Source organism: Pecten maximus, chromosome 5 (assembly GCF_902652985.1).
Source record: "Pecten maximus chromosome 5, xPecMax1.1, whole genome shotgun sequence".
Taxonomy (NCBI): Eukaryota; Metazoa; Mollusca; class Bivalvia; order Pectinida; family Pectinidae; genus Pecten; species Pecten maximus.
In genome coordinates this window covers 27,797,904-27,931,396 of record NC_047019.1, presented here as the reverse complement: position 1 = coordinate 27,931,396, position 133,493 = coordinate 27,797,904, and the positions used below count along the sequence as shown (strand labels likewise).

The window sequence follows — 133,493 nt, the reverse complement described above, 5'->3', positions numbered from 1 at the left end:
CATCCAAAACACAAAAATTCGTGAAAACATTGCTAAATTTCTCCTTCCAGGCACCATTTTGCAACCTGCACACTCAGCCTGTCCATATTCCTCATTTACATTCATTCTCGGAATATAGGCACCTGTTCCCTGAGTTGATGAGACAATAATGTTTGTTTTCATTGACAAGATAGTTAACACCCTATCAACACTTAAATAATATTTAAAGTTTACCTTTGTGTTTCAAAGAATGTCCGAATGGTAAATGTCAAAAAAAGAATTTGATACAAGGGGGTGGTTGTTCTTCTATTTTAATTTGATTTGATACTAAGGGTTAGTTATTTGTCTATTGTAGTTTGATTTGATGCTATGAAGTGGTTGTTCTATTGTAGCTTGATTTGATGCTATGAATTGGTTGTTCTATTGTAGTTTGATTTGATACTAGGGGGTGGTTGTTCTATTGTAGTTTGATTTGATACTATGAAGTGGTTGTTCTATTGTAGTTTGATTTGATACTAGAGGGTGGTTGTTCTATTGTACTTTGATTTGATACTAGGGGGTGGTTGTTCTATTGTTGATTGATTTGATACTATGAAGTGGTTGTTCTATTGTAGATTGATTTGATACTATGAAGTGGTTGTTCTTTTGTAGTTTGATTTGATACTATGAAGTGGTTGTTCTATTGTAGCTTGATTTCATACTAAGGGGTGGTTGCTATTCTATTGTAGTTTGATTTGATACTAGGAGGTGGTTGTTCTATTGCAGCTTGATGTGATACTAGGGGGTGGTTGTTCTATTGTAGCTTGATTTGATACTATGAAGTGGTTGTTCTATTGTAGTTTGATTTGATACATGGGGGTGGTTGTTCTATTGTAGTTTGATGTGATACTAGGGGGTGGTTGTTCTATTGTAGTTTGATGTGATACTATGAAGTGGTTGTTCTATTGTAGTTTGATGTGATACTAGAGGGGTGGTTGTTCTATTGTAGTTTGATGTGATACTATGAAGTGGTTGTTCTATTGTAGCTTGATTTGATACTATGAAGTGGTTGTTCTATTGTAGTTTGATGTGATACTATGAAGTTGTTGTTCTATTGTAGCTTGATTTGATACTATGAAGTGGTTGTTCTATTGTAGTTTGATGTGATGCTATGAAGTGGTTGTTCTATTGTAGCTTGATTTGATACTATGAAGTGGTTGTTCTATTGTAGTTTGATGTTATACTAGGGGGTGGTTGTTCTATTGTAGTTTGATGTGATACTAGGGGGTGGTTGTTCTATTGTAGTTTGATTTGATACTAGGGGGTGGTTGTTCTATTGTAGTTTGATGTGATACTAGGGGGTGGTTGTTCTATTGTAGTTTGATTTGATACTATGAAGTGGTTGTTCTATTGTAGTTTGATTTGATACTAGGGGGTGGTTGTTCTATTGTAGTTTGATGTGATACTAGGGGGTGGTTGTTCTATTGTAGTTTGATTTGATACTATGAAGTGGTTGTTCTATTGTAGTTTGATGTGATACTAGGGGGTGGTTGTTCTATTGTAGCTTGATTTGATACTATGAAGTGGTTGTTCTATTGTAGTTTGATGTGATACTATGAAGTGGTTGTTCTATTGTAGTTTGATGTGATACTAGGGGGTGGTTGTTCTATTGTAGTTTGATTTGATACTATGAAGTGGTTGTTCTATTGTAGTTTGATTTGATACTAGGGGGTGGTTGTTCTATTGTAGTTTGATTTGATACTATGAAGTGGTTGTTCTATTGTAGTTTGATGTGATACTATGAAGTGGATGTTCTTCTATTTTAGCTGGATTTGATACTAGGGGGGGGGGGGGGGGGGGTGTTCTTCTATTTTAGTTTGATTTGATACCAGGTGTGGTTGTTCTTCTATTTTAGTTTGACTTGATACTGGGGTGGTTGTTTTCCTATTTTAGTTTGATTTTATACTAGGGGTGGTTGTTCTTTATTTTAGTTTGATTTGATACTGGGGTGGTTGTTCTTCTATTTTAGTTTGATTTGATACTGGGGTGGTTGTTCTTCTATTTTAGTTTGATTTGATACTAGGGGGTGGTTGTTCTTCCATTTTAGTTTGATTTGATACCAGGTGTGGTTGTTCTTCTATTTTAGTTTGACTTGATACTGGGGTGGTTGTTTTCCTATTTTAGTTTGATTTTATACTAGGGGTGGTTGTTCTTTATTTTAGTTTGATTTGATACTGGGGTGGTTGTTCTTCTATTTTAGTTTGATTTGATACTGGGGTGGTTGTTCTTCTATTTTAGTTTGATTTGATACTAGGGGGTGGTTGTTCTTCCATTTTAGTTTGATTTGATACTGGGGGGGTTCTTCTATTTTAGTTTGATTTTATAATAGGAATCCTAGTGGTTGTTTTTCTATATGACTGATACATTTTAAGGACAGTTATAAACGGTATGATATCTGAGCACAGTTTCTACCATTTGTAAAAATGAGGTCCAAGTTGGGGGAGGAGTTATAGAACGTTTCTATACAAAATGTTGGTAGACAAAGGCATCGTGGTCAAGATGAATGTAGTTGCTATTTTGTTTTTGTCTACTTAACTGCGGTGAGTGATCCAGGTAATTTCTTTCCAACGTTTAAGTCTCCTGTAAGCAGCAGCATTTCAGGGGCAAGTCTTCCAGATACATGTTTTTATCCGTTTAGGTTGGTTATGTCGATTCCGATAACACCATGTTTGTTGCAATGGACTTTCATGATTTACCATACAAATTCCTGGTAGCCTATATCATTATCTTGTCTACAGTTAATGCTATATATGACATAACTAATGTTGTTCTTTAACTATTTATATTTGAACTGTTGTTACATTGGTAAGAAACATCTAAGTTGTAATTGTTATCATGGTTCAAATATTAACCTTTTGAATGATATTGCATTAAGCTGCATATTTCTTGGTTTGTTCGTTCTAACGATGTCTCAAAAATCATACAATGTCATCCTGTTTAGTGTGTCAACACGTTGCCTACTACGATGATCTAGATCTGGAAAGGTTGGTAAAGAAAACAAACCCTTACCCTCGCTGATTGCAGGAGACTTGGGTCTAATGGACTCTTGAACTGACAAAGATCTTACTAGTTTCGGGGAAGATTGCCTGCAGTTTCATTAAATTCTCTTGGATTGGTCTTTGCGTGTCATTTCTTCCCTTGGATATTTTTGAATTTTCTCTCTTGTTTAACCGTGTTACTGTTCTTACTGTTCTCTGCTCATTGATCAAGTCTCTAGATAGGATTCTCTTGTTAGGTCATGGTCTGCCATACTATATATTAATCTTGTCTTTTGGAAGAGTTGATTTCTTTATTTCCTTCTGCCACCACTATCATTTTCCCTAATCTATAGTTAATGACTATTTACGCATCCCACTTTTCGGTGTACTAGTTTATGTGCTGCCAGGTATTTTGAATAACATTAAAATTGCTATCCTTATGCTTTTCGGTAGGTTCAGTTTTTTTAACCGTTCATCTCCCATTTCGTTATCTGTGATATTTTGTAAAGGTTTTTTTGTTAAGCATTGATGTCATTTTTTTTAGTTTCATCGGGGTATGAAACAAATTTTGTTTGCAAACTGTATGAATCAAAATTTGTTTCATACCCCGATGAAACTAAAAAATTATTGACATCAACGCTTATAATTAATTTTGGAAAATGATTTTCTAATTTAAAACATGTTTTATGTACAATTTTACTGGTTTTAAATGGGATTCTTTTTCTCAAATCAATACGCAACGTCAATTGTCGTATTGTGATGTCACATTTTTCGCGCCGTTCTCGGAATTTCTTTCATAGAAGAATGAAAAGAATTTTTCGACCAATCCCATTTGAGTATTTACCATGAAAACAAAGAAAAATTAATTATAGAACTATGATTTCAGTCGTTATTCTCTCGTGAATGAAAATCCTGAAATGGCTACAGTGTTTCCATATTCTGCTTGCTACTCTGTTTTCGTTCGTTGGCCGAATTTTCTGAAATGTGACAACTTACATTGTCTATGGTCGGCTGGAATACTGTAGAAGACTGCACTGACTGTACGTTACATCATCTTTGGAATCCATACGACCTCTCTTGTTCAAGTATCCAATGGTTAATTCGTGTCTACCTTCTATCGTCGTTAAGATATGAGATATAATTGTCTCTTCATCACTTTTCAATCAGTAATTTGGGAATAACTATCCATTTTAATTGTTATGTAAATCATTTATAAACTACGTACATAAAAACATGCTTTCTGATCACTTTGGTTACTTTATAATTATAAGGTCCACCGTGTGATGACGCGTGTGCTTTTGGCTCTAATTTGAAATTTTCTACATTATTGATAGGCGTGTATCTCTACGTCTGTCTCGGTGACTGTGCCAGCTAAGTCTGCGTTGTTGATAGTTATAATTTAATCTACTCAAACGAGCGGGGACATATTAAGTTATATCAGTTTATTGTGTTGATGAATCCATGTAAAATTATACCAGGATGAGATAAATAAATTATGGATTTTTTTTTTTTTTTTGTGAAACATGCTGTTGTCTTTTTTGGGGGGGGAAGGCGGGGGGGGGGGTAATCTTTTTTTTTTTTTTTTTTTTTTTTAAACTTTTCTTTGTTTAAGATATTAATAATAAATCGTCGTGTCCCATATTATCTATGTTATGTATTTTACTCTTGTGTAGATTTTACATTTGTATCTTCCCCACATTTTACTCGAGTTACTTCCCTTTAACCACCGCCTTTACATGTCGATATTGTTGTTTACATTTATGCAGATAAGCTGTGTTTAAGTTCCCAGAAGGATGGATTACCAAGACAATATTCATTTACATTTACAGAAAACGTATGACCAATATATATGTTATTTTAACAATTGCACATTCGTGCATGAATCACTTAATTGAAGTAAAAGAGATTATAATGATATATTATGACTAAAATGTTTACAAATGTATGTTGACCCAAACATTTTTTGTATAAAAGTGGGTTATTGAAGATAACAGCTGAGAGACCTTGTGTCGATCAAGACAAATGTCAATACGATTTATTTTCAACCTAATTATGCTCCTCATTTTGTAATGCTGCGATGATGCATCTGTTAACTGTTTACAGATAAATTAGGAACAACAAATAATACCGAAAAAATAGAGAAGAAAAAACCCGAAAAAGAGACATTATGCTGAATGCATCTTCTTATAATTTTGAGTAAAGGGCTAGCCATGACAGCGAAGAAAAAATGTTGGCTATATGTGTGACTCATGAAACGCTCATGAAACTTTCTGTCTGATGGTTCACCTCTTTTCACTGTCCCTTTAGATCCTGCTGTAGCCCTTCTTGACAAAGGTGTCCCGACTTTGATATCTAGTTCAGTCCCTGACTGTTAAACGTGTATATGTTTCTGGTATACCAGACATTATAAAGCATGGATTCATGATACTTACCACAGGGGAATACAATACATACGTACACTGAAAGTATCATTAACAGGTGCTTCCTGGCAAAACACGAAATAATATTACAAACTGTTTATTATATGCTTGTTTTATCAACAAACATCATTCTATGCACGCTTGATGATTTCGAGAGTGAAGAGTCTTTGTGGTTTTTTTTTTAAGTATCTATAATTGCATTAACTTCTTTTGGATTGTAATTGGGTAGGATGCATTATTAGAAACATGCATCTGAAATAAATTATATGATGTCTCAAATAAAACTTGTGAAATATTAATAAAAACTTGTGATACATTATTTAAAATTTGTGATATAATAATATAGTTATATTATTTATGGTTTAATAGGAATTAAATAACTAAAATTAAAATAGCTTTCCGGGTTACTCTTTTTGATTTTCTGTGTAACTACGGTTCGAATATCTTTAATCTTAAGGCGGATGTACGTATTTGGTCCTTGTAGAGAGATTTTTTCTCGGATTCGGTTGGTTATTTTTCACAGTTGTAGACTCACATCAATGCTTACAATTGAATATCTTTTAAATAGCGCCATAACTCCATTTCTAACATTGACTTAATTATAAATAAGATAAATCATGGGAAATATTATTCGCAAAAAGGACACTCTCCTCAATAAAAGTATTGCATTTTTTTTTGCATGCTCTTCATTGAATGATAAATTATAAATAATAAAATATTATTAAATGTGGGTTCATACGACCGTGGCACTGCGGCACACCCCCACACCACCACCTCATCCCTCAGGAAGCGATGTGATACAATGTATATTTAGACACGTTTTTGATATTGATTTATTTTTATTAAATTGTTCATGTTTGGAGAACGCTCGTCACACGACGAGGAGCCTGTCGATCAACAGATTCCATCATGCCTAACGTTCACTGTCTCATCTGTGTAAACAGAGCGAGAAAACCCGGATATGATTAACAGCGACAGCAACAGAAAATATTATCTACAATGCATATAATTATATCAGCATGACATGAAGATACAAATTGATATGTGCTTTTCTTCAAAATACAGCGTCAGAGGCGACCAATGCGGACCATTGTAGAATGCTTTGTTTTTCTTACATTATATAGGAGACATAGGGATCAACATTGTCTTGGTGTCCTCAATGATAAACTAGAGACCTCTTATTGTTTCTACTGCCTTCCATGTAATCTCCGTTTTCAGTGTTGAATCCCTTATTGACATATCATCTTGTGACTTTGACTTGAATGGACATGACCCTCTCCACTTCCTTCTATATTTTCATTTTTATTAATGATGAAAATGATATTGAAAATATGCATGATACCGGTTCATTCACACGGACGTCGCTGATGAGGATCTCAGTATGAACACCAAGAGAAGAAAACAAACAAAATGTACCTAATTGTTTAATAGCATTCTGTATTACAACAAATTTCATATTATGAAAAAAAAATATGATAGAATACGCCATGTTTTTGTTATTATTGTTATTTTATTAGTATTGTTTGATCCTGTAGAAATGTTACATAATGATAACAATACAATGAGTTTTACTAATGGACAGCAACCCCTGCTCTACATGCTGTTTACCGTGTTAAAATAGACATTGGAATGTCAGATAGCAATCAATATCGCTATATCTATACTATTAGATATATTATTATCAGACAATAATCTACGATATCTAATATTGATATTGTATATCAGTTTAAAATGTAACAGCACATGTTTGTTTACTTAATTAATTAGTTGTTTAATGCATGCAATACTATATTGTTACTCTTACTCAATTGCTTATGTGACACAGACTGAAAAATACATGACACCAGTAATTTGTTGTGGTGTATGACTAACAGTAACGTAAGAGAAATAAAGAATCTGATATGTTTACTCCAGATTTATTATTAAGGATGCATAGGACATGGATGTACAATATGTATATAATATACAATAAAAAGACATATTGTGTTAAAAAGAAATAGTAAACAAATATTAAGAACCATATTAAAGATAAATATGATTTAAAATAAAACAAGTTCATCAAATCAAAAGAAAAACACAATCAGCCCAAAAATAAAGAAAATAATAATACATGTATGCAAATCGACAAAATGTAACTTCAGGAAAGCATTGTTTTTGTTGGTATTTAATTATTCAGGAAGTTTACTGATTAGCTTGCACTCGTTGTTTCTATCATTGGCCCACAAACAGTGAATATCCACTCACCTCACGACTGGGCCTAACGTCCACTCATTCAACTGGCTTAATATAAATTTTTTAAACAATGCTAGATTAGCTCGGGGGAGATAAAACAGTATATCATCTAAAACTCTTTTCTTTCTAATTTCAGACGCACGAGAAATAGCCATAAACAGCTTTTTCACGTCAGGTGTGTGTTGGAGAAAGTAAGGACGATGGTGTTTAGAGATGAAACTTTAAAATGTGCGAATATCTTTGCTAATCACTGTATCACATGCAATGTCTGCATAGGATACTTGGGCCGGCTTCACACGGTATTAGGGATGTGTGCTATTTACGGTAAAGCATACAGTTTTTCCTCAAAGGTTTTGATATTGTCCGATGGGAACATTACACCGTATAATGGGATTTAAAATAATCAAGAAATGAAAAATGATAGTTATACGCTAAATAACGTTACCAGTGACAACTGAGGTGTTTTAAAATGCATCTCTATTTCACAAACAACTTTACATGACTGAATTGTCACATCATAATAAACATTGATGAGTATTTATTTTTCGCTATGTCATCTTAGAAAATATTTATTAAGATTATTTCAATCATAGTGTTGAAACTTTCCCCGGTCTGAATCGATTTGATATACTCACACTATTTCTTGTGTCCTCATTCTAAAACTTAAATTGTGTTTTTAATGTAAACACTGATATTATATTTTGTCATTATTTGGTCAATTACTGCAATGTGACATGTTTTAACGATTATATCATTTTAGCGACTTTGCACAAATAATAAAAGTGACGCCTAATTATGATCGATGAATTGCAATTACATACGCTGTTATATACATATATATTGTGAGGATGTGAAGTTGCTTATTTGTGAAAATTTCAGGTTCGCCAAAAAATGCACATCTTCCAATGCACATCTTCCAATGCATATGCCGATATTTTCCCAAATGGGCACAATGTATTTGTGCACGGTGCTTATTGATAATTCGTAGATAAACAGCATATTTTTAAAATTACATTGTTTAAAGGGTACATGTTTCATTGGTTTTTAAATATAGTTTTTCATGCCTCTCGTTAAATATATGCCATTGCTTGATTGTTAAGAGATATTAAATCATTGTTATGAGATATTAATTTATTGAACTTATCGTAAATAAACATAGTTTCAATTGTAAAATACACGTATAGAAGTACTTCATCATAAACATATCAGTATTTCACTGCTATTTGCGTTTCATGATTAGACATACTGTGTAATATAAAATATCTGTGGGTATTTTATTTTGCTGTATAAAGTAATCTAAAGCCGCTGAGTGATACAAATTGCCTCGTATGCAATACATAAATCAAATAGTGGTGAAGTAAAAACAAGATATTCATGGTTCGTAAGCACCCATCAAAACCACAAATATATAACAAATATTTCAAGTATGTTTCGTAATGAATTTTAAATCAGACGATATATGATGAAATATATCAGAATGATAATGTGGTATAAATATGCCTAATTATTTTCATGTCTTCATAATGATGTGTGAATCTTCTCAATTATACACGGTCAGAAATCTGTGAAAACAATAGTAAACAGGAAGATTCCAAAAAACAAAAGAAAAAACAAAAACAAAAATCATCTAGATATTCAAGTACGGTTAGCGTTTCTAGCACCACAAGTGATTCTCTGTGTATGACATTTATTATTAATAAAAAGGGGAAAATGTTCTGTTATCCGAGAATTTCGTTTATGCCATCATGTAAAATTACAAGCAGTAACTATAACAATACAACAACGTCTTAATGTGCCAAATATGTATATTGCTGGCATTTATCTAAGACAATTAAATATTATCGATAATTCTGAAATAAATAATCCCATTGTTCACTGTGCATCAATGTCGATGTACTTATGTTAACATATTAACAATATCACAAATGTAGTAGAAAAATAATCAAAACATCAAAATTATCTAACAATGATTTAGAAAAACGGCTGGTTAGAGGAAAATATTTCTCTACACAAGATTACAGAAGTTTATGTTAATGTTTCTGTTACCGAGGCAGACGACACATGCATTTATATGAGAATTTTACATTCGTCATAACAATAAACAATACAAGATACTATATTTATAACTAAGTATGCATTCTTACAAAGAAATTATACATTACAAGTAGTTGAATAACAGTATTTACATAGAAGCTGCTTTACAGTCCCGCTACAGAAAGAGGTCTCTCATCCTCTGGACAGACACTGGTATAATACAGCTACCAATCGATGGCCGTGCTAGTTTTCTAAGTGTGTAGTCTGAAACAGGAATTATTTCTGAATACCTAACATATTATTTGATCCATTTGACCATTTCTGTAGAGTTTCTCCGTCAGAATTATCCGTAAGTACATTTGTAACAGTGTAATTATATTAATGTAAACATTGAGATATCAATCAATTTTTTTTTCTGTTTACAGACAAGATAAATATCGACATGTATAGGGAAAGAAAATTCTTAAGGAACGACAACGAATTACAGAACAGAGAATAAAAACATACAGAAATGACGAAGGACGAAGGAAGTATGGACTATTAATAAATATATAAACACGTCTATGCTGCTATGATTTTAATTAAATATCAGTCTTAAGTGTTACGCCTTATAAATAATATATGTTCATATTCACATGAATGCAATTCCATATATAAATTAACATTAACATCACCGTGGTGTTGTATACTGAACGCGTGCGCTGTTTTTTTTTTGTTTTTTGTTTGTTGTTTTTTAGGATTGCAAAATGTCAATATTTGTTACTCACATTTCACCAGTAGTGTGACTTAACTTATGATATGAGTCATAAACACATGGACGCCTCTCAACATGTTATTGGTGTAAATGTTATTGTCTTAATCTTTATTTCGTTGTCGTAATAACATAAACAACATATTAACGAGACTCTCAACACCACAGTGAAGAAAACGTTCTATTTCATATGTATATATATAACGGATATAGAATCGTTCAGTAATTCCTTATAAACGTTACATAATCCCTATTCTTATTTATTATACAAACACAAAAAAGAAAATAGGGTCAGGCCTGTTGTTATATTTAGAATGTAAGAACACTATGCTATATCACTATGTATTGTTAGAAGATTATTCGACTTATTTGACGAGACATATAGTGCTTCTGTGGGCCCAAAATATATCCACAAAATTGTAAATATTTAGTAGAACTAGCTAATTAATATTTTAATGGTTTATTTTGCACAGAAAAACTAGTTATTTATACAGTGAGGAGAAAAATGGCTGATTTATAACCATTATTACAAAGGACCATTATGCATTGTTCTTTTTCCATTGTACTTCACCATATCAATAGGATAATACTGACAATATCACACCACGTACTTGTTAGATAATTAAAACGGAGATTCAATTGTAAAATTGACCCTGAAATACATAGTCAGATTAATAAAATATCCGATACCAAAATCGTTTTTCAAAGAAAGCATAAATCAAAATAAAAACCTAACGTTTCTGAAAATATGCCATCGCTCGAATAGGTTTATCACAATAATAAAATTATCATCAGATACAGGAAAAGCATATTTATGATCTTGTGAGAATCGCTAGGATTTGTAAAAAAAAATGTGCGTTTGACAGCTAGCCTTTATCCAGGTAGTATGGGTAGGAGTGAATGTGTTAGGACGACAGAAGACGTATTGTTTGTTAGAGAAATCGCCTCCAATTCTACGAGCTGTTTAGTCATTATCAGTTGCTGTCGATGAAGCGATAAAGACAACAATGGGTTTAGAGGAACTGCATGTTAAGTGTGTGTTTATAGGGTAATAAGTGACACAACTAGATGCGTTTCGTGATGCACATATTTTATTGTTTATGTAATTCCATTATGAAAATTGAAATATTGATATGAAATTATCCAGTAGAAAATTCATATACAACCGTTGAGATATGATTTCTGAAATATGCTACATTTGTAAATATACGTGAATATCTGTACAAATCACTAAATCAAAATAAACGACTTAATGATTGTGTGAAATAATAATGTTAACATCATAACATATCACATATGAAGTTTCATTACTGCAGCTGTTTCAATGAAGTTTGACATTAGTAAACAGACCCATTACAGCTATGATTAAACCAGGAAAACAGGTAAAAACGAATTGAGAAATAGAGCAAAGAGTCATAATAAATGTTGATAATAATATTGTAAAATTTCTTTAAAACATACTGTCATTTTTTATTAAAAAATGTGAAGTTTTGATACATTCAAACCAAACCAAAGATTGTTATGTGAAAGATACTCTTGATATGTGACTAGGTAAATTTTAATAATAACGATGGGAAATCTGATACCAAGCAAAATATTTTTAAAATAAAATAAAAACAAACATCAACGGTATTTACCTAGATTTGCTTTCTATGCATTCATCAAAATATAATTTATAGCAGAGAAAACAAAATATCATTTCCGATTATTACGAGTATGAATAATTGAATAAGTGTGTTCTGACCAAACCAAATTATAACCTTGCAATCAGTTTAGATTTTGGAAAAGTAATATAAACTTATTTTCTTAAAAAAAAAAAAATGACGAAAAATTGACCTTTCACATTCGTGTTTACTGTTACATTGCTAAAAAATATTTGTCAGGCATAAAAATGATATACGTCATATCCGACTTATAAATAGAATGTTGTTGGCAGGTAACTAGAAACATACCTTTGGTACGTACTGTACATGGCTGCTGAAATGTGAATTCCCATGTCCATATATAACATTAACAAACAGATTGTTGTATTCTCGTCCGGAATACATTCTTATGATTTATATCAATCCGATATTTCAATGACAATTTATACACTTTCAGATGTTGACAGTTTACCTTCCTCGTACGCGAAGATATAATCCTCGTGATCATTTCACCCCTTCTTCGTTTAACACATAGTCTCTCCATACCGTTATTGTAAAAAGAATATGTCCCAAAAATTCAAGAACATGTTGGCCGATATAATTCAATAATTTCATTCATGTATCACACAAAAAAATGTGTTTAAATGTCAAAACACATATTTGGTCAGGTGATAAAAATACAAACATAAGTAGTTTCGAATACCTTCACAAGCATGTAAAGTTCTTTGCTAGTTAAACTTCATTTACCAAACGTAGGTTGTTGGTCTGCTTTTGTAGAGGAAGCTCAACCGACGGTTGCGTTATTTCTCCAACCAGCAACTCGGCACATCGTGTCGAATGCCTCGACTTTTATTCTTTCTTTTTGCATGTCACATGCAAATTTTCTACATTTCGTGTATTTATACATTTGATGAAATATAGATTAATTGGCCATATCAGTAAGAAAAGAGGTACAAGCATTCAATATTTGCGTGCTGCGTTCTGAATTGTCGGTGCATAATTTTAATCATGATACGTCTCTGCATACACGGCATGGGTTCCCGGACACTGGAAGTGACAAGACTCGGGCGCGGCGACATAAGTGCGTGTCAGTGGTATGCGTGTTATTGCGTGCATGATAACAGCCCATTTTACCCACCAACTGTTTCTATTTAGTGAAAGAAGCACTAATACGAGTAAAGAATCAACTACTACGACTGTTTTCTTTATGTTAAAAAGGGTTAAAATCAGGTTATATTTCTTGCTGTTTAATTAGAACTAAATTTATCTTAGCATCTGCCAAGTGACACGTAATTTAAATTCAAAAAATAAAAATACTAGATCGTGCCGAGCCTACTTTTGGTTCATGCTTGACATGTTATTAACAAGCTCAACAGCGGGTTGTTAAGGTTCCCTTGTCTAAGAATGACTTCTCTCCGCAAATGCCGAGAGTTTTGGTAAAGACAATGGGTCTCCAACGAAATGAAAATTACAGCATCACCAGCAGAGACAAGGAATCTCTGGTTAGTATAATGGATAAATTCTGTCATTCGCTTGAACAACGCACTTGTGTGAACTGTAGAATGATTACGGATCGCCAACCATATGTAACAACAGTTTTCATGACACAATCCATTTCCTGAATGTCGCGCGACACAGAATCGTGTTACATTGTTTGGTGAGCAAAAAGTCAATACTTTACAATGAACGCCAGTGTTTCAGACACAATGATCGGTCAACTATTCTGTTAGTTTTTGATATATTAGATATCTATCGGATAATTGTCGCAGGATTCATTTCTAAATAATTGGTAAATCTGTGTCGATACAAAGACTGTAAGGATCAATTTAGACGATTGTAACACATAGAGGCATCATAAATGTAGAATAAATAAAAGAGTGTGGAAACGCTGTGAATAAACTCCGGATTTATACATACCAATAATTTAACCTTTTATACACCTCACCGATTACAAATGGCCGTTGGCGTTCCCGATAAGAAGTAAGAAAAGATGAATGACTTTTACGATTGGAATTATTATTCACATGTTTCCAATTGTAACTTTATTTGATGTATAGGTGTTGCATGTCACTAATAAATAATTAATCATTTCACTGTTATAGATAGGTGACGCCATTTCTAGGGAATCTTACAAAGAATGTTTGTGTATCTTTTGATCTAACTTATAATTATTTGTGTCACGTTGTGTTAAAACTCGCATGTTTTAAAATTGGGTTATCATTATATTTCTGTCAATTAAATTCAAAATATCACGTGCTGCATGTAATTTAAATTTTATTTGAAAACTGATAATGATCAAAATAAATGTCCCGCTTATTTATTTTTGCTGCCATTAATGTTTATCAACAGCCCTTTGCGATTAAAATTGCATTTCCTGTATGATGCATTTATTGTACACAATAGCATCATTTAAGATAAAACAGTAAACATTTTGGCATGATTGATTTACAGTTGGTTTGCTGCTAATTTGTCGGTGCAGTTAGGTGCGATTAAAATAATCTTTCACGTGGCATTCTATAAAATGTCAGGAAAATGAAACAAGAGTTTGATATCTTTGTTAAATCCCAATAATGTAGATACATACACCGGAAGAAATGATTTAAAGAAAAAAAAAAAAATGCATTGTACTACACAGTATGGTTTTCACATTACCGCCGTGTTATTAAAACCTTATTTTTCTTGCTATGTCAATTGCGTCAACATGCCGTAATGTCGATTTATACATAAATGTTTATTTCTGTACTTCAATATTGTTTCATCTGTTCGACAAAAATAAAATTATTCTGACAGTAAAATTCTAAAATGACTGTATATTGATAGTTTTAATAATATGTCTGATAATTTTACAGAGTTTAGGTTTTAAAACGCCCTCCTTTGATATCTCGGTGTATCAACTTCCTTGATACCTTGGTCTCAAAGCTGATCTCATTCGCACTTAACTGTATCATCATTTCCTTTTTGTTACTGTTATTGTTTGACAAATATTGTCCCTGTTAATTACATTGATTTTACTAGATACTAAAGAGGGATATTGGAGTCTCTGTTTTAAAAATTTAAGGAATCACCAGGTTGAAATAAAACAACAATAAAAACTCATGAAATATTTCTCAAAATCAAATTACTGTTAACTATTTTAGAATGGAATTGGATATAATTATTGCATGATGAATAATGATGGTCATGTTACATCGAAATCATGATGATTATATCATAATGACGCAATGCTTTCGAGCGTCTGGTTTTGCCTATGATGTTAGAGTCCAAGAAGTGTCCCGTTTTGGTTGTTATATTTCCCTCATTCTATTGCCGTTTTATTTAGGTTCTAAGTTTGAAAACTGTCCTTACGTAATGTGGCAGTGATGCTCATTGTCAAATGAAGATTTTATTTATTCAATATTCGATTCATGTATGATAACATTTTCAAACATCTTTAAAATGTGGTTTGAAATGAAACAAGTTTTTAAACATTTATACAAAATTCATAACATATCGATATTTTTTTCTATACATTTTGTATTCAACATTATAATCATAAGTGTCATAAAAGCTGTCGGATTATAAAGTGGATCGATGGAATGTCATAGCTGCGATATAATATGGTAGTTTCCTAGTTAGATCTTTTATATAATAAGTACAAATTAAATTGATAAAAAGACCTACTACAGTGATGAAATTTATCCGAATTGCTCATTAGTGTGGAATAAAGAATTTCTGTCTACAATCGCTTATGATTAAAAAAGTGTCTGGTTACGTGAACGATTTTGTCGGTTTATTTCCGAACTAAAGAAAGCATAATACCATCAAAGAAACAAAATCTTGAAAGAAAATAAGATAATAAAAACTAAAATAAAAATATCTTCTTTGGAAATCAAATGAACTCAATAATATCTTATTTCAAACACTGATTAAACAATATTTCATTTCCAATACTGCTCTCACTATCAAACAATTTCACATAATTTTTTTGAACTTACATTTTGTATCTCACAATAAAAATTGACTTTGTGTTGTTGTAACTTAGACTATCAATATCTTAAACTAATCCAATACCACAGGACAAGCTCCATTCATTTTTATACCAATTCTATATACGAAAACGAACCGTAGGTCAATGAAACTGAAACGCGTGTACCAGACCGTGGGTTCACTGGGGCTGCATAAAAAACACCATATATTCTACATCCTCGGTGTCTATTACCCCATCCAATCTGATATGTGACAAATATTTTGAATTCTGAGAAGATTCAACTGGATATTATATCCTAGCAAAGCGTAGCTACCTGACCTTGTCGCTGTATGGGGCATACTCTATTGGAAATAAAATTGATATTTGACTCACTTGTACTCTTACATAAAAATTCAATATCTTAAAAAGTGTTTTGCTTCGGTCTGTAGGTTAGATGACTACATGATGGTATAAGAAATACCTTCTTTCGTCTGACAAGCTTACGAGATCTCACCATAATGCGGAGGCACGCTAGGTATTCAGTTTACAAATTCGTGATTTTACGCGAACATGATATACGAGTATTTTGACAGGTATCAACTTTTTATTTCTCTCTCCACGCACATCCAACGCGCTTTCTTTTAACAAGAAAGAATATCGAAGAGAAGGTGACACGGGGCTGTACCATACTAGCCCTGCTAACTTTGACACTGTTGTTACATATTGTCAACGTAAGTCTGATCTACAACAAAGCATGGGTCAACAATCAAAATATCCAATAGAAGCGAGACAATATCTTAAATTTGATTTCAACGAAACCGTGAATAAACTACTACAGCGCAGATTCATCTGTGTGGTTTTAAGAATATCAACGTATGACAGACTATATTATTTTAAACACCTGACTTGCCTCTAAATGATTCCGGTGCCATTGGCCATTGGAAAAAATAATATGAGATTTATTTGAATTAATTTGCGGACATGGAACTTCTGTCGAATTTAATTATTTAAAAATCATCAAATTATCAATACAAAACCGTAGAAGTTGATAAGAAAATGATCAATTCTTGTGTAAGAAAGAAATATCTTTTTGTTTGAATGATGTCATAAAACAAAAATATTTTTCTATTTGATATTTTTGTTATTCTATTCAACTTGATTAATTATAGTCTAAGGAATGGTTATATAATTAATTAAATGAATACAATGTTATAAATAAAATATGTCCAAACATTTTATATGTTTACACGACATGCACGTAGTCCCAACACTTATATTATACGAGAGAATATCTAAATGTTTAGGGTTGATAAAGTCTTAAATCTTCTTTGGTTTTTTTGCTGAAAATCTCATTGAAGTTCTCAATTCTCAGAATGTGTTACATTTTGTAAGAGAATCCTACCCATTTTATCCAAAACCGCCAAACCCTACCACAACATTAATTACCCAGACCTATCTTTGTATAAGATAATAACACACAATGTCCCAGAAATGGTGGTATATCCAGTTATTCTTTAGCTTAACACCCAAAGTTCCAGTCATTTCACATGGGCGAAGAAGATTGCTTTATACATAATATCTCAGACAAACTTGCTGGGAGATTGTGGATTAAGACTGTGTCCCTTGTGAGGTTCTGCCGAGACACTAGCCTCGGTCAAACTCATTAGTAATAATATGGGAATGGAAATGGCGGGAAAGGCTGTCTGACAAACCGATTTTGACATAACGTCATTTCAAACATCCATCATCAACGGGGGGACCTTGTGACGAACCCAAACTGTTCCATGAAAATCAGATAACAACATTAACGTTCTAATTTTTGTATTCCGCAATTTCTTGAATGCACAAAGCATTCGCAAAGTGCACCCTGGATAGCAAGGGTTATTGTTAATTTTCGAAAATAAATGTTATAGGTATTGTTGTGAGAGAATCTCTCCTTCGTCCGCGTTCTTCAGTAATGTTCTTCTTTAATAAGTCTATTCAGTTCTCATTTACTACGATTTTCACCTTCATTTCTCGCTCATTCCCTCGGCGAGGCTTGTCATGATACTCTGTTACAAGTTATTATACGCATATTAGGGTTTGCGTGCAAAGTGAACAAAATGTATTCATGCGCAGCATCTCTTGGGCTACCCTTGCGTGCCAGAGAGCAGACGATCACTGACTATAACGACAGCTGTCGAGAATACGATTCCAGTCGGTAGTGCCGTTTGTTTACCAATTTACAATGTCAATGCCTGACTTTCCTATACACCCTTGTCATCTCATGAAATGCAAATTCAGTGTTCTGTAACATTCTACACGTCTTGGACGAAGCCCCCCGTCGTTATGTGCAAGTTTTCGGCCAGGCTCCATGGAACTAGAGTCGAACATCCGTCGCGTCTCTGAACTCCTCTCTGTATGTTTCCAGGTCGGTTGTCCTAGGAGACGGCGGTGTAAACTTGGTTTCCATGTATAATAAGTACACACATACCATAACAATTACCGTAAAAATCTCGAAATGTACTTTCTATGTTAAGTTAAGGCTATAGAAACCTCGAATATGTAGTGTCTTGAGCAACGTTAACGGTCCATAAGCGGCTGTACGTATTCCTCAGAACAATCTTCGGAATAAATTCTATACATAAAATAACACAACTACTGATGGACTTGTCTGATATTATTCCTTTCCCACAAAATCCGCGAAAATCAATCTTTCTCTTGCATTATAGGGCTTTAGGATATTCTCATATATACCACCACCGTACACTCCACAGTTATAACAATATATATATGTAACTCCAAATATTGAAATCACTTACGCTATTATCTTTGTACTGCTGTAACTTCATAGCGAACATATACGGTTTTCTTATTTAACGGTTTTCTTATTTAACTATACTCGTATATGATGATTACAAGTACATATTCCTAGCAAAAACATATGCGTTAGTAAAGTGATATCTGGAATTGTACCTTATAATTTACACACTCACCACCCGTTACGACTCGATATGTACGTGTATTTCGGTATAGAACAGGTTGGGAAAGACATCAACGAAGCTACCTGCTTTCTGACGTTCGTGATGAACCAAGCGCCCGCTAGCTTCAATGAGATGACGACAAAAACAGGAACAAGCACGCAACATGATTGATTTGTTTCCAAAAACATCCATGAAAATCAGTTGGGAATGTACGAGCGAACTGTAACAGTATTGCTTTGAACCATCCAGTAGACGGAATCCATTATCACAAAGGACAAAAATAGTACCATTGAACTTCATCCAGTACTCATATAAAAAAACAAGTATGATATTATGATGTCTACAGTTATATATGTAAATAATATCATTTAAGAAAATACGATACTGGACACGGCTACATAATTGGATTATTTTACTGAATTTGAATTCAATAACAGGCGTTATTTAATTTTATATGCCTACCATGTACGTTTCCTTTAAGTATGGAACCTGTTTAATATTATTTCTGATTTATTCTGATAAATGACGATGTATGCCTATACTTAAATGAATTATCTATCTTAAATGTAATAATTATCATAATGGGTTTTCATTTTAATTGTTAAATAGTTATCTTTCTTTGATGTACTATCCTTAATTAGTAATGAATTTTCGAAGTCATTCTTAATTTTTCCAAACAAAAGAGTTCTATAGGCTACCGTTTCATTGTAAGATAGATTTAACATATTCTTAATTATTTCCTTTTTATTAAGACTCTGTCGAGACAAAAAGAAAAATTTCTTAAATCTTGAATAAAATAAGATATTTTTCATACATAAAAGACAATAACGAGAGCTAAAGTCATATCTACCACTGGGCTGGAGTTCAAACGATCCCAAATGCTCTAGTCATATCAGTCTATTTAATATCAGTTTCTATCTGAAACATTTTTTCCTGTAGGCCTAATCAATGTTTCAAAGAAAATGTTTTTGTTAATTGTTTTATCCGTGAATCACCAGAAAATTTAACCAATCAAATAATGCATAAGAAAGTCTAAACTAATCAAATTATTTGTACAAACTAAAGGTAAGAGGTGACAACGGTATCTCGTTTTTCGCACTGTAGATAATATACATAGTGTATACCTATATAATATTGTAACAATAGTCAACGGCTTTATAATAATTTGACCAATAGTACTAAATCATTAGATATAATCAATAAATTGTGGAAATAAATACATATTATCATTTGAAATCGGAATCTTAACATTGTTACGATTTCCCACGAGGAAATCTGTGGAGATTAGTCCTGCGTGTGTGTTCGGTTGAAAATCATTAGAAACTACATCCCAAAAACAGATAACAGGAAAATGATCAAAATTGGATTGATTTACGAGATATTCGAAAATACAAATTGGTTAACGTTTTATTTCAAAGAACATATTGATTTACAATATATTTCAAAGTACTTATACCAGATATTTCGACATAAAAGAAGTTCTGTATTAAATCACACACGACCATAAAAGGATAACAAATAGCATCATACAAATTATGTCCCTTGTCGTACTCTCTATAAAAAACGGGTAGTTTAAGTTGTGGAAGATATTGTGAACTTACGGCAGGATTAGTAAATCATTAAAAAAAACACCTCTCAGAAATAAATAGATAAAATATAAAATCTTCATGATGTCCATTTTAAATTCGAAAGAAAATGGAGGGTTTTTGTTTGCTACAAAATATAAAAGGCTACAATAGAAAATGTTTATTATCTCTTATTGCCAAGGGACACAGAAAAATGTCCCGGATATTCCATAAAGATAACCGTGTTACTTCGAAAGATATGAACAAGAAGATGAAAAGAATGATATTAAGATATAAATTGCTGAACTATTTGATCTTCAATAAATAAATGTTTTTCCTAGACAGTATAATATAATTGTATGAATATTTGGATGTCCCTAATCTCAGCTAATCAGGATTTTCAAAGGTCCGATATTATTTTGGTAAATATTAACAGGATAGAAAATGAAAATGACTGGTAAATAACCTTATCTAGTGGTTCTTCTGGGAGGAGGAATAATAGCTTCCGGCAGTTTAAACATAGCCTGGTTTTATTTTGTTAGCATTTGTCAATTAAAGAAATAGATACGGATTCATGATATATTCTATATACTAGAGTTTACCTTTACTTCTTGAAAATAAGCCACTAAATAAGTGTTTTAGCAGCAGGAAAATTACAGTGCATTTTCAAAATATCTTAGCTCACGTTGTTGACTGAGGTTACACGATTTTTCAAGCTGAAGAAAACAACACTTACACCAATTTTTTTTATTTTTTTTATTTAGAACTTTTGAAAATATATGCAAAAGTATCATAAAATGCAAAATACCAGTTCATAATCCCCAATTACAGACATTCGACATAACGGCTTATTTCCAAGGTAGTTTCCTTATCAAAGAGATCGTGGCTTATTCTTTTTAATCGACTTATTTTAAAGACCAGCTTATTTCCAAGAACTTAATATTCTTTCTGATCATTCAACACTTGGTACATATGTAGGGTCATTGTATCTTTTGTGTCTGACGAAGAACCGCCATATCTATTTGTGTCCTGTCAATGTCTTAAAATTAATAGACATATATGAGACATAATTGGTACAGATAACGCCACGACAGACTCCGATAAACGGAGTATTAATGACGCTATGGTTATCTTATTTAATACAATGGATTTTGATATAAATCCCGGAGACAAAATCACGAAGACAATCATGCGTTCTGGATCATCTTAACATATAAATAAATATAGGGCATTGCTTGTTTTCTACGAATATGAATTTGTTTAGAGATTTTAAAAGCAAAACATACCTATGTTTTTCATTTGGTTACGACTGGATCGATGATATAGTTATGAACTAATAAAAGTATAGCATATAGGGAGATACAAATATATCTATTCAACATCCATTGTTAAATCTTAACGACCAATCAAAACAATAAAGGTCATGCGGGGTCACATGATAAAATATTTGGATATACAAAAGGAAGCGCTGAGGCACGAACGATACCGACGGGCCGTATATAGTGTCTCGGGCGTTGTATTGTTTCGAAGTAAATCAAAACTTATCTTAAATGTGGCGTTAAATAACAAAATAAAAACAAGAATTATAAGGTTTTATTCAACACTACCTGAACGGAAAATACTCAAGTTAACATGCCTGTATCATATGTTTACACAAACAAAACAAAACTTATAATGACATTCACGAAATATTCTGACAAGATATCGCATTTTCGAAATAAGATACAGATTCCGTTAAAAAAAGGCGACGTTCCGCCAGATGTTAGCCAGGGGAAAGATTGGAACGGGCGTAAATCATTTACGGGGGTGGTAATTTCAACAGCTCTGTGTGACGTGTTAGCTGTAATGCGTCGCGTGCTGCACATTTTCACTGTTGTTTGAGTAACTCTATACGCGCTATTGCCCCATGAAGTAAGCGATAAGGAAAACTCAAGAAGTATTAAACAAAAGTTTAAGAAAAATTATTTTCCGTAACTGAAATAATACTGGCAGAAAATCAGCAATAGGATTAGTAAACCACTAATCGACTACAAGCACTAACTAAAATATTTGAAACTTCATTACTCTGGGATTCGATATCCCAGGAATTTTAATCTGCAGATATTAAGAAAAAAATGTGTTACCATCGTGTACAAAGTCCGTAATACACAATCATCAAAAGGATTGACATGTCTGATAAAGTTCAATCTGGCATATCTTTTCCCGTATATGTGGTGTATTGGGTGGCAATGGAGGCACGTGATTCTCTGGTGGACGCGAGCCCTAGGCGACATCAAAAGTTATCTTGGCTGTCTATTTCCTAGTATACTTCTGTTATTATGAGGGGCAGACGGTGCAATCCATAAGAGCATTACGAATTCTAAATTATTAATAAGAAAGTGTCTTTGTGCTACAACAATAGTTGCATATCACAGGTGAAAAGGGCCTTTGTGTTTTTGTACAATTTCATTTCATGATACAAAAATAATTTCTCATCATAACAGTTACAAAGAAAAAAGGATATATCCACTAGCTCTATATGTCATATTTGGGTTCATGGGTTTACCTGAACCAAGGTTCAAAAGGATTCTAATAATAACAATGTGCACTGTGAGCAAACCTAATATGTTTCACTATGAATCCTTCGTGTTTTCTTACACATACTATTGGAGCCTAAAGTTACAACAAATTCTCATTATATTTCAAAATATTTACTATAACATGAATATTTTGATTAAAATATAGAATATAATTGAGATGTATACATATATATATTTACAGTTGAGTCCTCGTGCAGGCTTACCTCAACAGCTCATCAGTCGGTTAAGGGTCATATTCATGTGGCCTCCATCAGACAGGCAAACACTAGCAATACCAAATCATATAAGTTGGGTTGGACAGTGGTTAAATGGTAGTTTATGTCTTTTAATAAAGAGGAAAACTGACGCCTCTTCTTTAAATATTCATACTGTATTTCTTACTGTATAAAGTATCTTCGGTTCTTCTTGAGGCATTTCATTTTCGTTTTGATAATTTGATTTGGATCAGTTAAGGAGTGCTCACGAATGCGTGGGATACATACAGTTCAGTGTTATCACTCTGAAAGGTCACAACTAGACATGTTAGCGTCCCACCAGATCACATTATATTGACAACTGGTCTAACCAGTTATATCACTCAACTTTAAAACTGAATGTCGAACAGAGGCGGGCGAATCTTGGCTAAGGCGACATCACACATTATCTTTGTCATAGGAGCGAACTCTCAATTGTTGTAGCCTTCTCTGTACCTATTGTTTTTCTGGATTTGATTTTGCGATTTCTCTGTTCTTAATGTTTTTCTGGATTTGATTTTGCGATCTCCCTCTTCATGTTGTCTTTCTGGATTTGATTTTATGATTTCTCTTTCCTATTGTTTTTCTGGATTTGATTTTCAGATTTCACTGTTGTTGTTATTTACTGGATTTGATTGTTTCCTCTTTATCTAAATTGTCTTTTTGGATCAGTTTCTCATACGTTGCTGTTGTTGTCACTAATGCATACCCCACCAATCCCTGTTGTCTTTCACCAGGTTCTGTTGTCTTTCACAAGGTTCTGTTGTCTTTGAGTTCCTATTGTCTTTCACCAGGTTCCTGTTGTCTTTCACCAGTTTCTGTTGTCTTTCACAAGGTTCTGTTGTCTTTGAGTTCCTATTGTCTTTCACCAGGTTCCTGTTGTCTTTCACCAGCTTCTGTTGTCTTTCACAAGGTTCTGTTGTCTTTGAGTTCCTATTGTCTTTCACCAGGTTCCTGTTGTCTTTCACCAGCTTCTGTTGTCTTTCACAAGGTTCATGTTGTCTTTCACAGGGTTCTGTTGTCTCTGAGTTCCTATTGTCTTTCACGAGGTTCATGTTGTCTTTCACCAGGTTCGGTTGTCTTTCACAATGTTCTGTTGTCTTTCACAAGGTTCCTGTTGTCTTTCACCAGGTTCTGTTGTCTTTGAGTTCCTGTTGTCTTTCATCAGGTTCTGTTGTCTTTGAGTTCATGTTGTCTTTCACCAGGTTCTGTTGTCTTTTACGAGGTTCTGTTGTCTTTGAGTTCATGTTGTCTTTCACCAGGTTCTGTTGTCTTTGAGTTCCTGTTGTCTTTCACCAGGTTCTGTTGTCTTTGAGTTCCTGTTGTCTTTTACGAGGTTATGTTGTCTTTGAGTGTCTGTTGTCTTTCACGAGGTTATGTTGTCTTTGAGTTCCTGTTGTCTGCCTTTTTGTTTCATTGTCTTTCACTTCATTTTTTTTAACTTTCATTACTCATTTATTTATAATCAACATTTCGGATCGATGTACAAGTTCTGATTTCGTTTTTATATCAAAACATCAATTATATGATTTTATTTCGCATGTCATCAAGCGAATATTGTGAGGCAGACAATATTTATTTCAATAGATATTAAACAACAAATGTTATCTACAGAAATACTTGTATTATTGCTTTCAGATATTTTAACTACCACGTTAATCCTCAATTAATCAATTTGGATGGAAAAATCGTCAATGATTTTTTCTTTGTTAATAGCTTTTTTTTTTACACAACTATTACATATAAACTCTTTCAGACCAAACAATCATTACATATCTGCCTAAAGTATACTTTCGAAGGCATATCTACATGAATATTCATAATATACTCTCGAAGACAATTACAAAGCTATTCATAATATACTTTCCAAGACAATTACAAAGCTATTCATAATATACTTTCCAAGACAATTACAAACCTATTCATAATAAACTTTCCAAGACAATTACAAAGCTATTCATAATATACTTTCCAAGACAACTACAAAACTATTCATAATATACTTTCCAAGACAACTACAAAACTATTCATAATATACTTTCTAAGACAACTACAAAGCTATTCATAATATACTTTCTAAGACAATTACAAAACTATTCATAATATACTCTCTCTGACAATTACAAAGCTATTCATAATATACTCTCTCTGACAATTACAAAGCTATTAATAATATACTCTCTCTGACAATTACAAAGCTATTCATAATATACTCTCTCTGACAATTACAAAGCTATTCATAATATACTCTCTCTGACAATTACAAAGCTATTCATAATATACTCTCTCTGACAATTACAAAGCTATTAATAATATACTCTCTCTGACAATTACAAAGCTATTCATAATATACTCTCTCTGACAATTATAAAGCTATTCATAATATACTCTCTCTGACAATTACAAAGCTATTCATAATATACTCTCTCTGACAATTACAAAGCTATTCATAATATACTCTCTCTGACAATTACAAAGCTATATATAATATACTCTCTCTGACAATTACAAAGCTATATATAATATACTCTCTCTGACAATTATAAAGCTATTCATAATATACCTTCTAGGACAAGTTACACGGTTATAATTATAGATTATATTTAATATTTGATTTAGATATAATACACATTATCTACGCCAATTGTAAATTGATGTTCTCAATTTCGCGAGTGGTATTTATAAATTATCCAATTTTCATTCTTTCCTTTTTATCTCGTACAATAACAGAGCAATGTCAGTAATATAAAACATTTACTTTACATATTAGAACCATTAACCTGCCCATATTGTACCAGAGGCTTGTACGTGCCCACGTTATCATAGTACAGTATATCATTATACAAATACGGACCTTATATCAGGTACTTCTTTCAAAACGAAGGCGAAAAATAATATAATAGCACTTCATCTTACATGACCGTTAAAATAGTCTGAACACAATTACAACTGTACGTGCATTACATGTAAACACTGTATAAATGACATCACAGCTCGGGTAACCAGATCATATGTACAATGTAAGTTAAGGTTAGGTTAAAATATGGCCTGTGCCATTCTAATTTGGCGATTGTATGAAGGAGAAAAACATATGAAGATAAAAATGTAACATGAAGCGCGATGAATTGTGACAAGAAAACTGTATAAATTATAACAAATTAGCACATTCTATGTTTATATCACAAACACAAAAGTCCCAGATAGTGATGTCTGGCTGATTAAGCATGTATCTTGCTTTTAAAGAGACAGGAAATGGGTTCGTTTACCAAAGTTATCCAGGTGCCATAGGCTTGGTTGCCATAAAAGCATTTATCTATGTTAGTATTTTTAAACATTAAGTACAGCTGGCTTCACCCAGCCACTGTCACAATGCATAAACCATTCAGTCTTTAAAAACACAGCACCGTGCTTTTAACCTTTAGCCTTTATATATCAGTTAAGATATCATAATTCAGTCAAAATCATTCTGCCTTGATAGACCAGATTTAATTAATATATAATGTTTGTGCTTTAATACTTTCATTGTATTACGATGCAGTACGATATAGCTAACTTCCACTCTATTCACTTCACATCCTGTCTCGTGTAGAGATTGCCGTTTCATTTGTATCAGTTTTTAAAAATTCTTTTCAACTTTATTTTATTTTATTTATTTATTTATCTTTTTTTGTTAATTTTTTGATTTTATAAATTTTCACAGGCAATGCATATTTCTTTCATCCTAATACCGTGATAGTTGTATTTTTGTGGGTTTAAAAACTCACGGGTTTACATCCATAATTTATTTTTGAATTTGAACCGGTCAAATATTAATACGATTAAAACATATTGAAATCATTGGCTAGTGAATGTTTAATGCAGTCTTAAACGGGTTTTTCTTTCTCGACTTTAACAGCCTCCTTTAGTTGTCCTTTCTCGAGTCTAATCGCCTCGTTTAGTTGTCCTTTCTCGAGTCTAATCGCCTCGTTTAGTTGTCCTTTCTCGAGTTTGATCGTCTGCTTTAGGTGTCATTTCTCGAGTCTAATCGCCTCGTTTAGTTGTCCTTTCTCGAGTTTAATCGCCTGCTTTAGTTGTCATTTCTCGAATTTAATCGCCTGCTTTAGTTGTCCTTTTTCGAGTTTAATCGCCTGCTTTAGTTGTCATTTCTCGATTTTAATCGCCTCCTTTAGGTGTCATTTCTCGAGTCTAATCGCCTCCTTTAGTTGTCCTTTCTCGAGTTTAATCGCCTCCCTTTATCCATTTATACCTTCAGCATCGCTGACGAGTCCGAGATGGGCGATAGATCTGTAGTCTAGATATAACAAGTTCTTCTATATCTAAGTCGCTATTTGTTTTGATAGATGTCAATACCCTGTGTCAATACTCTGTGTCAATACCCTGTGTCAATACCCTGTGTGTCTTTCGCATTTGAGATTGCGGGTGGTAGACATTGCTGGTACATGTTTTAGTCCCCGTAACTCGTTAGTCAGATTTGATTTGATTTAAACAGTGACACAGTTCAGAATATAACATGTACTTGACGTTCTTTTGATACACAATATTGAAAATTATGACATTTTTTTGAAATGATGAGCCTTTCTACATTCCCATCCGAAACAGCTGTATGATGCAGTTTAATTCACTTTGGCTCTTCTGTATTAAACTTACAGTTTACATGGAAAGGTGCTAATATGTTGTATCTTTACAATTCTTTTAGTATGAATAACTGTCCAACGGTATCAATATGTTTTATCAAAATGTTTTCTTCAAAAAAGTGCAAAATATTTCTGATGCACCTAAGCGTGTTTGCATGCTTGAAAATATTGATTTTGGGATTTTCCAAAGTGCGTACAATGCGAACACAATTGACGGACTATGCCTGTTTTCTTCGTCTTAATTGATCTAAACATAAGTATATGTATGTCTGTCCCAGGAAATGTGCTCTAGGTAGTCGATAGATGTTTGAGTTTACTCTATATTCATGGATTCGACCACTTTGTCATGGATTCTTATATAAACTCTTAATGTACCTGAACTATAAAGTGGTGTTTCCTCTACCTGTCGTCGTTACTGAAAGTCTTAGTACTTGTAGCATTTTTTAATATGTAGCTTTTTGTTGAATTGAAGAATCACCTCCAAACACCAAAACTAACCTTACCAAGAAATAATTGCTTGATTAATAGTTGTTGATGGAATTAGTAGTACAAACATAGAAGATATATCAAATCCCAAAGAAATAAGATACATCATTCAGCTGTTTCGTCATTCTAGAGCACTTCATTAGTGTAGACGGGAAGTAAGGGACACATCAAAATCACCCATAACAGACGAAAAGCTTAAAATTCATGATTATTTGTTATAAACTAAATATGTTTAAGAAAGTAGGTCATGAAATACCTTTGTTACCTACTCCCAGAACTAGTACAATTAAGCGTGGGATGCTGTGCACGTGGTGACAGTAAAGTAAGCGTATCATAGATAGTGTAACAACATTTGATAGCTCTGTAAGCCAATAAGGCACGTCTTTAGCACTTACGCTGATATTTTAATATGTTTTTTTTTTGCTTTGTTATTTATAGATTGGATTTCACATTTCGTTAATTAAATGTATTTTTGTCTCCTAATTCAGTTTCAAATGTCGCAAGATGACTTCAATTATGTAAACATTTATGCAAATTTCGTAAATAGATATTTTTAATTATTTCCATCAATAGACAGAACGCAAAATTTATTAAAGCAATGACCAATGATGGCTATATTTTCAGAAATTAAAAGAGGAATCAATATGGTTTAGTTAATTTCGATTTGAAACAAGAGACATCAAATTTTAAAAGGCATTAGTATAAACAATGGATGGCATGTCATCATTGACACTTTAATAAGCAAAACAATACCATTTAGTGGAAGACCGCGTGAAAGAAAATGAGAAACATACAGAAAAAATCGTTAATTTTCGTCAGTGTTATATTTCCGACTATTCTGTTTGTACTTGTAATTAACGAACCCATTTTTCGACAAATCTATATATGAACTGGTGAATTTATCGTGAATAACAAAACTGAATTAAGTGGATTCTTTTTAATCCACGAACTCAAACGAATTCATTCCGTTAAAAAGACAACCTATATATATTTTGGTATTACGTAAAAACATTTTACACAATAATTTATTAAAAATGTCTGTAAATATATATATATATATAAATAGTTTTGTAAACGATACATTCCATTCTGCAATAATCTATGTAGTTGTGTATGCCACGTAGTTTTGTAAACGGAGCCTTTCATTCTGTGAAAACTAACCAGATAGGACAGTATTCGGTCTCTTTCAGTAAATAACATTTGCCTATGATCTTGATATACGTTCTTGTTCTTCGTTCTGTGGGTTTGAACACCAAATAATTAATATTCAACGCAGTGATGTATAATCTTATATCACCCGTTCGTTCCGTGAATAGACATTGTCAATAAATTTCATTCTTTCGTTGTGTACCGATATATAAATACATTGTAGGCATTGCCAGTAAATAGTTAAAGCCATGGTATTAAGACTTCTTTCTTTCGTTGTATATTGAGGCATTACAAGGCAGCAAATCATACTATCAGACTTTGTCATTCATTCGTAGCCTTGTCAGCCAATTACATGTATTTAACATGGGTTCATAAACACCTCTGTTCTGTGGAAGAAGCTTTCCTTTTTCCTTGAACCATCCACACTGGAACATGCTGTCGTAAACATGTCCGGTACTAAATGCGAATTTTGTACATATTACAAAACCTTGTTAATGAGGAACCTGTGTAATCGAGGCTTCAAAACTAATATTTTCGCTTTGACAGTAGGTATAGAGAAGGTGTAGGACATTCTGTACTCTAACTTATACCCAGGCCTACGGTAAGCTTATGTCATATAAAAAGCCATTTCGAAATAAACATGGCCGTTTGGTGAAATAAAAGGTTGAAATAATTAGCTTTGAAGTAAACAATGTAAACAACTTCACGATTCTCGGATTAAGTATTTCGTATGGTGTACCTTATATATAATTACACCGTCACATTATCAAATCAACCGAGCAGTCTGCCAGTGGGTCGTGATTATAGGAAATGCATTCGGAAAAGTATGGAACGCCAAATTAACATATCTTCAATTAATTGAACCTATCTTCAAATAATTGAAGATAGGTTCAATTAAATTAGAGATAGGTTCAATTTAATCAGAGATAGGTAAAATTCAATTAATTGAATATATGTTAATATGGCGTTCCATAGAAAAGCTTATATATATATATATAGTATAGTAAGTTAAGGTAGAGTTGGTAAACGATCAACTTACTGGCAGCATTCGCCCTTTACCAGGCTCTTCAGGTGAATTGTGAATTCTCCAAATACTGAACCTTTCATGAAGAGCCCCGAAAGGGTGAATGCTGCTCTCTCCCTCTCTCTCTATATATATACCGGGTATATATTATTCCTTCTGTTATCCTCGGACATTCATATCTAAGTTCCATGATATATCCAATTGTAACTATTCAGACAGAATGACTTTCAGATATTCAAATTTGATATTCTGTAAAACGAAATAATCAGAAGATCAACTGGGTGTCTCATGGATGTCTGAGTCATGTATAAAATACTCATAAACAATAAATAAATGTAGGCGTTTATTATTTCAAATTACATGTTTTCTCTGTCGTGAGCATTACATAATAAAAGTAATAATTATAATTCCAATTAAAGAAACAACATGAACATAGTCATAAGTAGGTCAACAAGTTATATATATAGAAATAAGATGCAACAAAATCTCCTTGTAGCATATACACATTTACCTGACAAAACTAACGACATCTCTCGCGCCAGTTTTGTTTTTCTTCTGAATGTGGGTGTAAAAACATAAACACATACTTTGTGTTTTTATACAAGTATTTTATATATATATATATATATTTATTTTGTCTATGCTATACTTTGCCATATATATATATACATACAAGAGGTGGTTTCAGATTGAAATGCAGGGAACATTGAGAAAAACATAAAAGAAACACTGGTTATATGTGCAGACATTCCATTAAGTTTTAATCAAAGGATTTTGGCAACGTGCCATAAATCTGCCACCATATTCCTCCTAGTGGCTGTATGTATGTAGTATTTGTATTACTTATGTAGGCTTCAATAACAGGCAGGGCATTTGTTTTTAATTTGAAATTTGTTTTTGTCCCTATGCAATACTACAAATGACAAATCTTTTTTGTTTTTCATTATAGGTTTCCTTGGAAGCAACAAATTTAATATTTCTGTTGAAAATAACAATAAAAAAAATTTAATATGAGTTTACCAATAAATTGCATTGCATATGACCTTTAACAGGTGTTTGTTTTTAATTTTAAAGTTATAATTATTGGAATCAAAATCTCAGTAAATACACATGTGAAAAATAGAGGGCAAGGACATCACTCCTCAACTAACCCCAAAAAAACTGTATGGGCATTTTCCCTGTAAACACGCTTTTTGTAAAAAAAAAAAAAAATAAAATAAATTATGCATTCGTATATGATTTAAATGTAATTATTTCAATTAAAATTTAAAATATGAATAAATTAATAAATCATAAATGGAATGAAGGAGTAATCAGAAATTCAATTTCATGAAAAAGTTCTCTCAGGCGGAAACAAATCACTGCCGTTTACATATAAATATAATTGATGACAAATTATGTGAATCGTCTACGCGTCCTCTGTAGTTCTTTGTTAACCAAGGACAAGGGAAGGAACAACTAAACCTCTCATAATCATATTGAGTATTTGGAGATTTTATTTCTGCTTGGCTGGAGAGATCGGGGTATAATACAACATTAACCACCAAAGCGGGCCTTACAGCTCCCTCATTGTTTACTAGCTTCTTGAAACCATGTAATTATCCTATTAAGTCATATATAGATAGAAAATCGTTCACATCTGTACAAAATATTGTTCTTCCTTCCACAAAAAAAAAATACTAGCAACTTTTCAAATGTCAAATTTGCTGATATAAAACCTTGAACTTAAAACCGGACTCATACAGAAAATGTTTGCAAAATATAATTGGCAAGTGTTTAAATGTTCAATTTCATAAAATATACACCTAAAAAATGTATATCGATGTACTTTTAGTTATTGGAGACTTGTGCAAAGTCACAAATCTCAGTATATTTGTAATATCGAGTGGCCCCAAATTATGAGGTGTTGGCTAAGAAATTGGCTCAAATTAGTTATGATGTTTAGAAAATTCTCATGATCTACTGAAAGGAAATTGATGGATATCAGATTCTACAAGTAATATGAATCAAAATTCCTGAATGCTTAAAGTGTTTGCATCAACAGAATGTGCTACAACCCAAACACAAAGTTACTGTTATGCTAGCATCCACAGAGAAAAATCAATTGGAAAAATATACATATCTTATTGAGTTGGATCAAACAAAAGACAGCACACATTACACGAAATCTTGAAGAACCTAAAGACAGAACGAAATAAAAAGCACCAATTTGGAAAATTGCAAAACAGTAACATATTGCGTACTAGACTGAATGGTATGTAAAAGTCTTTGCATAAATATCTGTTATTCAATGGAATTCTTTTATATAATAACAGAAGAAAACTATTGCTATTGTGTAAATATTTGAATATTAAGCTTTGTGAATCATTTTCAGCATACATATATGTTTTAGATGTTTACATTGAGATATATTTCCAATAAAAATAATTCTTTTTATTAGAAAGGAAGTCAAATTCTGCATCTTTTTTGTATGAAATCACTGCTTTGTGGCTCTATAATCAATTGAGCATCTGTAACAGTGGTTAACGTCATAGCTCTATATCAACATTGACAAAGGGAGATAATTCATGACAATAACATCTACTTAATTCAGGAATTGTACAGTCTTCAGAATACCAGATAACCACTGTTAAATAAAGCACCAGGCAAAAATAGGGAGAAAACATGTTTAAAACATTAACATATTTTAGGCAAAAATAGTTGATAAATAAAAAGCCACAAGTAGTATTTCTGTCTATATCTTTTACCTATAACCACTGTTTAAATTTAAAGAGAAATTACCACAATTTGCATGCAAGATTTTGACTCGATCATATTGAGCAGCAGGGTAGAAACGAGTCTGCCCTTCATGTATACCTGTTCAACTACAAATGTACCTACAAATGTTCTTCTATTGTTCTGTAATAATTAATTAAGCCTAAATTGACTTACATATTTGCACTAAGTCAGAAGTTGGGCTAATTGTAGGATAGATAAGGTAAGTCTAATACAGCATGTTTAAAGTTGTGTGATAATTCCAAACTTTATCAATATAAAGCTACATGTCTCCATGCTTGAACATTCCTAACAAAAGTTGTTTTTTATTAAGTGAAAGAGAATACATAGCTACCTGTCATTCAATTTGTAATGCTCATACAAACAAAAGTCTGGATTAAATAGTACAGTGTGTTTGGCAAAAGAAATAAAATATAGCGTATGTTTGACCATTCTGTTTTGAAAATAGCAAGCACTGACATGTTTACACTTTAACCTTCCTTAATATGGGAATTAAAAGTCACAATAATATGCAGAGTGTTTGATGTGTATCAAGGGTATGATATATATAATAATAAAACGCTACTGCAGTTATATCAATAGTTATAAAGATACATCAAATTATACTGGGAACTTATTTTTAAATGAAAATTTTATCGCCTAAGTACAGTGAAACCTCGTTAGTCAGAATCTAATCATGACATTCCAGAAAAAAACCTATTCTGGATTTTGATATAAAAAATCCAGGAAAACTGTTACAACATTGAGTCCAGATTAAAAGATAAGTTGTCACAGTTTTGAGTAAAATTAAGATTTGCTAGACTAACGAGGTTTCGTTGTAATATATGTAATAATTAGATGTATAAGAGACATAAACAGCAGCGTTCCCTGAGCTCAGATAAATCTCTCCATTTACAAATACAATAACACAATTACAGTCTTGTATTTTAGACAACACCTAGAAAATCACATGTCTACAGAGAAGAGACTAAACAGACTTCTGTGAAACAGAAAGCAAATTGTCTACTGAAACAGTCATATATTCAACAGACTTCGGTAATACACAATGTACTGATACTCAGAAACTAACTCTAGCAACAATCAATAAATTAATGAACTATGGTCAGCTAACTTTATTGCAATAACTTTTGTCGTAGCACTTCATTCAAAAAATAAAAAAAAAAAAAAAATAAGAAAAAAATAAAAACTTTCCAATAAATACTAATATGGATATATCCATAGTAATTAACTTATAGTCATTTGTGACAGCATTTGCTAGTACAAGGATTCGGATTTCCGTTTCATCATCTCGGCTAAGACAACTGGACTACAGTTATCTAAAGTCCTGGTTTTATTAGTATTTTTTACTTAACAAAATTTTTTAATTAAAATGTTTCCATAGGAAAGCATTATTAGATTTAAAATCTTAGTTATGTAAATTTAGTTCTGTAATGCATTCCTATGGTAAATCTTAATTTAATGAATATTGATGAAACTGAAACCTTATTACACTTCTAACTCGGTTACAACTAATTAGGCAGAGACTTCAATCGAAAAACTTTATATCAGATTTCCGTTAGCAGCTTAAATTCGTGAAAATAATTTTTCTTGTCTATTTATCAAATACATTAGTTAATATCAATTTCCATGAAGATGCTAAAGCATTTTCTTCTGTTAGCAATCAGAAAGAGCCCCAAAATAACTTGTCTAAATAACAGATTCAATACAACTTTACCATTTAATAATTATAAAAAGTTCATATATCACCTTAAAAAAAACAAATTACTTTAAGAAATCATAGAATTTATGAAGCATAAAAAATTTTCAGATAAATATCTTGCTTAAATTTAATTTGTTAATTGTGTACATTCTTATTTTTTCTACAACTGACTGTCTTTCTTCACGTAAATACAGAAAAAAGCTGTAAAATTATTTAATTAAGATGATTCATCAATATTGACCATGTGCCAAATGTGTGTTATTACGACATCTTTTGTACAACACTCATGTCTTGCGCTCAAACACATCATCATGTATACAATGCATGTCCACACAAGTGTCATCGTTTATAAAGACACAAAAAACTCATTCTGCCAACAAGAAACACTATACGCCAGACTAGCTATACCTTCCACAATGTATATATCAACTCTCCCATACCAGTTACATCATTTTTTAAAAATTTATCAAAAAAGATCAGTGTAAAACTATGTCTGCAAGTTTTTTTCTGCTTTTGAAATATGTACAAGTCGCATCAACCTTGATCTGTCAAGAAATCTGTTAAGAGAATTAAGGAGAGAGGAGAAATATTCTCAAAGATAATCATAAAATGACTTCATCTAACATTCTAGATTTTCTACACAAGACTGCCATGAAGTGCGGCTATCCATTTTTTTTTTCTGATTTGATCGATGAGTTTAGTGAGTTTGCTTATACAGTGTCTGACATATAGTCGTCACAGACAAAAATATCACAATATCACGTAGAGACGCGAGCAACCATAGCTGTCACTGAATCGTCACTTTGGGCACGTGTGACATGTTTTCTGCGATGATGCCACGCTGGGACTTCTGGTGGCAGGCATACATGTCATTGTGGCTCATGGCCCAGTCCTTGCTATCGCCGTACGAATTGTGTGATGTTGGAAACTGATGAAGCCATGCTGATTTCACAACAGGGACCGGAATGCCGCCCACTAATGGCTGTTTATCACAGGCTCTGGAATATATAGTTTAAAGTATTTAGCAACAAAGAACGTTTATTAATCCGAGTAACATCTTAACCAATGCATTTGCTACCAACAATACTGATGTCCACTTCATTTTACTTTCATATCTTCAGATCTAAATATCCTTCAATGTATTTGACTAATTGTATTGTCTAAGTTTTTCTGAGTAAATATAGCCATGATCATAATGTTTTACTGTATAATGGTGGCAGTATAACAAGGTTTAACTATAATGGTAGCAGTATAACAAGGTTTTACTGTACAATGGTGGCAGTATAACAAGGTTTTACTGTATAATGATGGCAGTATAACAAAGTTTACTGTACAATGGGGGCAGTATAACAAGGATTTACTGCTCAAATGGTAGCAGTATAACAAGGTTTTACTGTACAATGATGGCAGTATAACAAGGTTTTACTGCTCAAATGGTAGCAGTATAACAAGGTTTTACTGTACAATGATGGCAGTATAACAAGGTTTTACTGTACAATGGTGGCAGTATAACAAGGTTTACTGTACAATGGTGGCAGTATAACAAGATTTACTGTACAATGTTGGCAGTATAACAATGCTTTACTGTACAATGATGGCAGTATAACAATGTTTTACTGTACAAAGATTGCAGTAAACAAGGTTTTATTGTACAATGGTGGCAGTATAACAATGTTTTACTGTACAATGATGGCAGTATAACAATGTTTTACTGTACAATGATGGCAGTATAACAATGTTTTACTGTACAAAGATTGCAGTAAACAAGGTTTTATTGTACAATGGTGGCAGTATAACAAGGTTTTACTGTACAATGTTGGCAGTATAACAATGTTTTACTGTACAATGATGGCAGTATAACAATGTTTTACTGTACAAAGATTGCAGTAAACAAGGTTTACTGTACAATGATGGCAGTATAACAATGTTTTACTGTACAAAGATTGCAGTAAACAAGGTTTTACTGTACAACGATGGCAGTATAACAATGTTTTACTGTACAATGGTGGCAGTATAACAAGGTTTACTGTACAACGATGGCAGTATAACAATGTTTTACTGTACAATGGTGGCAATATAACAAGGTTTACTGTACAACGATGGCAGTATAACAAGGTTTATTGTACAATGGTGGCAGTATAACAATGTGTTACTGTACAATGGTGGCAGTATAACAATGTTTTACTGTACAATGGTGGCAGTATAACAAGGTTTTATTGTACAATGGTGGCAGTATAACAAGGTTTTACTGTACAATGGTGGCAGTATAACAAGGTTTACTGTACAACGATGGCAGTATAACAAGGTTTACTGTACAATGGTGGCAGTATAACAAGGTTTACTGTACAACGATGGCAGTATAACAAGGTTTATTGTACAACGATGGCAGTATAACAAGGTTTATTGTACAATGGTGGCAATATAACAAGGTTTACTGTACAACGATGGCAGTAAAACAAGGTTTACTGTACAATGGTGGCAATATAACAAGGTTTACTGTACAATGGTGGCAGTATAACAAGGTTTACTGTACAATGGTGGTAGTATAACAAGGTTTTACTGTATTATCAGCTTTTTAAAGGGCTTTTTGGGGCAGTTAATTCATCCCAAAATAAAACAAAAAGGTCCCATATCCCAAAACTGTGAGAAAAAGCCCTAATAATAGTGGTAATATAACAAATGTTTTACTGTATAATGGTGGCAGTGTGACAAGATTTTACAGTACATATTGGTTAAATATGCTAGTTAAATCATCTTTTGTTATTAACAGTTTAAAAAACTTGTCATTAGTTTTTTTCTTAAATTATAAAACAGAAGTGAAGCTTAAACACACCTTATTTACACTAAAACCTTAACGTCAATGAAAACAATTGGATATTGATTAAAAACATTACATATAATTAAGTATAATTGAGGCTTATTTTAGAATTCCGAGTATTCTTGTACAAGATAAAAATCACTCACCTGTTCTGAGTCTTGTTTGCTATGTGAGTCTGTATCACAGAGGCTGGGGTAGCCCCCGATATGGGACTGCTAGAGGCCCCTCCTCCACCCATACCATTCTGTTTTGGACTACCACTATTGTCCGATCGTGGAGTTGAGTTTGGGCTTGATTTAGAACACTGTGCCCACGTTCCTGACACTCTGGTCACAGACATATTGTTATAATTATTCACAGGTGGACTTCCCATTTGTTCAGAACTACTACAACGAGAAGAATGAAGTGTTCGTGGACTAGCTGCGTTTTTTATAACAGAACTGTGGTGCAGGGGCATCGATGGGTTGAGACCCTGGCTGCCCTGAAGGACATCTGAAGGAGAACATATCACCTTTGTTTCTTTAGATAACATGTTTTGACCATGGAGGTCGGGTTTGAACAGTGAAGAGGTCAAACAAGGTGAGTGACCAACCATACTCTCCCCGTTCACAAGTGAGGTACCGTTGTACATAGACGAGGCTCGCAAATCAACCGGTTCTAGTGAACCATTCAACAGATTAGGGAGCCGTTCATTTCCATAGTCATAAGTATATTTCCTAAAATCGTTGTCTAGACGAGATAGTTCCTCACCATAATGCACTTTTTTGGCATAACTTTCGAATCCATATTTCGACATATCATAACTATATTTTGTTGAGGTACCCATTAGATCGGGATAGCTGTTACCATGGTAACTCAGTGTGTGTTGGTATTGCCGATGATGGGGTTCCAGGTAGAAACCATTGGTGTAGCCATGTTTGTCCGCATCTAGTCGGTAACTGTCTGTACTTGGGTAAACAGCTCCAGGGAACCCCGAGTACCCATGTGACCTATACAGGTCAGACTCAAGGCCAAAGTTGTTTGGGGGATATGAGTAGAGTAATTCTGGCTTGTAATCACCTCCCTCATAGCCATTATACTGTGGATAGCTTGTGAGTCCATTTTCTCGACACATTTTTCGTTTCCTGCCAGGAGTTTGCACAATTTCACGAACTTGATTCTTCTGTTTATTTTTCTTTCCATTTTTAATTTTTATCAAGTCATCATTCGGAAAGTCGAATCCTGAGCATATATCCAGATCAAGAAGTGGGTAGGGAAGCTTGAATTCATTGCCACGCTTATGAAACAGATCTTGTCCTTCGTCATCTCTATAAAAGAAGTACCAGTATAATATTAATATATTTATTCAAAAACAAATACTATCATTATATCAAAAAATTAAATTGCATCTTACATCACATCTTTCATTCTCTTTACCTTTGTTTTTTAAAATTTTAAACAGAATTAATATGTTAAGTCAGAATTCAACCAAACCAATTTACTCAGGAGCTTCTAACTTGGTAAAGGAATTTTTCAACAAACTATGTTAATTTAGCCACACAAGAATTCCATGGAGGTGGATGTGTCGTCTGTGCAGCAAGTTGGGTAATTACAAAGAAATAGATGCATTTTTTCACATCAAGAAATGTTTTAAGTAAGCAATACCAGAATCACTATCAGTAAATGAGCACCATGTACATGAAGTTTGAGTCGATCTACCCAAGAGAACTGCAGTTATTGCACAGAAACATATTCCCTATTTATAGCAACAGTGACCTTGACCTTTGAACTTTGGATAAGTGAAAAAAACAGTTCAATACAAGCACTTGTGGTAAGGAAAAATTAAATGAAAATTGAGTTTGATGGGCCCAAAGGAGCTTGAGTTATCACATGGAAACAATTTTTTCTATTTTTAATAACAGTGACCTTGACCTTCAACCTTCAGACCTGAAAAGCAATCCCAAGCAAGCATTTTTGGTAAGAAGACCTAAATGAAGTTTGAGTTTGATCGACCAAAGCTATCTTGAGTTATTGTATGGAAATCTTTGTGCGGATGCCGCTGCCGCCATATCGATACCTATATATGTTGCCTGCTTTTTGCAAACGACACAAAATTTAACCATGAATATCATATCAAAAGTGTTATAGTATAGTGCATGGAAAATATTATCTTAATTAATTCAGATTTACCCATGATGTAAAGCACCTTCAAATTTTTTTCTTGACTTCAATTCTAATATAATTTTTCGATTTTTTATGGTGGAAACCTTCACATAACTGTGTCAAGAAAGGAGTGAAATATACGAGTAGAAAACAAAATGGCCATATATTTTTATTATTGGAATAGAACTAAACTGAAAATCTGTAAATTCGAATTCTTGCCTTGCCTAATGAGTCAGAATACAATATACAGTTGCTATAGTGAAGACCTGTAGGTCTAGAGGTGAGGATCAATAGAACAATATTAGTCATATGTACCTGTCTCTCTGGGAACGTTCAGATGAAAACTCCACTCACACAATCATTACATATCATTTCATATCGAGTCATCTTCCATCTTAATTAAACTGATTTTATCAGGTGTCTAACGACTTTGATTATGTTATGAATTTCAAGAGGCAGGAAACCAATATTACTGTTGAATAATTGATGAATTCTTGGTATTATTTGATTACCTTTGATTGAGAAAAGACACCTGCAGCATTCTCATAACCTGATTGTGGCTACACTCTTGTGTATTGAATGTGTTATCTACATCAAAATTTTCATTTATTTATTCACAGAAAAAAATATATATTCAAATTTTTTGATCAATTGAATCAGCATCCAATCAAATTTATGAGAATGTTGTAAATGAATTCCATGTTTGAAATCATGAATGTATATGTTACTTCTACATTTCTTTGTTCTACACAAAGCAATACACATTAATGAGTAAAATTTATCTAATTATACAAATAGATTTTAATTTGCAGATCTGTCGGAGCCTGAACTAACCATTTTTTTCAATTTTGTTTCAAGATCTTATACAATCATCATCAATGATTATTGAAAACCTTGCATTTTTAAATAAAAACTCTTTTGAAGTCTTTCACTTTCATGGAAAGGGTTCATATTTTTTGCAAAAACTATGAATTAGTTGTTGAAGATGCTTTCAGATGAACCTTTGGTTGACAGCATGCCAGGGGAGACAATCAGTCATGCATGCCCGATACAGGAAGTAGCTGATCTAAGAACATTTGACACTTCCTCCTCACTAAACCAACTTACAGAATCTGTCCATTAGGCTAAAGATAACTTTCCTTCATTTCAACACAGCCGTATATAAAAACATGGACGAACAATTTTAATAGGCGCATCACATTGTCATAAAGGAGATTTAGCTCTTGTCACTAAAAATGGTCCTTAAAAAATTCTCTCCAATGAGGGTCGTTTGTGTGGACTTTACTTTCTTTCCATGTCCAAGAAATGGAGGACAATAAAAGTGAATCAAAGGACAACATGGAAAGGAGATGGTTTACGTTAAGTGTCTGCTATGTGTTAGTGCTATCTTGTGTAATTCTGTCTAATGAAGCGTATAACAGCATTACACAGTCCCAACTGTTGCTGCCTAGGACTTGTCAAACCTCAAGCATTGTTGGCTCCGTTTTACCATTTTTAAAACACACAATTTTTATTGATATTTTCTATTTGTATCTTAAAAAAGAAATGCTTCAAAATTTGGAAAATTAATTGATTTGATATATTATCAAAATGAAATAAGAAATCGGTTAAATGTTTGAATTTTTATGAAATTTATTATGAAATCAAGCTGACTAATAATTCTGGCCTTATCTCAGAGGTTCAGCTTTCTCTATGGTATTTGTTCTCCAGGGAAAAAGCATTTCTGGTTAGCAATGGCAAACTATTACAAAATTAATTCTGCATGGATAGAGGCATTCATGTTGTTTTCTGGAAACAGGCGCTTACTCTCCTTACGTAACAGAGAAGAGCACAAGCATGATAGACTACATCTAATTAAATAAATGTTGTCCAATTTACCAATCAAAAGTATTCATGTGTATTAACTGCACACTCTTTGGATTGTAAAACATCTTCATATTTACTCTTTAATGTCAAAATATGATGAGCTAACTAGATCCCTTTAATCTATCACTTTTTCTGTAAAATTGCATTTTTTTCATTGTCCTTCATTTTCCTTAGAAGCGCCCATTGATATCAGTCAGAGACATATAACAATGAAATACTCTAAGTAAGAAATGAAAGAAGGACAGTTTATTTATCACCAATCTTGTCCCCATCTGAAGGGGAGATAATCGAGGTAACTTAGGTACTCACGTGAGTTGACGATGAGTACAGATGATGAAATCTGGCTTGCTGTTTTTGTAAATGACCTTACAGCTGGACTGTAGCCACAACCAGCGGAAGTCTTTGGTGAGCCAACGGTAGGCAATAAGACCAGAACTCCCTGTCTTAATCACTGCAAAAAAAAATATATATAGAAAATAAAATATCAACAAATACTCAATAGGCTGATGATAGAGCATTCTTGGCTATATATCAACCTATCCAAATGTTCTAATTTGGTTAAATGTGCGTCTTTTTGCAAAAATTGCATTCAAACTGTAGCTTAAATTTCTGAAATAGTGGTTAAGATTAATCATGTTTGTCTTTTTGTTGAATAGGAAATAATGATACATTTTTTTTTCTTGTGACATGCTAAACTTACATTGTACACTGTAAAAAAAAATAAAAAAATCAACAATATAAATTTGGTGCATATAAGAAATAATGCAAAGTTTTTTGAAAAAAAATTTTTGAGTGTGTATTTTTTGCAAATCAGAATGTAAACGAAGACATATTATGTTGTTTTCAGAGTTACAACTACTCACGCTCTTGATGAGCTGCAGCAAAGTAAGAAAGGTCATCTGGGTGTATCAAATCGTAGCCAGATTTTGTGGCAAGCTCTCGGTCAGAGAAGCTAAACATCATCTTCCCTCTGTAAATACACAAAAATACATTTCTTTGTAAATATGTTTCTGCATATTTCCTTTGCTAATTACGAATTTCCTACATGATTACACAAATATCAAATCGAACAAATCAGGTATGGAAAGGGGAGATAATCAAACTTATTGACTTTGAGATCCAACTAGAAATCTGAGACATATTTACATGTGTTATAACTAAGTATCAATTATTATATTACTATATTCTGTACTCTCCAAGGTTGTAGTAAATTTTACCACACATAATAAACTATAATATTTGAGACTGAAAATATATAGGTTAGTGTACTAATATTACCAGTATATTCAATAAATATTCTAATAACCTCTGACTCGGTATCATTAATGTAACAAGAGGCCCAGGGGCCTTAACGGTCATCTGACTCTAAATTAAAACCCTTATATTATTGTAGTATGCATTCTCTGAGCAAGTATATAGCGGCACTGTTGGCCATGGTGGCCATTTTGGATTTCTGACCGACCGAATAAATAACAACACTTGGTATGGACCATCTCAGGATCATTTCTGGTAAGTTAGAGCTGAATCCTATCGGTGGAATTTGAGAAGAAGTTTGAAATAGGTGTTGTTCAGGAAAACCATGATTGCGCAATCATGTTACAAAATGGCTGCCATTGCTGCAATGTCAAAGTTTTTAGGAGGCCGAAAAAATAACAACAATTTGTTGGCCCTCCTTCCTTAACATCCTCACCAATTTCCAGCTCAATGGCACCAGTGGAACTGGAGAAGAAGTTTAAAATGTGTTTTTCAAGATGGCTGCCATGGTGGCCATCTTGGATTTCTGGCAGACCCGATAAATAACAACACTTGGTAAGGACCATCTCAGGATCATTTCTGGTAAGTTAGATCTGAATTCCACCGGTGGAATTTGAGAAGAAGTTTGAAATAGGTGTTGTACAGGAAAACCATGATTGCGCAATCATGTTACAAAATGGCCGCCATATTGATGCCATGTCAAAGTTTTTACGAGGCCAAAAAAATAACAACACTATGTTGGCTCGCCTTCCTTGACATCCTCACCCATTTCCAGCTCAATGGCACCGATGGAACCGGAGAAGAAGTTTAAAATGTGTTTTTCAAGATGGCGGCTATGGCGGCCATCTTGGATTTCGGAACGACCCAAAAATAACAACACTTGATCAGGATCATATCAGGATCATTTCAGGCAAGTTTCAGCTCAATAGCACTGGTGAAACTTGAGAAGAAGTTTTAAATGTGTTTTTCAAGATGGTGGCTATGGCGGCCATCTTGGAATTCGGACCGACCCGAAAAATAACAACACTTGGTTGGGATCATATCAGGATCATTTCAGGCAAGTTTCAGCTCAATAGCACTGGTGAAACTTGAGAAGAAATTTTAAATGTGTTTTTCAAGATGGCGGCTATGGTGGCCATCTTGGATTTCGGACCGACCCGAAAAATAACAACACTTGGTCGGGATCATCTCAGGATCATTTCTGGCAAGTTTCAGCTCAACAGCACTGGTGAAACTTGAGAAGAAATTTTAAATGTGTTTTTCAAGATGGCGGCTATGGTGGCCATCTTGGATTTCGGACCGAACGGAAAAATAACAACACTTGGTTGGGATAATATCAGGATAATTTCTGGCAAGTTTCAGCTCAATAGCACTGGTGAAACTTGAGAAGAAGTTTAAAATGTGTTTTTCAAGATGGCGGCTATGGCGGCCATCTTGGATTTCAGACCGACCCGAAAAATAACAACACTTGGTCGGGATCATCTCAGGATCATTTCTGGCAAGTTTCAGCTCAACAGCACTGGTGAAACTTGAGAAGAAATTTTAAATGTGTTTTTCAAGATGGCGGCTATGGTGGCCATCTTGGATTTCGGACCGAACGGAAAAATAACAACACTTGGTTGGGATAATATCAGGATAATTTCTGGCAAGTTTCAGCTCAATAGCACTGGTGAAACTTGAGAAGAAGTTTAAAATGTGTTATTCAAGATGGCGGCTATCTTGGATTTCGGACCGACTGGAAAAATAACAACACTTGGATCATTTTAGGCAAGTATCAGCTCAATAGCACTGGTGAAACTTGAGAAGAAGTTTTAAATGTGTTATTCAAGATGGCGGCTATGGCGGCCATCTTGGATTTCGGACCGACCCGAAAAATAACAACACTTGGTTGGGATCATATCAGGATCATTTCAGGCAAGTTTCAGCTCAATAGCACTGGTGAAACTTGAGAAGAAGTTTAAAATGTGTTTTTCAAGATGGCGGCTATGGCGGCCATCTTGGATTTCAGACCGACCCGAAAAATAACAACACTTGGTCGGGATCATCTCAGGATCATTTCTGGCAAGTTTCAGCCCAACAGCACTGGTGGAACTTGAGAAGAAGTTTAAAATGTGTTTTCAAAATGGCGGCTATGGCGGCCATCTTGGATTTCGGACCGACCCGAAAAATAACAACACTTGGTCGGGATCATATCAGGATCATTTCTGGCAAGTTTCAGCTCAATAGCACTGGTGAAACTTGAGAAGAAGTTTAAAATGTGTTTTTCAAGATGGTGGCTTTGGCAGCCATCTTGGATTTCGGACCAACCCGAAAAATAACAACACTTGGTCGGGATCATCTCAGGATCATTTCTGGCAAGTTTCAGCCCAACAGCACTGGTGGAACTTGAGAAGAAGTTTAAAATGTGTTTTTCAAGATGGCGGCTATGGCGGCCATCTTGGATTTCGGACCGACCCGAAAAATAACAACACTTGGTCGGGATCATCTCAGGATCATTTCTGGCAAGTTTCAGCCCAACAGCACTGGTGGAACTTGAGAAGAAGTTTAAAATGTGTTTTCAAAATGGCGGCTTTGGCGGCCATCTTGGATTTCGGACCAACCTGATAAATAACAACACTTGGTCAGGACCATCTCAGGATCATTTCTGGCAAGTTTCATCTTAATCCCACTGGTGGAACTTGAGAAGAAGATTGAAATGTGAAAAGTTTACGGACGGCGGACGGCTGACGGCGCACGGCGCACAGCGGACGGCGGACGGCGGACGACGACGGACGAAGCACGATGGCTATAGGTCATCCTGACCCTTCGGGTCAGATGACCTAATAAGTAATAATTGTCTATTAATGTAATAAGTAATAATTGTCTATATGATTGTAAATATCAAACCTTTTGGTAATTTGTATTTAGAATACTGTGAATCTGTGTTATCATTCCAACATTTCAATTTATTATATTTCAGAAGTTTAAAATTTTGCATGATAATGAAACACAAAAAAGGTCAAATATAAAAATTGCCAGCATAGATTTCGGTAGAAGGTGCATTTTTGATATGCTGTGTTACTTTGTAGACTTCAAAGTGTCATTATTTAAGGAAACAATGCAGCAGTTCGCAGTCACACATTTCTTTTTTTAACTTCAAAGGTCCAGGTGCTGATAAAAAAGATGTGGACTAGGATATATAACAAAGAATCTTCACAGGTAAGACTTGAGCTGACAGCGTAATCTTTACAGGTAAGACTTGAGCTGACAGCGTACATCAGTCATGTTATGCACCCAACTGTTAGACAATAATGGGACATCGGCAGCCATTGTTATTCCTTAATTGTATGTGAAAAAACTGTCTGGAGTATTCAGTGCACACAATGTAATCAAAACCATATATATGATTAATTTCCAAAAAAATTCAGTCACTGAATCAGAAGATATTTGTATCATAAATCTAAGTTGCCTTCAAAAAATTTTCTGTTTACATAAATACTTTACATTTGAAATTGAAATTAGTCAGTAATACAAAAATAGATAAAAGAGAATTTTATGTAAGAAAATGCCAGAAATAAATAATAAATTTTATAAGAATATTCTAAACATGACCTTCATGTAAATTTAATTTTTAACACAACATTGTAATATATTAGAAGATTTCTGACTAATCCTACGGTAAACCAATGGCACAGCCAACAAGGAATAATGGAGCTATCCACTGTTAATAACAGCAATTTAAATGACACGATTTGACATTTACAGATTTCAGACTCAGATCTTATCCATGACTTGCTAATCTTATTCCAGGTCATTCTTCACAAACAAAAATTTCACAACAAAAAAAAATGTGTCAAAAAAGTTCTGGTTCAACAGCCTGTCGTTAATGATGTATTAGAAAGAACTTGGATGGTCCTCCCCGTAACACATACAATTAGTGACTTCCTGTTAAATATAATGTTATGTTTACAATCAAAAGGGTATGTCCATGTTATACATAAAGATATCTGATTTTTCTAGGTGTATTTCATTAGATCTAAAAAAGATTCCAACAGGTCAACTTATAACTTTAAGAACTTGCACAGATAATTTTTGCAAAGTATTTATGATACATTGTGAAATATTTATATGATGTGATATGTCAGAATATACAATACTTTTGATTTCTTTTATACGAAATGAGACCCAAGATTTACCCCAGTATATATCCAGTAATAAACCCATGCCTGGTAATATGTCCATGTCTGGTAATAAGTCCATGTCTGGTATAATAAGTCCATGTCTGGTAATAAGTCCATGTCTGGTATAATAAGTCCATGTCTGGTAATAAACCCATGCCTGGTAATAAGTCCATGTCTGGTAATAAGTCCATGTCTGATATAATAAGTCCATGTCTGGTAATAAACCCATGTCTGGTATAATAAGTCCATGTCTGGTAATAAGTCCATGTCTGGTATAATAAGTCCATGTCTGGTAATAAACCCATGCCTGGTAATAAGTCCATGTCTGGTAATAAGTCCATGTCTGGTATAATAAGTCCATGTCTGGTAATAAACCCATGCCTGGTAATAAGTCCATGTCTGGTAATAAGTCCATGTCTGGTATAATAAGTCCATGTCTGGTAATAAGTCCATGTCTGGTATAATAAGTCCATGTCTGGTAATAAACCCATGTCTGGTATAATAAGTCCATGTCTGGTATAATAAGTCCATGTCTGGTATAATAAGTCCATGTCTGGTATAATAAGTCCATGTCTGGTAATAAACCCATGTCTGGTAATAAGTCCATGCCTGGTAATAAGTCCATGTCTGGTATAATAAGTCCATGTCTGGTAATAAGTCCATGTCTGGTAATAAGTCCCTGTCTGGTAATAAGCCCTGTCCTGTATATTATTGCATTTATTAAAAATGTTAAAAGGCAAACAAATAAAAAAGAAATTAAACAATTTCTGAAATTTCAAAATAACATTTTATGGCAGAAAATACAACTGTGCTCTTTTTGTACTCATTTGTATTTGTACTGCATGTTGAAAACAGAAATATGACTAAAATATTTGTAATTATGATTCAGTGTATGGAATCACTATACTGATAGCTAATTAATCATGTAGCATGAAGGGTTAAAAGAATATGAATGAAAAATTGAATTATGGTCTCTTTAACCATATATATACTCCCAACCCTAAATACAGTCCTAGCCATATATACACTTCTAAGAGATGTGAGCAGGATAATTAACTGCTCGTCCCAAGTCAAAATGATGAGAGAAAGTGAATTTGTGTGAGCATCATTACACAGAAATGGGCGTGTGTGTATCACCACTCAAAACACAACTGTTGTGTCTGCAGGGCTAGTGGCAAATGGGTGTTATGACCCAACACCCTCAGTAACAAAGAAATATACAGTCAAGTAATATTAATGTTAGATCTGATGATGATCGCATGGCGTGAGAGTGGCCAATCGCACACCCGACCAACGTATGATACACCTATCATGGTTGTGATTCTCGCATGGCATTGGGGGGCTGCCATCTACAACCATAATGAAGACAAGAAAAAAAAGATTTATGTTTTAATGAAACCGGAGTCGACTGGATCAACTTTTGCCTGTCGTACATACGATATAACCAGCTCACCTGTGTGGGAAAGTAATTTGTCAACATAAATGAAAAATGTGTACTTTGTTTGAATGGTTTAACCGAGGGTTATATCGGGGCTGTTGTTACGGTGGCTAACTCCCTACCCAGGTGGTGCCTACATAAACCAGAGCATGGCAGGTCGCGATGACAACTTCATTACAGGATATCCTCCCTAAATGCTTGCCGTTTCCACTTTTTCCTCTGATTTCACGCAAACAAAACACAACTTTACCTCATGTAAACTCTGAGGTGTGACCCGCAACAGTTAAAAGCCCAATGTCATGTACATGAAAAAAAAATTCTACACTGATCAGCGATAGGTTCTTCGATCTCTGATACAATTTTGTATTTAGAAAACAGCATGTGCCTGTGAGATCAAGGTACTGATAGGTTTATACTGCTGGTGCCTTGTCAAGAGTTGGTAGGTGATTATAAATATAAAATACCCGGGTTGAATAAGATCAGGCTGATTTGTCTAACATCACTAACCTCTTAAATCAGGTCCAACAATAGACTAACATTGTGTACAACAACCGTTACATAACACCATTTGTGCCAAGAACTATATAACACTTTCACAGGGAATTTCTTACTTTATCTAGAATAAAGGTTCTGATAAAAGAGAGAGAAGGTTATAGGCTCCGTGACTAATCACAAATAGTTATATTCCTCAATGTACATGAAAATGTATTGTAATGCCAATTCTGAAAACTATTCTGAAGAAAATTTTACAATCAAATATTTAATAATTTAATATTTAATTATTGTTATTTCTGACCCCTTGTTATTAATTTACCTTTTTTCCTTTAAAGTAAAGTTGTATTTGATCAAAATATTGTTTTCATATTTAAAACTTTTTTTTTACATGATAAATTTAAATGTCATTTATCATGTAAATTAAAAAAAGATTTATGTATATATATATATATATTTGTTTAGAAAAGAATTTTATCATTAAGCTACCAATACATTTATAGGTAAATATGAAGAATGGAATACAGAAGAGTGCCAAGGGTCAAGAGAAAGGTCGCCAACACTCCCCCACAAAAACATCCGACTCTCATAATAAACTATACGCTTAAGTATTTTAAGGGTGTAATTTACAATTCTAAAATGTTTTCCTTACTAACTGGAACAAATTTGAGATGCAGGTTTTTTGTCAAGTCACTATGGATGAAATCTAACCGCATTTTGTCTGGTTAAAGATATCAGAGATACGGTGTATAATATGTAAGATTATATCAACATATCTATAAGATAATAAGCTAGAATATTTGATGGAAACCATGATACATTCCTAAAATTAAATTACAAAATACAAAGTCCACTTGTTGAAAGTTTTGTTCATCAACAAGAAAAGCATTATTATTTTTCTGATTTTTTTTTTAAAGTTATTTGAAAAAAATGTGGTGAAAATGTTCACACATATTACTGAAGCAAGCTATTGACTGTTTTTTTGTGTAGGGTCATATGATGAAGGCACATGTAAAAATAACTGCTTGAAAAGTTATGGGGCCAATTGCCTATGGCCATGTGAGGTTTTCTAGGAACAAATTTCCACTGACATTAAAATCCTTTGTATTTGTTAGAAGGAAGGTAATAAAATTTATTTATTATTAAGGTGAAAGCATCAAAATTAAACAAGAGATCACAGTGGGAATTTGGCACCCACCATTACATGATCCAAGATTGACATACTCTTTGTCATCCATTTAGTTCTTTCAATCAGACTTGCATGCATAACTGGAGACCAAGGGGAACCTCTACATTCAAATTTGAGAAAGACCCATAACAGCATTTAGTACTTTAAAAAATTGTTAATGAAGTTTGAATTGTCGAAATCCAAAATGGCTGCCTGTTGGCCACGTTGTCAGGTTTGTCCTATACAGGAATATACATAACTAGGGATCAAAGGGAACCTACATATGAAATTTGAGAGCTAGCAGTAACAAACTTCAATTGTCAAAATACAAGATGGCCACATGTTGGCCATCTTGTTCCCTGAACGGTCCCAAAAAACTAAGGACCTAGGGGAACATAAATATGAAATTTGAGAACGATCCCTTTAGCATTTTCTGAGAAATAGTGACAACAAACTTCAATTGTCAAAATCCAAGATGGCTGCCTGTTGGCCATGTTGTTTTCCAATCAGTCCCAAAATGCAATGTGCACAACTAGGGACCAAGGGAAATTTACGTATGAAATTTGACAAAGATCTCTTAAATGCTTTCTGAAAAATAGTGATAACAAGAACTGTTTACAGAGGGACAGACCACGGACCCAGGGCGATTTGAATAGCCCACCATCTGATGATCCAGCTTACCTGTTGTCCATAGATATAGGTGAGAAATCGATTTTGTAAAAGTTAAATCCAGCTTACCTGTTGTCCATAGACATAGGTGAGAAATCCATTTTGTGTTTGGATTTGAATGTGAGTTCTCGAGATGGCAGGTCCAGGAGGGAGAGTGGACCAAATGGGCAACATGTAGCGAAAAGCGCCAACTGCGTCTCGTCTGTCCGGACGTTCTGTCCATGGAGCACCCGAATCCAACCGTTAATCTCTAATGTCTGAATATCAATAAAATTAAAATATCACTAGAAATCCAAATGTTTTAAACTATTTTCATAATTATGATAATCATTGCTCTTTTAGGACATGCAACCATTTTCAGGAAACAGCTAAGAAATATCTTCTGGACATCTGTAATAATGGGATTCTAATTAATTCTTCTCTCTAAAATTATTCCTAATTAATTACTGGAACAAATCATGAAAACATTATGTTCTTTTTCAGTTGATATTTTTATACTTGAACAGTCAAAAGTCTTAGAATAGTCTTAGAGCAGTTTAATTATCATACCAAAAACTATTGTCTGTCCCAACAACAGATCCTTATTTTTATAATTTGTATACCTTGCCTAAGATTTTCAAGAGTTTTCAAAGCAAATACTATTTGAGACAACCTATAACCTTTCTAAAAATATTTTCTACAAATTGATAAAGTTTGCAAATGGAAACAAATGAATTACAGAATGTCTACAGTACAGATAAAGAGGTACTTACGATGAAACCTGAAGTGTTGTCTAGTAGACACCGAAATCTGACGGTAAACGACCGGTGCATGTGGTGATAGTTTTCTAAAATCAAACATAACAACAAACATGAGGAATTGTTAGATAAAGGTTTAGCATTTTATTGGAAAGGATGGATGCTTCTTACTTCTGTTTCTTATTATGAAAAATATTCATGCTTTAAAGCAATTTCAAAAAAGAAAAAAAAACATTTTTTTTTTTAAAATGCAGCAATATTAAAGATGATTTTGATTTAAAATCCAGAATATTCAAACAGAGAATTCTGATATATGAAAAGATGTTTAGATCCTTTGCTGAAAGTTCATGTCAACAAGTCAAATTAAGAGTGAAAATGCATGGGAAACAGAAAATGAATGTTGTGCAAGAAAGAGAGAACCTTAAAAACCTCCACTATATAAACCTTAACATCAATTCCAAAGTCAGGTACATACCAGGACATCTATATCTTGTTGACAGAAGAAACCAAACATTTCAATTTTAATCAATATCAGGATTTCAAATTTCAATCATTTTAAATGAGTCTGTTACAAAAGAAAGAGAAATTTCTTCTCTGCTGCATCTCAAACCATTCATTGAAGTGCTTTTTTTTTTTTACATCCTCAAAGAGATTCCAGCCCATCTCCTTCAATTACCTCGACAATCCTACCATTCCAGTCTCAGAAACACCAACATTATCAAGCATATTGAATTCAAACCCAAAATCTTGGAGTCAGCTAGACTATCCGATTTTGTGTTTTTATTGTTTTTCTTTGTACAAAGATTAATACGGATCTTGTCTACAAACACGGTGTAATTGCCCAGGAGAATCTGCACACAACTCCGAAATTAAAGACCCGAAGAAACCGCAAGACACAATAAGAAGGATCTAGAGCAGAAACTGACTTGGGTCTTTGACAACGATCAATAAGAGTGCCAGGATTTTGCCCGCCACATTAGAGTCATTTCAATTTGTGTCTCCATTGGAGATTGCACAGAGTAGTTATACCTGTCAAGCCATAATCAGTTGCCAGAAAGCCACAGCTAAAAACCTTGTTGCGACACACAATTTCCTTCCCCAGTCGGCAGCAGAGACGAACACAATGTTGACAGTGACAATGTTTCTCTCCGACTCCAGTGCCGATTCCCTCTTTATGACGGTGGTTACTCTAGCATTAGCTTGACACAGGATTTCCTAACTAAAGCACTTTTCAGAGAAGGAGTATAAAGGCCTCTTTCAGCCAGTGACGACATCAAACTGTCTTTAAATTAGAGTCTTATAGTACCAGTAGCCATGACAACTGCACAGTAAAATGCATTATACCCAATACTTGCACATCAAATACAAAATAATAATGCAACATGTATCTCAGACATAAAAACAGTAAAATAGGAGAGATTACCATGGTGATGGCCAAGGTCACATCATGTTTATAGTACTGTTCTTATATAAATGACACTTACTAGTCAAAGAATCTTTTTAAGAAATCAAGATTTTTACGATTTTTGTTTAATGATTTAATGGATGACAGCTTGCTGGATAAATGGAAATGGAATATTTGATTAAGTCTTCAGCTAAGGTGAATTGCTTTTTTTCTCTCCAGGTGAAAATTCCATAAAGAAGGCAAATGGTTTACGAGAAAAGCAGATTAACAGGTAGGGAGATTTGTGGAAACTCTCCTGCTTGGTATAGAAGGCCCATGAGGAAGGTCAAAGGACATTTGAAGGAAAGAGGCTTCTCACTGGATTCTAATGGATTAGGATGAACAAAGAGACTTCGCACATTTTCTGATAAAAAAGGATAGGACTACTCAATAGATCCTGATGGCAGACTATAGGTAAGGCGGAAGAAGGTAGATATTAAGGAGAGAGCTCGAGAATCAGAAACTCGCTATAGACTGAAGATTTGTGGTGGTGTTTTTAACCAGATCCAGATGTTAGATGTGGAGATTGGAGGGTTTTTATGCTTGTCATGGGATACTAAGAGCGAAAAGTGCAAACTGGATAAGTAAAGTTTCTTACAATCTATTGGTTGAAGCTGAATTAAAGATGGAGATTGAGATAGGTTTTTTTAAAGAATCCTGATAGTAGGTGGATATTTGGGATAGGTTGATAGTCACTGGAGATTCGAGATACGTTAATGGTATGGGAACTTTGATGGATAGTTTGCCTACCTGGCATCATGGCCTCATGAAGAGGAAGTGTGGACTTGTCCGAGGGTAGGGCGGAGTTCCAAGTTAGCTGTCTCTTAAACTCATCCCGATCCTCAGAATGAATTAGCTCCATAACACTTTGGTGAATGATATCCGACTGTAAAAAACAAAGACAGTATTTCAGTAGGTCACAGAAGGTCACAAAAGCTAAAACATATTGATAGGTCACAGAAGCCTAAACATATCAGTAGGTCACAGAAGCCTAAACATATCAGTAGGTCACAGAAGCCTAAACATATCAGTAGGTCACAGAAGCCTAAACATATCAGTAGGTCACAGAAGCCTAAACATATCAGTAGGTCACAGAAGCCTGAACATATCGATAGGTCACAGAAGCCTAAACATATCAGTAGGTCACAGAAGCCTAAACATATCAGTAGGTCACAGAAGCCTAAACATATCAGTAGGTCACAGAAGCCGAAACATATCAGCTTAAATGTTATTTAGTCACGGGTGGGGGATGCAGGCTGCAATGTCTGTGATCCCAATTGAAGTTTACAAGGTTGAAATTGGTTCACTGACATCACAGTCTGCATTGTGGCCAGTTTTCCCCTCACCTACATTAGTCAATTATAATTGTTCATACCTTATATTGATATGTAACATGATGGAATTAGGTAGTAATTATGTAATGACCTGATATTATGTAAGGTTTTGGAATTGTATTATAAATGTTTAATTGTTGTAATAAACGGCAATTTCAATCTATACATATTTATTAAGTTGTTTATTGACTAATGAACATGCTGGGAGTGTGACTGACGTTGTTAGAAACAAGCAGCTGAACATAAATGTTATTAAGTCACTTCTAATTGCAAATCAGACTAGGCCAATTATAGATTAAGGTTGACCTCAAAATAATTCTTAAAACACAAATCATAATTGGTTTTTTTTTTTTTAAACCAGAAGAATATTTCTTGGGTCCATGGGAAAAAAGCTAACAAGTGTACTGCAAATATGCATATATCCAAAATGAAATCAAATTTCTATATTGTCCTTATCAGGTAGGATAAATATTCTCTCTGTGTTTTAAAGAGACTGGATATTACATTAAAAAAAAAAATTATCACCTATGTAAAAATATCATGGCTATGCAGGTAAACTGATTTAATGCAAATTCCGATTCAAAATCTAGAATATAAGATTTAGAAACTTAAAAAAGAGAGACCTTAATCAGGTTTGGATTTAATTTGACCTAACATGCCCACCTACATTAATAAATGTTCTAAATTAAGCAAGCTAATTTCCTAATGCTTTTTCCCCCTCCAACTTACTTCATTTGTTTTGGCATAAATTAAATAAAGGTGATTAGCAATTTCATTCTGCCTTCATAATAGCAATGAGACTGGACGATTAACTAATTGATAATCTGTTCCACTATTTTGCAATCTTATACAATTGCTGTAGCTATCAATTTGAACCAACTACTAAATACTAGTGAAATCGGCCTGAAAATGTCTTCACGATAATCTCTTTTTCTTAAAATTAAACCGTTAAAGAATTAAAGGGTCAGATCGACCGCAGAAAGGCTATGTTCGAGCCTATTATCTAAAAGACACTAATTAGATACGATTCCCATTTGATGGGAGTCTTAGTGTCCTGACTGATTCCGTTATAGTGGGCTCTGATGGCTAAAGGATAGCTTCTGATGCTGTTTCCGTGCGACTAGGTCTGGTAAAAACATCAGTGTTAAGTGGGGTATAGTGGACGTCACAATACAACACAATTGTCAACAGTGATGCTATTATAGGACTGACGCTATAAGGGGACAATCATTTCCTTGCTGATCCAGCTCAGCCTTTTGGCAAATTTAAGGCCGCCATGAGGGTTTAGAGTAATCTCTTCTTAAATGCTATGGCAAATATCCCTAATACTGCTAATTAATTGTGAGTCTTAACTAAAAAATCAATGGTTGATTCTAGCTCTGAAAAAAAAGGACCAAATTTTATAACTCATGAACAAAGATGGATACGGATGGTGAATGAGGCTTGTACTCCCCAATTAGACATAAATACAGTGAAGACAATAATAATAGCTGGCCCCGAACAGATTTAGCCAACTCATTACACCGGAATGGGCAGAAGATGTACATAGAATTATTGAAGCCTTTCAAACAACGGAAGAAAAACGGACTGAATTTCTCCTTAAGTTGCGTCGTGGGTAACATTGCCAATTTTACAGCAGGAGATCACAGGGAAATTCTATTTAAACTCGGTACTATTTACACAATGTGGAGAATCCAAGACAAGTTATGGCCAGCATCATGTTTGCAAATCCAGTCCCAATGCGGCTCATCGGAAGTTTATTTCTGTCATGGAGGAAAATTACCAGGTGATTTCTGTGCGACACCTACACAGTTGGTTAGGCATGACACTGACTCGACTCTGTGTGTCGTAAATGTATCATTGTCTAGCATGGCAGGGCCAGCTAACTCACAGCAACTCTAATCTAACTTGTGTCTCAATCCAAGTTATGTTCCCTCAACAGTCTGTTCAAAGGTGGTTAAGACGAGTTATCATAGGCTGTGAGACTTATTTATATGGCTATCACAATGAATTATTGGTCACCTCTATTATTTTCCCCCATTTTGGACTAATACAATGTAAATGAAGGTTTGCCTACAGGACCAGTTACACCTTGATACCAAATTAAATGAAGTAATGAATTTCTAAAAAAAAAAAAAAAAGCTACATTACTGGAAGTCACAAATATATAATAAACATTCACTGAAATGTCTTTTTAGAGATTCGACATTTTTCAGACATTTTTCTGCAGTAAATCATTTTTTTTGTTACAAAGTGTGACATACATGTAATCAATGCTTTTTTTTTGCATACTTGAGACACATATTTAACAAGATTTCATATATTTAATGACAATTTTCTATAAATAGTAATTACGACCTTGTTATGAGCTGAAATAAGAGTAATAGAAAGTTTTTCACCTGATCATACACGTTAACGTACCTGATGGAAGCCCAGGTATTGTTCCACCGTCCGCGAGGCAAAGAAAACTTCGCCATCACATGTCACAACAAAGAGAAAGCCATACAGGGCCTGAAACATATAAATGGCCACCTACATCTTACATATTGAAGAACTTACACACAAACAGCTAGGAAAATATCAATGTTTAGCTTTGCTTTAAATTCATCTGAGTAATCATTGTCAGCTAAAAAAATGCACATATACAGCTTCCATACAATGTATCCAAATAAGCCCCCTTCTTCATTTCTGCAGAATCATCAATTTGGAAATAGTAAGCTAACATGGTTCACAAATTAAAATTATCTCCTCAAGCCAATTGTTTACACCAGAGGAGGGGGCTTATTTGGTGATAAATACTGAAATCATAAAGAGTATATTTATGTAGATATGCTGTGGAACTGGACCAGGTCGAACATCAGCGACCTTGTATAGCTCAAGAGCATTCAGCTTCTGTTCCGAGGTCCGGGATCGAACCCCAGTCTGCATGGCCATGCATTTTCCCACACCTCTTTGAGATATAAATAAAATATTCTACCAGTAAGTGGAGTTGTTTCCTGTTAGAGTGTGTGACAGGACACCAAACTTAGTTATATTCTAGGGATTTAAACCCAGTTAATATTCAATATATAGATACGAAGGTGCATGTCTAGAAGTGCAGAATGTTTACAAGGATCTGTTGTGTGAATTCTAATATTCACAAACTACTTCCGACTGATACAACTTTATTAGCACAATAAACATATTTCTTTGTAAAAGGAATCCAAGTACCTGTAAGATGCTGTCTCCCTCAGAGAAGCCAGGGTCGGGGAAGAGGTGTGATCGTCCTATCAAATGATGAGTGTCAAGGTTATACCGGTCTGGAAGCACAGCTGCAAAACAGGTCAAAGGTTATGTTAAAGCTAGCTATAGGTCAGGGTTCAAGTGAAAACAAAATACCTTCTATAACTATAACTCTAGTTTCAATATCTTAATGACATGGTAACACAAGATTTAAATACAAAATATGTATGTGTATGCCAGGTTGCCAGCTAAATCAGATGAAATAGGTGTAGTTTGTTTTAAGAAAACATTAAAGTACATTGAAGGCAATTTCTAAATCAGTTCAAAGAATTTATAACTTCCTAGCTAACAGATGGAATTTCCAGTGCTTAGATTTAGTGCTACTGTAGATACTCAGATGTTAAAAATGTCCTTTTTCATCATAAAGAAATTCTTGAATTTAAAGCATGATTGCATAACTGGATCGTGATCAGGTACATATTTGTATGCTCACTGATTCATCAGATAGACAAGAGCACGCCTATTGTTGGACAAGGATCTTGTAGCAAAAACAGGTTATCTACCATCTCCAAATTAGGCAAGGGTCAACGGCCGTGCCCTACTTAATATGGCTTAGGTTTCATTTTATACAGGGTCATGTGAAAAACGGTGATTTCAACATACTCTTATCGTCCTTGTTTGAATCGAAAGAGTGAGAGATGAAAAGGAATGGATGAAAGGGAAGAATATGATAAATGACAGAGTTGTAAGAAAAGAAAGAAGGAATAAAGGAAAAAGAAAGTGGAGACTGAAGGAAGAAATAGAGTACCAAAAGTAGGAAGGAAGAAGATACAAGATTATACTGATCAAAAAGAGGAAGAACAGAAAAATCAGGTTGATTGGGAATATGAAATGATGGAAGAGGAAAAAGGAAATAAAGCGTAATTCAAGGTATAGGACATTGAATTTGAATAACTGAAACAAGAGCGATGGTGTAAATTAACACAAGGATGTGATTATTGGCAGCCATAATGAAATGAAACATGTTTGGTCTGATAGAAATATTGGTCTATGGTGAGGATACGAAGGATATAACAATCAACCTTTCGTACACCTTCCTTACCGAATTGTTAAACATCATCAATGATGCAAATACCTGCTGGCCATTTGTCTGCCATATGTCAACATTTCCATGAAACCACAAGACTATACTTTTATATTACATATATTACACTATACAGACTTATATATAAAGTAGGCCAATATTCTCACTAACTCCTGACAAGTTTGTGTTCCTCATATAGTCATATTATATCTTTTTACTGTGACTTTCAGAACCCCTCTGGATTTTCCTGTCCACATTCACTTACACTATAATATTTAGAAAACACATCTGGACTCGATACTTTTTCCATCTGTATGAGGATGAGTATGTTGATGTAGAACCAATAATTAGGAAATAAAATATTTATATGCTGAGTGGATGTGCAATAGACCAGAATATTGGCCTGGAGCAGTAGGACACTTGGTTGTTTCTATAGTTACATGTATCTAATTAGTATGGTACAAATATTCAAAGTCAACTACACATTAAATATATATATATATATATATATGTATTGTGGGATGGACTGCAGAAATCTACATAAAGCTTAAGACATATTAGAAATAGATTTCAATTTTGAATTAATTGATATTTCATTCACAAATCAGAAACATGCTAATTTTATATCAATTAACATAACCAATATATATATATATTTTTAAATTTTCTGTACTATTCTATGACACAATTTAGTACTGATACATCTTTTTTTTCTATACTATTTTTATGACACAATTAAGTACCCAGGCTTACACAGGTGTATTGTATTAATACCATAATTCCATTACAATTTGCATTACTTTTCATCTTAATCAATTAGCAATGAAATAATTTATCCAGCATCAAAACCTGGATTTAACCAGGATTTAATGTTCCGGAGACAATAAAACCCTGATCATAAGGACTTCCTAATGAAAGTGGAAACCAGGTTTTCTCCTCTGAATAATGAAATAGGTAGCACTTCACCTGTTAAAAGTACACCTGGACACACCTGTAGTCTACCTGTCTAATCAATGGAATTTCCACAGGTAGTTATACACTTGGTGGAACTTTCAACATTTCCTTCTGGGGATAGTCTTTCTAACATTCCTATTTAAGGGTGTATGCTACCAAAATAATCTTAAGTGTATGAAAGTTAATTACAATTCCAGTTAGTACTACAGGGTTATCCTTGAGAAACTCCTGTGAGTTGGCACCACAGATAACTAATTTGTTCAGTGCCAAGGAACCCAGCCAGCATTTTGTTGTCATATGTAACAATTGAGAAACACCCATAATGTATCGCCAGAGATAACAATTTAATAACTGTCCCACAATAGCATTTGAGAAACACCTGTAAGTTGTCATACTGTAATTTGTTATTAAAGGTTTAAACCTTGAGAAACATCTGTAAACTGTCATTGGAGGTCACCCATGAAAAATACCTGTAAACGGTCATTATAGAGGTAACCCATGAAAAATACCTGTAAATTGTCAGTGGAGGTAACGCATGAGAAATTGTTAAATGTCATTAGAGGTAACGCATGAGAAATAGTTTAATACCTGTAAATTGACATTAGAGTTATGAACAACCCATAAGAAATGCTTGTAAACTCATTAGAGGTTACTCTCCAGAGACACACCTGTATGTAGAAATTGAAGCACAATTCAAATCAAGGCCATTCCCAGGTAACATGTGTTGTCACCAGACAATGACATAATGACGCAGCACCTTCTGTTGTATTTTATGCGGAACAAGAAATCTTCTCAGGCCACAATTAACTCTTGCATTACATATCCATACATATTTTTATAATTGTTAGTTTTTGTGTCGATTATGTCACATGCTCCCATATCCATATCACTAATATAAATCTCCAATTTCAAACACCTGTGATATTTGGGCATGTTTACTAACATATAATATAATCCATGGTTTTTATATTATTTCAGAACAATGTTCCAAAACAAAAACTAATACTTCCTTCAATAAACAGTCAGCTAATACAAATCTGAATGTTTGTCAAAACAATAGTGACAATTTGTATGAAATTTCAATACAACTTACACAAGATGACAAATCGATTCAAAATTTCATTTTTTTCCCCCTCTCTCGTTCAAAAATCAATTTGGCTAGACAATTTAAGCCATAATGGTATACCAAGTGTACACATTGAAACTATAGAGGTATATTATACAAGCTTGACTGACTTCACTACATCACACACCAAAATCAATGAAATTTAAATTTTCTATGTCACAACTACAAATTTAAGACGTGCTCCGTCTAGATAAGAGTATTGATTTTGTTAGTAGGACACCGAGGCCTGAAGAAACTAATCCATATTTGCCGAAAATAAGTGCGAAATTTATAAAGAGATGTTTTACGATGGTTACAATGTCAAAACTGTTTGCCTCCAGCACAACAGGAGTCCAAGATATTCGAAAACACGGATCATATCTTATACAAGTGACATGTGAAGTTTTTGTGGGAATTACCAAAGTTTTTGAACTGAATGATCTCCACAAGACTATATATATTATGCAGACATATATATGTACATCAGTTGGATGGCGATGTTAATAGTAGCATTCCTGCGTGCATAAGTATCAAACCCAACATCCCCCTTAAACTTGATTCAACCTTGTCAACATCAACTCATCCCCAATATTTTATTTTTTACCTGCCAGAGGCTTGGTAAAGTAAATTCTGAGATGTTTACCGGAGGCTCGGTAAAGTAAATTCTGAGATGTTTACCGGAGGCTCGGTAAAGTAAATTCTGAGATGTTTACCGGAGGCTTGGTAATGTAAATTCTGAGATGTTTACCGGAGGCTTGGTAAAGTAAATTCTGAGATGTTTACCAGAGGCTTGGTAAAGTAAATTCTGAGATGTTTACCTGAGGCTTGGTAAAGTAAATTCTGAGATGTTTACCAGAGGCTTGGTAAAGTAAATTCTGAGATGAGGCTTGGTAAAGTAAATTCTGAGATGTTTACCTGAGGCTTGGTAAAGTAAATTCTGAGATGTTTACCTGAGGTTCGGTAAAGTAAATTCTGAGATGTTTACCAGAGGCTCGGTAAAGTAAATTCTGAGATGTTTACCAGAGGCTCAGTAAAGTAAATTCTGAGATGTTTACCGGAGGCTCGGTAAAGTAAATTCTGAGATGTTTACCAGAGGCTCGGTAAAGTAAATTCTGAGATGTTTACCAGAGGCTTGGTAATGTAAATTCTGAGATGTTTACCAGAGGCTTGGTAAAGTAAATTCTGAGATGTTTACCAGAGGCTCAGTAAAGTAAATGATTTATTAAATGTTTGTTAGAGGCTTAGTAAAGTAAATGAATTCTAAGATGTTTGTTAGAGGCTCAGTAAAGTAAATGAATTCTAAGATGTTTGCTAGAGGCTCGGTAAAGAAAATGAATTCTGAGATGCTTCCTAAATCTCATATGAGTGAAAACTCCAATAAGCTAGATATATAGATATATATTTTTTTCAGACACGAAGCTCTAACATTTATGTCCATAAATTTGTCTGACACCTGTACACCCTATAAATAAAGTTACAATTTGATCCACTGCTTGTGTCAATTATATTAATAAAAAGCCTGTTTCACACTGATACTTTATCCCCTTATAGAAACAGCTTTTCTATTACGTTCCTTTAATAAAATTCTGCTTATTTCAACCAGTGACACAAAAGGTTACAAATAAATCAGTCAGGAATCTTATATAATACTGGATGATAACTACTAAAATACAATTCTGGCCAAAAAAATGTGTGATGTGTGTATCATTACTGAGTCTCTCCATTAGGTTTTTCAAACTTCCTTTGTTTTAGAAACGGTTACAAAGACAACAAAAAGAAAATTTACTCATCATTACAAACTAACAGTGTCCATATGCAGGGATTTATTTGAAATGACTAGACACTCGATCCTCAATCTGCTACCTTCAGCCTCTTTTCTTTGATTTACACCGACTCTGTCCATGAGATTTACGTCAGGACTGTGTCACAGAGATTTACACGGCTCAAGAAAACTGAGATGGAGACAATTGTGGAAGACTTGTGTTAGACAGAGCCCACCCTTGATAGATTTAAAATGGTACTGAAACTCTATCTTAGGAGTGATGGATGAAGCTGGGCAATTAAACAATAAATCATGACTGAATTTCCGCTCCATTTGGTTCTGACGGAGAAATCATCGACTTGGCTAGAAACACCATATTAAGAGCACTTACGAAGCAAATATGAAGCAAGCTCAATATCTTTGCTTCATTGTAACATAATTTCTAAAATTCCATTTTCTGTTATCAAAGCTTTCTCTGACACTCTGGTTTTCAAAAACAAAACATGAAGTTGATATTTTATAGTCAATGTATATCAAGATGCTGTTAATGAAATACGTACACATCTTTTCGATAGAAACAGGCTCATTTCATACTTAATGTAGCAGTACAGCACAGTATAAACGTTTGGAAATTTACAAGTTTCTCTTTAACTTAGGAATGAAGCAGACCATAATTTTTTTTTTTTTTTTTTCAAAGCTCTGAAAAAAAACCTTTTACGTATTGTAATATCCTTTTACATCTTAAGGTAAAAATATCGACCTTTTGGATGACATTTCGGCAAGCTGAATCAATGAAGCTTAAGAAACTCAAGTCTCACAGAATTATATTTCATGATTACCCGGTATGTGTATTCAAAATTTCCAAACTTGAAAAAAATGTATTCATCATAAGACACTGCATGAAATTTTTGCTCATTAGAATTTTGTACCCAGGTTGGTGTACAAAGAAATTTGATCCTGGCTTTAAAATCAATAAAAGTATTATCATGAGATGAGACAATATACACATCACAACACTCACACTTCTTTTAATACCCATAATGACACATAACATTAATATATTATGATGTCATGAATTCAAAATAATATGCATTAAGACATCAATTTGAAGTTTGAAGTTTGAGATATAGTTGATGGAATTTTAGATATTATTACTATTTCAGAATGTCTTGAATTATATTAGTTATCATTGTTAATGCTATCAAAACCACATTACAACAATTTTCCAGCATATGTGTTTTCTCACAACTCAATACTATATCATAACAATTTTCCAGCATTTGTTTTTTTGTGTTTTTTCCCAAAATAAGATCAACAGATTTTGTAAACAAATATGGAAGCAATATTTGATTCCATGCAAACACACTAAACAGTATTTTTGAAATCAGACAGATAAATTAGATACTATTACCATGCATGCAATAATATTCATTAAACTATTTTTTCTTAAAGAGACCAATGAATTGAAGATTACATCCACAGACAGAAAGCATTAAACTTGAAATGAAGACTAAAGTTGGCAAATATTTGATTTCCAGGGTAGGAGACATTGTAAACTTATTAATCTAGTTAAGTGATTTTGTTTGCTTTGTAGGTTCGGCTGATGACAAAGATCATATCAAACTACAATCATCTCTCACAATTTTGACTGGACAGTAGTGAGAGCTATGTCAACTTACACGTAAATCAATCTAAACGAATATCTACAAAACATTTTGGAACCGAGATCAGTTCAGGTTGAAATAGTGACATATTGCATTAATAGATGAATGTTTATCTAATTTACTGTCAAGAATTATATTTTAAGTTTGAATGGCCATACATGCATAGCAAATACCACCTCAAAAGTCTAATGTGATCATGGGATGTCAAAACAATGATAAGGAATGTGGCCGACAAATGTTTTCGAAGTTATACATTTTTTGAATTCTTTCATCCCTCATTACTTTAATTTATTAAAAACAATCTTTATTACATGAAAACAGTAAAATACTGGTACTCAAATTATGATTGAAATTTTTTAAAACTGACAAGTCTGTCCACCAACTCAGAGCTGCCTATACATCACTTAGATGTAGGTTTTTATACTTCTAACCTGTATCAGCTTTGCTCCAGAATATTGCCTCAGATTACAGAAAGTTTCATGAATTGTAGATCGGTCATATAGATGTTCCCCAGTACATAAAACGGACCAATAGAGATTAGCTCGGGGCTAAGTTGCTAATTCACTTTGTGTGTTGTTAGATAGGCCATCAAGTCACTAATACGAAGTAGCCTGGCGGTCGGCTCAGCGGCTGCCAGGTCCCAAGCCACTGACAGTGTTAGATCAATCTGACTATTTTTTTATTATCAAAGGACATGAAAGCCACAGGTAAAAGTTAACATTTCCATCATTAGCTTATTAGCACACAGAATCAACATAATTATGTTGTCATCTTTCTAGAGGATCTGCCTGAAATCTTTGCAGATTTATGAACATGTAGAAAATGAAAGGGTACTGATGTGTTGTCTGTATTGTATAGGGAATGCTATTTTCCACTATTACCTAACTGATGATCAAATATTACATTATTATTGAACTTGATTATCATTTCTTCAAAGCAAACACTTACAGGTAATAAGAAAATAACAGTCTATGAGAATGGTATCATTGTAATAAAAAAAAAAAGCAAAATTTAAAACAAAGCCTAACATTTAATACAACCCCTCTCAAAATAAGTTCTACAACTAATGGATTTTTGTCTTAATATTTTATTATCAGCATGACAATGAAAAAGGTCTTCTTCTATACATCTAATAGTCAGTAAACCACTCAAGAGCTTTTCAAATGATTGGCCAAAGAGTAACCTCCCCTCTTTTTGATTGATGCCAAACAGGAAGTAGAGAAAGTGTCTGGTATTGATTCGATAATTAGTCCAGCTTTGTAACCTCGCACTTGACCAATCATGCATAACTTCACTTCTTGAAAAGAATCACTATAATATGTCGCGATTGGGAAAGCTTTGGTAACTGGCCTGTATTCAGAAGCTATGATCGCTATCTCTAATAAATTTCATTAATCCAATGACTTCCCATAGCTCTGCATTGTAGGCCTTGTTTTGCATAAACTGTCCAGTTCAAAGACAACGGTGAGCGTTGTACTGAGCTACCCCAATCAGGGGATCTAAGAGATGTGGACCACTCATCCGTAACTATAGAGGTGGCCATCTTTGCCATATCACTGTAGGTGCCTGATAATCAAAACAAATAAAATCGTCAGAAAAACACAGGATTTGTTTCATCAATCGAAGCCATGATGTCATCTTTCCGTCGACATACAATATGACTTGTCACACCTGAACGATCAGGGCTACATACATGTGAAGCCTTTCGGGGATTTTAATTATGTCGCTTGTTTGAAATACGGAGTGTGACTAGGTTATGTGTCTCTTTATACAGATTTAAAGTATTTCCGGGAGTATTAACGTAAATACGCAGGACACACAAACAACGATATACTGCGTTCACATCCAATTTGTCGCATCAGTTCAAACATTGGATACAAAAGCAATGTCAACATTGAATTGATGGTTCATTAAAGGAAACTTTTAAGAAATTTACATGTTTTGGTATTGTCCAATTAGTAATGACTAATGCTTTTTTCACTGATATCACTTTAAAAACCCGGTTATCCTTGATAATCATGAAGTGTGTAAATTATGTTTTCTGACCTTATTTTAACTCTTATTCAAAGTACAATGAATTGATACATTGAAAAACAAAATTTATAGCTATCCTCCCTACAAAAAAGTTATCAGAATTTCTGCCATTCAGATAATTGTGAGAATTATTTAGTATTTTTTTTATACTAGCTTTACCGAAGATTTTTTTTTCCTTTATAAATTATATATTTAAATTATGGTACACAAATGTTTAAACTGAGAAGGTTAATTAAGGATCAAACACTAATCTCCGAATGAAACATATTGCTCACAAAACTGAAGGTTCTTTTGGGGAAGGAGCGATAGCTCACAAAACTGAAGGTTCTTTTGGGGAAGGAACAATAGCTCACAAAACTGAAGGTTCTTTTGGGGAAGGAGCAATAGCTCACAAAACTGAAGGTTCTTTTGGGAAAGGAAAGACAGCTCAAAAAAGTAAAGGTTCTTTTTGGGAAAGAAAAATTGCTCACAAAACTAAAGATTCTTTTGGGAAGGAAAGATTGCTCACAAAACTAAAGATTCTTTTGAAGAAGGAACGATTGCTCACAAAACTAAAGATTCTTTTGGGGAAGGAAAGATTGCTCACAAAACTAAAGATTCTTTTGGGGAAGGAAAGATTGCTCACAAAACTAAAGATTCTTTTAGGGAATGAAAGTTTGCTCACAAAACTAAAGGTTCTTTTGGGGAAGAAAAATTGCTCACAAAACTAAAGAATCTTTTCGGAAGGAAAGATTGCTTACAAAACTAAAGTTTCTTTTGGGGAAGGAAAGATTGCTCACAAAACTGAAGACTCTTTTGGGAAGGAAAGATTGCCCACAAAACTAAAAGTTCTTTTGAGATGGAAAATTTATCCCAAAAACTAAAGGTTACTCATGGATAACTAAAGGTGATATGTTCTGCAGATAATTATATGCTAAATGAAAAAGGAGTGAAACTGAAAAAATACAAAAGGAAAAATTATATATTCTATCTGAATTTATTGCAAATGCTGATAAATTCAAATTCTTTAAAGTTTGGAAAAAATCATTGCTGAAATCACTCATATACAGTCAGACAAGTGAAAAAAAAAGAAAGCAATCACATAAATCAATTTGAAAACATATGTGATCACTGAATCAATTAATGTTACAGTTATATACAAATCACCATGAAAATACTTAATTCAACCATAACAGACCGTTCTGGCTCATAAGCATGACATATATAACCTAATCAAAGCAAGCATTATTCATATTTTAGTCTTTCTAAAATGTAAAACCCAATTTATTCATCCATGAAAAAAGATACCAACATGTAAATATGTGATGAGGTGCAACAGGTTTGGTGTGTTTTGGCCTTTCCCAACACTTACAACGGAACTATACATACGCAGTGACAGGCCATCGGTCTCAACACATTCAGAAACACAGAAACCTTTTCTGCATTAAATATTTATACATTTTTCTCCATTACCGATTCACTTTCATCTAGTTTTATTTGATTCTGTTGGGCTGGGTTGGCACACCAGGTTGTGTTGCCGTAAACATCAAATGTATTGAGACTATCAGTTCTACAATAATTACACTCATAAATACTCACATCTTTCCCTATCGACCTTTTCTGTTCATTTTATGTCGCAAGTTGAGAAGGTCTTGGTATTCTCCACCCAGAAGTGTTGAGATATGCTTTACTCAAATAGCAGAGAATATTATGACAACATAATTTTTGTACGAACATTTTATTTGAACCTAACAATACCCAGAAGGCATCAGTATTTAAATAGTTACATTTAGAAGGAGTTATAGAACTGTTAATTGGCCTCTTTGGTATATACACATTTGAATAAGATAAATAAATGATAATCTGCTTGCCCTGTGTAACGTATCTACTCCTAATCTCAAAATAATGTAATTCTTTTACATTAACAACAGGTTGCATCACATACAACCATGTCAAAGTTTTCATATTTTAAATCAAAATTAACTATTGTGATATCATAAAATGATAATAAATACTTTTACAGAGTTTAACATCATAATTGACAGAGATATCCCGCTCACAAGCAAAAGGAAGTGACCTTGGCCTTTGGATTCCAGAATATGTTCCGCTCACAAGCAAAAGGAAGTGACCTTGACCTTTGGATTCCAGAATATGTTGAAATTTCAATGACCTAATTGCACAACCTAAGATCTAAGATTTGAAGATGAGTTTCCTTCTAAATTAATTAACACAAACATTAATCACTAATAATTTGGTTTAAAGTGCCTGAAACTATATCCAGCCTTGACCTTAAAGTTTTAGCATCGAAATGATCGATAGATTAATTACTTCATCAAGATTTAACTATGATTGCTACACGCGTCAGGATTTAAGTCAGACTCGTCATATAAAAATCATCTAAAAAAACCTGCCTTGATGTTTGAGGAAAAATGGAGATTTTTCTTTGAATTTGTTTCAAAAGGTACTTAAGTTTTGTATGACTTAGTAAGGTCACTTGCACAGGGAACCTTGAGGACGTGGCACGTGGGCCCCTTGTGACCAGGGCCACAGGTTAGGTTAAAAGATTTAAAGCAGAGCGCTGGAGATAAAAACACTGCCAACCACAAGAGGATGATACCGTCCTGATTGCTAAATATAAAGTTCATTTATTTTTACACAACCCTAAGGATTTTAACCCCTAGAGAAATGCTATCATTCAAACTGCACTGATCTACCTAAAGATTGAGACATAATTAATTCTATAATGTATTGTTTACCAGCCATAAAATTGTCTCTAAAAGACTCTTTGCAAATTATTTTTTAACTGTTGATTTGACGATATGATGAGACACACGTTTACAAATTAAAAGGGAGATGTGCCCTTGGGTATGCGCATCATCTACAGGGCCCTGTCTAACAAACACAACACAGAACAGAGGCCAAAGTTTGAATTATATTGCCCACTCTGATCATAGTCCGTAACTTTTAATGATAAAAAGAAGCTAGATGCTGGGGGATTTAGGGACCTCTTCTCCCTCTCAGCTTTTCCCCCACCTCTTCTCCCTCTCAGCCTTCTACCCACCTCTTCTCCCCCTCAGCCTTCTACCCACCTCTTCTCCCTCTCAGCCTTCTTCCTACCTCTTCTCCCTCTCAGCCTTCTACCCACCTCTTCTCCCTCTCAGCCTTCTACCCGACCTCTTCTCCCTCTCAGCCTTCTACCCACCTCTTCTCCCCCTCAGCCTTCTCCGACCTCTTCTCCCTCTCAGCCTTCTCCCGACCTCTTCTCCCTCTCAGCCTTCTCCCGACCTCTTTTCCCTCTCAGCCTTCTCCCGACCTCTTCTCCCTCTCAGCCTTCTACCCCCCTCTTCTCCCTCTCAGCCTTCTCCCACCTCTTCTCCCTCTCAGCCTTCTCCCGACCTCTTCTCCCTCTCAGCCTTCTCCCGACCTCTTCTCCCTCTCAGCCTTCTCCCGACCTCTTCTCCCTCTCAGCCTTCTACCCACCTCTTCTCCCTCTCAGCCTTCTACCCCCCTCTTCTCCATTTCAGCCTTCTACCCACCTCTTCTCCCTCTCAGCCTTCTCCCACCTCTTCTCCTTCTCAGCCTTCTCCCGACCTCTTCTCCCTCTCAGCCTTCTACCCCCTCTTCTCCCTCTCAGCCTTCTACCCCACCTCTTTCTCCCCTTCTCAGCCTTCTCCCCACCTCTTCTCCCCCTCAGCCTTCTACCGACCTCTTCTCCCTCTCAGCCTTCTACCGACCCCTTCTCCCTCTCAGCCTTCTACCTACCTCTTCTCCCTCTCAGCCTTCTACCTACCTCTTCTCCCTCTCAGCCTTCTACCTACCTCTTCTCCCTCTCAGCCTTCTACCCACCTCTTCTCCTTCTCAGCCTTCTACCCACCTCTTCTCCTTCTCAGCCTTCTACCCACCTCTTCTCCCTCTCAGCCTTCTCCCGACCTCTTCTCCCTCTCAGCCTTCTCCCGACCCTCTTCTCCCTCTCAGCCTTCTCCCACCTCTTTCCCTCTCAGCCTTCTACCCCTCTTCTCCTTCTCAGCCTTCTACCCACCTCTTCTCCTCTCTCAGCCTTCTACCCACCTCTTCTCCCTCTCAGCCTTCTACCCACCTCTTCTCCCTCTCAGCCTTCTACCCACCTCTTCTCCCTCTCAGCCTTCTCCCGACCCTCTTCTCCCTCTCAGCCTTCTACCCACCTCTTCTCCTTCTCAGCCTTCTACCCACCTCTTCTCCTTCTCAGCCTTCTCCCGACCTCTTCTCCCTTTCAGCCTTCTACCCACCTCTTCTCCCTCTCAGCCTTCTACCCACCTCTTCTCCTTCTCAGCCTTCTCCCGACCTCTTCTCCTTCTCAGCCTTCTCCCGACCTCTTCTCCCTCTCAGCCTTCTACCGACCTCTTCTCCTTCTCAGCCTTCTCCCGACCTCTTCTCCCACTCAGCCTTCTACCGACCTCTTTTCCCTCTCAGCCTTCTACCGACCTCTTCTCCCTCTCAGCCTTCTACCGACCTCTTTTCCCTCTCAGCCTTCTACCGACCTCTTCTCCCTCTTAACCTTCTCCCGACCTCTTCTCCTTCTCAGCCTTTTCTCCCACCTCTTCTTCCTCTCAGCCTTCTACCTACCTCTTCTCCCTCTCAGCCTTCTACCCACCTCTTCTCCCTCTCAGCCTTCTACCCACCTCTTCTCCTTCTCAGCCTTTTCACCCACCTCTTCTCCCCCTCAGCCTTCTCCCGGCCTCTTCTCCTTCTCAGCCTTCTACCCACCTCTTCTCCCTATTTATGCCCCCCACACACACACACACACACACACACACACACACACACGACAATATTCTATAGAAGGAATCCAGGGTTTTATTTTCGAGACAAGCTTATTTTAAAGATTTGAAGGTATGTATATGTCTGAAATTTAAGACCAATGATACTGATCTACACAGACATGATAAAACAAAATCAAAGTAAGTGAGGGAACTGAATATTGAGTCTGTTTGTTTTCAGACAATATTGAAAAAAAAAATTGAATTTATGAAATGTCTGCAAAGCAAGGATCACAGAGTTTCAGACTCGTTGCAGAGTTATGCCAGTAACGGCAGTGTTTTATTGTTGTCAAATCTGTACTGGCATGGGAGGAGGTGTGTAGGAAAAGGAAGGCGCGCCCATAAATCATGTGATTGAGTAGCACTTTCGTGATAATTTGATCACCATGTGCATTTAACACAAGATGCGCTTCCATACTAGTAACCACACAATTAAAAACTTAACAGTCTCATGAATAACTACCGACACAAACGTGGCACGAGGCGAATGATTTACAGGCGAAAAGTGTGGTCCAAAATATCAGTTTTTGGACAAGTCATTTAATTTTACTAGAAGGAGTGTGAGAATTACTGCAGACGAAATTGACTTCTCTCAGAGGTGACACACATCCTTCCAGCCTAGGAGACCGACTTTATTATGACATATTTCATTCCTCGACACCAAGTCTCGCTTGATGAGAAAGAACGGTCGAACAATGCCAGAGTGTCATGTTCATTTACACAACATTAGTCGCTTAAGACAGCTTGACCAGACCATGGTGTGAATGCGGGCACCGGCTTCTGTGCCATGCATCACAGTTTGTCCTAAGTGTCGGCCCCCCTCCCGACAGCTAATGAAAAGGAATACACTTTAAATGTCTACCCCACACTGTCTCCCAAGTCACCACCTCTAAATGTTCTACAGAACTCATATTTCTTTTCTTGTAGAATCACATTTATCTAACAAAGGCTCTTAATAAACTAGATAGCATTGTCTCTGTGTACAAACCTCAACCACATCCTGCAGCAATACTTCATAGGGTGACCCACTATTATCTTCTACCTGTATCCCTGTATAAACAGGAATTATCCCACATACTTCAGAGGGTAAAAACTCCTACCTGTATACACAGGAGTTATCCCACATACTTAACAGGGTAAAATACTACTACCTGTATACAGAGGAGTTATCCCACATACTTCAGAGGGTAAAATACTCCTACCTGTATACAGAGGAGTTATCCCACATACTTCAGAGGGTAAAAACTCCTACCTGTATACACAGGAGTTATCCCACATACTTAACAGGGTAAAATACTTCTACCTGTATACAGCGGAGTTATCCCACATACTTCATAGGGTGACCCACTATTATCTTCTACCTGTATCCCTGTATAAACAGGAATTATCCCACATACTTCATAGGGTGACCCACTATTATCTTCTACCTGTATCCTTGTATTAACAGGAGTTATCCCACATACTTCAGAGGGTAAAAACTCCTACCTGTATACACAGGAATTATCCCACATACTTAACAGGGTAAAATACTCCTACCTGTATACAGAGGAGTTATCTCACATACTTCAGAGGGTAAAATACTACTACCTGTATACACAGGAATTATCCCACATACTTAACAGGGTAAAATACTCCTACCTGTATACAGAGGAGTTATCCCACATACTTCAAAGGGTAAAATATTACTACCTGTATACAGAGGAGTTATCCCACATACTTCAGAGGGTAAAAAACTCCTACCTGTATACAGAGGAGTTATCCCACATACTTAACAGGGTAAAATACTCCTACCTGTATACAGCGGAGTTATCCCACATACTTAACAGGGTAAAATACTCCTACCTGTATACAGAGGAGTTATCCCACATACTTAACAGGGTAAAATACTCCTACCTGTATACAGAGGAGTTATCCCACATACTTAACAGGGTAAAATACTTCTACCTGTATACACAGGAGTTATCCCACATACTTCACAGGGTAAAATACTCCTACCTGTATACAGAGGAGTTATCCCACATACTACAGAGGGTAAAATACTCCTACCTGTATACACAGGAGTTATCCCACATACTTCACAGGGTAAAATACTCCTACCTGTATACAGAGGAGTTATCCCACATACTTAACAGGGTAAAATACTCCTACCTGTATACAGAGGAGTTATCCCACATACTTAACAGGGTAAAATACTACTACCTGTATACAGAGGAGTTATCCCACATACTTCACAGGGTAAAATACTCCTACCTGTATACAGAGGAGTTATCCCACATACTTCAGAGGGTAAAATACTCCTACCTGTATACACAGGAGTTATCCCACATACTTCAGAGGGTAAAATACTCCTACCTGTATACACAGGAGTTATCCCACATACTTCACAGGGTAAAATACTTCTACCTGTATACAGCGGAGTTATCCCACATACTTCATAGGGTGACCCACTATTATCTTCTACCTGTATCCCTGTATAAACAGGAATTATCCCACATACTTCATAGGGTGACCCACTATTATCTTCTACCTGTATCCCTGTATAAACAGGAATTATCCCACATACCTTAGAGGGTAAAAACTCCTACCTGTATACACAGGAGTTATCCCACATACTTAACAGGGTAAAATACTTCTACCTGTATACAGAGGAGTTATCCCACATACTTCAGAGGGTAAAATACTCCTACCTGTATACAGAGGAGTTATCCCACATACTTCACAGGGTAAAATACTCCTACCTGTATACACAGGAGTTATCCCACATACTTCAGAGGGTAAAATACTCCTACCTGTATACAGAGGAGTTATCCCACATACTTCACAGGGTAAAATACTTCTACCTGTATACAGCGGAGTTATCCCACATACTTCATAGGGTGACCCACTATTATCTTCTACCTGTATCCCTGTATAAACAGGAATTATCCCACATACTTCAGAGGGTAAAATACTCCTACCTGTATACAGAGGAGTTATCCCACATACTTCACAGGGTAAAATATTACTACCTGTATACAGAGGAGTTATCCCACATACTTCAGAGGGTAAAATACTCCTACCTGTATACAGAGGAGTTATCCCACATACTTCAGAGGGTAAAATACTCCTACCTGTATACAGAGGAGTTATCCCACATACTTCACAGGGTAAAATACTCCTACCTGTATACAGAGGAGTTATCCCACATACTTAACAGGGTAAAATACTCCTACCTGTATACAGAGGAGTTATCCCACATACTTCAGAGGGTAAATACTCCTACCTGTATACACAGGAGTTATCCCACATACTTAACAGGGTAAAATACTCCTACCTGTATACAGAGGAGTTATCCCACATACTTCACAGGGTAAAATACTCCTACCTGTATACAGAGGAGTTATCCCAAATACTTCAGAGGGTAAAATACTCCTACCTGTATACAGAGGAGTTATCCCACATACTTCAGAGGGTAAAATACTCCTACCTGTATACAGAGGAGTTATCCCACATACTTCAGAGGGTAAAATACTCCTACCTGTATACAGAGGAGTTATCCCACATACTTCACAGGGTAAAATACTCCTACCTGTATACAGAGGAGTTATCCCACATACTTAACAGGGTAAAATACTCCTACCTGTATACAGAGGAGTTATCCCACATACTTCAGAGGGTAAATACTCCTACCTGTATACAGAGGAGTTATCCCACATACTTAACAGGGTAAAATACTCCTACCTGTATACAGAGGAGTTATCCCACATACTTCACAGGGTAAAATACTCCTACCTGTATACAGAGGAGTTATCCCAAATACTTCAGAGGGTAAAATACTCCTACCTGTATACAGAGGAGTTATCCCACATACTTCACAGGGTAAAATACTCCTACCTGCATGTATACAGAGGAGTTATATCCCACATACTTCACGGTAAAATACTCCTACCCGTATCCTTGTATACACCCTACCCGTATCCTTGTACCTATAACAGCGCATTACAGTTATCTCCCTTACAATATATAATGCTTTACATTGATTTTTTATCTGTGATTTGCCCAATAGAATGTGTCCTACCTTACACATTTTTTTGTGGTAGAGTAATCTACCTTAAAGATATATAATACTTTAAACATTTTACCTGTATTTTGTTTAGAGTTATTTGCCCTAAGTATACATACTACACTCTGTATTATACTTGTACAATGTTATAGGGTTACTTCCCTTTATGATCTTTATATCTCCCAGTTTTTGCACAATCTAAAGCATTTGGAATTATTTAAATACCGGTTATTAATTCAGAGGCCTTCAGTGTGAAATTCATAAGAAAGGTTTGACATATTTATCATGCATGATAGTTACCCTTTGGTCAAAATTGATTATATAGCTTTAAACCAAATACAGAAAATCTCACATATAAACAGCTATAAACCTTAATTAACCATTTTTACTAAACATATAACTGAACTTAAAGCAATATAGCTGTTATTTACACCAAAATATTTATCTTGATAGTTGTTTATTCATTTACGATAATTAAAATTTAATCGAAACATCCGCATACTTAGTATCAAATGTGGCATGTTTAAAATTGGCCTGTGATTTAATAAAACAAACATCTAATTGTATGTATTAGGCTGACAGTACACAGTGTTATGGTGAAGATCTAAAATATAAACTCTACGGGGGGTGGAGACACAACGTCCCTCTAGGTAGAATTCGGTACTGGTCTTGATGAAACAGCCGTGGATCCTAGTAGAAATACCGTGTTGGACTCACTCTTGCTATACTTAAAATATAAACTGTTCATCCTCTGCTTGTGTAATCTGTATGACATAATGTTTATACTAAGAGAAATGAGGGGTGGAGTAGTGGGAAGCTGGCTGGTGTGGGTTATCATACAATAGTTGCCTTTAATAACTATGTCCCAAATACATGTAGTATTAATTGAAGGGTGTCACTCACCAACAGCCAAGATCAATGATGTCCATTATCTGTTACGAATGAAAGACCTGTTGGTTATCAGACTGAGTCGGCTCTATAGCCATTAAATCTGTTTGCATTTAAAATACCAACAATTTTTAAATTTATGATTTTCTCCCAGCAATACATGGATTTCACAATTTTTTTTTTCTTTTAAAAATACGTTTTTTTTTTTATCATGATGATGATGTTTGTATAGAAAAACTTTCCTAGCTTCTGTTTAAGAATTAATTGGCAGAGAAAAATAATGCTGTATAGCTATATAGACAATCAGTGTGATGGGAGAGTTTGGAGAAGGAAAATATTAGTGAGCAAAACATTACAAATTATAATGTTCTGTTAAAGTCAATGAATTTCTGTTATAATTCTCAATAAAAAGTCTTAATAAGAAATAAAAAAATTAACATAACTGAACCAATCCCATTGATGTGCCAAAGTACATGGCAAAAATTGACATCACAAATTCTAATTTTTTATTCTTGTGCGCAAAAATACACACAGCAGGACGATCGTAAAAACCGAATTTGATCTGACTCAATCAGAAGCTTACATTCCTGGCACATGTCCGTGCGATTACTTCCATCTTGAAGGTAATTAGGTGTAATTAATTGAAAAGCTGATAGAAAAGTAATACTCTTTTGATTTAAAAGCTGGCAGACAAATCCAGCCGGTGGCGGTGGCTGTTGGATGTTGGGCCAGGTCTGGACAGCCTCGAGCATATGCTGATGCTGTCACAAACCATGACAAAGCCCGGTGTATACATGTTCAGCAACAGCCAAAGGCTCTCCACAACAGGTAAAAGAGTTAGTTGTTCCAAAGATGGTCATAACAATAGACTTTCACAGAGGTTAATTAACATGGCTAACAGATGAAATCTAAGGAATACCAAGCTTTACCCCAAATATAAGATTTTTTAATAAAGATATTCTGGAAGGTCAGACTCTCATAGCAATTTTTCAGCCTTTGATTTATCACAGAAATTTTTTTTTCATTCAATATAATAAAATTTGTTCGAACAACATGAACTGCAGCATGTTATGATGTTAAATTATATACATTGCCATACATGTTCTGGGGGGAATTCACTCCTATGAACTTTTACATTTGCATATCTAAAACAGAACATGGAATTCCACCATTTATATCGCAATGTATTGACCAATAATTCCAGAAAAAAACATCAAATTCTATGAAAAATGCTAAATAATTCCCTGATTAGCTTCTATCTTACAGTTAGTGAAGAAAGAAAATCCAATTAAAAAAATCATTTAGATTTATTGAAACTATATTCTTAATAGAAAACATTTAATGAAAGAATTATTTATAATCCTGAAGTGTACGCAGATCAATACTATATCTATATGTTCAAGTAAATGACTAGGGTTCACAATTACTTTGCACTGTAATACCTTGCTTGGCTGAAACGTTTGTCTAATTGGTGTGAATATTTTTTTTCAGGTTCATGCCGAGTATGCAAAGAAGCCGTCAATACCAGCATCACAAAGGAGAAAATAACAACCTCCTTAGCAGAATCACACAAGTTATCAAGACGAAAACAGAGCGTAAAGGGAATATTTTGGAGTGGTTCGGATCTGATGAAGGGTGAAATGGATAATGGTGTCCAAGACATTCCCCGTTAATTCTCAAGTCCAGATAACACAGCTTCCAATGGGATAATCAAGTGTAATCAACGCCTTGGACAAAAACTCTCATCCATAAGAAAGCTGACAAGAAGAAGTGAAATACATCAAAAACCGTCTTGACATAAAGCTTCTGGCCAGTAAACCCGCTGATCCACAATTACCAAGCAACATGGTGTCGGGCGCTAGCCCACAGCTAAACAATGGTGGATTGTTGGTCTGAACAAACCCACCAGCCTCATTACCCAGAATTGTATCAACACAAGCTGGAACCCTCAGAGGAAATCAGCCTAGGTCCGCGATGGCCTACCTGACGATCCCAAACTTCTTTTTATCTGTTAATTAACCGAGGGCAATCGACTTGTACCTGTATTTCTCTCAAATGCTGATCCCTCCTGATTAGTTCAGACTCAATTATGGCAAATGTAAATTGAATATCAAACGGACATCAGCGTAAATTTTACACAGAGCCATTGCTTTCATTAGTTTCTTTCAATGATCTTGTTTTTTATGCCCCAGAATACCCAGACAAAATAAAAATCATCCGTCCACTTCTCCCTGGTCTGACTGAATTATTTATAGCAATCAACAAAATTACGTAGTGATTGACAGATCAAAGCTGGAGGGGAGCCGCCCGCTCGTCCCCAAGGGACTGTCCATAATCTGACAGAATCAGCCGACCCAACTGATTAAATAACATGGCAATAACTGAAAGAGAACAATTAAACAACCAATCATATTGTTTCTATTTAATTACAGTGATTATAGTATAATATATGTAATGAGGACAAATGTGATGTACTTTAGTTATAAGTATGTATAACATGTCACATAAATATACAGGGCATTAATGGTGTACATCCTGATGAGCCTCAATGGGTAAGGCGATGTATGTAACTAGGTTATCCAAATGTACATGATTGGGTTACCTAAATGAACCTAAATGGTTATCCTGAAGTACTTAGCTGGTTACTCTGATGAACCCTAGGAGGGTTATCCTGAAGTACATAGCTTGTTACCCAAATGAACCTAAATGGTTATCCTGAAGTACTGAGCTGGTTACTCTGATGAACCCTAGGAGGGTTATCCTGAAGTACATAGCTTGTTACCCAAATGAACCTAAATGGGTTATCCTGATGAATCCTATATTGGTTACCCTGATGTACCTAAATGGAAAACCGACCTATTTAGCACTTTTGTTACATGTATGTGAATATGGTAAGTGTATCTCAACATGGAAAGGATTACAATCTAGTTGCTAAAGCATAATAAATGAAAATGACATCTTCTTCTTCCTTAGCAAGTATTGAAGTATGAAGAAGAGAGTGATTACTTTAAAGTCCAAGGCAAATCCATAGAAAACTTATATGGCGTTCAGGTATGAGGTGTTCAGATATGTGGTGTTCAGATTGGTGGTGTTCAGATATGTGGTGTTCAGATATATGGTGTTCAGATATGTGGTGTTTAGATATGTGGCGTTCAGATATGTGGTGTTTAGATATATGGTGTTTAGATATGTGGCGTTCTGGTATGAGGTGTTCAGATATGTGGTGTTCAGATATATGGTGTTCAGATATGTGGTGTTCAGATATATGGTGTTTAGATATGAGGTGTTCATGTATGTGGTGTTCAGATATGAGGTGTTCATGTATGTGGTGTTCAGATATGAGGTGTTCAGATATGTGATATTTAGATATATGGTGTTCTGATATGTGGTGTTCAGATATGTGGTGTTCTGGTATGAGGTGTTCAGATATGTGACTCTACTGTATGACTGGTTTACACAATGTGACACAACTACACTGTAGAGAAATCCTAGAGAGGGCTACACCCTAATCTAATGACATCGCTCCAACAGAAATAGGACTAGAGGATCTGTCTATAGATCTCTCTGTTATTGCTTGGCCAGACAAAGATTGATCTCAAAATTAAACAGTAACCTCCCTTCTCTCAATTATTTACCAAAATTTAATACACATGTATATTTTATCTAATAAATCAAGCAGTTGTAAGATTCATATCTTCTTATTTCATCCCCAATTTAATCATCCATATTTTAATATCCTTTGAGGCATGATTCACAAATGAATTTGGCCTTTTATATTTTCTTTTTTTTCACAATGTACAGTTGTATTTTACAAGTTTTGGCCAATAAACATTCAAACGTGTTGTAAAACTAAGTTCTACCTTGAATTATTTTGTAAATCAACATTGTACAGCAATATTTTAACATAAATAGCCGATTACATTTTTTATTCACAATTTCAATGCTACATTCTGTAGAAGTATGCCATATTGAAGGTCATGTGTCAGTGTAACCCTCAACAACAATTAAGTTGCCCAAGAGATCAGGTAACCTTCGAATGCAATACAGAAACAATGGCTACTGATACCTGAGCCATGCCGTTCTGTTGAGCAACCAACATTATAATGATTGATAGGCTTATCCGCACCAGGACCAGACCACAACTAACTATTGACACCTGTCAGAAATAAAACTCCTTGACCCTAAAATTTCTGAAAATTCTGTCATTTTTCCTGTGCAAAATTATTCACAAAATACTCTCAAAGTTAAATGTATGTTGTTATATATTCCACTGGCAGTATTAGCTGGAATCACTGTGATTGGTCAATTATATACATAATTAGATGTTTCATACCAGGTAATCAGTCATCGACATGTAAATTTTGTAGATGGCACAGAGGGAGTGTTCTAATTGGTCAATATAAAAACCAGATTTGCTTGCTAAAAAGACCTCAAAATAATGTCAGTTTTTTTTTGGGGGGGGAGGGGGGAGGGGGAGGGGGATACAGGTGTAGACCACTAATGAGGGATATGGCTTTCATCAAGTGGATGGTATTCTAGAATTTGACTTTTATCTAAAGTTAAGGTACCTGGAGTATTCTGTTCAGTATTTTCTATATAAAAGTATCTATTTTTGTGAACAATGCATCCAACAGAAAAATGTCACAATAAAACTGCCTATATAAGGCTAATGTGCCATCAAAAGTGACAATTATAATTAATCCTGTACTCTGATTGGTCAAGTAGTTAGTACTAAAACACAAAACGGTTCTCTGATTGGTCAAGCAGTTAAATGATAAATCACCAAACACTGTTTCCTGATTGGTCAGCTGAGCGTAAAATCAAAAATGTTACCCGATATTTACAGCCATCAAAAAAAAACTATTAATTTTGTCAGAGTACGAAAATAATCCATCTTTCATTGTAAAAACAAATATTTCAATGGGAAAATGTAGCACAATACTGATGTACTTTTAAAACAAAATTCCATTTGGTATTTTTATCCGCGGTGGGAATATTCAGGATGTTGGTAAATAATATATACATAGATTATATACTTGTGTATCAATACAAACATAAATGTCCTTATGAAACATGACACGTGCCCGTCTCCATCAGCTGGATTATAATGAAATCGGCTGGCCACAAAGTAAATCCCAGACAGGACCAATGACTTAACCTTTAACCTGGGTTTCCAGTGAGGTCAAATGGCCAGTAAATAGTGGACAAACTCCCTGATTAGTTTGGACAAAGTAGCATTGTGATCCCAGAGGTGGCTATGTCAGTGATACCGTTGGCTTTATCCCCTTGGATTAATAGAACTCTCCTGTCGCTGAGTCCCCTTCAGTCATTAATGGAGCTGGGTGTTGCATGTGGCATGCGATGTTTTGATGTACAACGGGACATTGCTGACAGATATATACGTAGTAATTGCCGTACCCTACACACAGCTTTTGGACTGTAAAGTCGGACAAGTTGCGTGTAGTCGATTTATTGTAAATCGGCATTGCTTTACTCCTCTTCCTTCATGGCTTTCCCTTAATCCCACATGAATGCTCATTTAATCTATCCCTAATCATGTCAAGAAGCAGATAGTTGAGCGAGACAAGCATGGTACCATCCAGAGAATGAAACGCAGGAGTGATTCCGTGACCCAGCCGATGAGGTGTCTATGTCAAATCTAAGTGAATCAGTTGGTACCAAAACCAGAGCTAATTCTACTGTCGCTGTGTTGCTTTATAAAGGTAGCATTCAGCTTCTAGGTCTTTCAATATCATTTACAAACATTTTTGCAACCCTGACTGTCAAAATATGTGTGATTTGTGGCACGGAATTGATGCCTGTATTTCAAACACCCAAATCATGGAAGCTATCCACACACTGTGTGATGATAGGGACATTTCAATAATCATGGAGCTTTTATCTATCATAAACATCTAAAATATTTACTTTGAAATCATAATTTACCATAAAGTAAAATAACCACTTTAATGAATACCTCACAAGGGTAAATACATATTTTAAAAAAATACATGTTTTAGGAAAACACATTAAAATATTTTTGTTTTCACATTATGATTTAGAGGCAGCAGACTGCAGTAAATTTGATGGTACACGACATATTCACCAGTATATAAAAACAATGATGAAAGCTATTATATTAGTTTATAAGGAGGGTTCCACTTGGCCTAGATATGACTTCTGTGTAAATAGTTAGGTAGGACCGAGGTTATTCATCAACCTTTTTGTACCCACACCAAAACTGTTCTCATCATGTATCCATGACAACATGCAAACTGTGCCCATAGGTCATTCTCCTGGCCTAGGAGATCCTGAAAAAGGTTATAGTATAGAAATTCTTACTCATTTCCCATGTGTTTAATTTCGTTACAACATATTTACCTATAGATTGGATTAACCGGCTTACTTCCTGTCCCAGATATAAAATTGTAAATAAGAGTAAGGATGTGGATCTTTTATTTCCATAAATAAGACAAAGCAGGAACTACTCTTTAAGAGAGAATTAAGTACCATATTTGGTAGATAGCATTAGTGGTGCTATAAATAGAATCAGAAGGCAAAGTCAGGTGTCAGAAAAGTCAGGTATCGGTAAAGTCAGGTGTTGGTAAAGTCAGGTGTCAGTAAAGTCAGGTGTTGGTAAAGTCAGGTGTCGGTAAAGTCATGAGTCAGTAAAGTAAGGTGATGGTAAAGTCAGGTATCGGTAAAGTCAGGTGTCGGTAAAGTCAGTTGTCAGTAAAGTCAGGTGTCAGTAAAGTGAGGTGTTGGTAAAGTCAGGTGTCAGTAAAGTCAGGAATCACTCAGTAAAGTCAGGGGTTAGTAATTTTGTTTGATATGACAAATTACATATCTAATAGTATAGGTTTAATTTACTGAATTACAGATTTGTGTTTGTACATATGGCAACTGAGTGTAATTAAAATTCTTTCCTGAAACTATCACTTAAAATTCTGGAACACCAGTAGTTTCAGTTCCAATATTTAAGAGTACACTTAATTACATCATAAATTTCATAATTTTACCTAAAATATATGATTATCCTAATTACATTTTTAAACGACTTGTTCATTCTCTGGGACAACTAGAAAGTGATGAATGGATTTGCGTAACCAGCAACAAGGATCAAAATGTCGGGTTATGGGCCATTTCTGAACAAGCGAACATTTACTGACGTTGGAAGCCATCAGTTCTATAGACAGAGTGTGCAGTTTGTACAAACACCCGTGTATAAGACCATTAAAGGGGGGATAATTGTTTTATTTGTCCAAAGGTTTGATACACATTTAATTGAAAACCGATGCCTGGAAGGTCAATTAGATCCTCACAGGGTTAAAACCTTCAGCGATTTTCTCTCAAGTGTCTTTGATATCAAGTCGCATTTACAGTATGACTATTAGTCTCACTTTAAATGCTGATAGTCGGTGGACAATTCATCTTCCTTCTTTTGAAGACTTTTTTTTTATTTTTCAAAAATCTGAACAAAACCCATAAAATTTTATACAAAATTATCATAAAATCTGTTCTATGTCACTGTTGACGGAAAAACATTGAGAAAAAAAAAGAGTGTTGTGTATTTATATTATGTTACTGTGTATTTAAATGAAACGAAGCGCGAAGAGCTGTATGGAAGGAGCTTTTTATTATACAGTCTAACAAAGCTAAGCGATTTATTGTCGACTCGATCAGGCCGCCCGTGAGGGGTCTTTTGTCGGCCATTGTTGAACGACACTAAGAAACAGAAGGATAACTACAGAGAACCTTGTAGGATAGTGGTGTGTTGTATAGTCGGGTCAGACCTCGTCAAGAGTTAGCCTGATATAGACATCATCTACCGTCACCTTACATTAACCAACCCCTACCTGGTTCAATCCACCAAAATGTCTGGTACCTTTTTAAGATCAACAAAAAAAGCTCAAAATTCTTTTATAAAAAAATATCAACGTTACTTAAAATAAGAAAATTTCAACAAAGATGGAATTTTAAATCTAAACAGGTTTTATCTAGTAAATGGATAAACACCGATCACTTTCAATAAGAAATATTTTTATCTGTCAAAAGTTGAACAAAGCTGACTAATCACTGAACTTTACCTGTGAAATGGATACTGATGTTAGGTGAAGTTACTGAGGATTATTTACCAATATAAATAAACAGGGCTCTGTTTCATTCCCACAAATAGCTGGATTAAATTTTGTTTCCCCCGACTTCATTTGTGATCAAATACAAAGCCTGCCTTCTTGATATCCTCAATTCCCCGTCACTCTGTACTCTAACAATGGCTAAATACTGGGCAGCTTCTCAAAACTCCAGATTCTGCGTAAAACAATATGTCCCCTATATGACCAGGCGTTATTATTAAGATGACAGGAATGCTGAAATCTTTTGTTAAGAAAAGTTCAAATGAAGAAAAATATGGCTATGAATTAGACTTCAATAATATTTCAGCCTATTTGATAACACAATTTTTCTGTTTATTAAGATATTAGAACATATAACATATCTATACTTAAAGAACAGCCTTGATCAGTCTGGTTATGTATAAATCAGGATTGACGATGAATTAGACATGCTTTAAATCTATAACGCTGCTGTGAATATAAAAAAAAAACTTGGATATTACATTTCCTATGCGTTTCAAAGAATCCAGGCTTGTTTTAGAATATTATTTTCATGACTGATATCAAAATCTGATTGAATTACCGTAGTATAAATCGCCATGAGAACATTTAAGGAACCATCCAGCTAAATTATTTTTAACATTTTAATCAGAAGAAATAATGACATTATAATAAAAAGATCAATTAAATATAGTAAAATTAAAATTTCATAAAAAAAAAATCATCAGTTATGGACTAAGTTATGGACTAAAGTTAAAATATGGGTAGTCTTAAGAATGCTCAATATAAAATCACTTAGGGAAAAAATGAAACTTTATTCTAAGTTTCTTGAAAAGTAAAATTCAAACTGCAATACTGGCTAACAGATACTGAAGTTGAAATGGGGTACTGATGGAAGAATAGTGGTGAGAACAAGAGTTCTGGATCATAGAGATGGCCTCCTGGACCTCTTCATTTAATGACATAATCTAATTAGAATGATTAGCCCCATCAGGTCTGCACAATCAAATCCTTCCAAGCGGCTGCGAGTCATGTGCTTGACAAGCATTGTGTGTGTCTTATATAACATAATTAGGTTCTGCAGCCACCCCCGACAAACATTGTCACGGGGAACCATTCTCTTATCATACGATTTACCAAAAGCACAGCAGTCATTCCCCACTCCCACTCGCCACAACAAGCCAACACCATACTGACGGGCTTGTGCATCCACGCCTGACACAGAGTCCTGGTGATGTTTGTGTGTCACTGTTGTGTTACAAATTGACAAATATTGAAATGATAATTAAATCAATCTATTTGGGCGGGTTATTGTGTATCAGTTAGTATGTTACGGTATAATAGAGCATTACATCAGTGGAGTTGGATGTTTGTAAGTCCGTGGGCCCCGATAACAAATACCCGGAATAAGATGACAACAATAGTCTACGGCTACCTATATTACATCTCAATTAACAGCATGGAATGGCAGTAATTGACATGCTATGCATATATGTAAGAATTATCCGGTGATGAAAGCATACATTTAACAGGAGCAAGGATCACAGTGGCTGGTCAACTGTCACCAATCACGTTAGCTAAAGTTACGTCATATCTCAGTTCTATTCAATGCAATATCTCAAATATTGGTGTTACAGAATTAGGACACCTTGGTATATGTGTACCATATTTATCCTGCATTAACCCCAGGGGGTCAGTACATGCTGACAATAGGTTGGGGTAGAGGGCAGGGGGGTTATTATAGGACGGTTAGGGGGAGGGGGGTTATTATAGGACGGTTAGGGGGCAGGGGAGGGGGGTATTATAAGACGGGTAGGAGGTAGGGGGCAGGGAAGTTATTATAGGACGGGTAGGGGGCAGGGAAGTAATTAAAGGACCGGTAGGGGGCAGGGGAGTTATTATAGGACCGGTAGGGGGCAGGAGAGTTATTATCGGACCGGTAGGGGGAGGGGGGTTATTACAGGATAATGAAATAGTCTTTGTTATATAGATGTGACCATTAATGATCTTGAATTGAAGTTTCTATTTAGCTGCAATATAATATATATTACTCTATTGGTAGGTGTATTTATAATCAGACAAGAACTCATGTCAGATAAATATGACATGTTTCAGAGCCTTGATAATTAATCCATACGTATACAGACTCTTCTGTTTCCTGGGTGGATTATAAGAAATTGGTATAACTTGGACATTTTTAACAGGAGAATGGAACGATCAGTCCCCCCTCTCCCCCCCCCCCCCCCCCCCCCCAAAAAATGTCTGGACAGTTATTGAATTATGGAATATAAAACTTTTTATTTATATGTAACATACTGAAATATTTCAATAAAGTTGCTTCGTCAAATAACCTTGATATATTTCACTTTGTTTTGTGGTCGTAGTAATTTCTCAGTATAATTTGAACTTGAATACGGATGAGGGCACAATGAGGATTGATTAAAATAAGAAATACAATTACCTATGTAGTAAATTTGGGTAATTTCTAGGATACTATAGCCTTGGGGCAGAACAGTTGAAAACAAGCTGATATATCTATCTATCCCAATGAAATTTTAGGATTTTCAGAGATTAAATAATCATGTTTAATAATACAATTCCAGTAGCAAACTGATTTCATTTTCTTAATTCGATAGATATCTGTGTCATCAAAGAATTACACAGACAATCTTTTCTGCCGTAGGCAAATAACCCGCCGAACGGACATGGAACCTTAGATATCACTATAGTCCCCTACAACCCAGCATTATCACAAGGTGATTATCAAATTTGGACAGCATATTTTGAACATCTGCAAACAATGTTAAGATAATGTATGGTCTATTGAGACCCGAGTTATTAGTATGTCACATTCTTTATGTCCGTCTGACCAACTGGCTGCAAACAATGGAGAGAAGCAGGTAAAATGGGGTAATTACCAAATTAGGGTTCCCAGACACAGGTGTCAGGCAGTAAATTACAGCTCAACATATTGAGTATAGTCTGTCCTTGTATGGGGAGTTCACTTTAAATCCTTAAGGTGCTGATATTTCAAACAACTGACAGACCTCCAGTTAAAATATCTCACTGAGATAACATGATTTGAGCATATCTCACCCATACAGAACCAGAACAAAAGTAATTCGCATGATTATGTTGTTTTTACTCTCGATAGGAAGTATTCACCAATTCTTGCAAGTTCCATAGGTTGCTTCTAAAAGCCATTAATATCTCCATCATGATGATGACTGAAAATTACATTTTTTATTATTGGCTGCTTCTTTACTTGTATATAATGATAGATTACAGATAACAACAATATTTTAGATTTATATTCAATGATAAAAATCTTTTGTTGCGAAAAATTTACTGAAAACCCGCCTATTTATGCTAAGTTCATTAGTTTGAAATCTATACTCACATCAATTATATCATACAACCTCACAAAGGAAAGCAACATTTTGAGTTTGTGTAAGCAACTAATTTTTTTTGAAAACAACCAGAGAGTTTGAAAATACTAAATTTGCTTAATATACAAACAAGGCATTTTCTTCACCCCAACAGTAAGACAGACATATCGTGGTCGTGAAGCCTCAGCTGTAACACTAACCTTCATTATTCTCCAGCTATACACTTTATATTCCAATAAACCTCATAACTCCAGTCAGCCATTTCCCTGGAGATCCTGAAATTGTTCCCCTGACCTACTTTTTACCCTATATATATTTGCATGGTTATTATATAGTTTTAGATTCCCAATCTACCTACCATTGTAAAAATTCTTTTATAACTACAGTAGGAAGTTTTCCTACATTATCGTTACTTTGAAATGAATTTATAGTCAAACTACCACAAACAATGGCAAATGAGGTGGCAAAAGTGTTTTGAAACAGAACTTTTATTTTACTATACTTTTCATAATATTCCATTTTTTCAAACATTGAATCTCTATCTCAGGTCAATTCACAAATAAATACGGTAAATGAAAAAAATAAATATTGCATGATTATTTTTGTTTATTCTTTCATATCTATATAGTATTAACATACATCAATACAAAATTCATATTCTTCATTCCACTACCCCAAAGGTCAATTAACAGGACGAAAAATAGTCATTTTTCATTGCTTTGTAAATCCATCTTGGTGGTCTTTATCACTAGACAGTAATAGTTCCACTGGAAATGAAAAGCCTAGCATGTTAATTACAATAGAATATCCCAACTATTATCTCTTTGAACAAATATCCTTCACAGTCTTCACAATAGATATAGACAAGGACAAAAAAATATTCAATTTTGTTTGTATGCATTGTCTGGTGGTAGAACTGACCCAATCATCCATGTGATGTACCGATGATGCTCACAGCTTTACGAGGGGCGGTTAAAAGCCTGGAATGGTCCGTCTCGGAAACCTGAGCTGCTCTTGCTTGGTTCATACAGGCCAGAAGTAATTAAAGAAATGGGTAAGCCTTTTTTGCATCAGCCCCTGCCCAACTTCCTTAAGGAAATGAAGTGTCGCCTTGACGCTGGTGTAAATAATATTCCTACATTATGGACCCATATCAAACGTGGGCCATGTCTTTTCAAATGATGGCATGACGTGTGCATGCTACGCTATCGTAGGAAATAATTAGCGTTCAACAAAATGGGACGAGAAATGGATACATAGAAGGATTTTAATGTTTTGTGCAAGTAAATGTGTTCAATTACTAAGTTCTATCCAGAAGTTGTGTGGCACATAAATGCAATTTTTCTGCCATATTTGAGTAATGCTAATGTGAAGATAACATATCGCAATTGATCTACGAGAGACAGCTTTAAGTAAGCTTCATTGATTGGCGGTATGTCCCAGACTCTGTATTGACTCAGTCAATCATACATGGAAATGAATTCATATGTAAGAAATACAAAAAGAATCTGCATGGTTTTGTAAAGAGATGCTTTACAGATCTGGTTTCGTCCTTTGAGGAACTCATGTGATATTAATACATGCCAGGATTTCATTTCGATATGTATTTTCATTTTGTATTCATGTATTTTATATTTTGATATGCATTTTGACCTAAAATTAAATTTTCAAGAGAGCTTGAAAGTCTATCCTTTTCGTAATTGAAACTAAATAAAATGATTTAATCATTCTTCTTCAACTCTGGATAACTATCTTTGTGAAAAATCTTCTTAAAATTTTGTAGTCCTTTACTTATACCCAACAATTATGTATCAGAACTCTTGTATTTAAGAGGATAATATATAATACATATACACAAATTTAAAAGAATATTTTATCTTTAAATTCAAAAAAATAATTCTAACCTTTAATGTGAAACAGTGACATGTAAACTTTCAAACTAAAACTTCTTGAACAAGTTGATTTACAGCAGTCACCTTGATCCAACCTACCTAATGAACAAGTTGAGTTACAGCAGTGACCTTGATCCAACCTACCTAATGAACAAGTTGAGTTACAGCAGTGACCTTGATTCGACCTACTTAATGAACAAGTTGAGGTACAGCAGTGACCTTGATTCGACCTATTTAATGAACAAGTTGAAGTACAGCAGTGACCTTGATTCGACCTACCTAATGAACAAGTTGAGTTACAGCAACGTTGATCCAACCTACCTTATGAACAAGTTTGAGTTACAGCAACGTTGATCCAACTTACCCAATGAACAAGTTGAGTTACAGCAGTGACCTTGATCCAACCTACCTGATTATTCACCTGATCCAAGATTTCAGTGACTAAGCATATCAGTGTTACCCTAATTCAGTAAAACCACTGACCCAGAAACAAACTTAACATCTGAAAAATTAGAATACGCTGAGATCACTGGACGAATATAAACGCATCAAAAAATAATTAGGTTGAAATTGTTTCTCACAGTAGCTGAACCATGAGCAATCAATTAATATGCTTTATAAACGACTCATTCATGTCCTTATGTACAAATATAGATATGATCACCTTGTTACCTCTGTCATTTCTTTATACAACATTGTAAATATCACTTTATTCAATTTACAACAATTGCAAAACAATTAAGTTATGTCAACTTAATCATGCTTGTTGATCAGATGAAAGTGCTTGCAGGTCTTTCTGTGGGAGGAAACCGAAGTACCCAGGGAAAACCAATGTGTTGGGCAGGTGACCTCATACCTTTTTATGTCCGATTTAGGAATCGAACCCCAGCAACCTAGGAGAAAGGCATGTGTGTTACATCTGTGCCACTGACCACCTGATCAAAGACATTAAAATTATAAAGGCAAACAAAAAATAAAATGAGACAACAAAAATTAAGAACTTATTTGATTTTACCAAATTAAAACTTTTTGACTTTCTACTGACATTTGACTTTACAAAGACCTCCTTTTTAAGACACCTGGATTAACTCACATCTGTGCAGGTAGTCTTATACATATTCCGATATCACTCTCATCAGAGAGCCAATAAAACTATTTCTTTCCACTAATATGAAAGTGACTATCATCAGCACTTAATACAAATGACATCTCAACACAAGAGGTCTGTTAATGTGCTTAACACATGTGGTCTCTTAACAAAGGTGGTCTCTTAACACAGGTGGTCCCTTAACACAGGTGGTCTCTTAACACAGGTGGTCTTTTAACACATGTGGTCTCTTAACACTGTTGGTCTCTTTAACACAGAGATTCCCTTAACACGTGGTCTCTTAACACAGGTGGTCCCTTAACACAGGCAGTCTCTTAACACAATTGGTCTCTTTAACACAGGCATTTCCATAACACAGATGGTCCCTTAACACAGGTTTTCCCTGAACACAGGTGGATTCTAGGCTGGTGAAGAAAGCATATTGTCGATCATTCATTTTTCAGGTAAGAGGGTATGTTTGGAATCAAAGAGCAAAGTTTTAATATCTTAACACTCATATCTCCTTCATCAACACAATGAATGACCATTTTCAAAAAAACATTTTCAAATCACGGGTGAATTTTACCTGTTAATCCAGCTGGCCATTCTCCTACACTACTTTTTACCCTATATATATTTGCATGGTTATTGCATATTTTCAGATTCCAAATCTATACCTGTAACCACTGTGAAATTCTTGTATCTAGAGTAGAAATGTTCCTACCACATCAACCTTCCATTTTCATATTTACGGGACACTATCGATGACCATTTCAGAAAAACATTTCCAAGCCACAGGTAAATTTTTCCTGCTATTTTCTCATTGTAAAATGTTATGGACTATATTTTTAATAACTCTGATGAACAGTTTAGAAGGCCTAATAAATGGCATAATATCACAATATTACTGTGATCAACACATCAATATTATCAACAGATCAATATTAGAAGATGAATTGTAACCAAATTCACATGATGTGTAAATACATTCAGGTTATTATTTTCTATGAATTATTAAATTCATTAATTAATATACAGAGAAACATATCCCAGGTGTGCTTGTCAATGTAGTTTGTACAAGCCTCGGGGCGTAGCACTCTCTGTGTGGAAATATCAGGGAGATTTCACCGAGATATAGTCATCAATGTTATATGGTGTTAATTATACTCACAGACAAACCGTAATTATTCTGGTAAATAATCCACCTTTCTCAAAAATGATATTTCTAATTAGACTGAAAATGGTACCATATTTATCGCCATGTACCCTCCAATACCATCCTCTTGTAATTTCTCTGAAAGCTAATGAACATGAGATAAGTAAACCAGAGATGATATATATTACTGTAACTTTTTCGTGAAGGAATTAGTCCGAAAAATGCTCAACAATTATTTAGAACTCTTTTTTCTTGGAGATACATTGGGGGTACTGACGCTCTCTACCTTACAGTAAAGGTTTGAGGGTCATTGACTATTTTCCAGAACTTAAAATTGTTTACGTGGATTAACTTTCATGACAATCATCAAGAATTTCAGACTTAAGTCATATCATAAAAAATTTGAACTCAATCAATTCAAAAAATGAAAATATCATATTTTCAGCCGAAATTCTCAGCTGGAAATCATATTTAGTGATATTGGGAAATCAAATAAAAATAGAAATAATTTCGATGTCAATTCCAATTATGGAAATTTACAGAAATGTGGTCGATATCAATTTGTATACAAGACAACTTGTAAAGCATTGAAATGATTTTAAGACCAAAAATGAAATATGCATCAAACATATATATGAGGCAGATGTATTACTAGTGAAATTTCCTCACCAAGTAGTACAGAAACTATTATTTCCAGCAAACATCTTGAGGAATAAGGATCATAATTTATAACGCGGCACTCACATTAACGTATGCATTGAAGATAACAATAATTCTCTTGTATTAATTACATGGGCAAACAGCGAATCAAAGTTTTATTCTCCATATTCTGACAAGGAATTGTAAATCACTGTTTAAGTGCTCTTAGGGAACCAGTAGCAGGCTTTTCAAAGAAGATGGGTAAAAATGAATAGTCTTCCATTAATGAAAGGCTGAGGGGAAAAGGTTAGAAGCCTGTGCGTAATATACACACAGAGACAGGATGGATAATTGATGTCCAACCAATGTAACCAAATGAAATATGATTATAATTACACAGTCTTTGTACCTAAATGCTTTCCCGCATCCCAACCTTGTAGTTATATGCTGGAGAGCCTAAATACTTTTATTTTAGAACCGTTTACTCTGGAAGCCAGTCGGAATAGCCAGAACCTGCTGTCATGATACTGAGCAATTCGGTGTGGCGTAAGTACACACAACAGCCCTTTATCTTCTGCTATCACAGCGGTAGTGCTAAACAGGTCTCTTTCTTAACCTTATCTACGCTCCTTTATTGTCTTATAAAATTTGAAGAGGAAAAATATCAATATTTATGCTATTCCTGGGAAAGTCTGTGTAGAGCATGTTGAGTAGTGCGGTCTGGGGCTCCTCAGAGTAGCCCGATGTTGACTGAATGTTGTCGAATCTCTCACTTCAGGAAGTCACTCGTAAAATGCTTAAAAGAACAAGGATGTTAAAACAGTCACTTCCTCTAATACACTGCATCTTCTATGTGACTAATGCTGTAATAATGTCTAATGATCAACCCTGTTTCTCTAGTCATCCTATTGTCTTACAAAGTCGACTTCAGTACATCATTCCTTACACCATATTCTGTCTTTTGTAGCACTCGATCAATAGATCATTCAAGAAATTATTAATGGAAGTCAAAATAGAGTTTGCTGTGCTGTAATACACCTACATGCAAAATTAAAATGGAAAAAAAAAAAAGATGTTATGAAAATTTCAACCAATCAGGTAGTGGTATCTATCTTGAAGGTCATACGTGAATCAATGACATTACAAACTAATTTTATTGAGGTATTTCATTTAATGATAACTTCTCATTCCTCATGTCTTAGGGGCCGCGGCGGCTGAATGGTTAAGGTGCCCCGACACTTCATCACTAGCCCTTAACTTCTGGGTCGCGAGTTTGTGACCTATGTGGGGCAGTTGCTTGGTACTGACTGTAGGCCGGTGGTTTTACTCCGGGTACTCCGGCTTTCCTCCACCTCCAAAATCTGGCACATCCTTAAATGACCCTGGCTGTTAATAGGATTAAAACAAAGTAAAATAAACTGAACCGAGGACCAGCGCCCCCCCCCCCCCCCCCCCCCCCCCTCCCCTGGTCCCCCGCCAATTGTAGATGCCCCCCTAGGTCCCCCCGCCAATTGTAGGTATCAGTATCACCCCCCCCCCCCTATGTTTCTGATATGCCAAAATTCCGCAGTTGTCTTACTTGTGAATAGGTACAGATTACTATCAGATAATATAATTATGTTCTATGAAGCTAGTATAGTTACATTTGATCAAATAATTGTAAGCTATGAAGAATTTCATCAAAGTTCATCAATACAGGAGAACAATTCTAACATAATAAATACAAAGACTTGTGGGGTCTTTTTTTTGTTTAACGTCCTATTAACAGCCAGGGTCATTTAAGGATGTGCCTGGTTTTGGAGGTGGAGGAAAGCCGGAGTACCCGGAGAAAAACAACCGGCCTACGGTCAGTACCTGGCAACTGCCCCACGTAGGTTTTGAACTCGCAACCCAGAGATGGAGGGCTAGTGATAAAGTGTCGGGACACCTTAACCACTCGGCCACCTCGGCCCCTTTGTGGCTCAAGTTTCAGTAAATCATGTCAATAAAAAATTAATCAACATAATATGGATGTTAAATTAAAACCCCCTAATAGTATAGATTTGTATATGATTGACAATTTTTCATGTAAATGATCTATTTATAGAAATACCTGGACACGTTCCAAACCAATCAGATGCAAAGTATCTATAAATAATTCAAAAAAGTACAGAACAATGATTTCCTAGCTTCTGGCTGTACAATTAACGACAACAGTATGTGTGATTAATTTGGGCACCATCTGTGGATAAGAAGAAATAAAATGGATGAGAATCAAGTCCAATTAGGCTATGATATTTCTGACCCTGACTCCAAAAACCAGGTAAATTACAGCTCTGATCAAAAGGTAATAAACACAGCGTAAAACCACCATCTGTAGAGTTTTGTTACTTGGATTTTACCAGTGAATTTTAAATAGGATTGCACAAGCCCAGGGTCATATACAGCTGAATTAGTTAAATTGGAACTAAAAAAAGAAAAATCTTTATTTCATAGATTATTGATTAAAAATATCTCAATCTTTAACTCTCGAATTGTGTATGTATATTTAGAATTTTTTTACAATTTAGTTAGAGAAATTTTGAAGGTATGGTTAAAAAGTATAATAATATTTTATTCATCTGCTTGAGTAGCTGACTAAAATTATCATAATGACACATAATTGGTTTGTCCTTTTTGCACACAATGCCTGTACCATTAATTTCGATAACTACAACCGCTGTCACTAATGTCTGACATACTGTTAAAAAATCACAAGAATACTTCTACACAGAAAATTCTTTCTTTTCGGGAAATATTTTATAGATACATAATAGAATTTTTAAATCAAATCACACTTCCTTCTAAAAAAAAATTGTCTTCAAGGTTTTATGAAAATTATGAAGTTTGCATTACCATCTTAAGATATTATGTAGGAAAACTTAATTTGATTAGGTTATCAGCCTTGAGGAATAAAATGAATGAGTTTAATATGCAATGTGTATGAATACATTTGAATTCTAATTAGCATGTGTTTCCTTTTGCTCTCTATTTGTGTTATATTGGTTATTACTTTGGTCCTGTGAAAACTTCAAGAATATCAGGTATTTAAGGTATTCAAATCGTAATCGTAATCAAATAAAGGATTAAAAATCAACAAGCATACGCCTACATCGTAATCAAACAAAGGATTAAAAATCAACAAGCATATATAACGCCTACATCGTAATCAAACAAAGGATTAAAAATCAACAAGCATACACCTACATCGTAATCAAACAAAGGATTAAAAATCAACAAGCATACGCCTACATCGTAATCAAACAAAGGATTAAAAATCAACAAGCATATATAACGCCTACATCGTAATCAAACAAAGGATTAAAAATCAACAAGCATACGCCTACATCGTAATCAAACAAAGGATTAAAAATCAACAAGCATATGCCTACATCGTAATCAAACAAAGGATTAAAAATCAACAACCACAGTATTTTTGAGAACATCTGTATTTCTTATAAATACCATTCAGAAGACAACTATAAGTACTATTGGTATCAAAGATGTATAATGTCTTCTGACTAAAACTGAAGAGTGAAAAATAAGAATTGATTGCATAGTCAGTGTTTTCGAGTAAACACTGAAACAGCCGAGTTTGACTGGCAGAGCTAATGATTATTGAGTATAATTACTACAGGACCCACTACTGCTTCAATTATAGCAGTCATTTGGCTGGTCTTCCCCAGACTGGCTCCGTCAGGCTCCGTACCTCACTGTACAAACTCATCATACATTGCACCCCAACACGGTAAAACCTGTGACAGCGACTGAACTGCCAAACACGATTCACGCAGAGAGAAATTGAATGTTTTCTTCAAATAATGGAGGAAATTATTTTCATTCATTATGATGACAGTAATTTCATCTTTAAAAGAAATTTCTCATATTTCATTTTTGAAATGGTTCAAGTTTTCTTGCTTGATCTAATTGTGATGTAATTCTTGGAATAAGATCATTGATTATCAGTGGCCTAACTAGGGCACCATAACCTCAATCACGATGGAGCCTGAACAAAATTGTCCTCTTAATTAAGCCCAGGCAGTTCAACATTTAAACAACTGCATGACAATAAACATGCATTTATATAAGCATTTTTACTGAACTGCAATAGATATGGGTGGGCTTATTACCAGACATAGGTGGTTTCCTTTAATATGGTTATAATGAATAAGATTTCAAATATTCCAAATTTAATCTAGCTTTAAATAGTGACATAGGAAAATTACCAACCAAATCTAAATATTTTGTTTCTTATTCAATGTTAAAATTGCATAAAAATATCTAACATCAAACAAATCTGTATCTCATTTCAATGTCATAGCATTCAATTTGTACTTAATCCTCTTGCTGCAAGGATAACACAAAATAAAGCCCCTGTATTTTGGTTCAGGCCTACTTTATTTGTGAAGTATGCAGCTGTCTGTAATGCTATGTTTTCCTCCACTGATAATGCGATGAAAAACTATCCTGCCGAATGACTGCATGTCTAACTTCGTAAACCAAAAAAAGAAGAAAAAAAGCCCACACCATATCTTCATTGTAAGGATGCACTTGAAATCGGTATATATACATGTTTTGACTGCCTCTCCTCTGACAAAAGACTCAACTGTGTTCTAACATTCTTCGTCACGGAAACACGGAACTTCCGTACTACATGGTGTGCATGTCTGGGGGTGTCAAAGCAGGTCTAACGCGCATGCAACACATTAATTAAACTTTGTCTCTGCACAAGAAAATCATTCAACAAGGTTAAATCAAGAATGAAATGTGAGTAAACATTACATAGAGGTTATCTATTGCATGTCTAAAGGAAATCCAAACTTTTGTCTGGCTCGCAGAAAGCCTATGTAGATCTAGGTTATGGATGCGTTTGCCTGGAAATAAGGACTACTTTTAGCATGAAATTGTGTTTGACGACATTTGGATATGTATAAATCCCATATAAGATGCTGTTATCACCGAGTAATGGGTTTTAAACAGTTTAAAGTATTATACGTTTTATCTTTAGCCTCATTTTAAACATTGTCATCCCCCTTAAACCATTCTTACATTAACCCCATCACAGGCAATGATATATATCGATCTCAATGGAAGCCTTGTTGTTTACTTAAACTAAAACACAGGATGTTACAGATTAGAGAAAAAAACATCCGTAACATTTCGGAAATATTTCCTTCATAAGACAGTGCTAGTACGCTTCACATTGATCATTAGTCTGATGAAGGTGACAGTGTAGTCATCGGAACGTCAAACTCAATATCATATTATTTCAAATTGCTACTTTGTAGGACACAAGCTCTTCAAATTGCTACTTTGTTGGAGCGAGTCCTTCAAACTGCTACTTTGTTGGAGCGAGTCCTTCAAACTGCTACTTTGTTGGAGCGAGTCCTTCAAACTGCTACTTTGTTGGAGCTAGTCCTTCAAACTACTACTTTGTTGGAGCGAGTCCTTCAACCTACTACTTTGTTGGAGCTAGTCCTTCAAACTGCTACTTTGTTGGAGCTAGTCCTTCAAATTGCTACTTTGTTGGAGCTAGTCCTTCAAACCGCTACTTTGTTGGAGCTAGTCCTTCAAACTACTACTTTGTTGGAGCTAGTCCTTCAAACTACTACTTTTTTGGAGCTAGTCCTTCAAATTGCTACTTTGTTGGAGCGAGTCCTTCAAACTGCTACTTTGTTGGAGCTAGTCCTTCAAACTACTACTTTGTTGGAGCTAGTCCTTCAAACTACTACTTTTTTGGAGCTAGTCCTTCAAACTGCTACTTTGTTGGAGCTAGTCCTTCAAACTGCTACTTTGTTGGAGCTAGTCCTTCAAACCGCTACTTTGTTGGAGCTAGTCCTTCAAACTGCTACTTTGTTGGAGCTAGTCCTTCAAACTACTACTTTTTTGGAGCTAGTCCTTCAAATTGCTACTTTGTTGGAGCTAGTTCTTCAAACTACTACTTTGTTGGAGCTAGTTCTTCAAACTACTACTTTGTTGGAGCTAGTCCTTCAAATTGCTACTTTGTTGGAGCGAGTCCTTCAAACTGCTACTTTGTTGGAGCTAGTCCTTCAAACTGCTACTTTGTTGCAATGTTCGATGCTAGCCCTTTAATCTGCTATGTTGTCAGAAGCCCTTCAAATTGCAACTTTGTTGGAAGCTCTTCAGATTATGACTTGTCAGAACTGGGAAACTCTTCAAATCATAACTTTGTCAGAATTCCTTCAAACTGATTCTTTGTTGGAATTAAGCCCTACCAATCACTACTTTGTCAGAATTCCTTCAAACTGATTCACTACTTTGTGAGATAAAATGTCATATCAAGAAAGTTTCAAGGAATGATGGAGCCACCAAGAGACATCTTTATATAGTACCATCCCACTGTAATGCCATACCTCAACATGGTAGTGCGACATCTCACTCAGTCATATTATACCAACGTGTAACTGTATTATGAAACATTGTCTTACCTTGAAAGTAGCTCTTGGTCCTGAGATAGCTTACAGCAAGCCGAAGAATAGAAAGTTTGTCAAGTTTTGATATAACACTTTGTTCGAATGGCAGTAAACTGGCAAGATGGTCGAGCTCCCCATTAAGTCTCTCCCTGTGTCGTTTACTGGGGTTACTCTTGGGAGGGTGGTCCTTCACCGGAGTTTTTACACTGAAACGAAGAAAACAGAATTATACATACCTGTCATTTTGGTACTAAATGAATTTCACCATGTCAACATTTCAAGTTGTACATCTTTACCCATGTTCTTATTTATACACAAGTTGTACATCTTTACCCATGTTCTTATTTATACACATATCTGTAATTTGTACTTATTCATCTAAAGTTCACCGAGACAGTTTACCAGTTTTTCTTGTAATGCACAGGTACATAGAAAGGTGATGAACCTGGTCCTTATATGCAGGTATAGTGAAAGGTTCACCTGAAATGTCCTGATACACTTAATTCACAGAGAGGTTAACAAGTGGTTTCTGTAAAAAGGTATAGCAAAAGATACACCAACAGCCTCTATACACAGGTATAACGAAAGATACACCAAAGGTCCTGATACACTGGTTCACAGAAAAGTACACAAACAGCCTCTTTACACAGGTATAACAAAAGATACACCAGCTGACCTGATACACTAATTCACAGAAAGGTTCACTTTCTATAAAAAGGTATAGCAAATAGGGCTGGATTAGATAGGTAAACATACCTCAAATCTTTGTGATCCTCCATATCAAAGGTGACAAAGAATTGAAACTCAACATTATCCAATTCCATACTGGAGGACAATGCGAGAGTTCCACACACAATATCATTTAGGAATTTGTAGTTTGAGTAATCAGCTTTTTGTTACATCTGTGTATCATTATATTCATCCTAATGTATGCTACTGTTATCCTAATTAATATTACACCTGTTTACCATCATTTTTGTGATTAATACTTTTAACCATCGTTATCCTAAATTCTGCTCCACCTAGGCCTGAATACCATATTTTTCCAAATCAATATTTCACCTGCAACAGCTAGAGTACGTAATATTGTATATACTCACCATAGTTATTACAATTCATTCCACACTTTTACACCATTCATGTTAACTTTTTTACATTAGTTGTCCCAGTTAACACCCTGATACAATCACAATTTTTACACAGTAATCAATTGCATCTTATTTCAGGAACCCTGAATACAACCGACAACTTTTGTTTTTGAAAAAAAAAAGTAAAAAAGTTTTGAAATTTAACAGATGTCCTTCTTCACTGATAACTTTTTCAATGTATCCAATATTTAATTAATTAAATTTTTTTACAATGACTATGTTGAGACCAGGAGAAAATCCAGGTGGTTTGACAGGTTTTCCTCCCCTCTTTACCCTTTGTATGTCTATAAATGTGCTATAAAACCCCTGGATTTCTAGGTAAAAAACGAGTGCTATATCCACTATGTAATCCGACCAATCCTGCATCTGACATTAAGTCTTCATCCTAAAGAAAGGGCACGAGCTATTAACCACCAGGGCATTTATCAGGATAATGAGGTGGTACGGTAAAGGTATAAAAAGCCTGTTCATCACAACCCTATTATCTTGTAAGTCAAAGCTCACGTAAATAACCTGTATTTGTCATCAAATCTGCTTATCTTTAATTTGCATATGTGTTCCATATTTCATTAGGTCCCCTGTACTATGCCCGGTATGTTAGGCAGTGATCTCTGCAGAACATATGTTTATTTATAGATTCCATGTGGGGGGTAAATGTGTTTTAAACATAAAATTCTACATGGTATTAAAAATTTATGATGGTACAATTAGCAATATAATTTATCCTATGAGTGGAGTGTGGTTATAATGATATATAAAATAATACCACGAGTGGAGGGAATAATATAATATAATATAATTTTCTCTGAAATAACTTTAAACAACATCCAGGTGATTCTTCAGCAAGTTTCTTTTTGTGCTTCAAAACGACAAAATATTCTTGAAAATCAAAGCAATTGAGTAGCTTTATAGGTTCAAGCATGACCTTTCATGTAAAAATTCTGGATCTGATTAAAATACACCTATGATTATAAAATGCACTACATTACAGCCCACCAAACAAGTGGTGTTCTCGTTAACTTTGATACGGTATAGAGTCAAAAATCTATACTACCATATTCAGATATCCACTTACTTCCTCTATCAAAATATATAAATCTGAAATAAACCTGAATTCAAGTCGAGTCTTATCACTGACATTGCTTGTAAATAACAAAACATTAAAAAACAGTCCTACAGATCAAAAAATGTTAAATTGGGAGTTTTTAGTTCTATAAAGTGCAATTGTCTGGCAGACATTTTTCTGCAAACCATGGTTATGTGTCAAAATTGGCAGTGGCACGCAACAGAGAGGCAATCTTTAAATTCTAGAAAAAAATTATACATATATGACATCAGTTAAAGAGTATACGAGGGAACACTATACAGCTCAATACATATGTATGACCTATTACATGGTTTTACGTTAAATGTGCGATTCCTCTGGGACAGGAATAGGGGAATAGGCTTGCTTACTTAGATAAAACACAATGTTTTTTTCATGAGTGTTTCCCAATGTCTATGGCATGTTTAAGTTACTATGAAAATCAAAACCATACATTTCATTTACATAATCTCCATCACACCTTCTTCTGTACCTGGCTTAAATAGATATATTTTAAATCATTGAGAAATCTTTTTTAAATTATGCCCTGAAATTAAATCTATATATATATATATATATATATGTATCTTTCATAAAAAAAATCAAATCCTGAAAACTAAAAACTTTTATTCATCTTTAAACCAAACAAATTCCCAACAAGCACTTTCTTTCCCCGAGACATTTCTTTCCTACCTCTTACCTCCTTTTACTGAGACATTTCTTTCCTACCTCTTACCTCCTTTTTCTAAGACATAAATTTCCTACCTCTTACCTCCTTTTTCTAAGACATACATTTCCTACCCCGTACCTCCTTTTTCTAAGACATAAATTTCCTACCTCTTACCTCCATTTTCTAAGACATACATTTCCTACCCCGTACCTCCTTTTTCTAAGACATAAATTTCCTACCTCTTACCTCCATTTTCTAAGACATACATCTCCTACCCCGTACCTCCTTTTTATAAGACATAAATTTCCTACCCCGTACCTCCTTTACCAAGGTATAAATTTCCTACCTCATTATACCTCCTTTTCCAAGGTATAAATTTCCTAACCCAAACCCTCTCTTCTGACACACAATTTTTCTACCGAATACCTGACAGACTGGGTGTTATCACAGAGTCAACACAATGCAAACAGATCCTAATAATGATGAGTCTGTAACACCAATTCAATAGCCTCTCCAACCTTAAGGACGGGACAAGTAGATTACTCTAGAAATGTGGAGTCCTTTATCTAGTGGCTAACAACCCTTCAAACAGAATTCATAATAACACCACTTCTGTGGGATAGCGTGCACAGCACACGATCATCACGTGCACCGGACGACACCTAGGGTGGTTGTCCATCAAATCTCTGTTTAATGCAGGCGAATTACAACACACAATCTAATTTATTTAAGAAAATAATAAATTTATATATATATTTTAAAGCTTTTATGAAGGAAGCCAAATATGTTTGTCAATGAAATATTTATATAAATACATATTACTACAGAAACCAAATCAAACGTTTATTAAGTGTCAACCAATTGATGAGGCAATTAAAATAATTAACTACATTGAGATAAATAACTGCTGTCTACTTTAAAAAAATCTTAGCACATTAAAAACATAAATAAATAAAATAAATAAATATGTTAGGTCCGGCTCCACAAGGTGCCCATGCAAAGACCCCAAGTCCCAACCCAATGTCTCCCTAATATACTGACCCGGACAATTTTATCAATGTCCCAAAACCCCTTTTTCCTCTTATACAGAGAATCTAAAAATTCTCTTTTTCTTGAAATACTAAAAATCCTATCAAAATCCTACCACTGTAACTTTTTTATACTAAAAAAAAGTAAGTCCGACCACTGTCACCATTTCATACTGAGATACAATGTACTAAAAATCCCACTACTGTCTCCATTTTATACTGGGATACTAAAATCCCACAGCTGTTAATCTTTAATACTGTGATACTAAAAATCCCATCAAAAATCCCACTACTGTCACCTTTTTATACCGAGATACTAAAAATCCCACTGCTGTCACCTTTTTATACAGAGATACTAAAAATCACACCACTGTCACCTTTTTATACCGAGATACTAAAAATCCCATCAAAATCCCAACTCTGTCACCTTTTTATACCGAGATACTAAAAATCCCATCAAAATCCCACCATGCAGTCACTTTTTTATATTGAGATACTAAAAATCCCACCGCTGTCACCTTTTTATAGAGATACTAAAAATCCCATCAAAATCCCACCGCTGTCACCTTTTTATACAGAGATACTAAAAATCCCATCAAAATCCCACCGCTGTAACCTTTTTATACCGAGATACTAAAAATCCCATCAAAATCCCAACTCTGTCATCTTTTTATACCGAGATACTAAAAATCCCACCGCTGTCACCTTTTTATACCGAGATACTAAAAATCCCATCAAAATCCCATCGCTATAACCTTTTTATACCGCGATACTAAAAATCCCATCAAAATCCCACCGCTGTCACCATTTTATACCGAATACTTAAAATCCCACCGCTGTTATCTTTTTATACCGAGATACTTAAAATCCCACAGCTGTCATCCTTTTATACTGAGATGCTAAAAATCCCACCGCTGTCACCCATTTATATCAAGATACTAAAAATCCCACCGCTGTTATCCTTTTATACTGAGACACTGAAAATCCCACCGCTGTCACCCATTTATATCAAGATACTAAAAATCCCACTGCTGTTATCCTTTTATACTGAGATACTAAAAATCTCACCACTGTCACCTTTTTATACTGAGACACTGAAAATCCCACCACTGTCACCCTTTTATACTGAGATACTAAAAATCCCACCGCTATCACCCTTTTATACTAAGATACTAAAAATCCCACCGCTGTCACCTTTTTATATCGAGATACTAAAAATCCCATCACCCTCAACCTTTTATACAGAGATACTAAAAATCCAATCAAAATCCCACCACTGTCACTCTTTTATACAGGGATATACTAAAAATCATGCCATTGTCACCCATTTAAGCTGGGACATTGTAAGACGTAATGATTACTTTTCCGGTTATTATTGTATCAGTTATTTAGTAAACAGATTGTCATGGACTGACTAAGCTTTGCCATGATATCAAATTGTTGTTATATATCACACAAAGTCACACTTACACAGCTTAATTCAGAAATTCAATGATTATAGCTCATCTCTTCTAAATAACAAGTCTGTACCATCACAACATTTAGTAAACTTCTCTATTGTCGTATGGGAGATCAAGATTCAACGGCCCATGAAAAACGGCCAATGCTACCGTATGGTGGAATTAGGGAGCGCAAGAAATCCAGATGACATTTGGGTGTGTGTTGTCCCCTGGGCTCTTTTCATTGTCATCACATAATTGGCATGTCGAAAACAAATTAACCTCTCGTTACAAGACTTGGTCAGACTATGATTGTCCCAGCCAGCAAACTGTGGCCCCCAAACGGCTCGTCACATCTGCTACCAGGATGTACCATAGAAGATCTTCTTGCATCCTCATAACGACAAAGATCAACGTACTCTGACATTATATTCCAGTGTTTTTCATTTCAATTCTTCAGTTTTTCAATTGACATTTAAAAATATTTAACAAAAACATTAAGAGAGCGGTTTACTCCTCTGAGAATCCATCCTCCTTAGATAGCCCCTTCAGGTTTGGTACAAGTCAAACACACATCCTTTTGTAAACATCAGAGTCTGTCAGGCTTTATTTCAACATCCTCACACATTTGTTTATTTAGTTTCCCACTATTATTTGATATTTTTCTCCCTGAAATTAAGTCTAACTAATCTTGTCCTTTGTTTAAACTCTTAATCATCAACATAACAGACCAAGATGAAAAAGAGATAAATTTTCTGGTAATTTTTTACCTAGTCATTTTTTAAAGCTGAATTACAGTACCAGTTTGAAAATAACAATAAAATTAATTTAGAAAGAAAGCAGTCATGAATCTACAATTTGTACTTTGTTTTGGGAATCCACCTGAGTGTGAGATAAGTATGCACATTTTCACATGTTCACATCAATATGAATAATGTATACAAAATTAAGTAGAGAATTTTACAGTACATCCTTTATCAACATAACACCTAATGATCCATACAGTAGTACCAAACCCATCAACCTGAACAAACACCCACTCCATTTTATCATGTTAACTTCCAAAGCTTCCAAAAATTATTCTAAAATCACTTTTTGTTACACAGATTATTTTAAAGTCTCCTGATGGTATATTAAGTTTCCACATTGACTAATTATTGCTGTGCTAGATTTTACATTATGTGCATATATAGCTAATGCCTTCCTCAGCTTCCCAGGTGCTGGCGTTGTATGATGTGGACCCTGAAAATGTTTGTTCACAAGCTACTCAGGCATGACAAATGATAAATAAATAATTTTAATTCAATTTCATCCCTGAAGGATGTTATTTGCCAAAGTAGAGCAATGTAAATAATGGTTTTTTATCTCGATAAACCGGCTCGTAATGGGAGAGGTTTTTCCTAGATATTACTATTTATTTGCATATAGACATTGTACTTTATATTCCAGTGTACAAGCTTCGGTTGAAGGGAAGCCTGTGCTGATATCAAAGACAGTCGAGTGTTGTTCTATCTCCACATCCGTTTACAAAATGATACATTTTCTAACTCATTAAACCATCTTCTATTCTTGTACGATTTTCCACTTCAAAAATCAGGGATGTGTATTAACAAAGAGAGGAGGGGAGGAGGAGCGGAGTTTTTCAATCTCCATTGGATGTATAACACTGAAGCATTAGCAGTAATTTGATTCAGGCTATTGAGTTAGTGACGATAAAACACAATTTTGTCTTCTGTTCTCTCCGGCAGAGCCGCGCAAATACCAGGAATAATTTATGATAAAATTTATAATCGGGAGTGTTGTAAAATATGTAAAGATAACATTAGGTTGTAAAAGATTTGATCCTGATGGCCTCAACTATTAGCCATAGAACACGGCGAGTTGACGGGAGTCGCACTCCCCGATAGTGTTCAGCTTCGCCTATCATTTACACAGACAAAATGGCAAGCCCTCCCTGTGATGTGATAGGGCTATATCAAGCCTTTTCTCGATCATTTGCCTCCTGTTAAATGAAAACCCAGATGCTTATAATTTCATTTGAGACTTGTGAAATTGCCCTCGGCTATGTATCTGTTAAAATGATCAAACACTGTTTTTTATAGACAACAGACAACAGCTCCATAGCACCATCGTAATCAAGTTCTGAAGCATTAACGTCAAGTTCTATGCCAATGTTGTAATTTCATACCCAACTTATTGCTCGCTGACATGCAGAGTAGCGCAGACCTGAGGTATCAAGGCCGTTTGGCGCTATGACGCGTGCCACCATGGTGCTGGGGAACACGTGACACAAGGTGTTCCTCAGTATCCCCGCTATATTTTTAAAAAACTTTTTCCTTGTCATAAACCTTTAATCACTTGATTGCAATGTCTTTGGTGCCCAAATAACACTTGGCTAATAATCAATTCTGTTTTTCCATATAGTCTGGATTTCCTAACTCTGTCTGGCTGATAAAACCTTATTGAATTATTTTATCCGGAAAATGATGGCATTAAGAGATGGAGGAAAAAGTCTGCACGCACCTTTAAATAAATCGCAGAAATCTTGAACTATATATAATATATGATATCTTTCAAGCAACAAAATTAATGTTAGGTATTGGTAAAACAATAGGCAAGATGTATTAAAGCATGTGGTTGCTGCTTTATAGAATTCGTAGAAAGACAATAGTACAATAGTTATATGTATGTGAAGTTTGATTAAGGAGTGCACTGCCTAACATAATCCAGCTGAGATCTGTGTTGGAGTTACCTCCCTTCAAAAATAATAATAAAAAATCCTTTTTAAGATTGGAAAAAATTTTCTTATACAAATGATACATTTTGTTCAGATTATTTAATGAAATGTATAAATATATAAAGAAATCTTAATTGAATTTTAAAATAATATATCAATATGCTATTACTATTTATCAGTGAATAGTAAAATCAGCAAAACTTCTTAATGTGAAAGGATAGAACAAAGAGAAATACAAAATGCATTTGACCACTTTGTGACAGAGGCATAAAAATTCTGTTTTTGCAAATTAATTATGTTTTGTAAAAATTACAATAAAGAACTAAAAATTACAATTAAACTACTCAAGAGGCATTAAAAGAATGAAAAACATCTCCATCCTAGAAACCATTAAGTCATTTTGCAGGACAGAAAATGTTGATTACAAGAATAATTGAATGTTGCAATAAAACAATCTAAAAGTCATTGTCACAATTGGCTATAAACCTCTAGCACCCATCAAAGTCGCACTTTGGTCAGTCTGTCACGCGTACTTCACGTAACATTTACAAACATGTGTAAATGAAAGATTAATCTGTGGTCATTTCCTGTGAAAATGGCCATAGTGTTCCAACAGAAAATCCATTCTGAGAGCACGAAGAAGAAAACGATCATAAATATTCATATATTTCTCACATTGGAGGAAACATTTAGACAAGACCATTACAACAAGCCACTGACTTCGGTGGCTGGTCAATCAGAGAACAAGTATTTATACGAATTAGCAGCCGACACGGCCAGAGATCAGCTCACGGCCAACGGATATGCAGCAATTAAACCAAGCACATTTTTCAGTGAGGGCAATTCCCCAGGATGTCCCTAATGCTGAGGCTACAAATGGAGGATATAAGGACGTATACAGCCCGGTTAGTCCAGACGCTGTCATTCCCAACAGAAATGGCATGATTTTCTGATGATGCCCAAATAGCTACGAGTATCATTGTCCTACAAAAGTCTAAAATTGAAACATAAATGCAGTTACATATGTAGCATCAAAAAGGCAAATATCAGCTATTATAGGTAAAAATGAATTATTTTTAAAATTCAATAATTAGCTCAGAAAATGAACCATTCCTTCTAGTTCCAATATCATCAGATGTGCCAAAAACTGATAAAGAAATGACTTTTAAATTAAACTGAAGAACAAATTAATTTATATTTAAAAAAGTGAAATAATTTATCAATGTAAATGTTTATGTCAAAATTTCAACGTCTTTCATAGTTTCTGTAAAAACGTTTCATAGTTTCTGTAAAAATGTAAGAAATATGTTAATAGAGATAATTAATTTCTGATTATTGAACAAATATTCTCTTGTGTCTTTGTTGAACATATGATGGTTATATCTGTTAATATTCTTTACAATTGCTGTTAGCTGGTCTACAATGTAGTTGTAAAATCCTGCATCAATTCACATATCAATTTCACCATATATCATTACTCCCTAACTCCAGTCAAACATAGGATTTAGTTAATAATGAATCCTGATTTCATTTGATCTCCCTTGTATTCAGAAAATAAGGCTTCCAATAATTTGATGTAATTAACCTAAAGTAGGAAACTACTGATAAATAATGTTCAATGAAAAACAATTTTGTAATCTATGTTCTCCTAATTTTAAGAGATTTACTTATTTATTGAAAACTCTTTTTCAAGGTATTGCTATAATTTTCAGACGGTCAAATATACTTTATTGTTTGTGAGAATTAACATTTATGTACAATTCTTGATTAACAGAGGAAAATTTTATATTAAGAGATTCTACAATTGATGGTGTTGTGATCTAGGTTAAAGGCAGGTTTGTAGTACCAGACATCTCTCAACATCAATAGATGAGGAGTTTTCGTGGAAGATTCACCCCTCTTAGTACAAGGATATCAAACATTTTGTGGCTACATGCTTGAATTAAAAACATTCTCATCACCCCGTAATGAATTGGTTAATTTTCCTTTCCAGAAAAACCACCCATTTGTCATCGGTGATAGCTGAGTGAAAGCACACCCAAACCTCAGCAGAAAGACTTCTTCTTTGTGTACCAATCAATCGCACACTCTTTGTCACCCGTATTTTTAAGTACAAACATTTTTATTTGAAATCTTTGGCCAGCCTCTGAATCGCATCTCATGACACCAGGCAGATTAGAGGTAAAGTTAAAAGGTAATGCAATTCAGCACGCTACAGACATAAATCCTCGTTTCAATCCTTCCAAGGGGACGGCACATTTAAATGATACAAATACCCTGGCCAAGTTAAAATGTCACACACTCATTTGAAAATATTTCTGTCTTCTACGATTGGGGCAAAGGTTTTCATAAAAATTTATTTGACAACAATCTGTTTGAATGCAAAACACATTTTTCCTAATTTTGGATCTAACTTTTTTTTCCTTTTCCAGGTTAGGGAACATTAGCATTTTATCTAAAGAGATATATTTTCATTTTCCATTTTTATATAGATACATTGACACATACTGAAGTTAAATGTATATAAATATATTTCAATTAAATAAAACCCATTCTTCTTAGTTTAAATTCAAAGTATTTTCAGTAGGTGCTAAGCCCTCTAGCACTCTAATCCTTTGGGAGAGAAATAATGCCATTCGTTCAAATATTGTGTCCAGTAAAAATATTAGTTTCATCATGGAAACATCCAATCAGAATATTGAATAATTCCTGTTTTTATTTTCAGGTTCAAAACAAAATACTTCTGACAATAAAGTTTTCTTATGCATGAATCATTTCTTATATTTGTATATCCTCGAAAGAACATTTGACTGTAGAAAAAATGGATTTACAAGCAGGGTATACATCTTTGAAATTTGATGAAATGCAAATATATTTTTCTTTTAAAATTGAAAAAAAAAACCCAATCTAATAAAAATTGGTATCTATATTCTGTTAACTGACAATTACAACTTACTTAGACTAGCATTAATATTAAGGAGAGTGATGTTGTGACAGAATTTTTCGTACAACAAATTGAATAATATTGACGTGAAAAAACTAGACCATGATATCGTTTGAAATATCATCTGACTAACATGTGTCCATCAAATGGTCATATCAATAGGGGGCTTGACCCAAAGTGACCATCCTTCATGAATATAAAGACTAGTGATGTCACCCGACTCCTCTCCTCCATCATGCGGCCAGAATCCAAACCCAGATTGAGATTGATTATGTCCCTTATTGATGAAAACCTCTCAAATTGACCACAGGAGTGACCATGGAGCAAGTATTTGACCAGCAATCATAAAGCATTGCAGCATCCTCTCATCCATCATAGCTCAGACTGGTTTACAAAACATGTTATTATTGGAAATCACCAAATATATTCTCTTTGAATTCATAATTTTATAGACTTAGGAATACAATATATAAGGACAAAAATAAATACTGTAAAATCTTGAGTAATTTGCGCAGTTTTTTTTAACTGAAATACAGTTTAAAGTTGGGGTTGTGCAAATTATACTGGTAGAGATGTTTTCAAGTTTTTTTTAACAGAAAAAAGATTGTCAATTCTCAATGTCCGCCATCTTGGAAAAAGACAGTAATTCCCGTTAGGAACTTAAGATTAATAAACATGCACCCAGCATTTGATTCTTGTTAAATATGTCAGATAATAAAGTGATTTATAGCTACCTTCTGTATGTGTTGATACATAGTTAGCTAGGGATTCATCACAATTAGATAGAAATTAGTTCTGGAAAAACGTAACTAAAGAATGATGCAACAGCGCCATACTTAGGTCTTCAGGTAAATAAATATGTAAACCATAAGTATTTTGTCTACCTTATACATAAAAATTAAAATATAAAAAATTGAAAAACACTGTTTTTTCCCTGTATATTTTCTTTAAAAACATGCTAAAGAGTAACTAGCAAATTCGTGGAATCTATATCCCCCACTTTCCTGACATTCTATAGGTAAACATTTGTGGAATTTATATCCCCCATTTTTCTGACAATCTATAGGTAAACATTTGTGGAATTTATATCCCCCACTTTTCTGACATTCTATAGGTAAACATTATTTAGGTTAGGAGTAAACATGTCAATATAGCTGGACAGAATGATAAATTCTGTTGAGCCATAATGTATTGCTTGAAAAATATAAAGCCTTATTGAACATGTATTACGGGATAAAGTAAATGGATTTTGCAAGACTTCTTTTCTCATCTGGCAATACCAAACTCTATTACAAATTTTGCTGATCCCGTAATTCATTCATTGAATCCTGTTCTTCAGTTTGAAGACTTTCGGAGAGTTATTTAACAGCAAATAAGACTGTTTTCTAAAAATCAAGGTACAATGACTCTGTTAAGTTTGATGATGATCTGATAATATTTGTGGAAGTTATTTCATGGAAATGACAGAAAACAACATTTTTCTTTAATTAAGGGGCCATAACTCTGCCAAATAACATCATGCAAAAGTGGCAATCAATCTTGGTCAAGCCCTTAAGGAACCTTGTTATCAAGTTTGAAGAAAAAATCCTTTACCATTTGTTGCAGTTATTACACCAGGGATAAAAAATAAGAATTCAAATTTTAGATTAGTCAACATGATTGAACAATGAAAAATTATAAAAAGGATTTAAATTCTGAAATGTGTAAAGGAACTAGAAACAGTTTTTCTTTTCGGGCCTGCTACACCAGGTACACGGTATCATGGTCCACCTCGATCTCAATGACATGTGTCAGGAAGCTGGTAGCTGACCATTTGAATGACCGTTTATTGATGATGATATCTTTGCTACTGACAATACCAATCTGACCTTTAGATTATACTTTTCTTTGACCTTTGTTATTACTTTCTTTTTATAAAACTCGGATTGCAGTTCACTCCGCCCATTTCATTTAATCCTATCATCAAATATATCAGTGATTGTCGGTCCTAGGGGTCAACAAGTGCGCGATGGCCATGGTTCATGTAAGGGTGGATGGAAAAATCAGCGAAGCTTTCTCTGAACCTTTGATATTAACCCAAAATAAACATGGCCCATCAGCTGGGGCGTGCACAGTACGTTCAACGCCATACTTAGGGTCGTCTTCCTTGTTAATTTGATGGTAACTACACATTTAAAAGTGATAAAGTGATGATTTAAATCCGAGGTATGCTTGGGAGGAGCATGGAAATTACACAGCAGCGAGACCTTACCCTGCTGCAATCGGCTATAAACCAAAACATGCTCACAATCTACACCTAATATAGTCACAATGGAACTCACATTAAACCTGAGCTGAGTAACAGAAGTTCGTCCTGTTGTCAAGGTGATGAAAGAACGATCTGAGTTAAAACAACAATTTAATTGGCAGCAGTTCTCTATTAATGTTTTATGCTGCTTTTCACCAAAGGTACATCAGAGAATTAAAATTTGTTTTTAAGAATCCAAAGAAAAAGGAGCAAAATGTCTTGTTTAATATTATTATAATTCACTGTTCTACCATGTCAATACTGCATAAAAAAAAATATGTACTGATATAACGGTACAAGATTGATTCAGTAAAGAAAAATATATATTGTCAGTCTAAATTTACTTGTCTTGTAGGGAAGTCAATTGGAAGATTTCAATTACTTCCCTCTGATAAACAGAATCTTTCAGTCATGTCCCTATACTGAATTTAGATTTTTTTTTCCCGATTATATATAAGACTTGCAAATCAAACAATTTTACCAGGTTTTTGGCCAACTCAGCATTTAATTACTATAGAAACAGTGAAGCATAAATAATATTAGATTGAATCTCAAAATGTAGAAAAGGTAGAATATAATCCTCAAAAAGAAAATTTATTTAAAAACTCCAAAAACCACAGTTTATGTGTACATTTATTTACATTTCAAATGAAAGAAATAAAAATAGATTTGCTGTAAAGGGAAGCTATCTTATGTCTTTAAGATGATAATGCTTTTATAGTCTCTACATCCCTGACACAATAGAAACATAACTGGTTTTTATATTGTATTGTCTTTTAACACAAATCCTCTTCTCTTATGTCATATGTACTAGTAACTTGTTGTTAGTTCGATTCTCTAATGGCCGACGGCAAAGGTGGACCATCTGGCCGTCAATAGGACTGTATTTTCTGTTCACAATCTTACCAACAAGACATGCTTCCTACTCTTAAATAATTCTATTTGGTTCATATCATTTGTAATTTTATATCAAAATTGGTCACAATCTGTGAAATGTTGTGTTGTTGATAGTTTTGTCTTTCTGTAGCATTGTGTTAGGACAGCCAAACTGACGTGTGTCAGTAACATTGACAGATAGATTTCAACTTCCTCCCACTAACACAAAATCTTCAAACCAGGAGAGTGCAGACGTCCAAACAACAATTTTTTTACCTAAAATTACCTTTCCTCTTTAAGTGTAAACAATATATTCACAGCATATCTCTACACCCTGTAAGGCACACATTCAATAGTTTGACATTCTATGTGTTCAATTTACCATGAGCCAAGTTTTAACTACAGGGCTGGGTGTGTAAGGTCACAAGTCTATTCACCATTTGGCCAAATTGCAGTATGGACCAATTTTCTGGTTCCATTCACATCTAGCAAAAGAGTATATTAATGTGTTGAGATATTCTGACATACATTTATTGTAGAATACCAACCCTGTGGCCTTCCTGATACCTCATGGTACAAGCAGTTCCTGTCTATAGTTAAATCTCCACCAACTTAAAAACTCAAAAGGCATGACTAATCTGTATACTTGTTAGCTTTCTCCGACAGGATTCCCCAAACAGATCCAAACTTATTTAAATAATACTTCACAGAACAAAATAATAATATATCGATTGAGAGTAGATAACTTATGTGCTTTGTTAGTTTTGAAAAACCTCTTATAAACCTGATGCAACAGGACACAAAATTTTGGATTTGATGAAGTCATCTTGAGTTGTAAATCAACTATACCTCACCTGGTTGTATTGTTTCTCAGCCCAGTACAGTAATAAAAAAAACTGGCAAACACTCTTGACAATGGTAGCATTCCGTTTCTATTGATGGTCTATTAAAAACTTGACTAATTTGAAACAGAGAAAGAAAGCAAACTAAAACATGAGACCGAGGAGTAAGATCGTTATCCAGGGGGGCTAAGGAAGTCTGTAGATGCCTGAAAGACGGTAGTGTGTGGTAGGAAAGCTTAATCTCGACAGCTATTTCACTCAAGGAGTGTTCAAATAGTATATAATATGTTAAATGTGCATTTCTTGAAAGATTTCAAGAGAAGTGGGGAAAAAGAGCATTCCAGTTCAATGTAATTGTACAACTCTGGACTGGCCTTAATCTTGACAGCTATTTCACTCAAGGAGTGTTCAAATAGTATATAACATGTTAAATGTGCATTTCTTGAAAGATTTCAAGAGAAGTGGGAAAAAGAGCATTCCAGTTCAATGTAATTGTACAACTCTGGACTGGCCTTAATCTTGACAGCTATTTCACTCAAGGAGTGTTCAAATAGTATATAACATGTTAAATGTGCATTTCTTGAAAGATTTCAAGAGAAGTGGGGAAAAGAGCATTCCAGTTCAATGTAATTGTACAACTCTGGACTGGCCTGCAGTCTCGTGAAGGTGAATACGGTTATGGTTTTTGTGTCACATGGTGACATAAGGCACCAACAACCCTCCACTCTGGTCGTAGTCATTTTAACACTGTCAGGTACAGTATATTATCACACAGGTCTCGACACACAAGTCTTGTCATCTTCAGTAGTTTGACAGGTTGATATTAAGATGACGAGAGTTACACACAGCCTCACCATTTACTGTAAACGGACATGTTTTAACAGAAATTTTATCTTAGTGTTTTTTCACACTGACACCAATCTTTTTTAATTAGGTTTGGGATAATTTTTGAGAGCCCCTAACCCAGTGATCTACATTCAATGAGAGAACATTTATGGCAAGACAATTTGATCTTTTGATCTTTAAACTCAATTTGACCTTGACCTTGATCATACAGATCTGAAAATGATACAACAGACCACCTTGCCAAATTACATGTATATCAATGAAATTTCATTGGTCTATACCTTCAGAGAGTCAGAAGTTACGGCCTGAAGAAGCATCTCGGATGAACAGATTGACAAAGAGGCAACTATATATACAGGGTACCTTGAAAGGTTTTGGGGAGGATAAAAATCTTGCGAAAAACTATGAACTGTTTTTCTTCTTTTCGATATCTCAACATTTTAAACTACAGGAAAATCAAGCATCATGAAGACTTCTGTTAATATGACATCATTTGAAACAAACTGATTCTGGTTCAGGCTGTCATCATTATTGATTAGGTTTATAATTCAATGCAATCCATATCATCGAATAAGACAATTACATTCATAGAATAAAAAAGAAAATAATGTGTAAATAGTGTGAAATACCTCGTTTTGGAAATTTATAACACCTGTTTATGATAATATGCCTAATACAATGGCTTGTGGACTCTTACATGATAAATATACATATAGATAAGGAAAATTTGGTAGACAAACCATGTGGAGATCAGATTTGCTGGTATCAAATAACGACTGGAGCAAATGTTGGCCATCATGAGCATTCAAATACTGCTAGACATGCAAGCCTGATAGTGATGAGTTATTTCACATCACCATGCACTTAAGAAAATTCAGAACACGCTACAAGTCTAAATCAGTGTCTTATCACCTATCTTACCACCAGTAACAGTACACATAATCTCTAAAAATTCAGCTTCCTTAGACACTTCGGGGCTTTATGAACTTGAAAAGTTATAATGTACAACTTTTTTCTTCTATAGAACAATAAGCAGCTACAACTACAGATTCCTAATCAATACATCTCAGAACAGGAACCACAAAGTTATGTTGTCACCAGAAATATTTCCTGACTGAATTTGTCATAGAAGAGAACAGACAAATAAATAGAAATGTAGATATTATCAAACTTTAGATGGTGATTATATTTAATCTACAACCAGGTTAGCAGGGCCAGCATACTTTAACAAGAAAGAAACACATTCTTACATAGATTTTATAATATCCATGTAGACAATATGGACAACTTTTTTATTTATTTATTTTTTTTTTATTCATGAAGTACAATTAAAAATAAAGACACTTCAGGACTGCTTGACTATGTAGCTAATATAAAGGAAGAGTGTTTCCTGGAGAAGAAATTACCAGTATACAATCCTGAACCCTTCATTAAGAAAGTTGTCATGGAAATACAGACACTACAGGACAACTTATACCAACCAACTCAGAAGGTAAACAGGTGTTTTGCCATCTCATACCGCCATCTTATATATTTCACCTCTACGATTGTAATGTCTAGAAGAATGATATTATTGTTTTCCTCGTTCCACTTGGACAGTCTCGCTAAAACTTAGTTGTTCTTTATGAGAGTTAAAACTAATCTACTAGACTCTGTATTGAGGAGAATGCACACAGAGTTATATAAGAAACACCATTATAATACTGTTTTTGTTACAGGGAATTTTATCAGTGTATTCCCATACTTTTATCAACACCCCAATTTAGTGTTTGGTCTTTACCATAAGACGAAAAGATAAATTAATGTATAAAGTCTTTCAAGACATTAGAACTCTGACTTGTGATTTACCTGTGATTAGTGAACATGTTTTTACTCTACTGGTATATAGGTTTAAGTGGGATGAGTGTTGGTAGTGGTGGTGGAAGGTGGGAGGAAGAGGTGGAGTAATTGCTGTTTTTGGTAGTGGTGGTGGAAGGTGGGAAGAAGAGGTGTGTTAATTGTTGTTTTAAGTAGTGGTGGTGGAAGGTGGGAGGAAAAGGTGGGATAATTGTTGTTTTTGGTGGTGGTGGTGGAAGGTGGGAAGAGGGGTGTTAATTGTTGTTTTTGGTGGTGGTGTGGTGGTGGAAGGTGGGAGGGGATCCAGGTGAGTCAGTTGTTGTTTTTGGTAGTGGTGGTGGAAGGTGGGAGGAAGAGGTGTGTTAATTGTTGTTTTTGGTAGTGGTGGTGGAAGGTGGGAGGAAAAGGTGGGATTATTGTTGTTTTTGGTGGTGGTGGTGGTGGTGGTGGAAGGTAGGAGGGGATCCAGGTGAGTTAATTGTTGTTTTTGGTAGTGGTGATGGAAGGTGGGAGGAAGGGGTGGAGTAATTGCTGTTTTTGGTGGTGGTGGTGGTGGTGGTGGAAGGTGGAAAGAGGGGTGTTAATTGTTGTTTTTAGTAGTGGTGGTGGAAGGTGGGAGGAAGGGGTGGAGTAATTGCTGTTTTTGGTGGTTGTGGTGGAAGGTGGGAAGAGGGGTGTTAATTGTTGTTTTTAGTAGTGGTGGTGGAAGGTGGGAGGAAGGAAGGGGTGGAGTAATTGCTGTTTTTGGTAGTGGTGGTGGAAGGTGGGAAGAAGAGGTGTGTTAATTGTTGTTTTTGGTAGTGGTGGTGGAAGGTGGGAAGAGGTGTGTTAATTGTTGTTTTTAGTAGTGGTGGTGGAAGGTGGGAAGAAGAGGTGGAGTAATTGTTGTTTTTGGTGGTGGTGGTGGAAGGTGGGAGGAAGAGGTGGAGTAATTGCTGTTTTGGTGGTGGTGGTGGAAGGTGGGAAGAGGGGTGTTAATTGTTGTTTTTGGTGGTGGTGGAAGGTGGGAAGAGGAGTGTTAATTGTTGTTTTTAGTAGTGGTGGTGGAAGGTGGGAAGAAGAGGTGGAGTAATTGTTGTTTTTGGTAGTGGTGGTGGAAGGTGGGTGGGAAGAAGAGGTGTGTTAATTGCTGTTTTTGGTAGTGGGGGTGGAAGGTGGGTGGAAGGAAGAGGTGTGTTAATTGTTGTTTTTGGTAGTGGTGGTGGAAGGTGGGTGGAAGGAAGAGGTGTGTTAATTGTTGTTTTTGGTGGTGGTGGTGGTGTTTACAGGGTTTGAGGAGATCCAGATGGGTTAAATGTTGTTTTTGGTAATGGTGGGGTATTGGAAGGTTGGATGGAGAGCTGGGGTAAGTATTGGTGGTGGATTTGAGGTTGTTGGGAGGAAGGGGGAGATGGGGATAGGGGACCACAGTAAGGTGGTGGTTTTAGGGTTGTTGGGAGGCAGGGGGAGATGGGGATAGGGGACCACAGTAAGGTGGTGGTTTTAGGGTTGTTGGGAGGTAGGAGGGAGATGGGGATAGGGGACCACAGTAAGGTGGTGGTTTTAGGGTTGTTGGGAGGTAGGAGGTAGATGGGGATAGGGGACCACAGTAAGGTGGTGGTTTTAGGGTTGTTGGGAGGTAGGAGGGAGATGGGGATAGGGGACCACAGTAAGGTGGTGGTTTTAGGGTTGTTGGGAGGTAGGAGGGAGATGGGGATAGGGGACCACAGTAAGGTGGTGGTTTTAGGGTTGTTGGGAGGTAGGAGGGAGATGGGGATAGGGGACCACAGTAAGGTGGTGGTTTTAGGGTTGTTGGGAGGTAGGAGGGAGATGGGGATAGGGGACCACAGTAAGGTGGTGGTTTTAGGGTTGTTGGGAGGTAGGAGGGAGATGGGGATAGGGGACCACAGTAAGGTGGTGGTTTTAGGGTTGTTGGGAGGTAGGAGGGAGATGGGGATAGGGGACCACAGTAAGGTGGTGGTTTTAGGGTTGTTGAGAGGTAGGAGGGAGATGGGGATAGGGGACCACAGTAAGGTGGTGGTTTTAGGGTTGTTGAGAGGTAGGGGGAGATGGGGATAGGGGACCACAGTAAGGTGGTGGTTTTAGGGTTGTTGGGAGGTAGCTTTTTTTGCAGATAAATAGGGTAATCTGAGATACATTATTAATAGAAATACACAAAACTAATCATTACCACATTGACTGCTGGAAATGTTCAACCTAAAATCATGAGCATTAGTGAAATAATTTTGCCTACAGCTGTAATAAGCTTTTTACTTTTTTGATGTAGCTATGATGTAACATGTGCTTCTTTCAAAATAAGTCTTAATTCAAACAACACGGTAGCAAATCAATTGGATGACCAAAATACAACTAAATATTAAAAAAGATTTTTTTTTTTAAATTATCCTGCATTTACCTTGAATCTTGCTAGAATCATGCGACTATTTTTTAGTGTGAAACAAATTTACTCAATATTCTTTATGAATAATGAGTCGATTATCCAGTAAACAAAATTTCTGAAACTTTTCCACAATTTTCTATATTGACTTTTTAACATAAAATATAATTTTGAAATGGCTTTCTTATGTTGGAGCAATAGCAGTTTATTTACAGAGAACATTTTGTAACTGCAGAACATTGATGCCAAAGTTTGTAGGCCATATCTGAACTTGGGATGAGGGCATTTCGGACAAACCCATGCCAAACGGCTGATCATATTGTGGTTTTATGGGACGATCTAGAAATGACATAAATTATTTCAGTTCTGTTATTTGATGTAAAAGGCAAAATGGTATGCTGGGCTCATCAGTTGTGTGTGAAGAGAGATGTGTACCCTGTAATACAGTATAGGCCTTAATGCACATGGATAGCGATTAAAATTTGTGAGGCAAAACTGTTTGGTTGTACAGGTATAAGGTAGAATTACCTGGTCGATGATACCCCCTAATTATTGAGCTCAAGTCAACTCTCTGTCTAATACTGGAGCAGAGGTCCACCCTACACAGCCTACATCAACAGACCTCTGCCTATTTGGTACTCAGCCGAGCCAACAGTCAACTAAGCAGATAAATCATTCTCTGGCCAAACATCCATCCTATCAGCTTGGTTACATTAACACAAAAAACACACAAATTCTTTCATTGATATTTAGTCAAAACAATCATTATTCTCATCATTATCCAAGTGAAGTACATCAAAAATTTAACTTAATAATGCAATATACAGTAAACATTCTACATAAATTAATTAGAGCTAAAGCTAAATTTATTAACTACATTGTAGTATTGTATTAAAAGTCAACCGGGCTTCAGCTCCTGTAGAAACAAGTCATTTAACTGGGATGAGTTTACAAAGGTATCTTATCTTCATATAGAAGAAATGGAAATGAATTGCTCCATTTTCTGTATTATAAACCTGACAAGGATACAGGGCAATATACACTTCAAAGGTCCATAATAGATGTTTGACAAATTCATTTATCAAATGTAATTTGGGGGTCATTGGGTACATGGATGGGATGGATTCTAGGGGAGAAGGAACACCCACAGCCTTTTATGTCTTCATCACCTCAGTCAGAGTTACACTGGAGTTTAATACACTAAAGATTGCCTCATTATAACACTGTAAACATTGTATGTCTCAGTATAACATTGTATGTCTCAGTATAACACTTTATTGCATTTTTGCCAGTGAAATATAGACATTTATCAAACTAATAAAACTTATATTTTCACTGCAGCGATGAGCAGTGAAAATATAAGATTTTGCAGTGAAATTATAAGGTTTTGCAGTGAAAAGTATAAGATTTTGCAGTGAAAATATAAGTTTTCCGTTTTTGACCAATCAGAGCGGACCTTTGTATTCACCTCGTTGAAACTTACCAATTTTTCCAATCGAAGGGGAGATAGATAAATTGGTTATTTTGCTGTATTTCTGAAATTTTCAGACTAGTTTTTGACAAAATATTCACTTGATGTTAGCTATTCATGCACAGATTCTCCTATAACAGCAGAAACGCTTAAATTGCTTTGATCAGGCCTTTCAAAATGGCACCGTCAAGTTGACGTGGAGTAACGTCACAAAGAGATGACATCATTACTGTTCCTGCACTTTTTGACACTATTAATTTTCGATGTTTTAAATTTTGTTTTAAAGTTTATGAAATGCAATAAAAACAAAATTGAATGGTTTCCCGTTAAATATAACATATATTTCATTCGTATGACAGAATATTTTGATATTTTAATCAATATTCTGTCATACTCGTGAAATATATGTTATATTAAACGGGAAACCATTCAATATCCTCTATATATGTCTCAGTATAACATTGTATGTCTCAGTATAACATTGTATGTCTCAGTATAACATTGTATGTCCCAGTATAACATTGTATGTCCCAGTAGAACATTGCATGTCTCATTATAACAGTGTATGTCTCAGTATAGCATTGTATGTCTCAGTATAACATTGTATGTCCCAGTATTGTCTCAGTATAACATTGTATGTCTCAGTATAACATTGTATGTCCCAGTAGAACATTGTATGTCTCAGTATAACATTGTATGTCTTAGTATAACATTGTATGTCTCAGTATAACATTGTATGTCCCAGTAGAACATTGCATGTCTCAGTATAACATTGTATGTCTCAGTATAACATTGTGTGTCTCAGTATAACATTGTATGTCTCAGTATAACATTTTATGTCTCAGTATAACAGTGTATGTCCCAGTAGAACATTGCATGTCCCAGTATAACATTGTATGTCCCAGTATTGTCTCAGTATAACATTGTATGTCTCAGTATAACATTGTATGTCCCAGTAGAACATTGTATGTCTCAGTATAACATTGTATATCCCAGTAGAACATTGCATGTCTCAGAATAACACTGTATGTATCAGTATAACATTGTATGTCTCAGTATAACATTGTATGTCTCAGTATAACAATATATGTCCCAGTATAACATTGTATGCACCAGTATAACATTAGAGGTCCAAGTATAGCATTGTATGTCCCAGTATTGTCTCAGTATAACATTGTATGTCTCTGTATAACATTGTATGTCCCAGTTAAACATTGCATGTCCCAGTATAACATTGCATGTCTTAGTATAACATTGGTTGTCTCAGTATAACATTGTATGCCCCAGTATATCATTGTATGTCCCAGTAGAACATTGTAAGTCCCAGTATTGTCTCAGTCTAACAATGTTTGTCTTAGTATAACATTGTATGTCTCAGTATAACATTGTATGTCTCAGTATAACATTGTATGTCTCAGTATCACATTGTATGTCTCAGTATCACATTGTATGTCCCAGTATAATATTGTATGTCCCAGTATAACATTGTATGTCCCAGTATAACATTGTATGTCCCAGTATAACATTGTATATGTCCCAGTATTATCTCAGTATCACATTGTATGTCCAAGTATCACATTGTATGTCCAAGTATCACATTGTATGTCCCAGTATAACATAGTATGTCCAAGTATCACATTGTATGTGTTAGCTAACTGTATCTACCAATAAGCTGAAAAATTTGCAATATCAATCAGACATGAAAATTGTTTCAACAAAGGAAAAAAATAAAAATTAGATTTTAATTTGTTTACTTTGGTTTTTTTTGTAAGATATTTTGCAATGCACAAAAATTCTGTAAAATACTGAAATCAACATTTCTATATAAATGGAAAATAAGGGCAAAATGGGGTGTTGGTGGGTGGGTAAATCAAAGAAAGGATAGCAGAGCTGAAATCATATGGGACTGAACAGAATTGAGAGTAGGTAAGAAAATGCTTATCATGCATAACAAAGAGTTTATATTCAAATGGAGACAAGCTGAAAGAAAGGAACCATTTTATATATATCATGCCAAATTTAAAATTGAGACAAACATGTAAATTCCTTCTAAGGAAAACATTAATGTTGTTGATTTATGACCGTAGATGCCACGCAATTGGAAATTTATGATTTACTAGGTTACAGATGTCAGTGTCAATTTCTTGAAAATGACTTTTTTCATGAATGGGTTTGGAAAGCTATCCTTGGCTTGATGTGTAGACATATAAGGGTTTGTCTGAACCCCAGTCCGCCACACAGTGAGATACTCTAGGGAACCAGTGTTCCACGTCAACTCACCCATTCAGGCAATTCCCACCTATAAATGCCAACGTGTACTTAAGACCCAATCTTACACGATTACATGCTCACCGCTTTGTCTTACCCTAGCTGGAGTGGGAAAAGTGGAAAGTCCAGTCTATAAACTTACGACAGTCATACACATGTATATACCAACCATAAACTATATAAACTTACGACAGTCATACACATGTATATACCAACCATAAACTATAAAAACTTACGACAGTCATACACATGTATATACCAACATAAACTATATAAACTTACGACAGTCATACACATGTATATACCAACCATAAACTATAAAAACTTACGACAGTCATACACATGTATATACCAACCATAAACTATAAAAACTTACGACAGTCATACACATGTATATACCAACATAAACTAATGTGTACCAAAATTCTGTGGTTATGATGTGGCAGACCTGGAGGAAAGAAAGGCTGCAAACATTTATGGCAGCCAGACCTGGAGGGGAGAAAGAGGCTGCAAACATTGATGGCAGCCAGACCTGGTGGGGAGAAAGAGGCTGCAAACATTGATGGCAGCCAGACCTGGTGGGGAGAAAGAGGCTGCAAACATTGATGGCAGCCAGACCTGGAGGGGAGAAAGAGGCTGCAAACATTGATGGCAGCCAGACCTGGAGGGGAGAAAGAGGCTGCAAACATTGATGGCAGCCAGACCTGGAGGGGAGAAAGAGGCTGCAAACATTGATGGCAGCCAGACCTGGTGGGGAGAAAGAGGCTGCAAACATTGATGGCAGCCAGACCTGGTGGGGAGAAGAGGCTGCAAACATTGATGGCAGCCAGACCTGGAGGGGAGAAGAGAGGCTTGCAAACATTGATGGCAGCCAGACCTGTGAGGGGAAGAAAGAGGCTGCAAACATTGATGGCAGCCAGACCTGGAGGGGAAGAAAGAGGCTGCAACATTGATGGCAGCCAGACCTGGTGGGGAGAAAGAGGCTGCAAACATTGATGGCAGCCAGACCTGGTGGGGAGAAAGAGGCTGCAAACATTGATGGCAGCCAGACCTGGAGGGGAGAAAGAGGCTGCAAACATTGATGGCAGCCAGACCTGGAGGGGAGAAAGAGGCTGCAAACATTGATGGCAGCCAGACCTGGAGGGGAGAAAGCATGAGGCTGCAAACATTGATGGCAGCCAGACCTGGAGGGGAGAAATCTAGGGGCTGCAAATGTTGATTGTAAACCTTGAGGGGAGAAAGGGTCTGCACATGTTGATGGCAGATCTAGAGCTAGAGGGGAGAAAGGGCTGCAAGTGTTGATGGCAGATCTGGAGGGGAGAAAGGGGCTGCAAACATTGATGGCAGATCTGGAGGGGAGAAAGTAAGGGTCTGCAAGTGTTGATGGCAGAATTGGAGGGGAGAAAGGGTCTGCAAGTATTGATGGCAGAAATGGAGGGGAGAAAGTAAGGGTCTGCAAATGCTGATGGCAGATTGAAAGCTAGAGGGGAGAAAGGGCTACAATGATGGAAGATCTGGAGGGGAGAAAGGGGCTGCAAACATTGATGGCAGACCTAGAGGGGAGAAAGGGGCTGCAAGTGTTGATGGCAGAATTGGAGGGGAGAAAGGGGCTGCAAGTGTTGATGAGACTAAGTCTGCTGGCAGCTAGATCAGTGTATAATGATGTTGAGGTGGGGAGGGAGAGATCAGTGTATAATGATGTTGAGGTGGGGAGGGATATGTGGTAGAAGTGTAGTTGGGGGATGAGGAGTTGAGGATTAGGAGCTGAATTGACTGGACTAGGAGTGTGGGATGTTGGTGTGGGACTATAGAGGAGTTTGGGTTGGTCTGGAAGGAAGGGGTGTTGGCATATGGGTGCATGCAGGAAGCAGAACAAAATGTAAAAGTATGCATATTATATACACTTCATTGTAATGATCTTGAACCTCAAATTATGAAATATATATAATATATACAGGAAAAAAACATTGACATCAAGCACAAACACAACCTGAGATTCCCTGTTTGTTTATTTTAATCAATACTCTTGTTTGTATCCAAACTCTATATACGTATATAATTAACTTCAGCAACAGAAATGAACTGGTAGAATGCCACATAAATTGCCATCTATGAAATATATGAATTTCTGTTATAGGCCATAAAGGATAACAGTACAGAGCGCCAATGACACTAAACGATATCACAGACACTGCACAACACAATTAGTATTAATAATTCACACAGGGAGAAATTGTTGTGTCGATGGTCCAGGTGAAAAGACTGCCTGCAGAATACTACACCTGTATTTGTAGAATTTACTGCCAATAAGGTACAGACATATAAGTAACCATAACACTATCTCACTAGACATCTACCAAGTACCTGTAGTGGGTACTACCTCACTAGACATCTAACGAGTACCTGGAGTGGATACTACCTCACTAGACATCTACCAAGTACCTGTAGTGGGTACTACCTCAGTAGACATCTACCAAGTATCTGTAGTGGGTACTACCTCACTAGACATCTACCAAGTACCTGTAGTGGGTACTACCTCACTAGATATCTACCAAGTATCTGTAGTGGGTACTATCTCACTAGACATCTACCAAGTACCTGTAGTGGGTACTACCTCACTAGATATCTACCAAGTACCTGTAGTGGGTACTACTTCACTAGACATCTACCAAGTACCTGTAGTGGGTACTACCTCACTAGACATCTACCAAGTACCTGTAGTGGGTACTACCTCACTAGATATCTACCAAGTACCTGTAGTGGGTACTACCTCACTAGATATCTACCGAGTATCTGTATTGGGTACTACCTCACTAGACATCTACCAAGTACCTGTATCGGGTACTACCTCACTAGACATCTAAGGAGTACCTGTAGTGGGTACTACCTCACTAGACATCTACCAAGTACCTGTAGTGGGTACTACCTCACTAGACATCTACCGAGTACCTGTAGTGGGTACTATCTCACTAGATATCTACCAAGTACCTGTAGTGGGTACTACCTCACTAGATATCTACCAAGTACATGTAGTGGGTACTACCTCACTAGATATCTACCAAGTACCTGTAGTGGCCGGGTACTACCTCACTAGACATCTACCAAGTACCTGTAGTGGGTACTACCTCACTAGACATCTACCAAGTACCTGTAGTGGGTACTACCTCACTAGACATCTAACGAGTACCTGTAGTGGGTACTACCTCACTAGACATCTACCAAGTACCTGTATCGGGTACTACCTCACTAGATATCTACCAAGTACCTGTAGTGGGTACTACCTCACTAGATATCTACCAAGTACCTGTAGTGGGTTCTACCAATTATTTATGGGGGGTACTACTTCACTAGTTATATACTTTGTGTCCAGGTATGGTCCAGTAGTGGTCATGGGCAGGAATTGTCCAGTAATGGACAGTACAGGTATTGTTCAGTAGTGGACAGTATAGGAATGGCCCAGTAGTGGCCAGTACAGGTATGGTTCAGTAGTGGCCACGTCCAGGTATTGTTCTGTAGTGGACAGTACAGGTATGGTTCAGTAGTGGCCACGTCCAGATATTGTTCTGTAGTGGACAGTACAGGTATGGTTCAGTAGTGGTCAAGTCCAGGTATTGTTCAGTAGTGGTCAAGTCCAGGTATTGTTCAGTAGTGGTCAAGTCCAGGTATTGTTCAGTAGTGGCCATGTCCAGGTATTGTTCTGTAGTGGACAGTACAGGTATGGTTCAGAAGTGGCCACGTCCAGATATTGTTCTGTAGTGGACAGTACAGGTATGGTTCAGTAGTGGTCTAGTCCAGGTATGGTCCAGTAGTTGTAAAGCCCAGGTATTGTGTCATTATCAAGGTATTGTCCAGTACGTGTCCCAATAGAGTCTATTAACTGCTTGTGTATACCCTAGCTGAACATCCCTAAGATCTATATATATAAGTCTACCTACTAAGTATGCAGATCTAAATAGTAACAGAGATATTACCACTGACAGAAAATGAATTTTCAATTTTCTCTGCTGTCAGTTTGTCTGCTGGCAAGACAATGCCCACCTTACCAATATGAGGGTGATTATGTTCAAATTAGCTTGAAAGGAAGTCCATGTGAATCAGCAATGTAATAAAACCCTTGTCAGACAGACATTGGGAGCAAGTTCACACCTTTATAGGTGAACAACAGATGGATTTGTTCACGTAATTCTTTTAATGTAATTATGTCATTGTTTGATCGGGAAGGAATTTTCCACATTCAAACAAATCTGTGGCCACTTTTGTCAGATTTCCTGTCTGCTTGTGGCTCTGGGCATATATCAACCCATATGATCGACAGATGCATCCATCTTAACACAATATAAAATGTAAACTGTATATTGTCCAACTTCCTACTTTTAAAGTTTTAAACATGTCTTTACAACTGACAATGTTTCATAAAATCGGCTCCTGTAGAAATGTCCAAAAGTGTGTCACAATCATCATCTTTCAGTTCCAGATAATTCTCAAGAAATGAATCACAACTGATAATGTGCATATACATGTACGTTCGATTTTTTTCATCAAAACACTAAAACCGATGTAAAGTATGTACTACTCCGAGATGTAGCATCAGAGATTTTATTGTTTTTTTTAGGAATCTGATTGATAATGGAGTTATGACAATTTTTATTGATCAGAACCCAAAACTCAAATGAGAATTTTGTTATACCAAAAAAAAAATGATAGAATGTACCACTTCCAACTCTATTTCCAAGAGGAATTGTATTTTGAATGAAAAAATCCATATACATTCAAATGTGTAAATAATCACAACTCTATCTTCAGTGTTCTGTGGAGAATTCAATATAAAAAATACATAGAATTTCAAGAATTCAGACATAAGTTTTAGAAACAAGAGGTAGGATGAAGCTAAGGAATGCTCAACATATATATATATAATTTTTCTTTTTCTTTTTTTCTTTTTTTCGGAAGAAGAAACAACTCTTTTGATATGATAACATCAACCTAATCATTTTGGGTACCTAGGTCAGTCTAACCTAACACCATCAAAACAAAAACTTTACTACAGCAGTAATATGGTTATTCGATTCAATATCCCCTTATAACAAATTCAATGATTGAACATATCCGAAGACAAGGTTAATAATTGTACATATCATCCTTAACCAAGGTTAATAACTGTATATTCATCCTTAACCAAGGTTAATAATTGTATATATCATCCTTAACCAAGGTTAATAACTGTATATTCATCCTTAACCAAGGTTAATAATTGTATATATCATCCTTACCCAAGGTTAATAACTGTATATTCATCCTTAACCAAGGTTAACAATTGTACATATTATCCTTAACCAAGGTCAACAATTGTTCATCCTTAACCAAGGTTAATAATTGTACATATCTTCCTTAACCAAGGTTAACAATTGTTCATCCTTAACCAAGGTTAATAATTGTACATATCATCCTTAACCAAGGTTAATAATTGTATATTCATCCTTAACCAAGGTTAATAACTGTATATATAAGACTTAATTATTATTCTAAGAGTTCCTTTTGTATTTATCTCTCATTAATTACCTATACATATACTTTTACCTACTGCAACACCCTCTATACCTTAGAGTAGATTGATTCTATGGGTACTCTTTTCTAATAAACACTTCTCCTTCAGAGCTAAATCAGTTAGATAATATATACTGGTTGCTACTAACAAACCAAGACACCCTGAGCATTTTTTTTTTTAGTTACCAAATATACTCTCAATAAATTACATTATCACAATGATGATTATTTGAACAGGAAATGTTGTTTTTGGCTACTTCAGACAAAAATTCAATAAACATTACAAGGCAATACAAGAAATACCTTTTACTTATTTCTTTTTTATATCCAGACAATCTCTAATTTTTTTTAAACGGTAACCTACCATTTTAAAACCAATTTCTAACCAATATAGCAAAACAGTTTGATAATTTAACTGAAACAAATCCATATTTGACAATGAAGACCACAAAATATCACATACTTGAAAATCTTTAAAAAATATGCTCATTTATGTTTCAAAATAATGTATTTGACAACTACCAAGTTGTACTATTCCAAAAATATAATAACTTTTTTTAAACTGATAATCAATTTTTTTCGATAACAAAAACAATTTTCAACAATGATTTCATCAATCCTACAAATTAACAATACTATATAAAATCCTTTTAATACCTATTATGCTAAAAAATCTCACTTGGATAACCGGTAAAACAACAAATAGGAAAATGGAATATCAAAATCACACAATAATTGGAGTGTAAATTGTTCATATTAAATATTAATTTAATAGAAAGTCAATAACAATCTATTGAACAGAGTGATCAAGCACAAAACCTGTGCGATAACAAATGCTGACATGCTGTCGAATCAGTCAGGCATGACATATGAATTATACCTGTATTCCGTAAACACAGACTTTACCCTGTAGCAGACACTCCACAACAATCATTTCTACAATTGTGTCGGCTCCCCCCTCAATAAAACATACCTGTGACATTGATTTTAATATTTCATCTAAATCAACAGTGCCGACAGATGGGTCGACTTCCATGATTTGGGTTTTCATATTGATGTTCGGAGGTCCAGATCTAATTCACTTTCCAATTTCAATTTTCTTTCCATGTTGTTTTTACATAAAACTACATTATGAGTCAAAGACTAAATTATATCAAAGCCAGGGACAAAGTAGAAAGAGATTCCTAGCATTCACTGTCACCGCGCCGACTATACTCGGGCCGTCATTCATCACATCATAATATAAATATCCTTTAGCGGATGGCTTTTAAGAAGGCTTCGCTTGAAAACATCAGATGTGTTTAATCACATGTAGCTGATTATAATCGGTGATAATGCCTGGCATATGATAACAAAATTACTGATAATGTTAAAATATAGCACACGCCACACATCCAACATGTCCTGTTGTACTAACTAGACTCCTTATAGAATACAACAGGAATTTAATCGGCACCATTAATAAATATTAAAATATTATCAAACATTCAAAATTATAAGAATATATATTCAAATGGATGAAAAAAAGGAAGCACCATTTGCACGATTTTTTTTTATATACAGAACCTATATGTTAACATGCCTAATTTATCTTTTAACAAGGAATGATATAAGTATTAAATTTCATACAATTTCATTTCGGTTTTAAATAACTATAACTTTAATTTAGGCATTGAATATTCAGAAATTTTAAATCATTAAATTATACTATCTCAAGAAAATTGGTTTTACAACAACAAAAATCATAATTTCTCAGCTACACTTTCAAATCCTCAAATTAATTTTTATCGAAGCAAATCCATGGTTTTAATAAATTACATTCCAATAATGATTATGGTCTGTTATGTCATAAAGGAATAAACTTTAGACAAAGAATTAGGTTATGAATTAATATTTTATTATGGAAGAAAAATTCCATAAAAAATTTGTTTATCAATAAATATACCAGGAAATTTTCTTCTGAAACCTCAGCTGTAATCTATTAGTATTTAGATTTAAAAAAAGGAGGGGGGATTTTTACATCAAAAAAATATAAAGTAACAGACATTCAATTGTAACTAATTAATAAATTCTTTACAATTCGATTTGTACCTTATTTACCAAAGAATATATCATAAATAATAAAAACAATTAAATCCTTCATTAAAAGTGAATCTCCTGTAATTTTTGTGTTGTTTTTGTGATTTTAATTCTGAACTGATTATAACTATAATTTTTCACAAGCTTATCGATGATTAAATGATAGCGTGCCCCAAAGATTATCATAGACAGAGGAAATGTTTCTCAGAGAACGGGAATTTAGATTATCAACTATGATGGTACACATCTAGATTTATTCAATATCAACTTCTAAATTATGGATACATTGAATCATGGATAAAGGAATTACGGAACCAAATGATATGAAGAATAACTGTTGCTAGTGACTTTATACAGTCAGTGTAAAAAATATTCAAAGAAACTTGGAAATTAATTATTTGTAAGATTTTTATTAAACAAAAATATTAATGTTCTCAAAGAACCAGTGATAATAGTTAAACAAGAAATATAATTAAAATTTTAACAATATTATAACCTTTCTGCAGCGAAAAACGGATCATTGACACATACAAGAGATCCCAGAGGGATCTTGGCGCCCACCATTGAATGATCTTCATAGGTTCCATGTCAGATTGATCTTTTCTCTACTTTTCCCTTCATTTTACTAATCTGTGCAAATCGAGACATCCCTCCAGTACTTTTCAAACAAGGGAACCCTAGCTATATAAGAAAGTTGAGATTTAACGATAATGGCTGTTTGTTTGCCAGGTTGTTTTCAGGACAGACTGGTCCAAAAATGCAATACAAGGAACCAAGGGGAACCTACTTCTGAAATTTGAGAAAGATCCATTCAGTACTTTGAGAAATAGCGATAACAAACTTCAATTGTCAAAATCCAAGATGGCTGCCTGTCGGCCATGTTGTTTTCCGATTAGTCTCAAAACGCAATATGCATAACTAGGCACCAAGGGGAACCTACATATGAAATTTGAGAAAGATCCCTTAAATACTTTCTCAGAAATAGCGATAACAAACTTCAATTGTCAAAATCCAAGATGGCTGCCTGTCGGCCATGTTGTTTTCCGATTGGTCTCAAAATGCAATATGAATAACTAGGCACCAAGGGAAACCTACATATGAAATTTGAGAAAGATCCCTTCAGCACTTTCTCAGAAATAGCGATAACAAACTTCAATTGTCAAAATCCAAGATGGCTGCCTGTCGGCCATATTGTTTTCCGATTGGTCTCAAAAGGCAATATGCATAACTAGGCACCAAGGGGAACCTACATATGAAATTTGAGAATGATCCATTAAGGACTTTCTCAGAAATAGCGATAACAAACTTCAATTGTCAAAATCCAAGATGGCTGCCTGTCGGCCATGTTGTTTTCCGATTGGTCTCAAATCACAATATGCATAACTAGGCACCAAGGGAAACCTTCATATGAAATTTGAGAAAGATCCCTTCAGTACTTTCTCAGAAATAGCGATAACAAACTTCAATTGTCAAAATCCAAGATGGCTGCCTGTTGGCCATATTGTTTTCCGATTGGTCTCAAAACGCAATATGCATAACTAGGCACCAAGGGGAACCTACATATGAAATTTGAGAAAGATCCCTTCAGCACTTTCTCAGAAATAGCGATAACAAACTTCAATTGTCAAAATCCAAGATGGCTGCCTGTCGGCCATGTTGTTTTCCGATTGGTCTCAAAAGGCAATATGCATAACTAGGCACCAAGGGAAACCTTCATATGAAATTTGAGAAAGATCCCTTCAGTACTTTCTCAGAAATAGCGATAACAAACTTCAATTGTCAAAATCCAAGATGGCTGCCTGTCGGCCATGTTGTTTTCCGATTGGTCACAAAATGCAATATGCATAACTAGGCACCAAGGGGAACCTACATATGAAATTTGAGAAAGATCCCTTCAGTACTTTCTCAGAAATAGCGATAACAAACTTCAATTGTCAAAATCCAAGATGGCTGCCTGTCGGCCATGTTGTTTTCCGATTGGTCTCAAAACGCAATATGCATAACTAGGCACCAAGGGGAACCTACATATGAAATTTGAGAAAGATCCCTTCAGTACTTTCTCAGAAATAGCGATAACAAGAATTGTTTACGGACGGAGGGACGGACGGAGGGACGGACGGACGGACGGAGGGACGGACGGACGACGGACCACGGACGCAGGGCGATTTGAATAGCCCACCATCTGATGATGGTGGGCTAAAAAGGAAAGTGAAACGGCCATCACATTTTCATTATGAAATTGTTCAACAAAGATACCATATATTTTATGATGCTGTCATAAAAATATTCCACAAATTTAATTATAATCGTGAAAAAAAAGAAGAAGGTATTTCAATTAAGAGCTATAAAATACAAAAGTCCTCCAATATGCCATTAATAAAATGAAACATTACACTCGGGCAATAAAAATTCCCTACAAATATTTTCAGTAAGGTATAAGAATTTAATTTTGTAATGGAAAATGCATTAGTTTTATACAGAGAATAAAAGAACATAAAAATAATGTAAGTCCTTTATCAATATTACAATTAATTAGCTGGGGTAATTAGGTCGTGGGTGATATTGTGTCTTTTTGCCATATGCCCCTCGCAAAACAACAGCCATGCCCTTATCTCTTCGTAATCAATAGTGATCTCTCAATCAAGCTCCCGGCTACAAAAACAAACCCTGGATTTCTTTAAAATATGAAAACAAATACAGGTGATCCCTATAATCAAGTCAGAATCGCTACATTAACATCACTATTTAAAGATTTCATATCCATAAGAAGATGAAAATTACAATCAAAACAAAAACATTTTAACAATGAGAAGTCATAAGCTCGTCACGGCAGACGAACCGAGACTACAACAAACCCTATAACCGTCGAACTGTCATTAATACAACAAGGTACTGCTATCTGTTCAATAGGTTCAAACTCACTTCATTTTCTACTGTAATTTCTGCTTGTTGAGATTGCTATTCACAAGAATATTTGATCTCAATTATTCCAGTTAATGAGTTACGGACAACTTTATTTGTACTGTGGATGCTCCAATCCCAGGTTAAAGTACAAAGTGTTCATATGTATTGTTACAGATTTAGTAAAACTTTTGCTTTAACTTCAT

The 133,493-nt window shown here is 35.1% G+C and overlaps 1 protein-coding gene across 1 annotated transcript; it reads right to left on the bottom strand.

The window, feature by feature from the left end:
* Positions 1–30,985: 30,985 nt before the first annotated feature.
* Positions 30,986–99,734, bottom strand: LOC117328383. The gene is made up of 11 exons (XM_033885911.1): positions 99,667–99,734; positions 98,926–99,116; positions 57,862–57,962; positions 57,073–57,162; positions 54,068–54,203; positions 51,889–51,962; positions 51,206–51,393; positions 42,819–42,925; positions 42,265–42,406; positions 38,094–39,254; positions 30,986–36,127 (listed from the first exon to the last, which is right to left on the bottom strand). The coding sequence occupies exons 1-11, from the start codon at positions 99,732–99,734 to the stop codon at positions 35,917–35,919; spliced, it is 2,469 nt and encodes an 822-aa protein (XP_033741802.1). The 3' UTR covers positions 30,986–35,916.
* Between the last annotated feature and the right edge of the window lie 33,759 nt (positions 99,735–133,493).

Coding starts and splice junctions, on each gene's coding strand:
- LOC117328383 (XM_033885911.1), bottom strand. CDS start 99,734: ATGGAATTGGATAATGTTGAGTTTCAATTCTTTGTCACCTTTGATATG. Junction 51,963..54,067: donor TCATGAGGCCATGATGCCAG/GTAGGCAAACTA, acceptor GTTTGATTTTAG/AAAACTATCACCACATGCAC. Junction 36,128..38,093: donor GCAAACAAGACTCAGAACAG/GTGAGTGATTTT, acceptor TATATATTCCAG/AGCCTGTGATAAACAGCCAT.